Source organism: Chelonoidis abingdonii, chromosome 3, assembly GCF_003597395.2.
Source record: "Chelonoidis abingdonii isolate Lonesome George chromosome 3, CheloAbing_2.0, whole genome shotgun sequence".
Classification (NCBI taxonomy): domain Eukaryota; kingdom Metazoa; phylum Chordata; order Testudines; family Testudinidae; genus Chelonoidis; species Chelonoidis abingdonii.
In genome coordinates, this window is record NC_133771.1 from 157,747,820 (window position 1) to 157,891,998 (window position 144,179).

The 144,179-nt window shown below is 44.8% G+C and overlaps 1 protein-coding gene across 1 annotated transcript; it reads right to left on the bottom strand.

Moving 5' to 3' along the window:
- Nucleotides 1-12,382: 12,382 nt before the first annotated feature.
- KCNK5 (potassium two pore domain channel subfamily K member 5) lies at nt 12,383-72,418 on the bottom strand. Its single transcript, XM_032790182.2, has 5 exons — nt 72,065-72,418; nt 18,093-18,204; nt 16,628-16,794; nt 15,072-15,240; nt 12,383-13,899 (listed from the first exon to the last, which is right to left on the bottom strand). The coding sequence occupies exons 1-5, from the start codon at nt 72,248-72,250 to the stop codon at nt 13,079-13,081; spliced, it is 1,455 nt and encodes a 484-aa protein (XP_032646073.1). The 5' UTR covers nt 72,251-72,418; the 3' UTR covers nt 12,383-13,078.
- Between the last annotated feature and the right edge of the window lie 71,761 nt (nt 72,419-144,179).

Genomic DNA, 144,179 nt, shown 5'->3' on the forward strand with positions numbered 1-144,179 from the left:
CCTTCCCTGCCCTACGCCTTAAGAAGCACCTCATGGAGGTTGCCATGAGGCCTCAGTCAGATCCTGGCCAGGGGATCCCCTCTGGACATCAGCCTGAGCAATCCAGGAGTGCACCTCCTACCTCAGAGTCCCAGTTCGGTTCTGCCGGTACCAGTACTATGGACCCCATGCTGAGGCCTGGCCATGAACCATGGAAGGATGTGCATAAGTATGGCAGTAAGTCTTCCTCCAAACCCAAGAAAGACACTGCACCCTCCATGAATTCCAGCCACAGAGGAGGGGTGTGTTCCAAAGCTCACAAGAGCAAGAAGTCGTTGCATCATTTGCCAGATCCAGTGGTCCTGGTTCCTGAATCACACACCCCTCCTGCAGGAGGTCAGCCAGCACAGTGTGCATTGTTGGTCTCCAGGCAGGTCCCCTTACTGGCTCTGGTTCTATCCGTGGACCAGGTGCCATTGATGCTCTGCCTGCTCTGCCTCTGTTTCAGTTACTCTATTTAGCCATATTTCCACCTTTCCTCAGCTAAGGAATCAGCTTCCTTTAAATCTCCAATGATGTTTTGTGCTGGGCTTATAGCAGGGGTTCTCTGACAGCTTACTTCCGTGAACAGTTTCATGTGAGACATACCCTCCCCCATTCCATGCACACGACCCCTCTCAATTCCCTCCCTCTTGGTTCTAGAACAGCTTTCATTCTGTGGCCCATCAGGAAAGGCTCCACAGAGTACAGATTAAGACAGAAAAGCAGGTATTTGATCTCATGAATTACTCTCCTGTTCCTCACTCCTTTCTGCTTCCTCAAGTACCTCCTGTCTCTTTTCCTACTGGTGGTTACAACATTCCCTGCTAGGCTTTCCCCTTAACTGCTTATTTCTACAGACAGACAGGCAGGCAAGCAACTATAGGAAAGAAGAGTCATAATCACATGATCAGCAAGCACTGTGTGGTATGTGCTTTGAGAACCTGTGATCTACCCAGGGCCGGAGCTTGCATTTAGGTGGCCTAGGCAATCACCAAGGGTGGCAGGATAATTGGTGGGCGACATTTTGCCGGAGGGGGCGGCAGGAGGCTCCGCGGTGGACCTGCCGCAGTTGTGTCTGCGGAGGGTTCGCTGGTCCACGGGCTCTGGTGGAGCTGCCGCAGGCATTCCTGCAGACAGTTGCCTGCTCGTGCGGCTCCGGGGGACCTCCCGCAGGCACGACTGTGGCAGCTCCACCGGAGCCGCGGGAGCAGCTGACCGTCTGCAGGCAGGACGGCGGCAGCTCCACCGGAGCCGCGGACCATCGTGCAGGGCGGCAAAATTGCCGTGCGCCTAGGGCGCTCAAACACCTAGCGCCAGTCCTGGATCTACCCCATCTACCCGCCAGTACTGAACTGTTCTGCATGGTATATATATTAGTCCAGTCTAAGTGTTTTTTTTGTTGTTGTTGTTTATTTGTTCTATTACTCAAAGGATGCGGCTTCCACTTTCCTTTGGGAAACGATGGAAGAGAATAGCAGGTCTCTCATAAATCACTGCTTTGTTTTATCAGAGCCCTCCTTGTGAACCCTTCTGATTTTCTTTAGGGTAAGCCACAACTACTGTATTGCTTTATAACAGCAGATGGCCATAAAATTAGTCACAATAGGCAGTGTTCCCCCACAAATGCCCAAGGCATCTTGCTAGTTTTTCATTCATTTCCCATTTTAGTCATAAATTAACAATCACGTCAATTTCCTTACTAATTTTGCCTTCTTTTCCAGCTGTGCCAGAGATGGAGCTGGCAGTGGTCCCAGCCTGAAAGGAGTAGAAAAATATTGGAGGAGGCTGTCCGTTCCTGGAGTCTTGAGCTGCGCCCCCACTTTTCCACTGACTGCCAACATGCAGTGGATATGCAACAGGTCTGGGGGCTGTATGGGAAGAACTGCCTTGGCATTGTAAATGAAACCCTATAATCTTACCTCACAGGGTGTGGGAGTTAAATCCAATCTGAGAAATACAGCATTCATTTCTGGCAGTAAAAATATAGCCAGCCACATGCAGGAAGGCAAAGAGGAAGTTTTCATTAGCTGGTCTCTGCTTTTTTTTTTTTATAGCTGCTTTTTAGTTTTTATGAGACTCTTTTTGCAGGCCTGCATGCAGGGGAACAAATTGATTTTCTCCATGCTTTTCGCCACACATTTTTTTTTTATGTCCCATCCATGGACAGGGTGCATGGTTGGGATAAGTGCTTCTCTGACCGGAGCCTATTTTTAAGCATAAGTATAAGCAGTGCTCAGCCCATAAATAAGCACAAGAGTTTTTAAAGCTGTGATCTGAAAAGCATTAGAAACTAATTACAATATTTCCTTATACACCCAGAAACTGACTAGAAAGGTGTAAACAGATGCAATCAGCACATGCCTAAAGCTATAGGACTAAGTAAGGACTCTGATCAGCATAGACTGGCACTCTTATTTTCAGTGTAGGCCTGTGCTCCTTTGAAAGAAGAGGTGATGCATTGAGTACAATTAAAGGTAGAGTGCACTGTACTGCAGTGCACTCAGGCTAAGGCAGAATGATAGACAGGTTTGGAGATTCTTTGTTATTTCTCAAAAATACTAGAGTTGGTTGGGGCAAGGGGGATCAACATCTTTCCCCCACAAAAAATTATGGGGAAAAATACCTATCTGAATTTTCCCAGTAAAAAAAGTTGTTTTCTGTGAGAAATTTTAAAAACATTTTAAAATGAAACATTAAGTCAAAATGAATTTTTTTTCAATTTTTGGAAGTAAAAAGATTTCAGTTTTACTTTTTCAGATTGCTTCTCCCCCAAAAATCCAAAACCTGAAAATGGAAAACTGATTTTTTTGGTTTCCAAACACAAAGAAATTTCAGATGTGTTTAATTTCAAAACATCAATTCAAAATTGAAAAAAAAAGTTTTGAATTTCACAGTTGTACAGTAACTCCAAACTACTATAGACTTTTCCAGTAAGAAAATAAGTATTTCATCAAAATTTTCCTATAGAAATGCCAGTGTCAACAAAAACTACATTTTCTGATGGAAAAACAACGAAGAGTCCTTGTGGCACCTTAGACATTAACAAATTTATTTCGGCATAAGCTTGTTGTAATATATACACTGTTTACTGTATTTTTCACTCTATGCATCTGATGACGTGGGTTTTAGCCCATGAAAGCTTAAGTCTAAATACATTTGTTAGTCTCTAAAGGTGCCACAAGGACTCCTTGTTGTTTTTGCTGATGCTGACTGACACGGCTACCACTCTGAAATCTGATGGAAAAGTTTTTCAGTCAAGTTTTTGTTTTTTGACTCTCTCTAATAATTATCCTACAATTAGTCTGATCAATATTTTTAAAATATAATCTTTTTTGAATATTGTCTTATCTGGAGTCTTATACCATTCTTGACACTATTGCATTGGAGTAGCTTACACCAGCTGCAGATAAAACATGTGCAAACACGCAGTCCTGTATGTCAGCAGGATTCTGTCCAGAAGTAAAGCTCAATTTGGGAATGTGAACATCAGAGAAAGTGCTTCCAGCCTACAGGGACTCAGCTTGTTTTCCAAGTTCTGTTTCTGGAAGATGGTCTCTCTCTCTCTGAACTCTTTCTGCTCCCACTCTTCCTTTTGGGCAGGGCTGGCTCTAGCCATTTCGCCGCCCCAAGCATCGTGGTATGTCGTGGGGGGGCGCTCTGCCACTCGCCGGTCCCGCGGCTCCGGTGGACCTCCTGCAGGCGTCCCTGCAGAGGATCCGCTGGTCCCATGGCGCTGGTGGATCTCCTGCAGGCGTGCCTGCGGATGCTCCACCGGAGCCTAGGGACCAGCAGACCGTCCACAGGCACGCCTGCGGGAGGTCCACCGGAGCCGCTTGCCGCCCTCCCGGCAACCAGCAGAGCGCCCCCCGCAGCATGCTGCCCCAAGCACTCGCTTGGCACACTGGGGCCTGGAGCCGGCCCTGCTTTTGGGATTATCTTTTACTCCTTTTTATCTAGAATTATTAATTTCTATGGGCCCTGAGCCTGGTTTTTGTATACATTTATAGCTGGTTTGTATTAGGCACAATACTATACCCTAAAGACAGGATTTGTTTCTTCTCTAATTATGATGTGAAACAAGGATAGCTCATCCTGGTGCTGATTACATGATGGGACTTTTAATATTCTCTCCACCCCACCCGCTTTGGTGGACTTCTACTCCTCTCTCCCCCAAGTTGGCCAAAGAGACTTCTTTCAGTTTGATTTTCTTGAGAGTTTAGGGCAAGGGTGGGAGGAAGGAACACCTAATTGAGCAATGTTACAAAGGCAACCTCTGTTCTTCTGGGAGCGTGCCTGCACATGCGTCAGCAGAAATGGTGCCAGATGCCATAGGTAGGCTGGTGTCTGTCAACATGGAAATTAAACAACATTCCCCCAAATACTTTAAATATCCCAGCCTGTGCAAGGTCTACAGCTATTATTTTAATTTAGTCACCACAGGGTAAACAGCCAAAAGGACCTATTGAAGAAGAGGGTCTGAAAGCCTAATATCAACATCAAGGGATGTACACTAGGACAGGGTAGGGCAGCCCTCCCAAGAGTCCTAGGTTTCATGAGACAGTCCTGCTTTGACCCACAAAATTCCCTGTCTCGGTTGAAGTGGCTCTTGTCCCAGAGGGTTGGCTAAGCTCAGCTGCCCTTTGCAGCCAGGCCAAGTCTGTATGTGCTGTGTCCCCATACATCGGGTCGCAATGCCTTGAACAGGGAGCTGAGCCCAGCCAGTCTTGCAGGATTAGAGCTCCTGCAGCGTGGGGTGGCTTGCTCTGCAACTCTCCTCCCCCCAGGCCTCCCAGCCCCAGCCAGCAGGATCCCTGCTGCCTTAATGTTGAGAGGAATAATAGGCTCTATAGATTCTTCCTTTCCTCCCACCTATATTCGTGGCTGTCAAGGGTAGGGCAGCTCCTCAAGTTACATGTCCCAGGAGCAAGTGTGTCAGGAGGCCAGGGGATGCTCCCCTCATTTATAGCGTCACCAACTCTCAGGATATCTTTGCAAGTCATAAGATTTCAGCAAGGGCTGAATGGAGCCAGTCCAGTGAGGACACCAGAAGCTCCAGCCCTGTGGAGCATTTCAGCACTGGTCGGGAAGAGGGGGGAAACCCCTCTGACTGGCTGGCTTCTCCACAGCCACTGTCTCCCCCTCCCCATCCCCCACTGTCAGGAGCCAACACCATTCTCACAAAGGCAAAGAGGGGAGAGGATTGGGACACTGTGGGAGGGAGGGGGACTCACTGGAGGTGGGGGGTGTGTGGAAGTGTTGTTCCCTGTCACGGTAGCAAGCCCGGGACACAGTGAGAGCCATCAGTCAGCGCCACCCTGTGGGACCGTCCCCCTAGGGCTGGGAGCTGTTTGGGGTCCAGCAGCTGTGGCTGTTGGAAATGGACCTGATGCCAATGCAGGGGAGGGACCAAATCAGGGCTCTTTCTGAGGTGCAGCCTCTGCTCTGCGAAAACCCTGGACATTTCATGTTATTTGAAAAATTCCCCTGCCTAGAAGCTCAAAAAAGAGGCTATATCCTGGAAAACCCAGATGTATAGTAACCCAAGAGGGAACAGAAAGAGCCCTCCTCTCCCTCTTGCGAGTAACAGGGACAGCTCCTCTCCCCTCCCTCCCTGCAATACCCATCCTGGGAAGGGGCAGAGGCCCTCTACCCCTCCTGCAGCTCCCCCGCCCCCCGACCTGGGAGAGGGGGGTTAAGCAACTCTAGAGCTGCAGGAGGAGTAGAGAGAACATAAGAACGGCCGTACCAGGTCAGACCAAAGGTCCATCTAGCCCAATATCTGTCTACCGACAGTGGCCAATGCCAGTGCGCCCAGAGGGAGTGACTAACAGGCAATGATCAAGTGATCTCTCTCCTCCATTCATCTCCATCCTCTGACGAATAGAGGTTAGGGACCATTCTACCCATCCTGGCTAATAGCCATTATGGCTTCACACCGTGAATTATCCAGTTCTCTTTCAACAGTATGTTCTAGCCTCAACCTCCTTAGGTAAGAAGTTCCACAAGTTGACTGTGCGCTGCATGAAGAACTTCCTTTTTTTTATTAACCTGCTATTAATTTCATTTGTGACCCTTAGTCTGTATTATGGGAATAAGCAAATAACTTTTCGTACCACTTTCTCATCCCATACGCATCGAGTTTTATATAACCTCTCATATATCCCCCTACGTGTCCTCTTTTCCAAGCTGAAGAGACCTAGCCTCTTTAATCTTTCCTTATATGGGACCCTCTCCAAACCCCTAATCATTTTAGTTGCCCTTTTCTGAACCTTTTCTAGTGCTAGAATATCTTTTATGAGGCGAGGAGACCACATCTGTACATAGTATTCAAGACAAGACAGAAGTGGGGGAAACTGAGGCAGGATTGATTTGGGGGCGAGAGCTTCTGCCCTAGGGGATCAACATCATCTTTCGGGGGAGTTGGCAACACTAATTGACAGCGGCTGGGGATGGGCCACAGTTCAGAAACTAAAAGATGGATCCAACCCCCCCCCCCTTTTTTTTTTTTGGTAAGTTTCAAGATTTAAGGTCTGACTCGTGATTTTTAACTGTTGGGGTAGGTGATACCACATTCCCTTTTCTTTCCCTGTGAAAAAAACCTCTAACCTGCCCTGAGCGAGAGACACTGCAGCAGCCACCTCTTCTTCCGCACAGCCAAATGGGAGCAGTAGCAGGAAACAGAAAAGAGGCAGCCTGGATGCCTGTTCCTCATCACAAACCCAAGAACCCCAACTACTCTCCCAGATGCCTGGCAGTTTGTGATGGGAGATCCTGGGGAAGCTGAGGGAGCCTGGGGTCAGTACTGGGCTCCTCACCTTGGGCCACCACTACAATACCATCTCCTCCCAGCTGTTCCCTCCTGGCTGTGCTGCAGCATGGAAGCCACCAGAGCTGAGACACGAGTGGCCAGGAGGCACAGCCACAAGCCTGATGCCTGCCCACAGCTCAGCTGGATGGATGCATGCCAGAGAACCCAGCTGAAATGCAGGCAGCTGCGAGAAGGCTGTCCAATGTGTGAGTTTCACAGGCCATACAGGACACCTGCCAGCCCTGTTTATTATGGATAGGGTTAAATTTTCCTCTCATGTCCCTCTTTTCACCATGTATGTAACCAAAATAAAACCACATTCCTCAGTAGTTACACAGAGTTCAGGCATGGTATATAGGATCAGCTCCTTCATTCAGACTGACTCAGTGTAATTCTACCCGTTTGCAAGAGAGAGGGGCAAAGTCTAATAAATATTGCACTTGCATAGTAACCTTTCATTCAAGGGGTCTTACAGCACTATATATCATCCATGTTTTACATGAGTGTAAACACTAAGGCAAAGAGGTGAAGTGACTTGCTCAAAGATATATGATGAGTCAGCAGCAAACAAATAGTAACTAGATCCCTGGCCCCTCTCTAGCCACTAGACAATACTACCTCATAGCAGCAGGGATGCCACCACATACACATTGACAGGAGCACATCCCCAAACTTTCAGGCTCAAGGCTGGTTAGGCCCTTTTGGTGAGAGCACTCAAAAGGAAATCACCAGGTGTTACAGGAAGTTGTGTCTGAGATTTCAAAGGGCAAAACTTAACCCCACAAGTCAGAACTTAACAGTATCCCAGTCTGGCACTTCCCATCATCAATTGCAAGGTGTTAAATAGCTGGAGTGTGCCCCTGGGTATGTACATATCATACACATAGCTATCAGACCATGTTCAGACTTGGGAGCCTAAAGTTAGGCATGTACAGTAAGTGGCCTGATTTTTTCCTCAAGTGTCCGTCACCCCATCTCCCACTGATTTCTATGGGAGCTGCTGGTGCTCCGTACATTAAACTGCTGGAGACAGAAAAGTGCCGTTAGGCCTTCTAGCCCATTCAATGGCCACCGTAGGATTGTTCCTACAGTTTTAATACAGTTTTTTTAATTTTTTTTGGTCATCTACCTCCCATTCAGAATTGTGGAGTGAAAGATCTGGAGAGCGGCTGTGAGCACACAAGCATATCCATATGACCTTTTGGCTAGCCTTCCAAATGCTGACCTCTGTTCCAACATGCCTGTCTTTTTGACAGACTTTGCTCCCTCAAAGTGCAGTGTATTAACTTACAACTTGCTGTATCAGGGCCCTAGCTTTTTGAAACAAGACCAGCCTTGTCTGTGAATTGCAATACAGATGTATAGTGTCATAGAAATAAGACTCAGTTCCTTGATACCTCTCCACTTCCCCGCCCCCCCCCCAATTATGACTGGAGAAAACAACTTGTACATTTCACGTTTTATTGCAAAATATTAAAATAAATTACATTTGACACAGAGTTATCCAATATTTACATACATTGTGATTCCAGTGACAATCAAACAAAGAATAAACAGATGTTTTATCTGTTCATGTGATGGAGTGACAGAAGTGAGATCACCAGGACTGAACAGACTAAAAATCAGGGGCTCTTTTACATATTTTTATAATTTTTAAGTTAAATACATCAAATTAGTAGACTGAAGCCTAGAAGGTAAGAAGAGTATAGAAAAGATAGAGCTCTCAGGCTCCTATTAAGGTCAATAGGTTTCTGTATAACTTTTTTGTTCCTATTTTACTGAGAATGTTGGTATATTTTTTATCTGTGCCACTCAAATCAAGTGGAGGGAAAAAAAATCATATCTTATGCAGGATGACAAGGTGTTTCTCAGTAAGCACTGGTTTTGGTTTAAGTTTTGTGGCGTCGATTGGCAACAATGGGTGCACACAAACCCCCAGCACTGGAAGAACACAGCTTTTTTTTTTCTATTACTCAGCAGTTTCGTACCAATGTATCAGATTTGTTAGTCTGCCTGCCACAAAACACACACACACACACACACCACTGAAGCCCATTTAGTCACCCTCAAGCCAGTTTAATTGGCATAAGACAGAGGGGAGAGCAAAGTAGAAGATGAGGCCACCTTGTCTTTTTAATTTGGATGTAGGAACAACATTTTAAAACACAACATAAAGACCTGGTTGCAACCGCCAATGCCTTTTACAACATTGGATCATCTTGGCAAATGGAAATCAGGCACGAAAGGGGAAACCACGCTCAGATTTAATGGCCCAGAAGTGGCTGGAAATAGGTTAGCAGCTGGAAGGATTCTCTTCTCCTCACCCCCACGTCTATATCTGCCATAAATTTGTTTTTTTATTAAAGTTCGCAGCCGGCCCACATAATCCCACCTATAAAACTTAAATTATTGAGGAATAAACCACAGCCCCAGTTCACAAACCCCAGTGAAATTCTAAATGGTGGCAAACAGTAAACTTAAGTTTCCTTGAACTACTTCACATTATACAAAAATTTTCCCCAAGCAGCATCTGGGAACTGAAACTAGCTATAGGCACTTTTATGTTGAAGAGCTAAAATACTGGACACACTTCTGATTCATTACATGAGAATCAAAGGGCAAGACCACCCCAGGTTGCTGCTTTTCTTAAAATGTGGAAGACGGGTGGACAAAGGGGGCTGGTTGGCTTAGAACTCAAGCAATTCTGAGATGGCACCAGATCTGAAAAATACTGGCGGTGGAAGAGGAAATCACCTCTTTGGTTTTGTGCTGGCCCTCTGCAATGTACCAATTAAATCCCAATTAATCTTCGGGTGCAAAGCAGGATTTAAGTGCTGCACAGCCCTTGTGCTGGCCCACTGCAAAGAGGTGAATTTTGCCCAGTAGCGTTACAGTAAGGCACATGGGTGGGTTGTCTTGAGTGAGATGTGTTTTTGTCTCAAAAAAAGAATTCTGCACTTAGTTCCAGGAAAGTTAATCAGTACCTGAACATCTATGGTGTTTATAATGTAGACTTTTATATTGTATGTTGGGAAGGTCCAACTTAGGGCCACGTCAGCAGCTTGGCAGAAGGCAGAGAGCTGCACCTAACTTGATAACATGAAACAGATTACATCCCTCCACATCTTTAAAGAAATAGCTGCAGTTTGATATGGAGATCGTGCAACATTCCATCTCAGTCAGAGCAGCCAAGAGAAGTGTCTGGGTCATGTAATTTCTGTATTAAAGAGAAGCCACATTCTAAAGCTTCATGGACCACACTTTGGATGCTCCTCTTCTCTGCTTAAAAGAGAATACCAAGCTGGACTTACTTTCTCCATCTTTTTCAGTGTGCCTTTCTGCCTTACCCTAACACTGCATTAACTGTCACTAAAACTTTGATCTGTGTGTCAACAATGGAAGACAAGCTGGCGAACAAGAGTAGTTTTTTGGAGTGTTTTGTTTTGTTTAAGTGATGTGCATTTCTTTAATGAGAATATTAGACCTGCCACAGTAAAAGTCACACCTCTATAAATGGAGCACTGCCTCCCATTTCTTATGGTTGAAGAAAAACCCCCCCAAAAACAGTGGCATCAAGAAATAGTTATCACCCAAAACCCTCTACACAAGGAGGCATACCTGAGGGGCTTGGAATCATGATGAAAGGCTGTGAAAAGAAAACCTTATTAGAACTCATCAAAACCTTTCTAGCACAGACACTCATTCATTCCAGCCTGTTGCAAATCTGGTCACCTAGTCACCAAGACTCCAAAAGCAATAAAAGTATGAAATTACACTTTGAGTTAGAGTCTCTCTTCAGCTATAATATTGTAAAGGTGGAATAACCGCTACAACCAATAAAGTTAATTCCACATTTTGCCAACATTTTTAACAGCGCAGGATCTTGCCCTTTGTTACAATTAGGTTACACACCTTCATGAACATAATGCAAGTTTCCATACAGCAATCAAAACAGATATTCCTTGTTTTACAGTAGGTGGCTTCAGAACTTCTTGTCAATATGATATCTAACTGGAGTGCTGGGTTCCCACAGTTTCTCCTCCTAATGTGTAAGGAGACACCCATGATTCAAGCAGCGGCAATATTTACAGTTATTAGTACATTTAGTCATTCAAGATTAGTATTATAAAATTCCACACAATCCTTCTCATCGAGTTCTAGAGGCAGCAATATTTACCCCTCTCCTTCCCAAATCCATATATTTCAGTTTTAACTGTTCTCTGAACTTTCAACATTTCTAGGGCATCTTGGAATGATTTAGATACTGTAAAACAAAAACAAAAGCTTGCCATTTTAAGTCCAAAGGTCTTGACAATTCTATGTTCTAAAAACACTTTGGATACTGGGACACTGTCCTTTCCCCTCCCTCAGCACACCCTCCTCCACAGTGTCCCCACTCTTCAGAGTAGCAGCACCTCTTGCCAACATGTAATTAAGAGCTCATTTGAAAGAGTTTTACATGGTGTATACATGGATATCTTTTTTTTAAAAAAGGGAAGAAAAATATATTACTGTTTTCTTTTTACTCAAAACATCTGAGTTAACATTTTTAAAAAACAGCCCATGTGCCCCAACACCAATCAAAAGCTCTAATTAGAGGCAAGAAATAAAATTTTAAGATATGCCCAAGTAACTTAGGAGCCCAAGTGACTCAGACTCCTAAGGGCTTGTCTACACAGACAGTTAGCATGAAGCAAGCCAGGGTATAAAATCTACAGTGCACTCGCTTGGTACACACTAACTGGCCAAATGGACCCTGCCACAACACTAAAAGTTACACAGTATGCTTTCATATGGGAATATGTCAAAGCACACTAACGAGATTTTAGTGCATGGTAGCAGGGTCCACATGGCCAGTTAGCATGCAGCAAACTAGCGCACTGTCGATTCACATTCTTATCTCTTGCGCACTAATCCTCTGAGTAGACAATCCCTAAGTTCAGTGGCACTTCTGAAAATTTTACCCATGTCTACGATTACACAACCTTCTTGGAAGTGGGGTAGAATAACCACTGAATACCCAAGTGGGTCATGCTTTAAAAAAAACTTTCAAAATGTGACTGTTTTTAAAACCATCTCAACTTCAAGTCTAATCTGAAGTATCAAGTTGGGGAGGTACAGCAAGAGTTTCTGAACCAGAGATAGTGATCATACCGTACGGGTTTCTGTAACAGCTCTTCAGGTCCCTTTGACAGGCATTGCAACATTCAGATAGGATTTGATACCCAAAAGGTGATTTTACTCAAAAGGACAGTTTAACTAAAACTTCATCTGTACAGACAAAGTGTATTCAAGTATTTTCTCTAAAATATGGACAGTGGAAGGACACTTTCCATGTAAAAAGTCTGTCATATCCTTTGTGCTCCTCTTTATTTTGATCACGGTGGCTTTCCCCCCCACCTTCTTCTTGCACAGGTCTTGGCTGCTGGACACAGTGAACTTTAGCCACAAGTGCTTTTCATGTCCCTAAGGATGATTTCACCCCAGGTAGGTTCTTGTTTGCTAAGCAGGCTCTCTTTAAGTCAGTTCCTTTGGTGCTTTTTTAATTTAATATTTTTGTTCATAAATTCACTGCTCACCATTTACTAATAGCACTGGCATAACCAAGACAAACACCATGGTAGCTCTGAAGCTTTTTTACTCACCTCTGCCAATGCACCTCAACTCTGATCTTAAGTACATCCTGCTATTCCAATCCCAAGCTTCTCTTGGAGAGAGACTACCAGTTATCCCACATCTAGTGGTAGCAAGTTGGTGTTGTATCGCTAGGATAAGACCTCACACTTGTTTTCACTTGTGAACTAGGCAGGACTTGAATCCAGCTTTCCAGAGGTGAGAGGCTAGTGCAGTAATCTAACATGTTCTATGTGCCTAAACCAGTTTGTCTGCAACTGTACAGTTTTACACCCAAATGAATTCTCCCATGAAAAGCAAAATTAAAAAAAAAAATAGGTCCAGTGTAACAGCGTTAGTCATTTCCTCCCACTTTCTTCAAGAACTAGAGTCCCAAGAAGCAGCAGGATGCCTCAAGCTTTAAATTGTCATCTTGCAACTGTTCTAACGTAGACAAGCAAAGTTGATTGGACTCCAAAAAGCAAACAACTGTTGATGATATTAAGACATAGGAGATTTTTGGTTTGGGTGTTAGAGACAGGAGGTGCTAGCAATAAATCTGCCTTCCTCCTGCATAAATTTTGAATAGACAGTATTAACCACCTTCAAAAAACCATTGCCAAAATGTGTGCTGCTTCATGTTGTAGCTGTTACATTGTTTACTGTGTTGTATACATTCATCAGTTGTTCATAAGGCACAGAAATCTCCGACTCATTACTGGTAAAGGTAGATTCATCAGAGGATGGGAAATTCACCAGTTTTTTGGGAGTCTCAGGTTCCTCTGCAAGATTGTCATCCATGGAGGACTTTGAAGTTTCCTCATCATCTGAAAGGTCTTCCTCATCGTCTTCTTCCTCATTTACAAAATTTATATTGGCACTCTCAAAGATTAAGGGTCGGTAATCCCTGGAGTCCCAAACTTCCCCTTCTTCCTCGCTGATCCGGTCCAGCTGGTTTATAAACACGGTGCCCTCCAGGGGGCTGTCTCCAATGCGTTTGTCATTTAGGTGCCTCATGATGTGACCGTTTTTGAGTCCTAGGGAAACACTGTCATAATCGAATGATTTGCTCTTTGTGTATGTCACCAGGGCATCCTTGTTGGCATTCTGGATATTTGGTTTGGCATTTTCTGCTTTAATCATTTTGTCATTGCTTGTCTTCAGAGCCTTCTTCCCAATCTGCTTGATGAGATCATTGTATGTCTCTTCCTTCTTGGAAAGGAAGCTGAAGATGTTCACATCCTTGGAGCTGCCCATCTGATGGGCTTTTTTAGAGGGAGAGTGATTTTCAAAGGACTCTTTCCTTTTTTTCCTCCGTTTCTTGATTGCTTTGTGGACTTCCACAAACATACTGACCTTCCAATTGACAAAGAGTGAAAGCCAAGCTAGGCCCAGGTAGATCCATAACTCCACAAAATATCTGTAAAGGACATGGTAGTTCACGTCCGGGTTTACACCTATAATAAATTCAAAACAAGAAAGGTTATATAACAAAAAGTATATACAAAGTTTAAGGAAGTTTTAGTCTGGATATAACTTGAAGTCCAATGAAGAATCTTCAAGAGTTTGCAGACCACCATTTTCATACCTGCCTTCCAAGAGGAAAGCTGAAATAGAAAACATGTGGAGGTTTGCATTTAAACTCTCCTAGAATGAGCTACTGCATCTGAATGATCTTTCGTTAAAAAACCCATTTTTTTTAAATGGGTTAGAGAGAAAGGACAATCTAGTTATCAAAGCAAAGGTCAGTAAGTAAGATTCCGGATTCTGTTTCAAACTCTCCTGCATGGTTTTGGACAAGCTATGCCCAAATTTTCAGGAGTGCTCTCTAATCTAGGACATTGTACTCTAGATATCTTGGGCTCAATACTCAGAGGTGCTGGTCGCCCACAGCTCCCACTGACTTCAGTTAAGTTATGAGTGCTTACCAAAGCAGAGCCTAGGTGGCTGAAGTTGGGCACCCAAGATTAAAGGTAACTCCTTAAAAAGATTAGGCCTCAACACCTCTGTGCCTCATTCTTCCCATCTGAGAAACAGGGACAATGCTTGTGCTTATCCCAGTGATGTTTGATTGCTCTAAATGTGTGTGTGTTTGAGAGAGAGAGAATACTTAACTCAAATTAGGATTATTGAGACAGGTATAAAGAATTCAATTGACTTTCTTGAAAAGTTAGGGGCTCCATGGTTTCCCAGCACTTTGGCCTTACCCAATACTTTTTCACTGATGGGGTTAGGTCACAAGCCTTCTGAGTCACTCCCACATGATGAGATACTAGCAAAATCCTGTGGTTGCTAGGACCAGTGGAAGCAAGGGCAGGAATGGAGCAACATCTGCCACTCCATAATGCTGAGACAACTCTCTTTACCTCCCCACGCCTATCTGTTTCCCACAACCTCTGTGGAGCACTGAGCTCAGGGTCTAGGAAGTGCCATTTTGAGAAGTTGCAGGGCCAGCTCCAGAGTCTCTTGGAGTACTGCTGATCTTTAATAAAAGCTTCAGTAACGCAAAAGCCTCCAGATGCACCCAGACCTCAGGAAGTTGAACACATACACCAGAGCACTGATATTTACACTGAAGACAGACACACCTCAGGCAATATACAAATAATAAAATAGGGAGTAAACTGACCAGCAACGAAGTCTCCAAATCCTATAGTGGTGATTGTGATGAATGAGAAATAGAGACCTTCAATGTAGTCCCAGCCTTCAGTCACCATAAAGATAAAGGGAGGAATGACCAGATGGACTAAGACTCCCCAGACAATGAAAATAGCTGTGCATGTAATTTGTGCCTTTCGCTGTGAAGGATAAAGAAAAAAAAATATTCAGAAAACACAAGTCAAGTTTTCTTCCACCCCAGTGCATTTTACTGTGTGTCCATCAATGTTAGCCCAAATACTAAAGTCCATGAGCATATCACCAACCCTGCACAGTGGCTGCTGGAGCAAAAGATAAGGAGTGCTCTGGTAGTAAGGAAGGGGGTTGTAAAAGGCCAGTGGAGGTAGAGGCACAGTTGACAGAAGAGGAGCAAGTGATCAGTGAAGCAGCACTATGGGACTGACAGGAGATAGCACTGGAGGGTTCAAGAGAAAAAGAGAGCCAGGGCATGTTACATGAACTAAACCTGCAGTATTCTGAATTTCTAAGCTTCATTTATATCAAAGGGTTTTGAGAACTACACAACCCACTCAAGCTGCACTAAGGTGTAGGTGACACCATTAACACCTTTGAGAGAACAACAGCCCTGTAATCCTTATCAGTCTATTAATTCTCTATAGGCAAAACTCATCCTGATACAGAGAGGCAGAACGTGGCCCCCACAGCGCTTAAACTCTGCGCTGGAGAGATGGGATGTTGTGGCTGGAGTAGCCATAAGAGTGATCACCATACACACTGCAATTCATGGCACATGTGGAGAGAATTTTAGCACTTTCCTTCCCATTCTCCCCCAATGCCTGCACAAAACCTACTTACCTGCTTGTGCACATACATGTATTTCACCATCAATAGTTTCCTGTACCTGCTTGGTTTTACTGCATTAAACACTCAGGGCTTGGCTACCCTCGAAACTCCAAAGCGCTGCCATGGGAGCGATCCTGCGGCAGCGCTTTGAAGTGCGAGTATGGTCGCGGCACCAGCGCTGGGAGAGAGCTCTCCCAGTGCTGCAGGCACTCCACCTCCCCATGGGGATTAGCTTGCAGCACTGGGAGCCATGCTCCCAGCACTGGGGCACTGTTTACACTGGCGCTTTGCAGTGCTGTACCTTGCTGCACTCAGGGGTGTGTTTTTTCACACCCCTGAGCGAGAAAGTTGCAGCGCTGTAAAGCGCCAGTGTAGCCAAGGCCTCAGTTATGTATACCGATTATACACATTTTTGCAACAATGTTTTGTAAATGCCTCCATAGTGACTACGATATCGTCAAATGTTTGTATTGTCATATAACCCAGAGGGCCCAATCAGGGCCCCATTGTGCTAGGTGCTGTACAAACTCTAGTGGTCACGGATCCTGCCTCTTACAAACAGGGCTGAGTCCTTTTCTCAGTTCAATCCATGTAATCCCATTGCAGAATACAGTCCTTAATAGCCAAGTACACTACCTAGATTAGCAGACAGCTGAAGAACTAGAAGTTCAAGTCACACACCAACCACTCCCTGCAGGAGGAAAAACAAGCAGAAATCCATACCAGGCTTACTCCTCGCTTTGTTAGGAACTGGCCCAGCCTCTTGGCACGCCCACCAAAGAACTTCCCCAAAGCACTGATCCATGTCAAGCAGAGAGGAACTCCAAAAAGCCCATAAAATATGCAGAAGACGCGTCCAGGGGGTGTTTTAGGAGCAACATTTCCATAGCCTGAAAGAGATAAAAGACCATTTACACAGATGACAATTCAAGGCAGTTCAGCATATACATAGGGAATTGTTCCCTGACATCTGCTGTACGAGAAGCCCCAGGTAAGACATCTCTTTTATGAGATCCTTTATGAACATCTACATCTTGCCCTGGTATTTCTGCAGATAAAGGAAGCCTGGTAGTGAAGAAGTGGAGGAAAGGTTGGGATAGAGCAAGTTGCCTTGGTGAGGGCTTTGGCCCTCTGATAGCAACTGAGGTGAGCAGATATTCTGAGCACGGATCCAGGAAGGGCAACTAGTCTGATTTCTAACCCTCTGCCAGGCAGAATTCTCCTGTTTAAACCAGTTTTTGCTTTCTTGAACTTTTTACTGGAAGTTAAAAAACAATGAAGTCAGGTTTTTTTCCCCCAAAAGGTTTTTAATAATAGTAACAAGCAGAACATGATGCTGTATTTGGTTTCGCAGTAAGGTTTCCACCTCCCCTGGTCAATTTGTATTTGCAAAACACTGTGTGTGTTCCTTGTCAGGACAAAAGCAACAAACAGTGCCCCTGATGTTTTCCTGCATCTTGCAGGGTTCTCTGGACATATTAGCAAAAACCTTCTGCAAAAGCAAAGGCAGATTTTTGCAAATGGGTAGCAGCTGATTTTGCAAGTCCTGCAGCACAGTCTGTCTGCATTTCTGAGATGAGGAATAAGCCTTACAGTGCAATAGGATTCCACATGAACAAATCATCAGTGAGATTAAGGAGAGTGCATCATTTCTGCCCAGCTTTCTCCAAGAAATACAGGAGACAAACAGGAAGGCCTTCTGATCTGTCTCTTTCACTAATGACAATGTATTTATCAACAGCTTGTTTGGGAGTGTGTGGGATTGTACAGGATAGGCGAGTTTCACAAAATCTCATGCATGTGTGGATGTGCCAAGCCCCAAAGAATATTCCTTTAAGTTAAAGGCAACACTCTGTGCTAAATTTATATCACACAGACTTGCAAGTGTAAGCCTTGGTTTGAACTACCACCACATTAATCTCACCTTGTCAGCAGATAGGATTGTAACTACTCAGTAAGGGAAATATTCTATTATGTATTTCAAGGATTTGAGTTCTGTGGGCACAAAATGAAAAACTGTGATCGCCTCACCAAATGTGCCTTAAAGATACATTTTCTAAGGTTTTTATTGATTTGTATACACTTCCTATAAGCTTTTATCTTCCTTCAATGGACAGCCAGTTGGACAAGAGAGGGTACCAGCCCATTGGACTTCAAGGCCAGGAGACTTTACATGCTAAATACCCACCGATTGTTGTGATTACTGTAGCAGCAAAGATGACAGCATTAGGCCAATTCCAGTTGTTGAAGGTGTTGTTCCCAGTGATAGCAACCCCTTGCCCAGCAGCATCTGACACCACCTACAAGGAAACAATTTATAGATAAAAATCTGGACATAATGCCCAACACGAAGCTTGACGTAGAAAGTTATACCAGTCAAGACTTCCCCTTAGTTCAACCTTGAAAAATGGTAATGAAATTTTACTGAACACCAGGTGCAAAGTTTACTCACCCATCCTTGCTAAGACTGGGGGGAGGGGGAAAGAAGGAAACAACCAACCACATGAATGGCCATAGTGGGTCAGTCTAGCCCAGTATCCTGTCTTCTGATAGTGGCCAATGCCAGGTGTTTCAGAGGGAATGAACAGAACAGGCAAACATCAAGTGATCCATCCCCTGTCACCCATTCCTAGCTTCTAGAAAACAGAGGCTAGGAACACTTCAGAGCATGGTTTTGCATCATAGCACATCCTGGCTAATAGCCATTGATGGACCTATCTTCCATGAATCTATCTAGCTCCCTTTTGAACCCTGTTATAATATTGGCCTTCACAAAATCCCCTGGCAAAGAGTTTCACTGGTTGACTGTGTGGAGAAATGTTTCCTTTCGTTTAAACCTGCTGCTTATTAATTTCAGTGGGTGACTGCTAGTTCTTCCGTAATGAGAAGTAAATAACGCTTCTTTATTCACTTTCTCTACACCAGTCATGATTTTATAGACCTCTATCCTATCCCCCCCTTAATCATCTCTTTTCCAAGCTGAAGAGTCTTAGTCTTATTAATCTTTCCTCAGATGGAAGCTAATAATTTTTCTGTTGCCCTTTTCTGTACCTTCTCCAATTCCAATATATCTTTTTTTGAGATGGGGCAACCAGAACTGCACACAGTATTCAAGGGGTCAGCATACCATGGATTTACATAGAGGGAATATGATATTTTCTATATCATCATTTATCCCTTTCCTAATTCCCAACATTCTGTTCGCTTTTTTGACAGCCACTGCACATTGAGTGGATGTTTTCAGAGAACTATCCACAGTGATTCCAAGATCTTCCTTGAGTGGTAACAGCTAATTTAGACTCTATCATTTTATATGTATAGTTGGGATGATGTTTTCCAATGTGCATTACTTTGCATTTATCAACGTTGAATTTCATTTGCCATTTTGTTGTCCAGTCACCCAGTTTTGACAGATCCTTTTGTAGCTCTTCGCAGTCTGCCTGGGACTCAACTATCTTGAGTAGTTTTGTATCATCTGCAAATTTTGCCACTCCATTGTTTACTCCTTTTTCCTAATCATTTATGAATATGTTGAACAGTGCTAGTCCCAGTACAGACCCCTGGGGGACACCACTATTTATCTCTCTCCATTTTGAGAACGGACCCTTTATTCTGACCCTTTGTTTCTTGTCTTTTAGCCAGTTACTGATCCATGAGAGGATCTTCCCTCTTATCCCATGACAGCTCACTTTACTTAAGAGCCTTTGGTGAGGGACCTTGTCAAACGGTTTCTGAACATCTAAGTATACTGTATCCACTGGATTATCCTTGTCCACTTGCTTGTTGACCCCTCAAAAAATTCTAATAGATTGGAGAGGCATGATTTCCCTTTACAAAAACCATGTTGACTCTTCCCCAACAAATCATCTTCATCTATGTGTCTGATAAGTCTGTTCTTTACTATAGTTTCAACCAATTTGCCTGTTACTGAAGTAAGGCGTACCAGCCTGTAATTGCTGAGATCACCTCTGGAGCCTGTTTTAATAATTGGCATCACATTAGCTATCCTCCGTCATCTGGTACAAAAGCTGTTATAAAACGACAGGCTACATACCATAGTTAGTAGTTCTGCACTTTCATATTTGAGTTCCTTCAGAACTCTTGGTGAATACCATTTGGTTCTGATGCTTTATCACTGTATCAATTTTTTCCAAAATCTCCTCCAGTGACACCTCAATCTGGGAAATCTGAGGAACTGTCCCCAATCCACTAATGAAAATTTTCTTGCCTATTTAAACTTCTCTCCACATAAGCAGAGTTTTGCAAAACCGCAGCAGTGTTTAAACAGGTTTACTTGGGAATAAGCTGTGGCTAGAGTTACATGGTTTCCCACGCAGCTCATGAGCTAACTCCCACATTATGTTGGTGAAGTAGTATTCAGTTGGTGTCTAGCACAGCTACTGAAGATGGTTTAGTGGGAACATATTCTGCAAAACAGTCCAACAAATTGTAAAACTTTCAAACATTGTTACAAGGCTTAGAGTAGCTTGGACATGAACAGGGCCTAATGGAATCCTTTGGCCAAGTTAAATAAAGCATAGGCAAGTGCTATTTCGCCTGCTGTCCCTGGCAAAGGCTGATGAGCCAGCACAAAACTGGGCTCCTTTTGGTTTGTTTTCCTTTGCTCAACTTTTCCAAGTTATTTCATGCTATCTAGTCTCTATTTTCTTGAATCAGCCCTGCTTCTCATTCAGCTTTTTTTCTCATAACATGTCTTTGTATTAACTGATCTGATCTGAATGCTAAATGTTTGTTTATAATATTTTGTGGTGGGAAAGGTCAATATTTTTGCTTTGCAGAGCTAGCAAATCAAAAGCCTAGCAAATCAGCTCAGGCCTACAGGGCACTGAAGACTCATGGAGAATCCTCACATTTGTAGGGACAATCTTTGGAGGTATTTTAGCCTAGCCCAGCATTTCTCAAACTGAAACGCAGGGAGGCTGCACTGGCAACACCAAAGCCCAGTGGCAACAGATGATTTGTATAGAAGTTTACAAGATTTTAAATGAATTAATTAAATAAATAATGCATAGGACCACAGTTCTGATATATACTTGAACCTTCCTCACTAGAAATTGCTTACCCAGTTCACCCTTATGCCCTGTCTACACTAGTGAGCTTACAACAGCACAGCTGTACCAGTGTAGCTGCGCTGCTGTAAGCTCACTTGTGTAGCTGCTCTACGCCGATGGGAGAGAGTTCTCCTGTCAACATAGTGCTGTCCACTTCCACAGCACTTCTATTGGTGTAACTTATGTCACTCAGGGATGTGTTTTTCAACACCCCTGAGCAACAAATTATACCAACGAAAGTGGTAGTGTAGATATGGCCTTAGGATACGTCTTCACTAGACTTTTGATTACAATTAATTTGAGGTAGTTAACACATTTGTAAAAGCTGGCATGCACCTTCCCCACACCATTTGATCCCGACTATAAATGTTTGTTCTTTACCCTTAATTGGCAATTAACTCAATTAATTAATTCAGAAGTCTAGTGAAGACAAGCCCTTAATAGAAATCCATAACTGATTTGAAGAGTGAGGACTAACTATTCAAAATGCAATTTAGGACTTCTGAGGTTGCACTCTTAATGCACTTTTAATGTAGGCTAGTCTAATCTAAGCACAGAGAAGTGATCTCTTCTAGGGTCAGAGACAACATGGGGGAGGGATAGCTCAGTACATTATATACGGGTGTTTGAGGAGAAGACTCTCCTTACACTGGCCAATGCCATGAAGGTAAGTCTCTCTCTCTCTCTCTCTCACCCATGCACCTACCCTTCTTTCCTTGCCAATGTGGATCAGATACTGTACTTAGCACAGAGACTCAAACCCAATTAATAAACACACAGCACTAATTAAATAAATATAATAAACCCCAGGTTATTTAATTTTGGGCCCTAATACATACAACTACCCCTCCTGCAACAACATTGTCCTCAAAGTGCATTTATTAGGATGTGGTGGAGAAACACAATTTTTTAAAAAATTAAAATGCATTTCACTATTGGAGCCCATTTAAAGATAAAAAGAAGGGAGCTTTGGAGTCTGGATGAAGGAACTACAGAGCTCTCTATTGGGGAAGCTTGACAAGCGTGCAAGATTGTGTACAATATTTGTTGTAGGCTAAAGGTTATATAGCTAGAGACGCAGGTAGAAAACATGTCTGGCCTGCTGAGGACTGTTATCAGTTTATAGAAACCACAAAGGTGGGTGTTGCTGTAGGCAGATTTGTTGAAGCCACAAGTGCCCCTAGAAGGGGCAGGTGTTCTAGACTGGAGGTCAGCAACCTTTCAGAAGTGGTGTGCTGAGTCTTCATTTATTCACTCTAATTTAAAGTTTCGCGTGCCAGCAATAAATTTTAATGTTTGTAGAAGGTCTCTTTCTATAAGTCTATAATATCTAACTAAAATATTGTTGTATGTAAAGTAAATAAGGTTTTTAAAATGTTTAAGAAGCTTCATTTAAAATTAAATTAAAATACAGAGCCCCCTCGGATCGGTGGCCAGGACCCAAGCAGTGTGACTGCCATTGAAAATCAGCTCGTGTGCCGCCTTCGGCACTCGTACCATGGGTCGCCTACCCCTGTTCTAGACACAGCAAAGATGAGGGAAGAATGCTTCCATTAACCTAGTTACTGAGGCTGGAGTTCCTACAGTGATAGGAAACCTGTTCTTCCATTGTAGGAAGCATTTGCGCTATGGTGCCACAGTTAAGCTGCTGTATACACTGTATACATGGCCTAAGTCTTTCAATTACAAGCTAGGGTGACCAGACAGCAAGTGTGAAAAATCAGGACAGGAGGTGGGGGGTAATAGGAGCCTGTGTAAGAAAAAGCTCCAAAAATCGGGACATCTGGTCACCCTAATTGCAGCAGCCAGGCAGATCATACGAAATAGAAATGCAGAGCTGAATGCCAGCTGACAGCCCATACGCTCCTCATATGCATGTTGAGCAGGAAGGAAATGAGAAAACTAAGGCCTGCATGAGAAAGTTGCATTGGTATAAACTAGGGTTACCATACATCCACATTTTCCTAGACATGTCCAGCTTTTTAGTTCTTAAAATAGCCATCTGGGAGGAATTTTTAAATATCTAAAAACATCCAGGAAAAAACACAGACATCTGGTAACCCTAAGTCCAAAATTCCAGGACTGGCAGCGCTTCCTTGGGCAGCTCCCGGCACCCGCCCGCCGGCAGGAGCCTACAGTGTGGGCAGACCCTAGGCACAGAGGGGGAGGGGGTCTCTGCGTGCTGCACCGGCTCCCTCCTACTCAATCAGAGCTGCAGGGGCAGGAAAAGCACCAATGAGAGCTGCCAGAGCCATGGAGCAGGGCTTGCAGGCGCCAGCAGCATGCAGAGAGCCCTCTGCTCGCCCACGACCCGACCCCAGGAGCCAGAGGGACCTGCCAGATGCTTCCTGGGAGCCGCCCCAGGTAAGCATCACCGGGACTCCCCACTTCTGTCACCAGCAGGTCCCTCTGGCTCTTAGAATCAGGTTGGGGGGAGAGGGGTGCGGTAGAGGGCTCTCTGCATGATGCCAGTGTCTGAAAGCCCCGCGGCTCCGGCAGCTCCCATTGGCGCTCTTCCCGGCCAATGGGAGCAACGGAGCTCGCGCTTGTGGCAGGTGCAGCATGTGGAGACCCCTCGGCTGCCCCTGATCCTAGGAGCCAGAGGGGCCTGCGGCAGGAGGATGAGTAGATGAGTAGGGCGGGGTGAAGAGGCGAGCAGTGAGGGTTGAGTAGGTGAGGGGTGTGTAGGTGAGCGGGGGGGAGGGATGAGAAGGCCAATGGAGGTTGAAGAGGCGAGCAGTGAGGGAGTCAGCAGTGGGCGGGAGGTGAGCAGTGGGTAGGGAGGGTGAGGAGGTGGGCAATTACTGAGAGGAGCTGGATATGATGCAGGGATGCCATAGGCATTTTGATGAGGTTTGTTAAATGATGGAGGTGANGGGGGTTCTCGAGGTGCGCATGGGGGTTTCTGGCAGGGGAGTGAGGAGGTAGGTGACAGGTGAGAGGAGGCGAGTGATGGGTGGGTGACTGAGGAGGGACGCAGCAAGCCAGTGGTGGGCCAGGGGGGTGAGGAGGGGTGTGGTGGCAGGGCCGAGTGGGAAGGACCTGGGGTAGAGTCAGGGCAGAGCATGGGTGGACTGTGGGCGGGGCCGACACCCCCCCATGGAGTGTCCTCTTTTTTGAATGTTCAAATATGATAACCCTAGTCTAAACTAAGGTGTCAGTTTAAACCGATGTAGTTAAACTGTGTGCGTGGACAATTTGACGCAAGAATGGCTTTTCTGTTTAGTTTAAGTCAGTTGAGAATAGGTTTATGTTAAACTGAAATAAGCTACTCTTGCACCAAGATCAGTGAACATCCATACAGGGCTTTGTATGAGTTTAAGTTCAACAAGTGCGCTTTCTCTGTGTAGACAAAACCTCAGTGAAATCCCAAAATGAGGAAACTCTTGGAACAGATGAACTGCTTATACAATCCTCTGTTGTCCCCCCCCCACCTTTTTTTGGGGGGTGGGTGGGGGAGATGAATGGAGCCATTCCAAAATGGGCTTCAACTCTTGCTAGGGACTGCAGATAGCTTCAAAGGTCACAAATCAGTGATGTCCAAGGCAGCTGACAGATACGGGGAACTCTGCATGGATGCCTGAACTTCATCCATCACCCGGAGAAGATGTATATAAACTGCACTAGATGTTGGTCTAATAGCATTCACTCTCCAGTTACATCCCACGCTCCAAAATATACTGAATTAGTTTAATTCCTCACAAGACAACTGATCTCAAAATACACACTAAATCCTACATGTTGAAATTTCAGTCTGCATGGTCATTGGGCGATCATATCATAACACATTTTTGCACCCTCAGCTTGAGCTAAGGAGCTCTGTTTACCAGTCTATGAAAGCAGTTAAGAGCACTATCTGCAAGTGGTGGGGTAGACAGCTCAAGAGGAAGAAGGCAGCTAGAATGAAAGTGAAGCCCACACCTGGCTTAGTGACCTTCACAATGATTCAATTAATGTCCTAAGACAGACACAGGGCCAACTCTTTTCAATGCTGTGTAAACACTTCACAATTTAGATTCATAGACTTCCCCTCCACCAAAGCCACACCTCCCTCTTGTCCACAATGACATGCAATTATCTGTGAACTGCAGTCTTGCCTGTCCATCTCCGCTTTCATTCTTGTCTTAGTACTTTTTGGCTGTAATAAGCTTGCGTGTGGATGTGAGGCCACAAGGCACATTCACCTTTTACAACTCAGCTGTAGAAACATAAGATAAAACATGCCCTTCTCCTTCCCTCCCCCACTTTGTATAGAAGTAATGTCCCTTAAATAGCACAACGTGAAAGTTTCTTGGTAGGGACCAAAACTATTACTATTGGTATTTGATTGGACAATCAAAATAAGGTTATGACTGCAAACAAGAACAAAAGAGCATTTAAAAAAAATTAGTTTGCAGGAAGATAAAGAGTAAGGAAAAAAAACAGATATTATGGATGGATAGATGGATCTCTCTCCTGACATCTTTCTTTTCTGGTAGTATGGAAAGGAGGGAGAAAGAAAGCTTAGACAGCAAAACAAGAATGTGTAAGGAGGCTGAGCCTTTCCAAACAACCAAACCATACACGCATATACTTTGCCTGTGCTTACACTAGCATTTTCCTTTCAAATTTCCCACCACTGCAATATCAGCACAGCTCCAGTGCTAGCAAGGATGTGAATGTGTCACTAAAGACAAGCCACCTGTATTTCAACTTTCAGGCTGTCTGATTATGCTCAGAGCAGGTCTTTAAGGTGGTTCAAAAGCAGCCAGTGGGTCTGTTTCAACTATTGTCAGGCCTGCTGTTAGTGTAGTGGTCGGAAATTTGAATAAAAATGGTACTGTAGACAAGACCTTTGGGTCAGTGCAAAGGGGACAAAAGAAAGCATGCACCCAGCCCTCTGAGAAAAGAGCAAGAGAATAGTGAGGACTTGGATGAAGAATACAACTGTAGAATGACAAGCAAACTTGGCCACAGTACCCCCCGGGCTTGTCTATGCTATTAATCAAAGCCACCTGACCATGCTAAATTACAACAGTTGGACCCTGCCTGTGTGAATAGGAGTGAGCCATACCGTAGCCAGATATACAAAAAGCATGCTGCTTTAGCCCCAGTTTTTAAACTTTAGAAGAAAGTAGACTTCTACGTTTTGTCTGTGCAAATAAACCTGTACATGATCCATGGCTCCCCCCGCCCTCCTTCTCCTTTTTAAACAAACCAAACCAAACATGTAACATAGTTATGGTCATATCCACAAGAATAAGATGCAACTTTGTTAAACAAATGTGGTCAATTCTGCAACACAGAGGGCCTCTACAACCACAGAATACCATTCAGGACCAAATGGACACTTTATTTTAGGAAAGTCTGGTCACACATACATTAGGGAGAAAATCCACATTACATCTCTCCTCACGAGGGAGAAAAAAAATTGACACTGGTCACATACTGTCTCCTTGTTTAGACACCTGCAGTGATTTTCTGGCTCATCTCCCATCCAGGTAAGCTCTTTAATTGGAGTGTTATGCTGTAACTAGCACAGCATTATCTGAAGATAAGTCAGTACATTCAAAATTTTAATCTGCCCAGATAAGGCAGAAGAATGAGATGTACATAAAAAAAAATCTGCTTTGTTACAGCAGCAACAGGTTTTGGCCAGGTAATGCCTGTTATCGCTCTGTCCTTGGGCACAAGGCTGATTGAATGTCAGTGCAAGTAGAACACCCAGTAAGAAATACTACAGTAAGAATTAAGGAATATGAGAGGGTTGTATGAACCAGTCCCCATTAACCCTTTAGGAATCATCGCCCCCCCCTCTTTTTTTTTTAAAAAAAATAAAGTAAACTTGTATATGTTGGGAAAGGAATGGCTGGGCAAGGTTACATAAGCAACAGAAAAGGAGATTTCCTGAGCATTAGCCAGGTGGGAGAGCTGAACATGGTAGGTAACTACAGGGATGCTACAAGACAGAATAGTTCACCCTGCCCAACAGGCACTTTATTTTCTCCCTGGAAAGGACAACAAGAAACCACTTGGCCTAAAAACTGGATCCCCCTTTAGGTTAGCTGCATTGCCTCTCTTCCCATAAACCCACTCAAGTCATTATATAAAGTCATACTGGACAGATCTGATCACACAAGGCAGTGGCAGTTGCATAGATAATCTCTGCATATCCTTTCCTACATTTACCCATTAGATTCAGTTTGGCTTTAACTTGCAATTTGTTTTATGTTGCACTCATTGAGCAAAACAGTTCTCCAAGTTTCCCAGTTTCTTTCATGGCATTTTAAAACTCCGCAGTGTGAACAATGATCTTGTCCTAATGAAATAATTCTCTTTAATCAGAGCAGGTCGGAGTAACTGAATCCTGTAAGCCTAGAATCAGCGCAGTCAGCTTTCATTATACTCTCACCCTGGCATCACCATATCTACTCTATAAGCCACAGTGGTCAGTACTGAATACTGCATTTGAGAGCACATTCTATTGGTTAAAGCAGTGGTTGTGACGTGCCCCATCAGTAGCCCTTTGCTCTGTCCCCTGCTCTGACCCCAACACTGAATGACCCTAAAACATTGGGCTTTGACACCAGAACTTCGTCGGCAAAACTTTTGTTGTTCTGGGGTGTTAAGAAAAGTGCCGGTGTGAACAATGCTTTGTTGGCAGGAGCGCTTTCCTGCCAGCAAAGCTGCTGCTCCTCATTGCGGGGTGGAAGTTTTTTTGTCGGCAGAAGAGCTCTCTCCTGCCTACAAACAGCAGCTCCGCTGCATGCCTTGTAGTGGCACGGCTGTAGCAGCACAGCTGTGTCACTAAAAGGTGCACAGTATAGACAAAACTTTACTTCAGTTCTCAATACCTTATATATTCCTCATTTGTGAAATTAGGACAGCCCACAGGGATGTTCCAAGAGGTTAGAGGTTTTCAAAGTGCTTTAGAGACCCTCCAGTAAAAATATGCTAGACAAATGCAAAGCATAAGGTAAATGGAAACTAACTGATAATGTGTACAGTAACAGTATTGCTTCTTGGGATTGCATCCTATTCTATAGATTGTTTACCTCACAAACACTGAAACATATGCTAAGCAAGCATCTAAAGATTTGTATGCAATCGTCAAATCCTTTTCCTGATCAACTACCTTCTACATAATATGCACTTAGTATTTGGCTCCTTTACAGCAGACTCAGTTAATATTTACTGGCCTAAGTCACCAAAAAGCTCTGAATTCTCATAACCTGCTCATGTTTCTTTTCACTACTTGCTGTACCTCAGATTTTAATGGAGATCTCATTTTTCATGCCTACATCCAGAGTCTTGAACGTAAAATTTAAAAAGATAGAAAACACTGTGGATCAGTTATCTAATCACGAGTACATACAATACCAACAATTTAGCCAATCACAATAAAATGTCCAGAGGCAAGGGGTTTGCATTTATAATCAGATGAAACTTTATACTGCCATTCGTCTTTCAGCAGTTTTTGTTTTAACAGAATCCAGCAGCAACAGAGTGAAATAGCAGGAGACAACTAATCCTCAGGCAATCGGCACCGCAGTCAAGTCTTTGATTTTACTATATCCCATTTCAAGAGGGGAAAGAGAGATCAAGTCAACAAATGAGGAAAGAGCCCCAGGGTGGAGGAAGAGCCAGATATGCTCATAGGTATGCATCCACAGGGTAGCAATGGCTCAGTCCAAGGAGAGTGACGTCTCCACCTGTACCTATTGAAAGAGAACTTCCATCCCTCTTCTTTTTTGTCCCTGGCTGTCAGGAAAGTCTCTGTAGTAAAAGCATTCATGTAAAAAGAACCTGAAGTGGAGTGCAATGGTAATGACGGAGCAGGCTATGGCGGAGGGAGCTACATTAAGAGGGGGGGAAAATAAAATAAACTTACTTGGAAAGCGCTTGCTCAGACCCCTCCAGAAAGTCCTATATTAATGTAGGTGAGCATATGCACATTCCCAAGACAATAAGAGACTTAATCCCAATGTGTAAAGGTGAAAGCAATTCATGTTGCATTATCTCCATATCCAGCCACCTAGAGACAGAAGCCTAGTCTATATTCAGAGTTGCACCAGTTTAACTCTAGGCGATATTTATGGAATTGAATTAAAATAAAATCAATATAAACCAGTTTATTAACCTAAATTAAACAGAATTAATAGAGTGTCGACACAGGATTTTGCACAATTTGAACTACATTGGTTTAAAGACACACCTAAGATTAAACCTGCGCAACTAATGAACATGGGTAAGCCCAGATACCAAGAGACAATATTAGAAGGATGCAAAGCTCTTTGTATGCTAGTAAAGAAATAATAAGTGTCTGGCACCAAAAATAATCAGACTTTATACATTCAGCAGCTTGAATATAATAATGTTGACCTTTGCAATATTAAAGAAGAAACTGATTCACAGGTTCAGTTATTCACTAAGACTATCTTCTTTTGGGAGATTCACAGTAAGTGTCAATGAGTTTAGGCACATTGCATATGATGGAATTAAAGTCTGAAGATTTCAACAAACCTTGAGTGTATCAGTACTGGTGGATAGCATTCCCCACTTGTGTGTTGCAAACAGAGATCATTGTGTTAGTTTTTAGCAGTTAAAGTTTCATTTTATGAACTCTCACAATCTAGCCTTTGCTGTGTGACCTGCAGTACTACAAAAAAGGATTTAAAGCCAGAGTACTTTTATGTACTGTGACCTGATACAGTATGCAGGGTAAAATAAATATTCTCATCTGTAAACACTCTTGGGCTAGGGGTGGAAGAGAAGGTGATAATCTGATTAGTGGCTTTATCCAAGTGTAAACTTAGACAAACTGTTTTCTGCCTTTTTCCTCTTGATTAAAAGGTTATAATGGAAGGTCTGTGTAGCAAAAATGCAAGAATGGTGGCGAAGAGGGAGATTATAGCTCATGATTTCAGGGACAGCTGAGAAAGCTGCAAAGGAAGAAACCAAAGCACACGTAGCCATGTACAAAACAGCTGCAACCTTTCAAGACTCGCCTACTTTTGTATATTTCTTCCAGTCATTTCGTATGAGGTAAGTTGTTCATGGTATGTGTGTAATGTATGAATTCTCAGGAATACAGGACAACGACTCCTTCCAAATGGATCTAAATCAGCAGGAAAGCACACACTTTTGGTTACTGCCCATCCCAGTTTTCCATCTCAGACATAATGATAGCATCATCATGATTGTTCACTTGGCCCCCCAGTCCTCGGCTGCTTGAAACATGCTGGCACGTGACCAGGGTCAGTGTGCACAGCCAAGCAAGCGAGCCTTTCAGGAAGCCTCAGGCACTTGATAAAGTGTCTCTGCGACTCTGGAAATCAACAGGACTTAGGATGGTTGACCTTTCATTTCCCCTCTCTTTCAGCATTATCTGGGGCTGGAATATGATTTTGATGTTCATCAGGACAACAGCCATGCCAGATGAGGAAAAATAAAATTTTTAGGAGAGTCCTGGATTTCCTAGTTTTCTTTTGTGGGAATGGTTTGTGACTTTTTTTGCAAAGAAAAATAAGACAGGTTAACCACATTGTCTCAAACTAACAGGCAACACCCTGGTGCCGTAGAAACTTGTGAGAGTTTAACTGTCACTTATGATCTATGTAGATTGTAGCTGTTAGGAGGTGTGTGGGGCAAAGCCTCCAGGATATGAGTCAGCAGCAGCATTCAATTGCACCTGCACGAGGGAAGGATGGTGAGTGATAAATCCAGTGGAAATAAATTCCAGTTTTTAAATAAGAGACATCCGTTGGCAGCACAAATTCAATTCCTGATTAACTGAGCGTGTTGTAAACAGACCCTCAGTTAGAGAAGATGCTTTGAGAGGTGTCTCCTCCCCGCCATCTAATTCCAGCACTCCAGACTTCTAGGATATGCAGAGACCCTTGAATTCCTGTAGTAGTTTTATTCTTCCCAAAGAGAACATTAGCAGGATTCCATCTAGCAGCAGCATATGATCATCACATTGAATAGTTTATGATACAATGGGACCAAAACCAGTGATTACATGATATCAGCTAGCAACAATCATTTCAACAATTGTTTTAACTGATTTTTTTATCTTAATAGATTCCCACAACAGGCCAAAAGCAAAGTTAACTAAGGGCTTGGCTACACTTGCAAGTTGCAGCGCTGGCGAGGGGGTTACAGCGCTGCAACTTAGCAGGTGTCTACACTTAAAAGCTCAGCCAGCGCTGCAACTCCCTGTTTGCAGCGCTGGCTGTACACCTGGGTCTGCTTCCGGTGTAGCGAGACCAGCGTGGTGATGCGCGACCTGGCATCGGTGTGACATCTACACTTTTCTATTGGCCTCCAGGTCTTTAGGACTGTATTCCCAGCTTCCTTTTCAGCTTCTACTGGTTCATTGTTCACACGATCCCCTTCCCTGGGCTCAGGCCTGGGAGGAGGGGGTATTTGTAGAGGACCGAGACGGGGCTATGACTGGTGTTTGTGAGACTTCCAGGAGTCATGCAGCAGGAGCTATTTTCAGCAGAGCGCTTCGCGTCGCAGCTGCTGGGACTAGGTATGAGAACAGCAGTAGGAACTGTTCCTGGTAGAGCTTTTATTATAGGTTCGCAAATGTATTGGGAGCAGGGGGGCTATGCGTGCCTGCAAGCATGCCTAATGTGCATAGCCCACTTGCTTTCCCTGTTAGCTGCTCTTTGTTTCCACACAGTCCAGAACCCCAGTGGCTTCCACGATGAAGCAACCCCCACTCCCACCCTCTTCCCCTGAGCCACGCTGGCAGCCCCCCTTCCACTGTGCGCCGCGTTGTGGGGAATCTCGCCCTGATCCTGCCAGAGCTGCGGCCTCTCGTATGCTCTATGCTCAGAATGTGTAATGGTGATGCACAAAAACTCTTCAAAACAATGCAGGCTCCTGTATTACAGTTTATTCTCTCTGTGTTTTTTTTAAGCTGACCTTGAATACTGCTCCATCGTGCAGAGCTTCTGAAAGACTGCAAGCTTAGAGAAAACAACCAGGAGACTTAAAGCAGATGTGAAAGCAGTTATTGTTCTGTATTCCCAGACAATAAAAACGTCTGCAAGGCGACTGGAGGGATAAGGCACCATGAAAAGGAACCAGGGCTGCCAGATAAGGAGACGGCTGCCTAAGGAAGGATTCGCTCAGAGCAGCACAGATCCGGAGGCTGACTTAAAAAAAGCTGAGAAACAAAAAGCTCTCATTTCTGTTCCTTATTATTTTTACTTTCATAACTATATGATAATAATATTATATTACTTGCAGTCGTATTATGCTGGTTGATTGGTCTTAAGTGCTGCCTGTTCACTGTGTGGTCCCCACCACTCGCTCTGGGGGTGTGCCATGTGTGTTCCAGCTTGCTCCCTGCCAGGGTTATGCCCTGGAACTAGCAGCGTGGACCTGGGGCTGGCTGCAGGCAGAGTCAAGGCGCTGACTGACGGTAGGGTCTGGCTGCAGGTGGAAGGGTTGGGTGGTTGGAGACAAGAGGGTGGGCCGGTTCTGGTTCAGGCAGTGGGGTGCCAGCGGGTTCTGACGGACAGGCAGGGGGTACGGGCTGCAGAGTGTGGAGCTGGGCGGGCAGCAGTGTGATGGGGCTGGCTGGCTTTTGGGCAGGGCTGCAGCGGTTGATGTGAGGGTTTGGCTGGAGACAGGACAGGTGTATTGCGAGTGGCTGCGGGCACGCGGGTGCACGACGCTGGCTGAGGCAGGGGGGCCGGTGACTGGTTTGGGCCGGTATGGGGCTGCAGCAGGGCAGTGGACCCCCGCCTTTTAAGTACCCCCAACCACTTTTACTCCGGGACCTCTTAATAGTCCGCGGGCGCGGCTGAGGGAATGAGGGGAGGCGGCGGCTCTCCGAGCGGCTATTTGAAGGACCGGGGTGGCAGAGGCAGCTGGAGCCAGGACTTGTTAAATACCTGCCTCACTGCCCCAGGGCTCAGGGGCTATTCAGGCCCAGAAGTCAGCGGGTCGCGGGCCTGCCGCTCTGACGGAGCTCCATGACGGCAGAGAGAGCGGGCCCTTGCCTGCTCCGGCTGGAGCTGCCGGCTTGCCGCGCTCTACGGAGCGCGCAAGCTCCGCGACTCCGCTCTCTGCGGCTGGAGCCGGTCAGAGCGCGGCAGCTCCGCGGAACTCCGCTCTCGCGCTGGAGCCCGGTCAGGAGCGCCGGGGCAAGCTCGCCGACTCCGCCTCTGCGCGGTGGCAGCCCGGTCAGAGGCTGGCGCTCCGTGATCGCTCTCCGCGCTTGGCGCCCCGGTCAGAGCGCACGGCCAAGTCCGCTGGACTCGCTCCTCGCGGCTGGAGCCCCGGTCGAAGCGCGGCAAGCTCCCGCGCTCGCTCTCGCGGCTGGTAGCCCGGTCAGAGCGCGGCAAGCTCGCGACTGCCGCTCTCGCGGCTGGAGCCCGGTCAGAGCGCGGCAAGCTCCGCGACTCCGCCTCTCAGCGATGGACCTCGGTTCAAGAGGCGGCAGTCGCGGACTCGCCTCTCGCGGGCTGGTTGGGCCCCGTCCCGAGCCGGCAGTCTTCGACTGCGCTCTCGCGGTGGCCTGCCTTCAGGCGCGCAAGCTACCGCCGGACTCGCTCTCGCGGCTGGAGGCCGGTCAGAGCGGCGGCACGCTCCGCACTCCGCTTGGGCTGGAGCCCCGTCGTTCGAGCGCGGCAGCTCCCGACTCCTCTCTCGCGGGGTGGCGCCCCGGTTCAGCGCGCGGGCATAGTCGCGACTCCGCTTCCTGAGCCGCGGCTCGACAAGCCCCGCCGCCCCACGTCTCATGGCTGGGCCCCGGGCGGCAGCGCGCAAGCCTGCGCCGGCTTGGAGCTCTGCTGGTGGAGAGCGGCCATGCCGCGGCTGCCACGGCGCTCACTCAAGGAGCGGACATGATCGACCGCCGCTCGGGGACGGGGAAGTTTTAAAAAAAAAAAAAAAAACTTACAAGTGCTAAGTGCGGCTCCTTAGGCGTGGGTGGGTCCGATTCCCTGGCAGCCCGGGTCGTTGGACAGGAAGCGGAATGCCCGCACCCTTCCGTCCCCTTCCCACAACCCACAGCGACAAAATGGGACAAGGTGCTCTGTGGGATAGCTGCCCACAATGCACCACTCACAACAGCGCTGCAACTGGTGCAAGTGTGGACACACTGCAGCGCTGGCTGTACACAGCTGTACGACCACAGCTGTAACTGCCAGCGCTGCAAAACTGTAAGTGTAGACAAAGCCTAAGTTTCAACTGTTCTTTTCCCAGTCTTATTCAATGTATAGCTTTGTGTACTACAGTGCGACACTAACAGGCTTTTACTTTAGAGTGCATCAAACATAATCCAGTCACGGGTGTGTCATCATTTTAATGTACAATTCTGAAGTGTGCATGTGACCTGTTCAATTTTCCTCAATCTTCAGAGGAAGGGGAATGTATTCTCTAAATAGGGGTCAAGTCAACATGATGTGACAAGTTTCAACAAGACAAGCAGCAACTTCCTGCTACCTACACTGGCAATTCTTTTAAACAAACCACAGATATCTTTACAGGCAGAACATGAAGCTTTAATGAGCCCTTAGACAAGTCGTATGCAATTTAGTTATCAAATATTTAACTCTTATCAAAATAAGATAAAAAATAAAAACAAAGAACTTTGGCTTCATGGTACCTAACACCTGTAAGCTGTTAAACTAAAAAGCTGCTCCTTTTCCATTTGCCCAGTCAGTTTCTCGGTTTTTCATGCTAATTATGCAACAGTGCAGCTCTGCACATAGATATTTGGAGGATCCAAGTTACGCTACTTGTACTTATTGCTCTTAATTTTACTCTGTCCACAACTAGGACTTAAATGTGAGCAAATTTCTCCTTACCTCATAGAGCCTCCAGCACATATAGAGCCTCCAGCTTCATATAGAGCTGTCCCTGCCTCTGAGTCTGATATTTAAAACATGCAAGTAAATACATGCCTGGTTGCTGCTTTGCATATTGGTTTTGAAAAAGGACAACAAACCAGATATGATTTGGGAGGTGACAGGCCAAAACTATTTTTCCGCTGTTTTTACACCCGAGGTCTACTAATTAATTGCTCAGTATCTTCAGAATTCCCTATGGGTTTTTAGAAATTACTAATGGGGATTTTTTGTTTCTTTCCTTCACCATTTCTGCTCCTCACAGTACTACTTTATCAGCAGATTGGCTAGTTTCGCAGAAGGAAGAGAACAAACACCTAATCAGCTTGCACTGCACAGGACTTTAGGACCAGTCAGGTTCCAAGGAAAGCAATCAAGCATAGATTAGGAGGGGAGACTAAGGATCAGTGCTGGAGGTTCTTCCAAAAAACCACTGATTAGCCAGGAAAAAACAAAAAAAAACAAAAAAAAAAACACCACGGAACAGATTGTCCTAGCATAAATACATGAAGACCAAGATGACAAACACAGCAAAGCACGTAAGATACTAAGACACCTAATGATGAGTATTGATATGGCAAAAATATTCTTGCCTCAATGACTGCACCACCCACTCCTTGCCTTGAGGAAGGCCATGTTTAGTTCCAAAATAAAAATCAACACGGTTATCTAGAACAGGGGATTAAAAGAAAGAAAGAAGAAAAAAAAAGCTATGCTCTTGCAACACCAACGTTAACGTTATTGTGGTCCTGGGGAAGTTAGTTTCAGGGCTTTGCACAGGTGTGAACAACTACTAAGGGAGATGACCAACAACTGACAAGGCTTTGAGTTTCAAGAGTATCTATTCTGGGTGCCCAAAACCACTATGATACATATCATAACTGAACTAAGGAAAACACGGATGTGAGTCAGTTGTCCAGGACTCCATCTTGCAGCCTCTGACTGCATGAGCACTAGCCTCAGTAAAGTTATTGAAAGGGTTTCAGGATCAACCTCATACAGACATTGTTATTTGCATCTCCACTGAGCTTTAGACCTGCTTGCGTAGTCTATACAACAAGTAGAAAAAAATAGGAAAGGAATCTCCTTTCATTTCTACATCATTGTATTTGAAGAAAACTTTTGTTACTTCTTTGACTCTGACCAATACTAGTCATTTCTGGTTAATAAGTTACAGGTCATCCTTGAAGAGAATGACTTGTTCTGATAAGGGGTTGATTAACCAATCTTCTTTTTAAAGATCACCTATTCTGGTTAAATTGTAAACCTCTGACAAGAAACAAATGAGCAACCTCTCTAAACAAGAGAAAGTGCATGTTCCTGGTTATTACAGAGATTCCTGTTCACAACACTGATTCTCTGTGACCTGTCAGGGGAAAATGGGTATGAGTTCGTTTGGTTGAATCCCTCTTCAGAAATCAAGTACAGTGATGCAACACCATAAATACAAAAAACAGTGGATTAAGATTCTGCCTCTAGCCACTGTCTTTACTGCAGATGTTCCTGTTTCACAAGCAGAACAATCAAGTTCCTCTCAAACTGCAGCTGCTGGAACAGTTACAAATGAAGTAATACGCTTGATACTCAGCACCCAGCACAGTTTCTGTTTTTAAAAATCCTCCCTTCCCCCAAATACCATATTTTTTCTCCTTTCTATTGCTCATAAGACCCTCTCCACACCATAAAATTCTCATATAAACATACAGATAATTCATAATGTGGTTTAGAAGAAAGGGTCTACAGCAGGGGTGGGCAAACTTTTTGGCCTGAGGTCCACATCTGGGAATAGAAATTGTATAGTCGTCCATGAATGCTCACAAAATTGGAGTTGGGGTGAGGGTGAGGGCTCTGATTGGGGGTGTGGGCTCTGGAGTGGGGCTGGGGGTGTTGGAGAGTGCTCTGGGCTGGGACCGAGGGGTTTGGAGGGTGGGAGGGGGATCCGGGCTGGGGCAGGGGGTTGGGGTGCGGGGAGAGGCTCAGGGGTGCAGGCTCCAAGTGACTGCGGCGCTTTCCTCAAGTGGCTCCTGGAAGCAATGGCATGGCCCTTCTCCAGCTCCTACGCAGAGACATAGGCAGGTGGCTCTGCGTACTGCCCCATCCACAGGCAACGCCTCTGCAGCTCCCATTGGAAAGGGCCACTGAGTGCACAGAAGACAGAGCAGGGCCACGCCACAACTTCTGGGAGCCGCGTGGTGCAGCCGCTGACCCTGTATCTTGGCTGGAGTACTGGAACGGGGCCAAGCCACGTGGTGTGGCCCCCATCCCTGTGTCCCAGCTGGAGCTCCAGAGCTGGGCAAGCCCCAGACCCCGCTCCTCAGTGGGAGCTCACAGGATGGCTTAAAATGGCTCATGGGCCAGATGTGGCCCATGGGCCATAGTTTGCCCACCCCTGGTCTAAAGAGAAAAATACTGTCAATAGTACTTCGAAGGAGGGGAAAAAAAGACCTATTTAAGAAATCCTGGAAACAGAATGGTACCAATCAGTAGAAAAGACCACTAGATCAGTGAGTCTTTCCCATCTGCACCTCTGCAAAGGTAGGATAGATTTCTAGGCTCTTACTCACAGAGAGAACATTTTCAAAATGCTCCTAGATTCCATTGACTTTATGGGGCTTAGGAACTAAAGTGCTTTTGAAATTTTACCACACTCACATTTACATGGGGACACTCAGGGTAGGTCTGTACTACAAGCGCTACAGTGGCACAGCTGCTGTGCTGCTGTTGTTGTGTAGACAGTTAATACAGTGACAGAAAAAACGGTTACTAACCTTCCGTAACTGCTGTTCTTCGAGATGTGTTGCTCATGTCTATTCCATTGTAGGTGTGTGCGCTTGCCACATGCACCGGTGCCAGAAATATTTCCCTCAGTACTATCCGTAGGGGACTGGTTCTGGTGACTTCCAGAGTGGCACGTGTATGCGCCCTTATAAGGGGTGCCACCAGCTCCCCCCACCCAACTTCCTTCTTGCCTGAACTCTGACAGAGGGGATGGAGGGTGGGTCATGGAATGGACATGACAACACATCTCGAAGAACAGGAGTTACAAAATGTTAGTAATCATTTTTCTTCTTTGAGTAATTGCTCGTCCGTTCCATTGTAGATGACTCTCAAGCAGTACCTCTGGAGGCGAGCAGGAGTTCATGGACGTGTCGATTGCAACACAGCTCTGCCAAATCCAGCATCATCTGTGGCCTGCTGGATAATGGTGTAATGTGGTGAACGTGTGAACTAAAGATGTTCTGGATAGGGACATGTGCCAGAAAGGCAGCTGAAGATGCCTGAGCCCTAGTAGAGTGAGCCTTTACAATCGGTGGAGGCACACCCTGCGCCAACTCGTAACAAGTGCAGATGCAGGTGCTGATCCAGTTTGAAGTCCTCTGAGAGGACACCGTAAGGCCCTTCATCCTATCAGCAATAGCAATAAAGAGCTGAGTCGATCTGCAGAAGGGCTTGGTGTGCTCCAAGTATAAAGCCAGGGCGCGCCTGACACCTAGAGTGTGCAGGCGTCTCTTCTTGTTGGTCATGTGAGGCTTTGGACAGATCACTGGAAGGAAGATATCCTGGTAGACGTGGATGTGCGACACCACCTCTGGCAGCAAGACTGGATGGGGCCACAGCTGAATCTTGTCCTTGTATAATACTGTATATGAGGGCTCTGAAGAGAGGGCTTCAAATCTCGAAGACTCGCCTCGCCTCAGTAATAACTACAAGGAATGCAATCTTCCATGACAGGTGGGAGAGGGAACAAGAAGCCATAGGTTCAAAGGGTGGACCCGTAAGCCTGGAGGAGGACCAGGTTAAGGTCCTATTGGGGAACTGGGCCCCGGATCAGCAGAAAAAGAGTCTTTCAGGGCCTTTCAGGACACCGATCATCTCATGTGAGAATACCGATATGATAGCCAGATGCACCTTGATTGAGGAAAAGGTGAGGCCCTGGTGTTTCAAGTGAAGCAGGTAATCCAGGATGGACTGTAGGAGATGTCTCGGTTGGGGAAAATATTCCACTCCGACATCCAGCAGGAGAAAATGTTCCCACTTTGCCAGGTAAGTCTGGTGGAGAGCTTTCTGCTCTCCAAGAAAGCCTGCCTCTGCAGGCTTGTTCCACTAGGTTCAGCCACACAGCATCCAAGCCATGAGGTGGAGAGAGGCATGGTGCAAGTGCAAGAGCTGACCGTGATCCTGCAAGAGTAGGTCTGTTCCCGCCTGCAGAAGGCCCTGCACCTCCTGACTGAGTAGATGCTCATGAGAAAGGTCCCTGAAGAGGGACTGGGAGGGAGGAAAATAGAAGTAGAGGGTATATCCCCCTGCTACTGTGCTGAGGACCCACTAGTCTGATGTTCTAGAGGCCCAGGCAGGGAGGAGGGGAGACAGGCAGTTGCAAATAAATAGGGATGTTGGATCCAAGACAGAGGCTGGAAGGTCGGTCTCAAGCACACCCTCAAAATGCCTGCGTATTACCCAATTGGGTACGGGTAGAGCTCGAGTGGCTGAGGCAGCCAGCTGATGGCCTGGCTGGTGCTTGTAGCCCAGTCCTTTTTACGGAAGGGCTCTGAATGGGAAGGGCCTCCGAACCTGTGGGACTGTTGCGGCTTGAACCTCTTCCTTGCAGGTGCCTGCATGTACAGATGGCACTAGAGTCTTTTAGGCCATGTAACTTGCTGTGTCTGTCTATTCTGCGAACAGCATGAAGCCATCGAAGGGGAGATCCTGGATGGATTGTTGGACCTCTGCTGACAAGCCTGACAACTGAAACCAGGATGCCCGCCTCATTGACATGGCTGAAGCCATAGACTGGGCCACAGAGTCCACCACATCTGAGGCCACTTCGAGGGCTGCCCTGACTACTGCTCTGCCCTCCTCCAGAATAGCCAGGAATTCCTTCCTGGGCTCCTCAGGCAGCAACTCTGAGAACTTGGCCATTGATTGCCAAATGTTAAAATCATAGTGGCCAAATAGGACCTGATGGTTGGTCACTCTTAACTGGAGGCTGGCTATAGAATAAATCTTTCTACCAAAAAGATGGAGCCTCTTCGCCTCCTTATTCTTATGGGTTGATCCCAGTTGGCCTTGTTTATCACGCTTATTGGCTGTTGACACCACCAGTGAGCTTAGGGCGGGGTGTGTGTACAGGTATTCAAACCCTTTAGTGGGAACATAGTACTTCCACTCCATCTGCTTAGAGAAGGGTGGCAGGGAGGAGGGGGTTTGCCAAAGGGCTTTGATCAGTTTCACAATTCCCTTGTGGACTGGTAATGCCACCTTTGAGGGGGCTGCTGCACTCAGCACATCCAACAGGGAGTCCAAGGGCTCTGTCAGCTCCTGGGCTTCCAGTCTGAGGTTCAATGCCACCCTCTTTAAAAGCTTCAGGTGGGTTTTTGCATCATCCTGGGGGACTGCGTGAGAGGACCTCACTATCGCCTCATCAGGCAAAGATAATGATGAGGCGGGTATAGATGGGCCTGGTAACTTCACTGCGTCTGCCTAGGTAGCTTTGGTTGGAGCTGGCTGTCCCTAGGGAGCTTTCTCTGACTCCGCTTCTGAGTTGGGGATGGGAAGGGGACTGTGGCAGACCGTATTTCTGATGCCCAAGACCAACTGATGCCCCTGCGACTGTTGGGGAAATGCCCAGAGGTTCCACAGGTGGCCTTGGCCCGCTGGCAGTTCTTCATACTCACTTTTTCAGAACCTGAGGATGGGGAGGCTTGTCTGGGGGACCAGGACAGGACTAATGTCACCTGTCTAACCCATTCCCATTGGCTCGCTCTGTGGACTTCTGCTAGGGAGCTGCATTGTCTCTTGGTGCCGCGATTCAGGTGACTGCATTCAGCGGACTGGCGACGGTACCCTGACGATCGACATCTCACGCTAGGAGAGCAGTGGTGCTCCGTGGACTGGAAGCAAGAACGGGAGCTGGAGGATCAATATTTTGGAGACCGTTGACGTGCCTGTGGGAATCCATACTGGCGAACTGGAGACGGGACTCTGGGGACAGCATATCAACCCTCTGGAATGGTGCAGTGAGCCTGGAGACAGATTTGGACACTCCAGATGCTGGGCTTCTGGGGACACGACTCCAAGAGTCAGCACCAGGCAGCCGGCAATTGACACTGAGATCCCAGCGAACACTGCCTAAAGAGCGGGGAATAATGCCAGGGACTCTGGCAGGTAAGCCGATGCACTTCCAGGTGGTGGCGGCGGCGCTGTTCAGGTGAAAAACTGGCGGAACACTCCCTGTGGTGGGGAGTGGTGCTGCACTGATGGATACGGCTGGAAGGGTCCTTAGGCGGGTTTTCCCCTTGAATGAGGCACCTCAGTAGCTGGCATGGGCAGCACTGGCAGGGACAATATGTCCTTAGCAGCCTGAAAGGGCTCTGGCATGGATGGCACTGTCAGGTGCTGAGTGCCTCTGCCACTTTCTAGGGTGGTGGTGGGTCTCAAAGGGAGCTCAACAGCTCAGTAGGTGCTGGAGCCCAGCCACCATCCTCAGAGAAAAAGAGCCGCCACTCGGGATCTTTGCTGTCCTCCGGTTCTCTCCTTCCCTTTACAGGACGCAGGAGAATCCTCCCTCCCAGCCTTTCTTTGCTTTTCAGCTGGTACTGGGGATGGGGATCAGCACTAGTCTGAGGTTGCTGCCAGCGGCGCGCTCTGCACAGAGGCTGCAGTGGTCGGAGCAGAGTCTGGTCTAGTTGGCTCCAATGCCAGTATGATGGCTGACTCCGTAAGGAGTGCTGGAAGACGAATGTCCTTCTCCTTTTTTGTTCGAGGCCTGAAGCTCTTAAGGATGCGACACTTGTCGCTCACGTGGGTTTCACCCAAGCACTTTAGACAGTTTTTATGGGGATCACTAACTGACATAGGTCTTGCAGCAGATACAAGACTTTAAGCCCAGGGACCGTGGCATGCTCTGTCCCAAAGCTATGAACAGTCTGGTACTAACCAACTAACTCTAACACTAAGGAAACTATAACAGTTTTTAACAACTATATACAAAAAGTCAGGGCCATCCCTATCTATGGTGGTTCCCTACACAGCCCGAACACCTGCACCCCCTCTGCGGGTGGGGGGCGGGAAGCCCTCCACAGGGGGTGGGGAGCTGAGTTCAAGGGCCGCAGTGCTGTGGGGGCAGGAGCTGTGGGGGGCAGTAGCAGGGCAGAGAGGCCCAGGGCAGTGTGGAGGATTAATGAGGGGCCTGGCGCCAGCAGCAGGAGTCAGGCCTGCCCCCGCACTCACCAGTGGCAGCAGGAAGCAGAGCGACCCGGCCCCAGCCCACTCTGCTGCCCCAACTCCCAGACCTTTTTCTTGGGGGAGGGGGCTTGGAGGAAGGGGTCAGGCCCACCCCTGTACTCACCAGCGGCAGCAGTGGGAAGCGGAGCAACATGGCTGGGAGCTGGTGGAGTGGGCTGGGGCCTGGTCACTCTGCTTCCTGCCGCTGCTGCTGGTGAGTGCGGGGCTGGGCCCAACCTCAGTTTCCCCATCTGTAAGAAAGGGAGGATACTGACTTCCTGTGTAAAGTGTTTTGATATCTACTGAGCTAGGTATCATCATTATTCTGGAATCAGAATATCCAGACAGAGTTATTTTGTAACATCTATTATTCCAGAATAACTTCATGTTTAGACAAACCCTGAGTGATTGATTCTTCAAGTGTCATCAGAAGCGACCTGAAGAGCTACTTTGTATTCAACTTTAAGACATTATTTCTACAGCACCATGCATGCACAGAGACACCACTTTATACATAAACTTCCTGCCTTGGAGAGCTTACAATCAGAGTTAGTCACAGGATAGCTAGGGAGAAAATGCACGAGGTACAAAGAGATGAGCAATTTAATCTTGGGAATTTCTAGTGTGCTCATTCTCTGCATACTTTTAAAAGTTATGTAGTCTAAATACAAAAGAGCAAAGTACACCCCATCCAGATCAGACAGTTATGTGCTAATTGCCTTAAGAATTCATGTTAGCAGGTGCTCCTTAAAATAAAATATGCACTTAGATACAATGAATTCCAAGGAATTTATATCTCTTCAGAGAGACAGTGTCCTTCAATGCCACTGTAAAGTAGTCTAAACTATTTGTTCAACCAGCGTTAGGTGGCATCTCCAATAAAAATACTCTGGCACCACCAGTTCTGACTGATGCTGGTATTGTTCCCAGAGTGTGTGTAGGTGGAGGAGGGCGAATAGAAGTTTCGGGGAATTCTGTGACATTTCCAACTATCACACAGAAAATTACCGCTGAACAAAAAGCACTAACGCAGTGAATCTAGCTGAGGACAGGATTCTTCCTGAGACATAAATGCCCTCTCTCTCTTTTGTTTTAATTTTTGTCCCTTGGCATAGAGAATAAGGGCTGAGAATTTTAAAGGAAATGGAAAATATCTTGGGAAATAATGATCATTGACTTGACAAGAAAACACTCTCCTGTGGGACATTATCTTATTACAAATAAACAGGCAGAGAGTAAGTGAATCTCCTCACACTTAACCCTCCCAACCCCCCTTTTCATTAATCTTTAAACACTGCAGAAGTCACAAATTGAGAAACAAGAGTCCCAGGAGGGGATTTTAACTGCACTTAAGCCACAGATGTATTATTAAGTGATGGATGTTACACACACACACAGTATTTGCCAATGGAAATATGCCTGTCCAGGTAGATTAACATACAGAAAGACAAAGACAGACCCACTGGGAATCCAACTGACTTGGCGTAATTCTGTCCTCTCACAGAAGGAAGCAGGTTCAGGCAAGATGAGACTTACAAAGCAGACGAATGGGTACAACTTTTCTCTTGGTGGTCTGAAGACAGAATCAAAGTAGAGAAGATGATGTCAAAAACTCAGTCGCTGTTTTGGGCTTTGACCCTATGCCGTTTGAAGCCAATGGGAGTTTTGCCATCAACGGGAACATAAGAATAGCCATACTGAGTCAGACCAAAGGTCCATCCAGCACAGTATCCTGTCTACCAAAAGTGGCCAATGCCAGGTGCCCCAGAGGATGATTACCTGTTAGGTTCACTCCAGGTGATCTCTCTCCTGCCATCCATCTCCACCCTCTGACAAACAGAGGCTAGGGACACCATTCCTTACCCATCCTGGCTAATAGCCATTAATGGACTTAACCTCCATGAATTTATCTAGTTCTCTTTTAAACCCAGTTATAGTCCTAGCCTTCACAATGTCCTCAGGCAAGGAGTTCCACAGGTTGACTGTGCGCTGCATGAAGAAAAACTTCCTTGTATTTGTTTTAAATCTGCTGTCCATTAATTTCATTTGGTGGCCCCTAGTTCTTATATTATGGGAACAAGTAAATAACGTTTCCTTATTCACTTTCTCCACATCACTCATGATTTTATATACACCTCTACCCCGATATAACATGAATTCAGATATAACGCGGTAAAGCAAATGCTCTGGGGAATGGGGCTGCGTGCTCCAGCAGATCAGTGCATCAGCATGTCTGGCTCCGACATGCTGCTCTGAGCAGTGTGTTAAGGGTGCCGGGCTGGAGCCAAGAGGCTGGATAAGGGGCAGAGGATCCTGGGGGAGTGGTCAAGGGACAGGGGGAGCCACAGCCCGAGGCGGGTAGCTCCAGTGCAGGGGAATGTCACACGGGCTCCAGACAGTGCCGAGAAGTTGGGGAAGACTGGTCCACATGGGGAAGTTGCAGATCAAGGACAGGGAGAGGTGCCTGTCCTAGACGGTACTGTGCAGGTGCCCCTGTCCTGGAGCTGGAGGGCTTGGCACACAGCAGGCCCAGCTGCCAGGCTGTACCCCATTCGCAGCAGCCCCAGGCAGGCTCTCTGGGTCTACAGCACGCCGCACTACCTGCCCGCAGTCAGGGACTCCATGTGCCCCACTGAGCAGCTGGCTGCAGTGTCCTCACCAGAGACGGGCTGCGCGGGGCTCTGCGGAGGAGGAGAGATGGGCTGAGTGTGGGTATGCACGGCAGGAGCCGCCCGCCAACGGCTCACCCTCCCCCAGCACTGCGTGGGCATGGGGTAGGGAATCAGACACATGTGGGCATCTTGGGCGAGGCTGCCCACCCTGCTCCCCCTTGTGGGCTCAGCCGCCGCACCAGACTGGATGTGCTCCATGGATGGGGCAGCGGCCGCCGGGCCACTTCCCCCTATCCCGCCCCCATGGGGTTCACCCCAGTTGATGTGGTTGAGCAGGTATGAATGCTTCCGTGCACCGGCTTCCCAGGTCCTAGAGCCCGTCCCTGTGTGGTGCATGGCTCAGCGTGGGAGTCCTGGGGGTGATTGGAGACGGGGGGAGAAGGGGGCTGAATGGATTGGGGGTTCTGAGAGGTCAGTCAGGGGGCAGGAAGTAGGTGGAGGTCGGATAGCAGGCTAGGCTATTTGCTGACTATTAACAACAGAGATGCTCAAGGCCAAAAGCAAGTTCGATATAACGCAGTTTCACCTATAAACACGGTAAGATTTTTTGGCTCCCGAGGACCACCTTATATGTAAATATATTCCCCCTTAGTCTTCTCTTTTCCAAGCTGAAAAGTCCTAGCCTCTTTAATCTGTCCTCATATGGGACCCATTCTGAACCCCTAATCATTTTAATTGCCTTTCTCTGAACCTTTTCTTATGACAGCATATCTTTTTTGAAATGTTGAGACCACATCTGTACGCAGTATTCAAGATGTGGGCACACCATGGATTTATATAAGGGCAATAAGATATTCTCTGTCTTATTCTCTATTCCTTTTTGAATGATTCCTAACATCCTGTTTGCTTTTTTGACTGTTGCTGCATGCTGCGTGGACATCTTCAGAGAACTATCCACTATGACTCCTAGATCTCTTTCCTGATTAGTTGTAGCTAAGTTAGCCCCCTCATCATATTATATGTATAGTTGGGGTTATTTTTTCCAATGTGCATTACTTTACATTTATTTCACATTAATTTGCCATTTAAAGGTCCTTAATTTGTAGTGTACCATTTTGAGATAAGCCACTACAGTCCTTCAGTAAGCAGAGAGGTAATGATAGAAGCAGTCATAAGGCGTGTTGGATTTACCTTTCTGCACGGTTTAAAAATGAACAGATATGGGAGTGATGCCATAGGAAAAATGCCTTTGCGGAGATCGCTCATATTGCTCTATGGCACATACTGTTAATAATAAAATAGAAATCCTGAGTATAGCCAAGCATTACCACCTCACTGGGTTTGTGGACAGCATATGTTCTGAACTGATTTCAGCTGATTCTGCAAACATCTACTCTCAAGTTTAACTGTACACATGAATAGTTCTATTGCTTTAATGTGAAAAGGCCCCTCTGTGGTTCATCATGCAGTTGCATTTTCCAAATGAGCTCTGAAAAGTTTTACTCACCAATGGCAAGTTATTTCCCCACTGCCCTCCATTGGACAAGTACGTTGTTAACATTATCAATTGTAAATCACAGGAGAGTAGGATTTTCTGCCTGAGTTTTGCATGGCTGCTCAAAAGAATGAGGATAAGACAAAAGTGATGTATTCTGAGGAACAAATCATTCCAGCTCTGAAATTCTCATGATGATGACTGCTCTGAAAGTTTCTGCTAAATACTATTCACAGCTTTGGAACAAAGAGCAAGTTCTTTGTATAGAGCATACATGGAACATCCAACAATCACACCTTTCCACCAGCATGTTACAAAAATATGCAGGAATTCTCCCACAAGGGCTGCCAAAATGTTACAAAGGTGTATCAGAACAAAGGAAGACCAAAGGGTGAAAGTCAGTCACCTGGGCACATCACTATGGAAATAACATAGTTAATAAAAAAAACAAACAAACAGCATGCAATAGAAACTTGCTCATTTGCATTTCTGTCTGGGAGACTCATTACAAGCTGCTAACTCTTTGGGCAAATTTTTAAAAAAGCAAGGAGCATGAATCACAAAATATATTTTCTTCTCTTGACATGTGTTTCAGTGGGGTTCCAAAACTTATATATAATGTTTTATGAAGTCTTGATAGTTCAGTATAAACCTCTGCTATTAAAAAATAGAATCAAACTGCAGATTTCTTTTTGTGATAATCCATATGATTCTTTACTTGTACAAACTTCTGCATTATCAGAAGTTTGGACATAGCTGATATAAAATACAAAGCTGTCCTCAGATTAAGGAAAGTTTGCATCTAAATATTTTAACTTGTTAATGGAGATAGGATCAAAATCAAGACAAATACTGCAAAAAAAAAAAAAAAAAAAAAAAAAAAAAAAAAAAAAAAAAAAAAAAATCAAGATATCCCCAAGCTACACATTAAACAAGAGCAGGGTGTTGTCTACCTAGTTGTTGTGGCAAGACAGATACCAATTTCATTACTTCCACTTTAAGAGATTCCTATAAACTCAAAATATAGTGTGTTTATAAATGAAACAGTTGGAGAGATGTTTAGTCAACATGTAAATGCTGAAAAAAAATTATCCCCACTTTGTAAACAATAAACCTTAGCTGCACTCTGCTGAGTTCTAGCTTGATTCCTGCTGATGGATATTAGCATTCCTTCTTCAGATTCATGTGAAATTTGCAGCAATTATAGAGCCAGCCTTTTTTGCCACACAGCCCCTACACCCCTTCTCTCTCCCCTCCCCCCGCCTCCAAAAAGAGATTTAACAATCACAACAGGAATTTCAGAATGATTTTTTTATAATCTTCCTTGTATAGGTGTTCAGCATCAGAACCAGGGTTAGTTTTTGTTCCCTCTCTCCCTTTTAAAAGAAAAGCAGAGACCAGACCACTGCTCTTAGGCTATATTTATACTACCAGGACTATGCAGGCTTAGCTATGGTGCTGTTGCGATGCTGGCATGAACCTGCAGACACAGCCTACGCTGACGGAACGCTATTTCCCCAGCCAGTGATAACTAGATTGACTAAAGCGTTCTTCCACTGACTTAGCTGCATGTACACCAACAGGTTAGATTGGCACAGCTGTGTCATTCAAGGTCATGGATTTTTCACACCCCTGCACAATGTAATTTGAAAAAAAAGTGTAGACCAGGCCTTAGTCTCTCTCCTGCTTTTAGAAAGCAAAAAGCGTTAGCATTTTTGTTTCTTGTTTAATGTACTAAACAAGACATATGAAAAACAATTATCATATGGGATGACCATAAAAGAAGAGGTGGGACTTTATTTGGGTTCCTAGATAAGAAATATCAGTTGTTCTTTCAGTACATGACTCTGTTGCCTCTTAGGGGGTTGCCACTTTCGTCATTTTTTCAGTTTTACTTCACATCATGTAACTACTGCGTCCCTGCTGGAAGGTACAGCAGGGCTGAAAGAGGTACCTTTATTACTAGACATCAGTTTCAGAGTTGTTGTAAGGCAAGTCTTTAACAGGTTGAACTAACCAATTTTTTAACAAGACAAGACCATTCTCTACTCTACCAAAGATACAGAATGGTAAGAGAAGGCAAAAATTTTGCATGTTTCACTCCAGACAGGTTTCCTCACACTGGGGCTGAGACCACTGTTCTTGTACAGCACGATGGGGTCCTGCCAGTCCCATGAAACAGGCAAAAGATTCAGCCTCTAAAGCAGAAGACAGCCTGCAGGATCTCCTGTGCCTTAGCACAACCTGCTCTGCTGCCCACCTTTCCCCCTAGTATTACAGGTCCTTAAGAAGTCATGCTGTTGTTGGTTCCAAGATCTACGCAGTAGCAACCATGAAAGGGATATAGTGATTTAATACTTCTTGGAAGAACAGAGAAATAAAAATAAAACAGTAAAGTTTAGAGTATTTGTCATTTGTAAGATGAAGTGTGAACATGACAGTAAAAATCACTTAAGTGCTTAGGAAGACAGACAGCACTGCCAGGAGAAAGAACAATGAAATGTGAAGGGGAGGTTAAAACTTGGAGCTCTACTTCCATTCTGCATTCAGTGCAAATAACTGGATATGTTACTATCCTCTCTAGGAAGAATTCTGATAGGTTTGTGCATTTATCTCTCGGAGGCATGTCAATATTTTCACAGAAAGTACTGTTTAAGATCTGCTTGTGTATGAAGAATGCCAGACAGTTTTCCTATAAAGCCATAATTCATAGGACAGACAAAAAAGTGAGGGGTATTAATGGGAAGAGAGCAAAGAGGTGATTTCCTCTTATACTTTTCTGCAGAGTTAAACAATAACTTGCTAAATTATGAGTTTTAGTTGGATGGAACTGTTCTGTCATTGCAGTAGTGAAAATCGGAACTTAGCACCCCTGACACTCACAAATCCCACATGAAGATATAAATATTATATATATCAGCCAGTCAAATGCTATTTCACTTCATGCAGAATTTCCCTCATTTGCTTGTGAAGTTCTTTAAAAGGGCTGTACACTCTATATGAGCCATTGGCATCTTTGTCAGATGACATGGACTACACAGTTTAAGGGCCAACATCAACTATTGAAAAAACACACACACTCACTCTCACCTAAAGACGTATGCAAGAAGGCTAGGCTTTTTTACCTGGGCCTGGTCTACACCGAAAAGCTAGTTTGACCTAGCTATGATGCTGAGGGATGTGAAAATTTACAACCCCAAGAGCTGTAGTTAGGTTGACCTAATCCCTAGTGTAGACGCAGCTAGAGTGGGTGGAAGAATTCTTTTGGTGACCTTACTATAGCCATGGAAGAAACTCTTCCATTGCTGTAGGAAGAGTCTACACTACGGTGCTACAGCAGCAGTGCGGTATCTGTGCCATTGTAGCAACTGCAGTGTAAACAAGCCCTAGATCAGAACCCAGTTTCAGAAATTAATGCTCTGAGTAGCCATTTAGTGCCTCACAATCACTGTTTTTGTAATTAAGCAGCAGAGGAAACTAAGGCTGTATCTACACTAGAAAGGGTTTTCTGGTATACTTATACCGGCAAATCCTCCTAGTGTAGATGCAGCTTATGTGGGCAAGAGTACAGTTTTGTTAGTACAGTTTCCTGAATGAAATAAGCTAGACCAGCAAAAAGACTTTTGTTGGTCTAGCTGTCAGCTAAGGGTGTGATTTTTCATAGCTAAACTTAAGTACTGACCAAACCTAGTTTTCATTAACAGTTGATTGACCCATGACAGCAGAAGTCATGAAAACAGAACCCTAACAGGGCTTTTCTGTCTCCTCTTCCATATGGAGTGATTCAGATTCCTGTTCCTTAGGCCTTGGCTACACTGGCACTTTACAAAGCTGCACTTTCTGGCTCAGGGGTGTGAAAAAAACACCCCCTGAGCGCTGCAAGATACAGCACTGTAAAGCACCAGTGTAAACAGTGCCGCAGCGCTGGGAGCGCTGCAAGCTAAACCCCATGAGGATGTGGAGTACATGCAGCGCTGGGAGAGCTCTCTCTCAGCGCTGGCGCTGCGACCACACTCGCACTTCAAAGCGCTTTTCAAGTGTAGCCACACCCTTAGTCAATACTTGGGACATTTACTTAGGCCAAGTCTGTACTAGGAGTGCTTTGCCATATAGTTATACTGATATAGTAACAGCACAATGCTATTAGTGAGGACACTACCTGTATCAGAAAAATTTCATTTTTGCCAGCATAGCTTATTCAGTCCCCTAAATGAAATAGCAAAACTATGCTTTTGCCAATATAGGTCAGTATAACTGTCCACACTAGTGATTTTTGCCAGTACAGATATGTCAGTCACAAATCTCATCTCATCGTATCCCTGACTGACACAGCTATTCCACAAAAGGTTGTAGTGTAGACTTACACACAATTATGCCTCATATTTTCATGTCCTGATCATGACTTAAGGTATCAATGCCTCTTAGAGCAGGTATACTCAGGAAAATTAAGCTGAATTAACTGTATGTATAAATTTAAAGAACATTTGTTAACGTGCATTAGACCCCTGAGGGGATGCTCTGATTGAAAAAAGAAAGTGGCCATAGAATTAAGCTAAAGTGAACTGACTGCTTTCTTTTCTGAGTGAGAGCATCCACACAGGCGTTTAATCACGGTACTTTCATGAATGCGCTTTAAGCCAAATTAACTGAAGGTGTGAATTTAATCTTCCTGAGTGTCCCCATATAGACATGCCCTTTCTTTTGCAGGAAGAAAGGTTGTTCAAATACTGTTGTGTTGCATCAACTGAACCAAAAATTTGGTAAGGAGGCAAATTTAGTCTGCCAGTGGATCTAACAAAATACCAATATGATGGGTAAATATCTCCCTTCTGGCTCAGCTTGGGTAAATGCTGTTGCCTCCCATTTTATAGATAAGGAAGTAGAGAAACAAAAGGTAAACCCACACAGCAAGTCAGTGACATACCAAGGATTAGAACCAAGATCAAGACCTTGTCTATACAAGAAATCTGTATAGTTTAAAGGTGTGATTTTAAACTGGATTTTGGTTAAACAGGTGCAAACCAGTATGGAGACTTATTTCAGTTTAAGAGTGGCTTATTTAAATTTAGTTTAAACAGATTTTTAATAGACTTAAGCGAAACCAATAAAAGCCTCGTTTAAACCAAAACTAAATTGGTTAAAAAAAAAAAAAAAGTGCACCTTTCCTTCAAGTAGCACAACTTCCTCAAGCAGACAAGGACTCATGAGCTCTTGACTAGCACCCCAGTGTTAATTTCATTATACCACTTTACCCATTTGCAAAATACAGCTATAGAAGTGTCTTTGGGAGAAGAAGTAAAATTGAAGAATAAAAAGTTTCCCCTTATAATTTCAATTGGATACAATTAAGCAAAATGAGAAAAAAAATTCAGATGAACCACCAGGCTATCTAGCAACTTAACCCACAGAATTCTAAAGACCCCCTTAAGTCACTGAATATATTGTGGTATAAGCCACTGAACACATTGATGTTTGCATCTGTCAACCTCTCACTTTACTATAGTAACTAATATATTATACATAGATCAGACCTCAGTGAAAGCAACTAGAGGTTATTTGAAAGAGTGAGAGATGATTTAACTTTTATGTTAAAGATCTAACACAGCTAAAAGTAAAAAGGTTAAAGATTTTACTTGTCTCAAGTTAGTTTTGAAGGTTAGCAAATTTAGCAATTATTCTCAAGGTCTTGCTTCGTTAAGGAAGAAAGCTGGAAGATACTGTCCAGATATTTTAATCAAAGAAGGACTCATTAACATTAGTCCTCCCACTTTAAAATTACCAAGATATGGCACACAGTTAGAGAGTTAACAGACACAACAACTTACATTAAGAATTTTCTCAGTTTACAAATCCAAATATGATATTTTCCTAATGCATGGCAACCCGAAACCTACAGCGGGATGAGCCAGAACATTATCAAGAATTTGAAAGTCAAGCCAGTGTTATTGGTGGTTTTTGTTTATCTGTGGATGGGGGACTGATATCTCCAGTAACTGTGTCTGCAGAACAAAAATATTGGCCTAACAACTGTGGAAGAATAAAATCCGGCTCCTCTTCCACAGCTCCATGGGTGCTACAAGCTAACAGAAGTAAGATCAGCAGATATGACTCAAACACACACAGGGTGCATAGGTGCTGAGTAAGGTGATGGCATTTTTACTGGGTGACTTTTTGGGCTTCAAAACAGAGGCAGATACTGCATTGTAGGCTATACAGGCATTCCGATGCAGTACCTTTACTAACTTTCACCTAGTTAACTATAAGGTGACCAGATAGCAAGTGTGAAAAATTGGGACGTGGTGGGGGGTAATACGAGCCTATATTAAACAAAGCCCCAAATATCAGGACTATCCCTATAAAATCGGGACATCTGGTCACCCTAGTTAACTACCATGGAAATATTTCTGTTGAAAAATCAAGCAAAAGTCTTAAACACATTAGTTACTCTTCTGCTCTGTAACATTTCAACAAATGAGAGAGGGAAGCAGGGCAAGTTTCTAATGTCAACAATGACAGGATGCATTTTAAGAGCAGCGAGGTGATAGTTTTATTTTAACAGGAATAGTGGGAAACATTCCATAGAAAAACTACGGCTACATCTATACTACAAACACTACAGCTACATTGACGGAAGGGGTTTTTCTGTCACTGTCATTAATCCACCCCTCCGAGAGGTGGTAGCTAGATCAACAATAGAATTTTTCTGGCAACCGATCCGTATGCCTAGGTCAGCTTAACTACATCTCTCAGGAGTGTAAATTTTTCACACCCCAAGCAACATAGATGGGACAATCCAAGTCTTCAGTGTAGACCAGGCTAACTTTTCTTTGAGACTTACATTACTATGCATCCAGTTTAATACATGTCCTGACCACCACACCACAATGACCCCAGTTTTCCCAATTGTTAGGGCAAAACGTTGGCCAATATCCACCGCAGTCCCATCTGTCATGTCATGATCCCCTCCAACACAAGTTCTGCACTCAGCTCTGGACGCTTTCAAAATGAAAGAGGTATTGCGCATCTTGGATGAATATTTGTGAACAAGTGAAAACAAACCACCACCACCACATACACTCTTCAGCTAGTTTCTTACTATGTCCAGCACAATTGTATTATTAACACTGTGCTCTGTGGTGTTCAGTACACAAGAATAAAGACATTTTCTGCCCCCAAAGAGCATCCAACCTAAAAGCCAGACACACACACACACACACACAAACAAAGAAAGGATGCGCTGGAAATAAGTTTGTTTTTGTAAGCAGTTTCTTGTCAGTTTTGCATCACATTCAGTCCTTGGGCAAGAACCCATTGTAAATAAGTTGTCACATTTAACTGGGATATATCCTGTGGAAAATATCTTGAATAAATAAATAAAAAGCCATTTTGTTTGACTGTGACAGCTTTAGCAAACTCACTTTCACAGCTTGAGTTCAGCTTTATAGTTTGGCCTATAATTGTTCTTATTGCTTTATTAAATTAACAGTTCTCAGTGGTTAACTTGATTATATCTTCATGGTAAGCCTTAGAAATACAAAGTTCTCACATGCTGGTTTTAACATGCACTCCTACCCTCAAAAACAAGACTAGATTTGTTCAGGTTTCAGCATGGCAGTATCTTGCAAGATATTTCAAAGTTGTGCCATCATGCAAAGCTGCATCATTATGTCCCCAGAGGTGGTAATGATGTTAACACATTTCACAACAAGGGCGATTTTCTAGTGTACATTCAGGGCTTGGCTACACTTGAAACTCCAAAGCGCTGCTGCTGGAGTGCTCCCACGGCAGCGCTTTGAAGTGCGAGTGTGGTCACAGCGCCAGCGCTGGGAGACAGCTCTCCCAGCGCTGCAGGTACTCCACCTCCCCAAGCGGATTAGCTTAAAGCGCTGGGAGCGCTGGGGCACTGTTTACACTGGCGCTTTACAGCACTGTCACTTGCTGCGCTCAGGGGGGTGTTTTTTCACACCTCTGAGCGAGAAAGTTGCAGTGCTATAAAGCGCCAGTGTAGCCAAGGGAGACAGCCAGCTTCCAGACTGGGAATAACTAACTAATAATCTGAGGGGAGGGAGATAGGGAATCCCTAAGGGACAGGGGGAAATCATGAGCCTTCCTTGCCTGAATGAAGAGCTTAGAGCACAGGTGGCCAAACTTTCTGGCCCTCAGAGCAACAATATGACAATCTTCAGAAGTTCAAGAAATGGAGTGCACCTGCCGGGGCTCAGGGCTTCAACCCCGCAAGAGGCAACTGTCAGGGCTCAGGGCTTCATCACTGCTCCTGTTGAAGCCCCGAGCCCCTGCAGGCATACCCTGCAGGGCTGAAGCCGCGAGACTCCCCTCCCTGCTGGACAGAAGTCCCTACTCCCACTACAGGGCAGAAGCCCTGAGCTTTCCACATTCCCACACCCCCCACTCTGGGAGGTGAAGCATAGGGGAGGGGTTGTGGGGGGCTCTGTGAGCCACAACTTTAACTGTAAAAGAGCCGCATGTGGCTCATGAGCTGCAGTTTGGCCACCCCGTAGGAGCAGTGGTAGGCAACCTATGGCACGCATGCCGAAGGTGCCATGTAAGCTGATTTTCAGTGGCACTCACGCTGCCTGGGTCCTGGCCACTGGTCCGGGGAGCTCTGCATTTTAATTTAATTTTAAATTAAGCTTCTTAAACACTTTAAAAACCTTATTTACTTTACGTACAACAATAGTTTAATTATATATTATAGACTTCTAGAAAGAGACCTTCTAAAAATGTTAAAATGTATTACTGGCACGCAAAACCTTAAATTAGAGTGAATAAATGAAGACTCAGCACCCCACTTCCGTAAGGTTGCCGACCCCTGTCTTGGAGTGTACAGTAGTCAAAATCCCAGCTTCAGTTCATTCAAGTCACATGAGGCAAATGATGCACAAACAGGGGAGAAGTTGCGTGTCACTATAGTTTCACAGTAACCACTATCCCCCTAAGACTCTAGAAGTCTTGGAGACTGGAATCGAGGCCCTTTAGTGTTTTGTTTTTTTTTTATTATAGAATCCACAGTTTGTGGCATAATGGTGTAGGAAGGAACGAAGAAGTCTCAGTGGAGTCTTTCACATCTATACTTGCAAATATTCCTCAGCAGGAAGTTAAATCTCTCCTACCTCAGAAACAACCTAATTTCTATAGTTGCTTTTTGTGCTTGAAATTGGTTTGGTTGAGGATATCATTTTGCTCCAATTTCTCTTTAAGAGCAGAAACACACTACAGCAGGTGGATGTTTTCCATGGTATATGGCCAAAGCTGACTGTTCTATGACACTTGGAACAACTGAAGAACTTCACAGGTGTTTTAAAAAAATATCATAGAACATTGTCAAAGGCATGGAGGTGGAATTCTTGGCTGCCGGAAGGAGCTGAGATGAAGCTGCTCATCATGCTACTCAGGTCATAAAAGGAAGTCATGCTGCACCTCTCTATAATGAAAGCTCCAATTAATTTTTAATCTCATTCAGAAGCTGGGACACTTATGTCAAGGTTATTTTGATCTATATCCTCCTAACTCTAGGAAAGTAAGAACTAAAATTTACTTCCTTGAGAATAAGAGGGAACAATTAAGCGAAGATAACTTTTGTTCTAGTTTCCTCATGTCTGCCATGGACTTGTGAAGTACACAGTGCCTCAAGGATTCGCAAAGCTTTTCACACTACAGACCTCATCTTAAACAATACACTGCCACATGAACACTTCCTTTTCCAATCTGCTATCTCATAGACCACCTCCACAACCCTTCACAATTGCATAAGATCCCCGTAGAAACTACTGGAATCTTTTGTTAGTTTTATACATGAAGTAAATATCATTTTTAAATAACCCTCCATCTACAATTCCTGATTTCTCCTCTCAAGGGGAGTCAGCGGGTACATACAAAAAAGTAATTAGTCAGAGGAGCTAACTGGAAATTAACCTACAAACATTTTAAATAAATTTCCCATATGTCCTCACAAATAGTACTTCTTTGCAAATGGTTTAACTAAGTGCAAAGAACATTTAATATTACACTCAAATCAGCAATCAAAACCTCCACAAATTCATAGGTTTGAGATTTCACTAATGACTCCACTTCAGCTAGTGGATTTTACAACACAGTAAAGTAAACTGTGGGGCAGTAATCACTTAATTTCAAGAGCAGCACTTAGCATAGAACAGTTTCAATGTATTTGGAACAAGTCCAAAACATCATATGAGAACTATTGCCTGTTGAACTGTGTGCACTTCTAGAGCAGCAAGATAGTTTCTATGTATTTGCAGCATATTCTTACATATCCAACAGATTGCTATTGGAAGCAAAAGGCAATATGAAATATTGATATACCTCTACCCTGCTAAAACGCGACCCGATATAACACGGGTTTGGGTATAGAGCGGTAGCAGCAGGGCTCTGGCGGCGCTTTAAAGGGTCCGGGGCTCCGGCTGCTGTGGGGAGCCCCGAGCCCTTTAAATCCTGCTGGAGCCCTGCCGCCCCTACCCCAGGGCTGTGATAGCGGGGCTTCACCGGCGATTTAAAGGGCCTGGGCTACCCGCAGCGGCTGGAGCCCAGAGCTCTTTAAATCACCACCAGAGCCCTGCCACCCCTACCGCGATATAGCGGGGTTTCAGCTATAACACGGTAGGGATTTTTGACTCCCCACGAAGACATTATAGCAGGGTAGCGGTGTATTTAAGGGTAAGCAGCGCAGAAAAAAAAAAACCCAGAGGGTATGGAAAGCTGAGTCATACTTGATCTTCTAACTGAAGAAACGATCAACTAGCTAGCACAATTACTGTGAAATTGCAAGCTTCCATTTACGACGCTTTCTCTCTTTCCTGCTTCTGTAACAGACTCAACAAGTGACTCTATTTACTCCTCCTTACATGCCACAGGATAAAGGAAGTCATTGCTCAATTAAATTTCCCTCTTTGCTATGCAGAAACATCTTTAGCTCAAGAGCTGCTCACCATCAGGGCACTTTGAAGGTCATCAGAACCCTAGAAAAATTGTAAGCAGATGAACCACACACCCTTCCTCTCAAAGACACACAAGTTCAGCAGCAAGTTCTTTCTAGCATCTAGTCTGAAATTACATTACAAAAACATTCTTCATCCGGAAAAGAGAAAGCAGCTGTTGTGACATCTGTCCAACTGACCAGCTGGCCATATCGCTGCAAAGCTGAGCATGCATTCTCAAGTGTTTGCCAATAAAGCCAGAACGCTCCAAAAATATAAAGCTAAATTTTACTTTTAACGAAAGTAAAATAAAGAGGTGTATCTACACTAGTTTTACTGAGTAAGATGTAAGGTCTAGGACCTTTCAAACAGATACTGTACAGCAAAGTTATCACAAATAGACCACATATACAACACGCAGGTGGTGGGTGTAGTATATTTATTATTTATATCGTTGTAGTACCTAGGAGCCCCAGTAAAAGACCAGGACCCACATTGTGGTAGGCACTGTATAAAAACATAGAACAAAAGGATAGTCCTTGTCCCAAAGACCCAATCGTTTTCTCTTACGATCATGCCTTGAAAATCGAAACCTGCTTTACAAATTTACCTACAAAGGGGTACAGAGAACTTGATTGTGGCCCTTTTTGCAGCTTTATGGCAAAGACAGGCAGCCAAGAAGGTTCCCACATTAAAAACAAAAACCACACACACTTGGGTTCTGTCCAGATGGCCATAGAAGTGTCACTATCAATCATTTGGGCAGAAGCTTTCACGGGTAAAACCTCCCCACTTCTTCAGATGCATGGATCTGCGTTTTTTTACCCATGAAAGACTATGCCCAAATAAATCTGTTAGCCTTTAAGGTGCCACCGGACTCCTCACCCAGTTCCACCCCCTCCCCTGAGTGCACGCCATTCCCACTCCCTCTCACCCCCAGGGCCTCCTGCATGCTGCGGAACAGCTGATCGCAGCAGGCAGTAGGTGCTGGGAGGGAGGGGGAGGAGTTGGTTGGTGGAGCTGCTGGTAGGCAGGAGGCACTGGGGGGAGGGGGAAGAGCTGGCTGCTGATGGGTGCTAAGCACCCACAGAGTCGTCACTTATGATAGTTGTAAACTATAGAGACTGTCAGATGAAAGCTGCTTTGGGAATCCAAAGTACCGTTAAATAGCAGATAAATATGTAGAGCCTTGTTGTTACAGAGAGCCACGATTCATATTTCTAGGATAGCAGAGGAAGTTTCCCTTGATGGAGCCAACTCAGACATATCCATTATCTAATTTTATTAGAGTATTGCACCTGGTGCGACTTCAAAAACAAGATAGTTTGTATATACATCAAGCAGACACACAAGTCTGAAAGGCTTGGATTTTATTTCTGAGCAGCTGGAAACTGGTTATACATAATCGTGAGAGGATGCATTCATAAAACACTAACAGAATCCCTTCAGCATTTGCCAACTTGTGCAAGCCTGCTCAGCTCTTACCTCTCTTCTAAGAAGGCAACTCGATCCAGAACAGGGGTTCTCAACCTCTCTCTTTCTTAGGCCCCCCAACATGCTACAAAAACTCCACAGTCCACCTATGCCACAACATCTGATTTTCTGCACATAAAAGCCAAGATCGGCATTAGGGGGTAGCAATCAGGGCAACTGCCTGGGGCCCCCACCACAGAGAGCCCCACAAAGCTTAGTTGCTCAGGCTTCAGCATCAGTGGGGGCCCCATACAGTGGGGCTTCGTCTTTCTGCCCTGGGCTCCAGTGAGTCTAATGCCATCCCTGCTTGGCAGATGGCCTGAAACCAGCTCCTCCCCCTCCCCCGCACCTCAGTGGGCCTCGGACCCCTGGTTGAGAACCACTGCCCCAGAGAACAAGTTACTGTAACACCAACCCCACAGCAAGTGCTAAGGCCAAGTCAGTATGGAGAAAACACTACAGACCTGCATGATGATGGAACAGGAACTTTTGAAATATCTAATGATGTGACAGATTCAGCCCCTTCTGAAAGGCTCTGGTCTACAATGTGTTTATATTGATTCCATGCCCCTTCCTTCTTTATGCTATTTTCTTAGGGAAAAGGAAGATACACTCAAGGTCTTTGAATTAGCAAACAGCTTTCAGAAGCTAAATTGACAATAAATGGCTCCTTGGGTCACAGAACTTATGTGAGAGTCAAATAGGGACGGATGTGAAAACAAAGTTGCTTGGACAGAGTGCTGAGGAATGGCTTATCCTCCTGTTAACTCAGATTTTTAAATTTTTATTTAAATACATAATTTATGCAAATATATCCAGGGCTACAGTTATGCCACATGGTAAGAAAATATTGCCGAAATGTATGGAGCAGAACACAACTCTTTGGAAACTGAAATATGTATCCCAACTACTTGTTAATCAAAAAGGAATAGGAGGACTTCATACCAATACTAAGCTAACACACCAGAGTTCTGTCATGTTCTTGCTTAACAAACCTGAACCTGAGGTAGAATAGAGAGTACAGAAGACCAAATTCTGCCCTCAGACCACTGACTTCAGTGAATTTAAGGGCAGAATTTCTTCCGGGGTATTTAAATAACTCTGTGATAAACGTTCACCATTTTCCTTGTTTCTGCTACGTGACAGATCAAACCAATGAAACTGAAGTGAAGTTCACATATGCAGGTTTGTAGGGATATGAATAGATAAGGGCACATGCATCCAGATTCAGCAAATCATATGCTTAAGTCCTGTAGACCGTCAGTAGAATTTAAGCATGTGTTCGAGTGATTTTAAGAATTAGGGCCCTTTTGCTTAAAATGATGTGCACAACTTTTTTTTTTTTTTTAATTAGTCATTAAATCGAGGTCTTAAGCCAAGATAGCTGGGAAAAAATATTCAGATACAGTTATATGTAGGAAACTTGTCAAAAAAGTTAGTAGCGAGATATTAAGTGACAGTTAATGAGCATTCAACAAATTTACATTTTGAAATTCCAGTTTATTTTTGATGAACATAAACTCCCCCATAGATTTTATCATTACATTAAAAAAACCAAACCACTGCCACCCAAATCAATTCCCCCAATATATACTCCACTTACAGTCAAAATGAAGTCTTAGCATGATTTACATCCTTTAGAAACCAAGTCACCTGGATTTTCAGTTGAGTTAGTATTTTTAAAGGAATTTTGTTGCACAAGGTGATCCCTCTAAGACAGTAGTTCACAACCAGGGACACATGTACCCCTGGCGTACATCAACTCATGTAGATATTTGCCTAGTTTTACAACAGGCTACATAAAAAAGCACCAGCAGTCAGTACAAACTAAAATTTCATACAGACAATGATTTGTTTATACTGCTCTACATACTAGAGCTGACCGTATTTCCCTAAGTAAAAACAGGACACTGCATGGGGCTGGCCTGAGCTGCCAGTGGCAATGCTTGCCTGAGCCCTGTGCTTGCATGGGGCTGACCTGAGTCTCTTCCCCCAGCCCCCACCCCGCATACCCATTTTTGCCAAAAAAGTGGGGGCGTCCAGGACAGGGCTTAAAAAGGGGACTGCCACAGATAAAATGGGACGTATGATCACCCTAACGTAAGTACAATATTTATATTGCAACTGATTAATTTTATAATTATATGGTGAAAATGAGAAAGTAAGCATATTTTCAGTGCTGTGACACTTTTGTATTTTTGTGTCTGATTTTGTAAGCAAGTAGTTTTTAAGTGAGGTGAAACTTGGGGATACGCAACACAAATCAGATTCCTGAAAGGGGTACAGTAGTCTAGAAAGGTTGAGAGGCCCTGCTAAGAAACTACTATATCTGTAACTACTAGCCCTCCAGGAAGGCTACCACACGATTCAAGTAAAAGCAGGGCCAGCCTTACAGAAAATGGCACTCTGCACAAACTTGTAATTTGGCTCCCTTTCTTCGTGTTTAAGTACAGATACGCTGTAAGATCACACACCTTGAGTTTACTGGAGAAGCTTTTAAGTTACCGTAGGGACTGCGTGCACCTACAACAGAGACCGCTGCAAAAGGCACTGGCAGTGCCTGGCACCAGTGGGCAGAATGCCAAGCTAGTGACCGTGTGACATGCTGGGATGGGGGGAAGGCTGCTCTGCAAGGCACAAACTGAAGCTTGGCACCGCACACGTCCATCACAGGGTCTGTTTCCCTTAACTGCCCTGAACCTACCCCCCAGGGAGCCCCACCGGCTCCACTCCTCAGTGCCACTCAACTTCAGGCATTGCTCTCGTCACTAGCCCAGGCACACTCCAGCTGCCCCTGCTCCACGGGCATCTGGGGCGGGTGAGCAGCTACCCTGGCTGGCAGACTGCGCCAGGCAGCCCAGCATGAGTGCAGGAGACACCAGGAAGAAGTAGCTCTTCCTCTGGCCCTCTCCTGGGCCCCCCACACCAGTGCATGGCACAGTCCCAGGGGCAAGGCCAGCCCTGGCTCCAGCCTGCCCTGCAGGTCACTCCCCTGGGCTCACCAGGGCTCCCCTAGCTCATCGCTGGGGCAGACCCTCGCCAGAGGCAAGTTGCAACAACCCTTCACCTGCAACTTCAGCCCCCTCTCCAACCTGGAAGCCGGCCCAACCCACCTGCTTGCTCTGCTGAGCTGGGACTTTGCATGGGCCAACGAAGCCACCCACAAGTGGCAGAGGTTACTCTGCCAGGGTGCCAGCACCCTCTTGATCACTGTGCCCTGCTTTTCCCAACCATGGTCTCCTAGGCAGTCACCCATGTTGCCCACTGTAGAAGTATTTTTAAAATATAGCACTATGTTAACAACTCCGTGAGAGGGCTACAAATGCAGAACTTTGTTTAAAGAGGGACTAAATATGAACTTTCAGCCATGTGTCCCAACTACATCTATTTTTTTTTTGGTTTGTGGTTTGTTTGTTTTTTTTAATAGCAACAAATGTTTTAGTTATTTTCTAAAGAGACTGCACAGTTGCTTGACTGTTAATGTCAGTTGCAACGTAGTTTGTTTCTGGTTTTATCTCTGTTTTGTTAGTATGTTTGTTCTAAGGATTTAACAGCATTGTGGGAAAATAAATCTAATTGAAAACAAAATTGAACTCTTTTTTATGGTGAAAGTAACATTTTGTTCCAAAAAGGGGATCATTGAAATATGGAATGCAATCCTGAATTTTTACAAGCTTCTGAAGCAAGGGGGGTGATGCAACAGCCATATGGTGGCATGCTGTAACGCATTATTTCCTAAAATAACCGGGGGAAGACTATGTAGTCTGTGCTAGGAAAACTAAGTCTCAAGAGTTTTCCACAGATAGCGGCGATAGGGGAGGCTGTAGCATTGATAGGGTTCAGGCATTTTTCCCCCTTGCCATTTAACCCTGCTCCAAATAAGATTAGACAATAAAGCAACTAAAAAACAAACAGCAACAGAAAAAGTCCACAAGACACCCAGCCCTTCCCCAGCCTCCACCTACTCACTCTGAAGTTACCTAAACTACAGAGTATTGCAGTGCTGTCTTCTATTGGTGAATTGTGGGTCTCAATTTTCCTAGTATAGATATTGCCTATTAAGCAGTATAATCTAGTAGTTAGAGCAGGAAGACTAGGATTGCCGGTTTTAGTTGGCTGTATTCTTGGAGGTTTCATCACATGATGTTAAAGATTAATTCCTAGAGACTCCAAGACAATCCTGGAGGGTTGGCAATCCTAAAGAAAACAGGAGTCCTAGTTCCATTCCCACCTCTGCAACTGATTGCTGAGCAACCTCAAACAAGTCAATTAAGGCTCAAGTTCCTAGTTCCCCTATTTCTAAAATGTATAAACCAATACTTACCTTTCAGAGATAAGACTTAATTTGTGCTTTAAAAATTCTTTGGCTCTAGATATTAACAACAACAACAACATTTTCCCTTAAGAAAAATTTTGTATTAGCAATCTCCTGTCCCATTCCTGCGGGAGATGGCTTGATTTTATTTTTTAAAAACCATGTAAGATTTGGAAATATTTCATGGATTTAAACAATGTTGTATTTTGCTTTGGGAAAAATCAGACTATGAAGTTCAGATTATTAATTTCTGTCCCCTCCCCTCAATTCTTTAGATGGCAGCAAATCAGGAAATCAGGGCAGCTATGAGGTCTGTGACACAATGTGCTCAATTTACATGCAATGCAATTCTTAACTTGGAAGGGAATGAATCACCACTAAAAATCTCTACTCCCTTTACTGAGCGTTGAGCAAGCGGAGTTAAATCTTAACCTTTCAAGTTTTGGAAAAGTAGTTGACAGATGCTCTCAAAGCTGACAAATATTGTATGCAAAATTAAACCATATGATGTTAACTTTGAAGTAATGAACTCTGGATATAGAGCATTCAAAAGAAAGTATTTTATTTCTTTTATAAGAAATGCAGTATGAGAGGGAATCAAAACACCACAACTACATCTACAAAATGGTATTGAGACAAAAATCCTTAAATCCTGCCTGAAGTTGTCAACTTCTATATTCTCCTGTTTGCATACTCTCTGAACTGCCTTGCAGATATTTTTCTTTAGCAACCCCGCCCCACACACACACACACACACTCCCCTCCACCCCCAAAAAACACCCAAGCACACTAATCCAAGCTCTCCTTGAAGTTCTCTAGCACTTCTTCATAGCACTGGGCTCTGGTCCAAATAGTCAAACTACCTGGTTACTTCAGATATATTTTAGGGCTTCTGTTTATTGCGTTGTAAGATTTTTGAATAAAGACCTTAATTATTTGTTCAAAAACCTAAAGGAAGCAAACATCACTAGCTGGAACAGGCAGTTTCTCTCGTCCTTTTGTATGTTTTTTCTCCCAAAACAAGTTTCCTACACATAGCTTTGAATTCTTTCCTTCACTGCCACCAGCCAAACTTTTCAGCTTATCAAAGATAAATATTTTGACTGCCCCCACCACCGCCAAAAGAGAACGTTCCCAATTATCAAGGTCAGTAAGACTCACCACACGAGTATAGCTCCCAATGGTTACCTCAGTGTTTCACATGCTGGGTGGGGCTATAAATAGCAGAAGACAGCAATTGGAGCGAAGGGGGAAGACTGCATAGCCTCATATCTACTCCTGCTCTGAAAATGCACTCCCACAACAGAGGAAGAAAAGCAGTCAGCAGGTCTTCAGAAGTCACCGCCTGGCCTCACTGCTCTATCAGACGCTTCCTCCTGCAACTGGCTGCAACAGCAGGTTGCATATACAAGTTTGCAGATTTCATTGTCTGCACACAAAAAGTTGTACCACTTTATACTATTATGGTTGAAGTGCTACAACCCCACTAGAGTGGAAGAAGTTTTATACTGGTATCACTCACTCCCAATAAAAGGGTCCATTACACTATAGCTATTTCCATACAGGAACAGGAATAAGCTATACTGGTATAAGGCACCTGATACCAGCATAACTCCATTCATAGTAGTGGGGTTATACCAATATAACCATACTGGTTAACCCCCTCCCAAAATAGTTATACCAGTACAAAAACTGTGTTTTAGACCAAGCCTTATGCTATTATCCCAGCAGTTCTCAAACTCAGTCATGATCCCACTTTAATGGGATCGCTGGGACTGGCATAAGACTTGCTGGGGCCCGGGACTGAAGCCAATGCCCAAGCCGAACTGCCTGGGGTTTCAGCCCTGGGCATCGGGGCTTGGACTTTGGGTTTGGCCCCTCGCTGCCCAGGGTGGCAGGACTTTGCCCAGCTCCCCCCCAGGGCAGTGGGGCTTGCGCTTTGGCTCCGGCTCTCCCTGGGGTGGTAGGGCTTGGGTGAGCTCAGGCTTCAATCCCCCCTCCTGGGCTCATTTAGTCACTTTTGTTGTCAGAAGGGGGTCACTCTGCAATAAAATTTGACAACTGCTGTAAACTATCCCAAGCTTCTCTCCTATGCTCCTGTGGTAGCCAGCTCAACTATAAAATCATGCTGCCTGGCCCCCTGAAGCTAAATGACAACCTTCCTCACTGGAAACAACATGCAGCCTTCTGTTGAGTTAGCTCTGGCAGATTTAGAAAGCAAAAACTTAAAAATATAATTCTTAAGGGCATTTGGGGCCCTCTACTTTGTGTGTTCATCATTTGTTGGTAACTTAGTTAACTGTAAATGATAGTTATTCCAGATAAATGACCAATTAACATGTGCAGTTTTGAAATTCCTCAGAATCTTCTTGGAGGTGGAAAATTACACAAGGCATTTCATGAAGTTTTGGGAGTGGACCCTCAGATACCATTTTCCATCACTGAATATGTGAGTGCCTCCCCACTAATCCCCAACATTTCCTTGCAGGCATATGTAAAATTGTCAAAATAAAGACACACAGGGTTTGACCAGAGGAAAACTGAAACATGGCTTAACTGCATTATCTAGAAGCATAGCGTCACCTGGCTGAAAGCAGCCATTTGCACAACCTAGAGACTCACTGTGCACATTAGTATAATTCTACATGCCTCAGTGAGACACACTTCAAACACAGCATTTAGGAATCCTTAATAGGGAATAAGTGCCTTACCTTTATTACAAACACTACATAAGGTTATTCAAAGAGTAATTTTTCTCTCAGTGCACGTGGTAAAAACAGACTGGCTGGATTCATCTGTAGGTTCTCATGCTCTGGCATTTACTGCAATGTGTCATTTGTAAATTCTACAGGGAATGTTTATTAACCTTTTTCCATGAGAATGTATTTTAATTCTGTGCTTTCTGTTATTAAGTGTAGTGAAACCTTCTTTTCCAGAATCTAAATTTTAGGCCAAATTGACCTGACGCTATCCCCCTTAAAAGCAATTTTAGTCTGCTAATATAGAAATGCTAGTCTAAATGGGACTTGACAAGCAAATAAATTGACAAGGTCTCTGGTTCCTTGAAGCTTAAGATCATAGGACCAGATTCTGCAGCCACTCCACAAAAAGAATTTCCATTGTTCCTGTGCCCAATGTGTCCACTTAATTGGACACTAAATCAGAACACAGTGTGCTGGGTATGAGACAAGACAGCATGCAGCACTGCTCTTGGGACAAAGTTATTTCTTGTTATTTTTGTTTTCTTTCCCACCATCCTATTACATAAAGCAGGTCAGCAGAGCTAACCCTTTCTGTGTGTTTTCTGTGGTTTCCTTGGGGTTGATTATTAGAAGATAAGCTAAGTTTGGTGGACACTTGTCGAAAGGCTTCACAGAGAAGTGGGTTTTAAGAAGGGATATTAAAGAAGGGAGGACGGTTGACTGCTACACACAAGATCAAGGAGGCTATTCAAAGCCTCACGGGGCTGTACTGCAGAAGGCAAGTACTGAAGGGAAAGGATACAAAAAGGAACAACCAAGCAGAAGGCTTAAGAAGAGTAGAGGGAGAGAAGGGAAGAGACAAAAGTAAAGATGTGAGTGGGCCTGGAGTCATGCAGGACCTTGAAGACAAGTTTAGGGAAGCAAATGAAGGGACTCAAGCAGGGGCATGGCAGTTTGAGCAGTGGGAGAGGAAGATAATTTTACCAGCATAGTAGTTTTGGATGTGCTGGAGGGGGAGTAAGTTGACAGTTTTCCAGTGGTTAAGGCAGGATGACCATGGACAGACAAAAAAAGGATGGGGGTTTAGAGACGTTTTAAGAACCAGCAGGAGTCAATAAAAGCACAGATACTGGTTGGGGAAAGAAAATTTAAATATGACCCAGACTGTAAGTGACGCAGTTACCATGTGTGAAATCCTGCGCCTCACTGAAATCAATAGGATTTTTGCCATTGACTTCAGTGGGGCTGGATGTCACTCCATGTTTTCATTCTCTGTGAGAAATGCCGTGCACACTGTGACACTATATACAATAGTGACAGCAATAGCAACATTATCATCAACTGTTACCAAGAGGAATGAGAGAAGGGAAAAATCAGCATCACATTTTAGCCATGTTGAGTTTGAGCTCACAACAGAACACCCAGGAAGAGCTATCAGAGAGGTGGGACTAGATATTGAAAAGTGTGGTTATTTTGGAAGTAGTCAACATGGGGATGGTGAATGAAGCCATAAGAGCTTAAAGAGGTCTGACAGGGATAAGGGTGTAGAGCAGTGGTGGGAAGCCTGCAGCCCATTAGGGTAATCCGCTGGCGGGCTGAGAGACAGTTTGTTTACACTGACCATCTGCAGGTACAGCTGCCCACAACTCCCAGTGGCCATGCTTCGCCTTTTCCGGCCAATGGGAACTGCAGGAAGCAGAGCGGGGTGCAGGGACATGCTGGCTGCTGCTTCCCGCAGCTCCCATTGGCCGGGAACGGTGAACCACAGCTACTGGCAGCTGCGGACAGTCAGTCAATGTAAACAAACTGTCTAGCAGCCCACGCACAGATTACCCTGACAGGCCGTAGGTGTAGAGAGATAAAGGCATAGAGGGGGATAAAGGACAGAATCCTGAGGGGCAACAGAAAGAAGAGTCACTGGGTATTGTCTTCACTGCACAGCTGGCCAAGGTGACTGACTGGCACCTGAGTGAGGCTAATCTGGGTGCGAACATTCCCACAGCAAAGCCTATCCTCATTACTGTGTCCTCATTGTTTCTGCATTGACCCATGTGTGTCTGGAGATGTATCCCATAGTTCTTTTTGCCAAGACACTCTAGGATTCACTCCCAGTCAGTTGTCAGAAAACTTGTCTGTCCTTTGAGGCAGTGTCATCAATTTGGAGGTGCTGGGCAAGCTAATGCTGCCCCCACCCCCAACGTTTTTGCACTTGCTTAAAGTTCCACAGGCTGCAGAGCCAGCAGGGGCCCTGGCCCAGCCACTTTTAAGCAGTGGTCCTGTCCTAAATCAGCACAGCTGCTGCCAGAGCATTGCTCCAGCTGTGTGGTCATAATGCCACTAAAATTTGACTCAGCTGCCCCTCCATAAACATGGAGGGGCAGCCAGGCCAGTCAGAAAGCCGGCCGAGCCAAATGGTGTTGCAACCTGGTGCATGGGAAGTCTGTTCCTGTATGCTGAAACACAGGGGAGTCTAACAAGAACCCATCCTGTGGCAGGACAGGCTCATGTACCATGTGAATAAGAGATGCGAGACTCCCCGACTGGGGAAGATGCAGCATCCCTGCAGGAGGACAAATGGGGACCAGAATGGGGTCCTTGCTGGGGGTTAGGGGGAGGTCAGAAGGGAGGGAAGGACCAGAATCCCCCCCTCCCAAATATCTCAATTGACACTACTGCTTTGAGGGGAATTGTGGGAAGGGCATTGGAGGACTATTGGCACTTGAGTGATTTTGCCTGCATCCTCATTGCAATGTGGGTGGGTTCCAGTCTGAGTTAAAGAGGAGTTTAGGCAGTAAGCTACAACCCAGCTATATAAACTAGTCCAAGGTTTAAATATCTCTAAACTCAGATCTGAGGTTTTTCTGAATGGACGGTAAGGATTGTTGGGCTAAAATGAAGGCAAGAGTCTGGGTTAACTGTGCAGAGAAGACATACCCACAAAAGCAGATGCCGAAGGAGCATTAGAGAAATAGAACGAGATCTCAGTGAGCACAGAATCACAAAAGCCCAAGGAGGAAAGCCCGACCTACTGTGATAGAGATAGCAGGCTCTTGTTTTCTTTGTCTCTGCGTCTTTACACACACACACTTACTTAACTTTCATGGATCCCTTAACACTCCTGAGCTATCATCAATCCTCTCCACTACAGCCCACAAGGATATGCTTCATAGATCAAGCCCGACCAAATTCACGGTTCATTTTGGTCAATTTCACAGTCACAGGATTTTAAAAATCCTCAATTTCATGATTTCAGCTATTTAAACCTGAAATTTCATGGTGTTGTAATTGTAGGGGTCCTGACCCAAAAAGGAGTTGGGGGGGATCATAAAGTTATTGTAGGGGAGTTGCAGTACTGCTCCCCTTACTTCTGCACTGCTGCTGACAACAGCACTGCCTTCAGAGCTGAGCAGCTGGAGAGCGGTGGCTGCTGGTCGGGAGCCCAGCTCTGAAGGCAGAGCCACCTCCAGCAGCAGCGCAGAAATAAGTATGGCATAGTAAGGTATTGCCACCCTTACTTCTGTGCTGCTGCCTGCAGAGCTGGGCCCTCAGTCAGCAGTTGCCACTCTCTGGCTGCCCAGCTCTGAAGGCAGTGGCACAAAAGTAAGGATGGCATGGTATGGCACTGACACCCATACTTCTGTGCTGCTGCTGGTGGGGCGCTGCCTTCACAGCTGGGATCCTGCCCAACAGTCACCGCTCTCCCGCTGCCCAGCTCTGAAGGCAGCACAGAAGCACAGATGGCAGTACAGCAACCGCAACCCCACCTCCCACCCCTCAAAAAATTAACCTTGCAACCCCCCTGCAACTCCCTTTTGGGCACCATGGAACTGGGCCCATGCTCAGAAGGGGCCACGGCCTGCTCTGCTTACACTGTGCCTTGAGACTGTGCCAGACTCTGGAGCGATTCCCCGCCCCAGTACCGGTCAGGGCAGTGCTGTCGGCTCAGCCCGGCAGACACAGTCACCTTCCAGAAAGGCCAGTGACTGTGGCCAGGAAGCAGGGTGTGGGTCCCTGGGAGGTCTGGAGGAGGTGCTTGGTTGTGAAGAGGGCATGGAAGATCTCTGTGTGTTGGGGCTCTAGGGAGTGGGGTTTCTGTGTGGGGTGCTGGGCAGGAGTGATGTGCAGGGCACTGTGCATTTGTGGCAGGGTCTGTGGGGGGTGCTGGGCATAGCGGTCCAGGGGGCTCTGGCCATAGGGAATTGGGGTGGGGGCGTGTTTGGCAGGGGGAGGGAATGTGTGGCGCAGCATGGGCCCATCCCTGAGGGGAAGGGGCATGCTGGCAGCACAGGACCAGGCGGGCCACTGTGCATCTGGCAACTGCTGGTTTGTAAATAGTGCCCTCACACTGGGCTGAGCGGACATGCCATGCCCCTGTCTGGGCCCTCACTCCAGGGGACAACACTCCCCCCCATGCCATGCTCCATTGCCCCCATGGGGGCCCACAAATATGTTTGGCACCAGGCCCACAAAAGGTTAATCTGGCCCTGCTGGGACCAAACATATGGCCAACCCCATTTTCTTAATTCTCTGTTCCCCATTGCTCACCTCCATACACGGCTGCACTTAGTGTATGTGTTTTTTACATGTAAAAACTATTGCATGATCTCCAAAGAGACAGACTACATGGTTTTGCTAATTAATGCACACACTAGATGCATAGCAAGGCACTAACAGATTAGTATTACGGCATGATCTGTTGAGTCTTAATAAGTAGCTGTATAGATGAGTTATACATATACGGAACCCGTCCCCTCCACCACCAACCATTCCTTATGGGTAGGAAGCGGTCCAGTGCTATAGATGTAACAAATCATGGAGGTTAAGTGAGATGCAAAGAATAGACTTGCTATATATTACAAAGATTAAACTATACGCTTCATTTACTCACCACATTATAAAGGGGTTCTCAGTAATTGGTGTATTAAAATACCCAGTATTTACCCCTTCACACATACTAAGCTTCATAAAAATGAAGCTCAGACAAGCAAACCATACAATTTTGACAGGTTTCCCCTTAACCCAAATTTTTCCCAGACCAAGTTATTAGAGCTAAACACAGATCCCAGGCAAACTTTTCAAAGCAGAACTTACTAAGCACATAGAAAAAACAAAAACAGACCAAGCAAAGAAGAGGATCAAGTGCACCAATTGCTTGGCTTCATCTTTTGTTTCCCTGATTCTCATGCCACCATCTAGGGTCCATTCAGATATCCCAAAGTATCTACACAGAGTTTTAAAAAAAAGAACGGAGAATCTGTTAGTTTTGGTAGCTCTGCTAATTTCATCCCTTAAAGAGTTGCTACAGTAATGCATCGGCAAACAGTTCAGCAGGTAATTCCACCAAGTAGTACCTGATTGAGGCAGCCTAAGGAGGAGTCAATACGTTTTTGAAACCAAGGGAAATGAAATTAACATTCTAACCACTGTTTCACAGACAGTACAGGCAAATTACGCTTACAGTAAACCAACTGCATTTTAAAAATTAGCATCTCTCCCTTTGGTGGAAAGCCTCACATTTGTATTGTAAATTTAACTATTCCTTTCAATTAGATGTGTTGTAAAACTATACAAGATACTGCATTGTCTTAAACGGAAAAAAGAGGGGGAAAAAAACCTACCGAGCACATCACCTGCTGATATAAACCCAGTCTGCTGGCCTGTGCCCCAGGGAAGACACATGCCCAGCCTGCAACTGGCACAAAAAACCTTGAATGCTCAGCACTGTGACTTTTGCAATGTGAGAAGTTTATAGGAAGTTGATATAAACTCAATACACCAATTAAGAGAAAGTATGTGTCAAACTCCTTTCTCATTTTAAAAATAAAAAAATTCTTCATAAAATCTCAAAATGTTAAAAACACACACATACCTCACAAGTATGAATGAAAATACTTTGTTAGAAAACCAATTCCCCTCCCCCTTCCTTAAAGACATGCATACACCTATTTTAAGTGCACCCTGCTTGGGGATTTACTCTGCAAAACACACACCCCCACGAAGACCAGCCCTCCCCTGTTAGAAATCTCCCCCAGAGGTAAACTTTTGAGTTACTTAGGACCTAGGTTTTGCATGGCAGGCGTCCCAACTAAGTCAGGAACTTGCCTGGGGCAGAGACTTTTTAAGAGACTTGTAAGACATTTACGGGAACACAAAGCACTCTTGCGGTGTAGCCCTTCATTCAAAGTTTTGGCTCAGAGGGGTAATCGCATGACACGCACACGTGTCTTGTTACTGGGAGGATGCTGGTCAAGGAGACACCAGCCTTAGTTCTTCCAGTCTCAGCTACGGGTTACTAATGCTGCCTCGCCTCACAGGGAGGATTTGTGAAGCTCTCTTAACCGCGCTTTGAGATCCTCACGTTAAAAGGGTCACAGACAATGCAGGGAAACTCTCAAACGGCCACGCCTCCATACTCACCCCCAGAGCAGCCCGAACAGGCGAGAGGAGGCAGCTTCCCCCACTTACCTGCAGGATCTTCTCCAGCCCCTCCTGGCTCAGGCAGGGAAACTCCTTGAGCAGCTCAGTTTTCGTGTCCTTGTACTCTTCGGTCGCTGCTTGCCAGTTCGGCTCCTCCAGGACTTCAAAGATAGCTGCCCCAATGGACAGGTAGAAGATGATAGCAGAAGTCAGCAAGGGGCCCCTGTCTACCATGGTGCTGGAGGGGGCGGCTCGGGGACAGGGCGCTGGCAATGCCTTGGCGGGGCGCAAGGAAGGGAACAGCAGCCTTGGGCTCTCTCTGGAGAGTGACTGAGACGCTCCTCTTCCTCCTCCTGCCTTGGGCTCCCTCCCCCCACACCTTTCTTTTCTCCCTCCCTTTTTGTCTGTGTGGCTCCCTCTCTCCCTCCCCTTGGCCTCTCGCTCTCTCTCCTCCCACCGTCTCCTCCCCTCACCCTCCGGCTGCCTCCGTCTCCCGCCTTGCGCCTTCTGCGGCTGTTTGAATTTGGTGCCCCTACTCTCCCCCTCCCCTTCCGGGACGGCGCATGCGGGGCGGCTGGCGGGGAAAGTTCCCCGCCTCGCCTGAGCAGCGCTGGGGCAGGCTCGCACCCCGGAGATCCGGGGCGGGGGAAGAGCAGGGGACCTGCGTTCAGCCTCGCTTTACCCGCCCCACTGGGCTGCCCCCTCCCTCCCACACACGTGTGTGCGTCCCGCCACGGCGGCCCCACGAAGGGCGACTAGAGCCCCAGTAGAAAGAGCTGGGAGGGAGCCTGATCTCCGCAGGTGCCCTGTGTGCGTGAGAGAAAGAGAAAGACACCCCCTCCGCCTGTACTATATGTGTGAGTCACCCCTCCGCCTGTAGTGTGTGGAGGGTGGTGAGAGAGTCACTGCTCTGCCTGTACTGAGGGGGGAGTGAGAGAGTCACTCCTTCGCCTGTACTGTGGGGGGTGTGAGAGAGAGACACACCTCCACCTGTACTCTGTGTGTGTGAGCACTCCACTGCCTGTACTGTGCGGTGTGGGAGAGAGAGAGACACCCCTCCGACTGTACTGTGTGTATGGGAGAGAGAGAGAAAGAGAGACACCCCTCTGCCTGTACTGTGGGGGTGTGAGAGAGAGACACACCTCCACCTGTACTCTGTGTGTGTGAGCACTCCACTGCCTGTACTGTGCGGTGTGGGAGAGAGAGAGACACCCCTCCGACTGTACTGTGTGTATGGGAGAGAGAGAGAAAGAGAGACACCCCTCTGCCTGTACTGTGGGGGCGTGAGAGTGTCACTCTTTCACCTGTATTGTGGGGGTGAGATCCCTGTACCCTGTGTGTGTGTCTGAGACCTCTGCCCTTACCCTCTCTCTTTGGGTGTGAGACACCTCTGCCTGTACTGTATGTGTGTATTGTCATCTGTGACAGGGGAATGGGGATTTGAGCACAAACCTCTATTTAAAACTCGTAGTGGTGGGGTTAGAAGGGTGACCCATGTTACGGGAGATTGGGTGAATCTAGAAGATAACTGACATTTATGGTGCCTGGGGGCTCTACACACCTCCCCCATATATGTGAATGACCAGCCACATTAATGGGGTGTGAGATCTGATCCTTTTTTCTCCTGGAGCTGAGCATGTGTGAGAGGATGCAGCTCTCATTTCTCCTGAGGAGGGAATAGACTGTCACTAGACAAGTTTTTTGAATGTCTCTAATTTTCATCTGAGCTGGCCAAAGTGGCGAGGACCAATAACATGGGCAAGGAGCCACGTGCAACTTCCTTCACACATTCCCTTTTCTGTTTAGATTGTAAGATCTTCAAGGAAGGAACCCTGTCCTCCTCTGTGGTGGTAAAACCCCTAGTCCATTTTGTGCCTTTAATAAATAATACATATGAGAAAGAGACCCCACCAGTGTTTTTCCATGACATTCAAAAACTCCCAGTTTGAGAGAGTTCAGTGTGGCTTGTTCATAAAGCCTTGCCCAGGAATTGTATTGACCTTTACTTTTAAAGAAGGGGTTAAAGAGAGAGGAAAAGTTGCAGCACTGTGTTGGATGAGAGGAGTTGGAAATGTGAGACGGGGAGGGTGACATATACTGAGAAAAAGGGTGGAGGGAGAGGAGAGAAGGGAAGCCGGAAAGAAGAGACAGCGCAGGAAGGAAGAAAAACAGAGCAAAATGAGAAGAAAAAAGTGGAATAAGATAAAAATGAGAGAAATGTGGGGGAAAATCCTGCTGCAGGTATGCGTGTTCAGTTATTGGTGTGTAAAACACAAAGTGATGTCAAAGCAGTGCTCTTGTGAGACCGCTTATAGAAAACTAAATTGCTCCGTACATAGACAGCCTTCTCCAACAATGTATATATTCATCACAGGCAACTATAACCTACAGTAAGTTCTTTTTTTTTCAAGCTCAGCAGTTTAGTAGGAGGGTAAGAGAAACCACTAATGGGGAATAGGATAGAGGTCTATAAAATTAATGATGTGGAGAAAGTGAATAAAGAAGTGTTATTTACCCCTTCACATAACACAAGAACTAGGGGTCACACAGTGAAATTAATAGTCAGCAGGTTTAAAACAAACGTAAGTACTTCTTTGCACAATGTAGTCAGCCTGTTGAAATCGTTGCCGGGGGTGTTGTGAAAGCCAAAAGTATAACTCATAAAAGAATTAGATAAGTTCATGGAGGATAGCTCCATCTCTGGCTATTAGGCAAGATGGTCAGGGATGCAACCCCATGCTCTGGGTGTCCCTAAATCTCTGACTGCCAGAAGCTAGGACTGGATGACGAGCAGGGCCATCCCTACCTATGGTGGTGCCCTACACAGCCTGAGCACCTGCATCCCCTCTGCGCTTGGGGGAAGGGGTTAGGCCCACCCCCCCACTCACCAGCAGCAGTGGTGGGAAGTGGAGCAATGCGGCTGGGAGCTGGCGGAGCAGAGCGGGCTGTGGCTCAGTCACTCTGCTTCCCGCCACTGCTGGTGAGTGCGAGGGCGGGCCTGACCTCTTCTGACAGCTTCAGTACCCTCACTAATCCCACGGGCCGCATCGCTCAGGGGAGGGGGCTTGGGGGAAGAGGCAGGGCCACCCAGAGGATTCAGGGGGCCTGGGGCAAAGCGGAGGAGCTGCGGCACTTGTACTCACCCGGCGGCGGTCTGAGTCTTCGGCAGCATTTTGGCGGCGGGGGGGCCTTCAGTTACTCCGGGTCTTCGGCAGCACTGAAATGTGCCGAAGATCCGTTGCGACTGAAGGGCCCCCCGCCGCTGAAATGCTGCTGAAGACCCGAACCACCGCCGGGCCAGGGCTGGTGGGGCATTTCAGCGGTAGGGGGCCCTTCAGTTGCCCCGCGTCTTCGGTGGCACTGAAAGGGCCCATGCCACCGAAGACCCGGACCACTGCTGAGCCAAGGCTCACGGGGCTCCTGCGGGGCCAGGGCCTGGGGCAAATTGCCCCACTTGCCCCCCACTCTGAGCGGCCTGGGAAGGAGTGGAATGGGAGCAGGGTGGAGGGGGAGTGGTGGTGGGAAGAGGTGGGGCGGGGCAGGGGTTTGGGAGAAGGGGTCAAATGGGGGCAGGGTGGGGATGGAGCAGGGAGGCTGGCCGGGGGATAGGACTGGCTGCTGGAACCAGTGCTGCATATGCAGCTGCCTAGGGCACCACAAAATTTGGTGCCCCAAATTACGTGGTGCCCTGGGCAGCTGCCTATTCTGCATATGCCTAAGGATAGCCCTGATGACGAGGATGAATCACTCAATAAATTGCCCTATTGTGTTCATTTCCTCTGAAGCATCTGGCACCAGCCATTGTCAGAAGACAGGATATTGGGCTAGATGGACCATAGGACTGACCCAGTATGAGAATTCTTATGTTTGCTATTACAGATTTATGTTCTATGTATTGATTGTTCAGTATCTCCGTCTTCTCTTGGGAATCTACAATTGTGTGCAGGCTTCTTCAAAAGGGGTCACAGAACCATGGAAAAACTTTCATATGAAGTGATATTAGAAATATTGTGTTTGTTTAGTTTAGAGATGAAACGAGAAGGGAGAGGATAAACACAGTGTATGGGATAGAGAATGTAAATCAGGCAAGTTTATTTGTTTTCTCTCCTAAAGCTAGAACAAGAGTACATTTAATGAAATTGGAAAGCAGCAAATTTAAATCTGATAAAAGGGGGGAAAATATTCACAATGGAACTCTCTGCCATGTGTCATTTGGACCAAAAGTTTAGTATAATTTAAAAAAACACTGGATGTTGATGGATAATGAAAACATCCACAGTTACATCACATAGGATTTAAAAATAAAATCAAATTTAAAGGAAGGATCGGAGCAAGTTACTGTATAATTGCCTATTTGGGGAGGTTTGCAGCTTTCTCTGAATTATCTATGAGAGACTGTGCTAGATGAACCACTGCTCTTATCAGGTTATAGCAGTTTTGTGTTCATCGATTATAAAGCCAGAAGGTACCACTGTGATCATCTCCTCTGACTTCCTGCATAGACAGAGCCATAGAACTTCCCTGAATTAATCTCTGTTTGAACCTGAGCATATCTTTTAGACAAACATCCAATCTTGAGTTTAAAATTGCCAATGATTGAAAATCCACCACGTGTTCCTATTTTCCTGTTCTTGTGCCTCTTTACTCCAGGGTTTTTGATATATGACTGCATTTTTGAAATTATACCTCTTTTACTGACTACCTATAACTCTTTACATTGCTGAAACAACCATATTAAGGGAACAACATGAATATCCCAGAACATAGTGCAGATTTGCAGAACAAATAAAGCAGGAGTGAATAAAGTTTCAACACAGTTATGGAACATATGTTTAAGATTGGGTGGATGCTTTCTACTTTCCATCTCAAACTCTACCTCATCTATTCTGCTATATCTTTCAGGAAATTGAGTCAGTTGACATTTTGAAATACTACTACACTTGTCAGACTGCCTCTTTGGGTTTTAGAGAGGTAACCCACACGAGAAAGCAGTTAACCACAATTCAGTGGGAAGCAAATTCTACCCTCTAGAAGCAGAAGTGATCTTATGAGTCTGTCAGTAAGCTCCTTTTGCTTGGATATTTCACTTCAATTTCTTTTGTCTGCAACAGAACAAAATACAAGGCACATTTTCATACTGCACTGAAAGTGAGTGTAGCAAGAAAGAACGTGTCTAAATCATGGGTGGTTTTATTTGATACTTATAGTGCTGTGCTTTTTATAAGTGGTTTTCCATAGCTGGCTTCTCTCTTTGTTGCTTTTCTTGCCCTCATAAAAGATCCAGTCTCCTTTTATCCACAGCCCTTTTTTACTCCCTGTCTCCCTCAGATTAAATAGTGTCCCTATTGTTCACCCACAGCACCTGTCATGTGGGCCCCACAGCTTCCCAGGCCAGTTGAGATAATGAAAAGGCTGGGATGGCTTACTCAAAGGCTGAAAAATTTCAGGGCTGAAACAGCAGATAGTACTATTGTGAGCAAAACCACAAATATCAACCGTTTGCACTGTTTGCAAAAGTCATCATCATTTCAGGCTTTCCAGTCCAAAAAGGAAATCCCCTTCAGCCAAGCTGTATGTCTAAGACACATTTGCTGTACAGATGTTTCCTAGAACAATCCCGAAATGAATAAATAAATGTTAGAAAATGTTTTAGATTGAGGACATGAAAATATTTTACGGCAAAGGAAACCTGTTGCATAGTGACAAGTGCTGCAGCTTTTACTGAGTATGAACTGTGAAAGGTGCAATTAGCTTCAGGCATCTATCTTCTCATGCTGCAACACTTCTCACCTGGAAGTCCCTACTGTCCAATTGGCTCGTGATCTCATTCCAGGTGATGTCCATCAACTCTACATCTCTCACTCTTTTAACAAGCTTTGACCCATCTAGATTTGCTTCTCAGGTCTTATTGTCAATCTTGTCTTACTTTTTTGTACATAGAGAGGTGGAGGGGGTTGTAATTTGTTGCTTTGCTGCCTAAATCCTCAGTTGCAGTTTCTTTTTTCAGTGGGGTAGTTTTTAATTTTCATGAGCAACTTCCTGATGAGGGAACCCAGATATATTATTTATTATCTGTGCATGTCATTGACTGTCTTACTCATCATCTGTCTACAACAGAAATCTGACCTTCAATATTGGTCAGTGTAGTCCTGTTTCTCTCAAACTATTGCATGAAGAAACTCTAAACTTCTTCCATCTCACTTCAACTCTTGCAGACAAATGTTCATAATACCAATTTCTTCTTATAAATCTCGATTTTAACATGCATATCAACCTGGAAAAATCTAAAGCATTGCTATAAAAATCAGTCAATTGCAGTATTTTCAGTCTTTGTATTCACTTTCTTTTATTACTTCACTATCATAATACCCACAAAACTTTGGCAGTCAGGCCTCATGATCAGTTTTAGTGGGACATTGTAGGAGAAAAATGGTGAAAATTGCCAAATATTCTGCTATTGTTTGTAATATAAAACATCTAACCTCCCAGTTGCAGGTAAGGGCCCAATAGGGACATATATTCTGGAGATGAAGGCATAACTGCACAGGTGGTGTCAAAAGGAGGGCTTTGGCTTCCTTGACCATAGGATGCTGTTCCAGGAAGAGATGGGGTCCACCTGACCAAGAAGTGGAAGAGCATCTTTACACACTGACTCACCAATCTGGGAGAAGAGCTTTAAACTAGGTTCACAAGGGTTAGGTGGAAAAGGCCCACAGGTAGGTATTAAAAAAAGTGACCTTAACAGAGGGCTCTGTGTTGTGGGGGGAAATGGAAAATTACACTAGGATTACAGAAGCAATGAAAATGAGAACAATGGGAGAAGCTGCTCAACATCTTAGATGTTATAAATGTAAGGAGTCTGGGTATGGAAAATCCACAGGATAAGTTGGAAGTCTTAGTACACAAGCTAAATTATGCCTTTATCATCATCATTGAGCCTTGGTGGGATAACTCTCTTGATTGAAATACAGGTGTATAGCTTGTTCAGGAAGGGCAGACATGGAAAAAAGGGAGGAGGTGTTACATAGTATATCAAGAATATATACACTTGTTCAGAAGTCCAGAAGGAGGTGATAGGCAGACCAGTTGAAAGTCTGTGCATGAAGATAAGAGGAGGAAAAATGGGCAATGTCATAGAAGGGTCTACTGCAGACCACCAAATCAAGAGGAGATGGTGAATTAGTCATTTTTAGAAAGTCGACTTTAATAAATATGGTGAATTTGTAGGTAAACTCCCAAGGGAAGAAAAATCTAAGGGAAAAAGGAGTTCAGGAAAGCTGGCAGTTCCTCAAAGAGATAATATTAAAAGCACAACAGCAAACTATCATGATGCAAAGGAAAAGTATGAAGAATAATAAGCTAATAATAAGTTATGGCACATAATGAGTACACTCAGCAAGGGATGTAAAAGTAATAAGACAAGATTCTGGAAATACATTAGGAGCAAGAGAAAGATGAAAGAAAAAGTGTAGGTCCTCTACTTAGCAGGGAAGAATAGCTATTAATGGGATGACATCGAGAAGGCTTAGGTGTTTAATGCATGTTTTGCCTCGGTCTTCACTAAAAAGGTTTAATGGTAATCAGATACTTAATTAATAACAACAACAAGGGGGAAGGAACACAAGCTAAAATAGGGGAAGAACAAGTTAAGGAATATTTAGATAAGTTGGATATCTTCAAGACAGCAGGGCCTGATTAAATTCACCCTAGGGTGCTTAAGAAACTAGCTAAAGCAATCTTGAAACCATTAGCAATTATCCTTGAGAACTCCTGGAGGACAGGTGAGGTCCCAGAGGACTGGAGATGGGCAAATATAGTATCTATCTTCAAAAAGGGGAACAAAGAGGACCTCAGGAACTATAAACCAGTCAGCCTAACTTTGATACCTGAATGATACTGGAACAAATTATTAAACAATCAGTTCATAAGCTCCTAGAGGATAATAGAGTTATAAAGAAATAAACAACATGGATTTGTCAAGAACAAATGCCAGACCAACCTAATCTTCTTTCACAGGGTTGCTGGCCTAGTGGATAGAGGGGAAACTGCACATGTGATATGTCTTGATTTTTTTATAAGGATTTTGAAACAGTTCCAAATTATATTCTCATAAGCAAATTAGGGAAATGTCGACTAGATGAAATTACTATAAACAACATGCAAAACTGGTTGAAGACCATATGAAAAAGTAGTTATGTATGGTTTACTGTCAAATTAGGGGTACATAACTAGTGGGATCTTACAGGGATCAGTCCCGGGTCCCATACTATTCAATAATTTCATTAATGACTTGGCGTGTGGAATATGCTTTATAAAATTTGCAGATGGCACCAAGCTGGAAGGGGTTGCAAGCACTTTGGAGGACAGGATTTGAATTCAAAACAACTTTGACAAATTGGAGAATTGGTCTGAAATCAACAAGATGAAATTCGATTAGATAAGTGCAAAGTACTACACCGAGGAAGAAAAAAATCAAATGCTCAGATACAAAATAGGGAATAACTGGCTAGGCAGTAGTACAACAGAAAAAGGATCTGGGGGTTATAGAAAAAATGATCTGGGGGTTATAGTGGATCACAAATTGAATATGAGTGAACAATGTGATGCAATTACAGAAAAGGTTATTAATAAATTAACTGAAGTGTAGTATATAAGTCATGAGAGGTAATTGTTCCACTCTGCTTGCCATTGTGAGGCCTTAGCTGAAGTACTGTGTCCAGTACTGGGCACCACGCTTTAAGAAAGATGTGGACAAATGAGAGAGTCTAGAGGAGAGTAACAAAAATGAAAAGAGATTTAGAGCATGGGCGGTGGGTGAACACGCCCTTGGGGGAGGTTAGCCCTCGGCTCCTCCCCTTCCTGATTGGAGCCCAGAACACCACCAGCCCCAGCACTGGGCGGGCAGGTGGGCAGCGTGGCCGGAGCATACCCAGCCCCGAAGTGCTGGGCGCGCACCTTGGTCTCAGTGCCAGACAGATGGGCAGCATGGCATGGCCCCAGCTCCAGGGTCTTGTGTGCACCACGGCCCCAGCCCGCCTGCCCCAGACGCTCGGCCACACGACGGAACAGCAGGCAAGAGGGGGTCTGGGAATGGAGCATGGCCGGGCCACTCCAGGCTGTTTGGGGATGTACAGCCTTCCCCTGCCCATGCTACCTGCCACCCATGATTTAGAGAAACTGACCTGTGATGGAAGACTAAACAAAACTGGGCATGTTTAGACTTGTGAAAGGAAGACTGAGGGGGGACCTCATTGTAGTTTTCAAATGTGTTACGGTCTCTTATAAAAAGAGATGGTGATCAATCTGTTCTCCATGTCCACTCAGGTAGAAGAAGTAAGAAGCCTAATTTGCAGCAAAGGAGATTTAGGTTAGATATTAGGAAAATTTTTCTAATTATAAGGGGATAATTAATCTCTGGAAAGGCTTCCAAAACAAGTTGAAAATCTCCATCATTGGAGGTTTCTAAGAACAGGTTAGACAAACACCTATCAAGAATGGTCTAGGTATATTTGGTTCTTCTTCAGTGCAGGGGGCTTGATTGGATGACCTCTCGAGGTCTCTTCCAGCCCTACATTTATAAGATTCTATGACTAAGGAGTCTGTGTAATTAGTTTCCTAAGAAATTGTTAATTTCTGTTTGTTTCTAATAAACAGTATTACTGTAGTAAATATATAAATTTGCAAAAACTGTCAATAAATTCCATTGAGATTTTAATCCTCAACACTGCATAATTCTTCAGTTCGTTAACCCTATTTTACAAGCATTAAAAGGCTTGTCCAGTGGCAAAATGTCTGTTGAGTGTTGTGTGCAGAATTTGGCTGCCCGTAGGATTCCTTGCTATACTAATTGTTTCTATGAGGAAAATAGGAGCTAATGCATCAGACTAATACCTGCAGGAGAAAGGGAGACAAAGTTGGTAGCTTTTCCTCTTTACTGTTTCAGGTTAATTAAATCACTTTTATGTGGCCTTCGAAGGATGATCACCTTGTTGGAAGAAGAATGTTGGAGAAGAAGAAGAACCCCCCAAAACAAACTAACAACAAAATCAGGTTGTCATCATCTCCTATTCCTTTGTCCCAAATCCTGCAGCAACATCTTGTGGAGCTGGTTCTGGTCTTATTTGAAAACAGAGTTAGCTCCATACAGTTTAGTAGGGCATAGTGTTTTACACCCTGATGATTTGTCATGATGTTGGAGATACAGTGAGATGAAGCAGCATCAAACTGTCATGATACAACACGAGTTATGATGCAGACATCAAGGAGCTGTGGCAAAATGAGGGTAGCTGGCATTGAGAATGCTTAGCACCTTGCAGAATAGAGTCCTATAATAAAGGATAGCAATTAGAAGGAGCAGGCTCTGTGACAAGTTGGAAGACCTGAAAGAACCCATAAGAACCATTGCTTCAGATAAAGACTAGGCTTTTGCCACCACTATAAAGATCAAAGCTGCCTGGAAATGTTAGTTGACCATGGGACCAAGTTTGCAGGATGCTGAATGCTTTTGACTCCCATTGACTTTGGAAGATGTTAAGGGGACTCTGTAAATTGTAGCATATTCAGGTGTGCACCCTAAACCTGTTTGGAGGGGACTCCCCCTAGTGGTTTCTCCCCTTCTGCATAGAAGTTGTCAACTGCTTCTTTAGCACCATCTCCCACACATTCTCCAGACCTTGCAGGGGCCTGTCTCTGCCAGAGAAGGGAACAAAGACTGGGAGTGTTGGGGGGTGAGTGGGTGTGGGTGGGGGCAGATATAAATAATTTAATCTTCCTTCTGTGTTACTGCATAGCCCACACAAGTTCTACAGGGAATCCCTGGTTATAGAGTTGCAAGGTAGCCACAATACCAGGGATGTGGTTGGGAAGAGGCCTGCCAGCCAGGAGCCAGAGCCAGGGCAGAGACACAGGACATCTGCATGGATAGCACTATTCTCCCAAAAAAACCTGGAGATCTGCCAGGTTTGGGATGGTCCTGGAGCTTTTTCTATGGGTGGGGAGTCCTCTCCCCAACAGGCTGATGTAGCAGGAATCTCTGTAAGGGAATTTTAACAGAGATTTCCTCCCTCAGGGTCCCCTTCCATCCAAGGTGGATGATTAGGGCCAGGATCAGGTCTGATGTATATATCACGCGAGCAATAAGGGTTATGAAAACTAATGATTAGCAGACTGTCAGCTATATCCAATAGAGATTTCACAATTTATTTCCTTAGAGTGTCAGGCTTTTCTGTTGCCAAATAGGAAAAAAAAGAAAATAAAGCTATAGAAGGCATTTCATCTGTTTTAAGTGTCTGATCCAGTTGGGGACACCAATGAATTCAGTCTTGAAGATGGCACTGCTATGAGAACTGAAAATTAAATATTTTCTCTGAATGTGACTAAAATTCATTTGGTACAAAGATTCTCATAAAGATTATAGGTCCAGTCTGCAAACTGTTGTTCGTGTCAGTAGCCTTACTCACATATGCAAGCCCATTGACGTCAGTGGGATACTTACAACAATAAAAACTCTTCACGTGAATGATGTTTTGAAGGATCTGTCTTTATGTCCTTTTCTCTGACTTTTGCAACTGGGTAACAATCAGAATTAGTAAAGGGTGTGTCCGTGGGTCTGTAGTTCACTTTGCAACATCAGCCTTTGTGATGCAGTTTAAAGGTAAGGGAGGGGCTGCAAGATTTCATTTTACCCAAATGAGAGCTGCATTGGCAACATAACAAGAGCCTGAGGGCTGCACTCGTCTTTCATAAAAGGAAACCGATTGCAGGTAGCAGCCCGTATCTGAATATGGAACTATGTCCTGCAGATATTGCAGACCTCAGCATGCACTGTTTCATCTTGCTTCAAAGAGAGCTCTAAATTGAGAATTGCAGGCTGGGTGCTATAATTTTGCATTGCTGCCATTGTATGTTATTTATGGGTAGCCTTGAGCTGTGTTGTAGAGCTTTCTGGGGTGTATGGAGCATGCATCGTCACCCACCCCTGCAATGGAGACTATATCATCTCACTAATATGAAACGCGAAAATACTGATCTCGTTAAGCAGAAACTTGACAGGTAGTGTTACTGTGTTTTATGTTATTTAACTTTGTGCCTATATAAACAGATGACAATGAAACTTGCACTTTGACTGAAGGCGCTGATAACTGATCTAGAGCTATAAAAACAATTAACAAATGAGTCATGTTTGTCAGTTCAATAAAAGAACGAAGATGTGTACCTTTCACCCATTGCACTGTCTAGCTCAAGTAAAGCAACCTTTTCTTTGTAATATAAACCTAATTTCAGCTATATCTACACTTAAAACGCTACAGCACTGCAGCTATGCCATGATAGTACTTCAGTGTAGACATTCACTAGAGCAATGGAAGGGTTCTCTCATCGCTTTAGTTGATTCACCTCCCCAGGAGGTGATGTGTAGGGCGACAGAAGCATTCTTCCACAGCCTAGTGCTGTCTACGCTACAGGTTAGGTCAGCATAGCTGTGTGCCCCCCAAGGGTGTGCAGAGGAATGTTTGGAGGGCTGCACAAGCCCAGGCCCGCCACCATGGGGGGCAGGGAGGGAGTGCCACCCAGCCCTGTTCCGGCCCCAGCCCCACCCCAGTCCCAGCTCTGGCCCTCGCAGCAGATCCCAACCACAGCTCCCAGCCTGCAGATCCTGGCCCTAAGGTGCCACAATGACTCCTCGTTGTTTTTGTTGATACAGACTAACATGGCTACCACTCTGAAACCTGTTAGCTTGGAAGTTTCTTGTGACATCTAACCAACAATTTTTCAGATCCCAGCATTCTGGTGTGATCATGTCATAGACAGGGTTGTCCAGAGGATTCAGGGGGCCTGGGGCAAAGCAATTTCGGGAGCCCCTTCCATAAAAAAAGTTGCAATGCTATAGAATACTATATTCTCGTGGGGGCCTTTGCAGGGCCCAGGGCCTAGGGAAAATTGCCCCACTTGCTCCCGGGCAGCCCTGGGCATAGATTAGATTTTTTTAAAAAAGCCATTCCTGCTTAGAAAACAGAATCTAACACTTTCACACAGTAACATACTCAAAGTCCCTCCAAGCCAATGGCACATCAGGGTGATGTGGTTAAGACGTATCAGTTTCATAGCTAACAGAACAGAAGGGAGTGATGTGACCAGCAACTTGTCCGACTGCCTTTGACTGTCCTAACATAACCATTATGCAGTTGTGGGAAATGAAGCAGGATTTCAACCCATAACCATCAGGATTGTAGTCAAGGGCCTTAGCCACTCAGCCACCCTACTGCATAGTACTATGCCCCTAGTACACTACATAGTAGCATAGAAAGAGAGAAAATAAAAAACACTGGACTATGTACTACATAGGCTACAGACTGTCATTGGCAGGGAGCAAGACTAGATGATCTAATAGGTCTTTTCCATTTATGACTTCTGTTCTTCCAAACCATCTTTTCATAATGGTTCAGTTTGCTAATCACAGCCTTTGTGCAAGGATAAAGAATAGCACATGGCCGATCCTTAAAATATACCAAAGGATGCATCCCTCTGAGAGTTATTGTACTGAATTATGGTTTCACTTCTACCCAATAAAGTGAATAGCAAATAACTCCAGACTAAATAATTCCCTTCCACTCTCCCATCAAAAGAATATACTGTACCATGCAGTTAATGGGAGCATTTAAGTGTTTGAATAACAATGGAAAAAATGATTCAGAGAATCAATCTGTGCTGAGCTAACTGCAAAGTGCATATCCAGCTCTCTGCCTTTTTTGGTCAGTATCTTTACATTATTTATCCCTATTTTTGAAATAGAGTAGATAGGACAATAGGAGAACCCTGCACACCTGACCCAGTTTGTTTATTTTTCCACACTGAGATGCACAGAAAGAAAGACATTATGGGGTTCTTTCTATTTTCTGCTACAGCAAGGAGCTGTGGAATCTGTACTAATCTCCATGCATTTAAATTAAGTCTATCCAAATGTGATCACTGTGTGAATGCAGGTTCAAATGAAAGTGAAAGCTTAGAAATTAACTGAAGTGGAGGACACAGGGGGTCAGACGCGCCAGCTATGATATGTATTGTCTTTGAACACTGGAGGCTACTTAACATTCCCCAGGCACCAAATCAGAGAACACAAACGCACTTGGAAGTGCTATCAAAAGTACACTGACACTGAAAGGTAAAATCCAATTCAGAATATTTGCATAAACCTGTAAAGTGCGTAATCTGTAAAGTGTAGTATCACCAGGTTTACAGATTATTACCAGGTTTATGCAAATATTCTGAAAGTCAAATGCTTACAATCATATAGTGGAACTACAAAGGCCCCAGTATTATTGTTCTTTCTTGGGTGGAAATGGGGCAACATCTCACTCCCATGGAGCTCTGAAAAACTCCCATTCCCCCCATTCTCTATAGAGCCAATCTTACAGCCATTAGCTTTCCAGTTTAGTGCGCAGCTTCCATAGTGATCCCAACACTTGTTGGACCAAGTGGGGAGTTGATGCATCTGGAGATCTAGGACAGAGCATTAGCACTAGAGCGCTGGGCTGGCTGTCCCTTTTTCCATTTAACTTTCTCTCTAAGTATATTGTAGAGGGTGAAATTTACGCTATGCAGAGGGCCAGCACAAGGCCTGTGCAACACTTAAATCCTACTGAAGCCTCAAGAGGGACTTAAGTAATGCATAGCTCTTGTGTTGATCTTCTGCACAGGACAGGAGTAAATTTCATCCTGAAAGAAATTGCAGGTTTGTTCCTTGTGGCAGGGACTTTACTTTTGTGGCTGTAAACCACACAAACCCTTGGGTCTGTAGGAAAATATACATAAAAAAGAATAAAGGTTCCAAAAGAATAAAGCAGTGAGAACCCCTCCCACACCATTAGTTGATTATCTGCATGCTTTCCTAATGGTTGGAGTCCGCTTTCTATTCAGAAACGTTCCTGCTTGAGTGTCTGCGCCATAACATGCTTGATGATGATTAATAGAACATTGTGTCAGATTCTTTGCTGTGTACAGTACATTGTTTTCCCTCTGCAACCAACTATGCAAGAGCTCAGAATGCCATTAAAGACAGCGGCTGTGCTATCACAGTTCAAGGCTCCCAACTGCACTTGCCGAGGCAGGGACATGCCTGGCTTCTCCAAAAATAACGCCTCAGAATAGAACAGAAAGCCAAGCAGAAAACAACAAGAGTTTCAATGTAAAAAAAAACAAAATAAACTCAATGACCCAGGTTTTTCAGAAGACTCTGTTAGATAGCTCCACACAAGAACCTGCTGCTTAATCCCTGAGAGTGAAATTCACTCTGTGCAGTCAATCAGCATGAGTCCTAAATACCAATAAGCCCTGAGGGACTTCAGTGGTGGACAGGACTCCTGCTAGTCCTCTTCACAGGGGTGAATTTTACGCTTAATCCCAAACCAATTCAGCATACCCTACCTCAGGCAGTCCAAGTCACTGGCCACACAGCCACATCAATAATGCATCAGACTGAATGTTTCCCTTGTTTTTTATGTAGGAATCTCATTTCATAACAAAAAGTCAATCCAGACAGCATGTCTCTTGGGTATTATTTCACTTCCCAAGTGGTCAGAGTCACTTAGTTTTACAGCTTCAGGCCAAGACCCTTGGTAATCCCCCCAAAATTGTTCTGCCTTGTGTCTTATTGCTTAAATATTACTTTCTGTATGCTATGTTGGAAAAGGACCATGGGGACATGTTATCAAAATATTCACGAAATCTCTGGTAATTTTCTTGTACAGTAGAATACTGTTCTCATTTCCCTATGGAGTCCTATCCTGAAAACCTTTGCAAGTGCCAAGGGATAGATATCTTTAAAACAAACAAACAAATTAATTACTATTCTGCTGAGCAGTTTAGAGGACACACACTTTCCCTGGTTCCTGTATTCAGGACTGACACCCTGGAAATGGTTCTAAACACTGTGTTAGATTCCTATACACAAATGAGAAGGCTTTCAGCACCACCAGTGGCTAACCTAGAGTGAAACAGGAGTGGGAACTCTCATTGCACCAGCCAAGAAGCTGTGGAAGCTGTGGGAGGAATGCTACTTCCTTAAGTCAAGCAGAGATCCCCTCTGCTTTTAGCAGAATGAGAGAAGCTGTGCTCCTTCATTCCCCCTTATTTTAATCTCTACATGCACAGAAAATAGGAGTCAGGGGGCCAAGGTGATGGTAGTGGAGGGTTATTTATGCCACAGAACAATGGAAGGATGCCCTCGATACTTGAACCCAGAAAGAGACATTTAAAGAGATACACTTTGCAGGGTTATTGTGGACTCAAGGTGAGCTTCAAAGTCTGATTGCTGGTTTGAACTTTCCCAGAGTTCAGGTGTGTTCAGAGCTGGGGGTTTGGTTCAGGTCTCTCTCGATTTTCAACCTTCTTAACCTCCATAGTCATGGAAAGTTCATTAAAGTGCAAGTTCATTGAGAGCAAGCTATCACTCAAGGTTAAAATGCAGAAAAACAAGTTGTGAATTTATTAGCCATAAGTATTTCATTGTTTAAAACCCTTTATAACTCATTTGGTTTTGAAAGCCAGGGACAAATGTCAGCAAAGAGTTTTTATTTAACGTGGTGAACTTTAACCATTGTAAGTTTTTACAGGATGTATACACATACCCACATCACAAACACGTCACACACCAAACAAAATATTCCAAACCCTGCAGAAAAGTGAAAAGTTATCATATTAGAAATTCTTTAAAGCCCTTGTTCAAATTTGGCTCCAAAATGTATGTAGGTGGCATAAAGCCAGAAGCTGATTGAGCAGTCACTATATCAGTACTTTGCATTTACATAGCATCTTTCATCGAAGGGTCTCAAATTGCTTTACAGACATTATTTAATCCTCACTACATCCCTGTGAGGCAGATGGGTATTTTCACAGGAGGGGAAAATGAGGTGCTGAGATGTTTAATGACAGGTTTCAGAGTAGCAGTCGTGTTAGTCTGCTGGTGTGTCCTCACAGACAGCCCCCCAACCTGAACCAAATACTCACCAGCAACCACACAAGAAAAACACTAACCCAGGAACTTATCCTTGCAACAAAGCCCGAGGCCAACTCTGTCCACACATCTATTCAAGTGACACCATCATAGGACCTAATCACATCAGCCACACCATCGGGCTCATTCACGTGCACATCTACCAATGTGATATATGCCATCATGTGCCAGCAATGCCCCTCTGCCATGTACATTGGCCAAACCAGACAGTGTCTACGCAAAAGAATAAATGGACACAAATCTGACATCAGGAATCATAACATTCAAAAACCAGTAGGAGAACACTTCAGCCTCTCTGATCACTCAGTAACAGACTTAAAGGTGGCAATTCTGCAACAGAAAAGCTTCAAAAACAGACTCCAGCAAGAAACTGCTGAACTTGAATTAATATGCAAACTAGGTACCATTAACTTTGGCTTGAATAGAAACTGGAAGTGACTGGGTTATTACACACATTGAATCTATTTCCCCATGTTAAGTATCCTCACACCTCTTGTCAACTGTCTGAAATGGCCATCTTGATTATCACTACAAAATTTCTCCTGCTGATAATTGCTCATCTTAATTAGTAAGTCTATTAGAGTTGGTGTAGCAACTTCCATCTTTTCATGTTCTCTTTATGTGTATATATATCTTCTTACTATATGTTCCATTCTATGCATCCGATGAAGTGGGCTGTAGCCCATGAAAGCTTATGCTCAAATAAATTTGTTAGTCTCTAAAGTGCCACAAGTACTCCTGTTCTTTTTGAGATGTTTAAGTGACTTGTCCAAGGCCACAAAGAAAATCAATGGCAAAGCCAGGAATAGAACCCAGGAATTTTGACTCCCAATACTCCCTGCAAACAAAACCATTTATATCAACAATCTCATCACCAAAATATTTGGCTATACATTATCATAAATCCTACTGGTATATGGTATTTTTGAGATGTATTGTTTTAGTTCTTGAATACTGTGGAACATATTACTTACCAGGAAAGATCAGGGTTAAATCATAGGGGGTCTAAATCTTTTCACACAGGCAGGACCACACTGTTATAAACATGTGGTACACAAATATGTTACAGGACAATTCTTTGCCATGGTTTGATATTGTAGACAAGCCCTTAGAAAAGGCTGGGTGGCCATATATCTTAAGTATCCTAAGCACTGGGCAGCTGTGTAATCTTTTAAATATATGTAACTATTGTAGCACATGGTTGAAATATAGCTGTAATTCATGTTATGAGACAACTGCAGTGTAAAAGGGTGGTTTTATTTTAAATCGCTGGACTGGGGCTCAGGACGCTGAGTTCAATTTGTGACTAGGCTGTAGATTTTGTGTGTGTTCTTGAACAAGTCTCCTTCTCTCCGTGTACCTGAGTTTTCTATCTGTCTAATGGGAATGCTAATTCCCTAACTCATGTGGGTGCTGTGAAGATAAATACCTTAAAGTTTGTGGGATGCTGAGATATGACGGTGAGGGGGCACTACAGGTAGATAGATAGTTCTATGGGAAATATATAATATAAAACTAAAAAAGAACAGCTATTTAGCAATGAGAATTTGGAGAGCTCTGCAAGTGAGAAAGGCTTTGGCCATATGAGCCAAGAAGACCTTTCTGGAGAACCAGTTCTTGTGAAAAAGCTGCTTATACAGTTTCCCCATCCAGTGTGGACTGGGCCAAAGTGTTTGCAGTTAGTTGGTAGAGAACCTATTTCTTGATATAAGAAGGCACTGATGTCAGGGTTCAGTGGCTAATGCTGATCTTGCCAGCATTTCTAGTTAACATGTTTGTACTGCAGATACACCAATATGAACAAACTTGAGTCAATGTTTAACTCTACTGTTAAAAGCAAGGAGAACAGGAGGGGGGAGTTGATGGCTTAAAGGGGGCTTGATAGCCAAAGACTACTGTCCTTGCAAAATTGATAAATAACAGACAGTCCAAATTTTTGTAAGAGCTCCAAGGTTTCCTGCGGGATTCCTTTAGATAAGAATTTGAAGGGCGCTGGTCATTTCTGAAGGTACATTCCCCTCTCAAGGTCCAGTATACAAGAGGAAACAAAGTTTTTAAAAAAAAACAACAACAAAACAAACTATTTGTCCCCTGCTCTCTGAAGGATGGACTGTTTACAGGTTATCTGCAGAAGCCTGCTGCTGATGGGTCACACAATAGGAGAAAATTGTGGTGGGGAGTGGAAACATAAGGAGCAGCAGAACTTTAAAAACAATCCCCCCCAAAAAACCAAATAAAAAACTAATCATATATTGCCCTTTGGATTAGCATCATGTCCTAAATATACAGTACTGCCTGAAAGAAGTGGGGCACATAACATTTATATTTCTAAATACCTGCTTAGCCCATACTTGTGAAATATTTCCCATTATGATGTAATATCCCTGCGCTTGTACACTATGTTACGTTGATGGAGAATTATGGGCCATCCCACAAGATTCTGAGCTCATCACCTTACAGGAGGTGCCAAGATCCCACCAGGCTCAGGTCAATGAGTGCTCTAATGCTTATACTCAAATCAACCAAGTTCAGAGCAGTCTTGATGGATTATTTCATGGCTTTGTCTTGAGTCTTTGGGCTTTTCTACACTACAGCTGCTACAGCTGCACAGCTGTGGGACTACAGCTGTGGCACTACAGTGTAGACACTTACTATAGTGTTGGAAGAGTCCATCACTGTAGTTAATCCACCCCCATGAGACATGGTAGCTAGGTTGACGGAAGAATTATTCTGTAGACCAAGTGGTGTCTATTATGGGGTTTAGGGTGGCTTACCTATGTCTCTCATGGGTTTGAATCTTTCACATTCCTAAGAAACATAGGTAGGTCATCCTAAAATTTAGATGTAGACCAGGCCATAGGATCATATTTTCAGTAGCGTTCCTTAACTGTGCCCACACTGCCTGAAGGTGTATTTGAAAATAATCTCACATTTTATCATGCAGGTCTGGTAACTGCACTCAGCTAATGCAATTTGACTGTGTAAATGAGTTTTGCATTCACAAATTGATCCAGGTATGTATTGTGGGGAATTAAGGGAGGTATCTGAAAAATCTGCTCTGTGCCAAAGTGGTACACACACACACACACACACACACACACACCATTTGCTTTATAAAAGTTGAAGTACCAGCAGTCACTTAGTTGTTTTAAATTAACTTCTGGATCTGTGATAGTACTAAAACTACACAGAACAGTGCTATGGAATATTGTATTTAATATATGGTTGTCTCAGAGCTTGGGAAAATGAGGGAGAACCCAGCATTGCCAACCCATGCTAGTTGTACTGGAGAGTCAAAATAGCTGATTTATCACACTGGATGTTTGTATTTTAATTTGCACATCACTGCAACTTTTACTAATACTCTAAATGAAAATTTTCAGTTAACATGACAAATATAAAACAATATTTAATCACTGCTGGAATTCTTTGAACACTTGAAAGGGAAATGTATTTCTTTATTAGTCTCATTCCCTCTGACCACTCGCATTTACTGACTTGGCAGTGGAGAGTTGCCCATGAGTGCTGAGTTGCTGGCTCTGAATTTTTATTTTCTTCAGAAAACACAGATACAGGACTGGGATTTTATAAACAGATATAAGGATCTATGAAGTGTCTGTCATCTTTACTGCTAGTTTCCATAGCAGTACTTCCCCTCCAACAGTGTAGACACAGAAGCAAGTTCTTTTATACACATAGGCCAGAGAGAAAGCTGGAGGAGAGGCATCACCAGCACTTTCTTTGGACATGGAGAATTCAGCTTTCACAGGTTTCCTGGAAACTCAAGTCACCTTCTAAACCCAGAGCTAGCTCTGAGTTACAAATAGGCGCCAAGTCCATGGGGCTGGAGCACCCATGGGAAAAAAAATGGTGGGTGCTGAGCACCCACTCGCAGCCCTTCCCCGATCAGCGCCTTCTTCTCCCCCCAGTGCCTCCCACCCTCCAGCAGCACCACCGATCAGCACCTCTCCCTCCCTCCCAGTTCCTTCCGCCCACCACAATCAGCTCTTCTGTGGTATGCAGGAGGCACTGGGGGACAGGGATGAGCGAGGGCAAGGCACGATCAGGGAAGGGACAGAATGGGGCAGGAAGAGGTGTGGCAGGGGTCCAGCGGGGCAGAGTAGGGGTGGGAAGAGGCGGAGAGGGAGCGGGGCCAGGGATAGAGCAGAGGTCGAGCATCCCCCAGCACAATAGAAAGTCAGCATTTCTGGTTACAATACCCCATCACCCCCATTCTCCCCCTTCAATATATGTTCTTGTTTCCAGAGCAGTTCTCCACTGTTTTGTAGCTTTTATTGGGCTAAGTGAGAATATATGACATCTCCCTGGAAAGGTCTTTCAATAGGACATCCTAAACCTGGTCTTTAAAGAGCAGACCAAAGCTCAGCTAGTAGTAACAATGCCTCTGACCATCTATTATTTTGCTAGCGGCTGCAGATTACTTTCAAGGTAGTGGCCATGAAACATACTGGGTGGGGCTGGATGCTTGTGGGTGGGGTTGGCAATATTCTACTTTTATTTTATTTATTTTTTATATAATTTTAATGTTTGTTTTTAAGATTTTTATTTTTACAGGTTCCAGAAATTATAGGGGAGAGGGGTGAGACAACCAAATAATGACAGTAGATGTTAAGGTTTAAAAAAATTAAAGCTTTATAAACTGTTAAAGCACAAATTGTGAACATCATGTGTCAAAACATACAAAGCAAATACCCATAGACCAACAAATCATATCTGTTTTACTATTCATTTACTAGTCCATTTGTAACAAGCTGAATTCAGAAGTCTAAATCACTTAATTTTGATTCTAATAAGTCCAAGCACAATTTTTCCTATTTTGCTCATCTGTAAATTTTGATTATCATTGATGGAAATATTTTTTCATTGGTTTGTGTGTGTTCAGTGAAATCAGGGTTCATCGGTATTTACTGAGAAGAATCTACTCCTTCCAAGCCTACTTATGAGTAACAAGATTTGAGAACTCCCCATAAAACAGAAAAACCACCGTAAAGTGTTCTTCTTTCATATGGCTTGGGTAGGTAGCAACAACTACTAATTTATATCTAAGTTTGACAGCCAGCACATTGCCACTGCAGTGAGATGGTAAACATTCTTCAGGCCCCCAGTGAAAAAATGAAGGGGACATTCAGATATGATGTGCTCTATCATTTGTGTCTGGTGACCACAGTTGCATACAGGTATCTGGGGTACTGGTAGTGATTTTAAGTGAGTTTCAAGTGTGGTAGCTGGAGAAGAGACAAAGTGGTTATTGGTTTGTTATTTTCTGTTTGCTTATTTTGGGCAAGGGAAGTAGGGATAGAAAAGGAAGCAAAATAAATAAGATTGAAGATGAGAAGAAGCTAGAACTATACAAGTTGCAAATTGCCCAGAAAGGCTGAACACTGGGCACTGGGAAAGTCTCTGTTAACTAAGAAGCCCCTGAACTGAGTGCATCTCAGTTACAGTGAACTGCAGAGGGGTGTGGCCCAACCTCTGTGTCTGGCTCAGCAAGACAGGATGCTGGAGTCCTGAGCTGACAGGGAAAGCAGGGGTAGAAGTAGTCTTGGCACATTGAGTGGTGGCTCCCAAGGGGGATTCTGTGTTTCAACCTCTCACACCGATCTGAATCTAAATCTTGAGTAAATCTATTGGAATTTAACTGGATTCACATCAGTGCGACAGTGATCAAGATGTTTGTACAGGACTTGACTCAAAAAGTTAGTAAATATTCAAACAGCTGATGACTTACACATAGGGATTTATGAATTTAGATTTAGTCCTAAAAGTGGCACACAGAATCTGGTCCAAGAGCTGAATGCAGCCAAACTATTTGGTAATAGTGACCATAATGTAATTCAATTGAACATCCTTGTAGGGTAGAAAATACCAAGGAAACCTACCACAACAACATTTTAACTTCCAAAAGGAAGATTTTGCAAAAATGAGGAGACTGGTGAAATGGAAATTAAAAGGAACAGTCACAAGAGTGAAATGCCTGCAAGACGCATGGAAACTTTTCAAAACCACCATTATAGAGGCTCAAACTATATGTATATCCCAAATTAAAAAACAAACAACAACAACAGTAAGAGGACCAAAAAACTGCCATCACAGTTAAACATCAGAATAAAAAAGGCAGTTAGAAACAAAAAGACAGCCTTTAAAAATTTGAAGTCAAATCCTACCACGGAAAATTGAATGAAATATGAACTCTGGCAAGTCAAGTGTATATGTATAATTAGGCAGAACAAAAAAAGACTTTGAAGAGCAACTGGCAAAAGACACAAAAACTAAAAACAATATTTTTTTAAGTACGTCATCAAAGCAGGAAGCCTGCCAAACAATCAGTGGAGCCAGTGGGAGATAGAAGTGCTAATGGAGCACTCAAGAAAGACAAGACCATTGTGGAGAAGCTAAATGAATTCTTTGTATCAGTCTTCACAGCAGAGTATGTGAGGGAGATTCCCACAGCCGAGCTATTCTTTATAGGTGACAAATCTTAGGAGCTGTCCCAGATTGAGGTGTCAGTAGAAAAGGTTTTGGAACAAATTGATAAATTAACAGTAATAAGTTCCCACGACCAGATGGTATCACCCAAGAATTCTGAAGGAACTCTCATGAAATTGCAGAACTGCTAACTGTAGTATGTAACCTGTCACTTAAATCAGCCTTTGTACCAGATAACTGGTGGATAGCTAATGTGACACCAATTTTTAAAAAGGCTTCAGAGGTAATCTTGGCAATTAGAGGCCAGTAAACCCAACTTCAGTGCCACACAAATTAGTTGAAACTACAGAAAAAAGCAGAATTATCAGAAATGTAGATGGACAAATTTTGTTGAGAAAGAATCAACATGGGTCTTGTAAAGGGAAATCATGCCTCACCAATCTATTAGAATTTTTTGAGGGAGTCAATAAATATGTGGACAAGGTTAATCCAGTAAATATAGCGTACTTGGACTTTCAGAAAGTCTTTGACAAGGTTCCTCATCAAAGGCTCTTAAACAAAGTAGGCAGTCATGAGATAAGAGGGAAGGACCTTTAATGGATAAGTAACTGGTTAAAAGACAGGAAACAAATGGTAGTTTTCAGAGCAGAGAGAGGTAAATAGCAGGATCCACCAAGGATCTGGATTGGGACCAGTGCTGTTCAACATTCATAAATGATCTGGAAAAAGGGGCAAACAGTCAGGTGGCAAAATTTGCAGATGATATAAAATTATTCCAGATAATTAAGTTCAAAGCAGACTGGAAAGAGTTACAAATGGATCTCACAAAACTGGATGACTGGGCAACAAAATGGCAGATGAAATTCAGTGTTGATAAATGCAAAGTAATGCACATTGGAAAACATAATCATAAAGACTAATACAAAATGAGGGGGTCTAAATTAGTTGGTACCACTCAAGAAACAGATCTTGGAGTCACAAACTTCTCTGAAAACATCCGCTCAACGAGCAGTGGCAGTCAAAAAAGCAAACAGAATATTAGGCTCCATTAGAAAAGGAATAGACAATAAGACAGAAAATATAATGCCACTGATACGCCCATACCTTGAACGCTATGTGCAGTTCTGGTGACCCCATCTCAAAAAAGATATATTAGAACTGGAAAAAAGTACAAAGAAGGGCAACAAAAATGAGTAAGAGTATGGAACAGCTTCTCTATGAGGAGAGTTTGGAAAGACTGGGACTGTTCAGTTTGGAAAAGAGATAGGGCTAATGCAAGATGTGATGAAGTCTCTAAAATCATGAATGGTGTGGAGAAAGTCAATGAGGAAGTTTTATTTACTCCTTCACATAACACAAGAACCAGAAGTCACACAATGAAATTAATAGACAGCAGGTTTAAAACAAACATAAGGAAGTACTTCTTCACACAATGCACATTCAACCTGTGGAACTCATTGCCAGGGGATGTTGTAAAAACCAAAAGTATAACTGGGTTCAAAAAAGAATTAGATATGTTCATGGAGGATAGGTCCATCAATGGCTATTACCCAAGAAAATCAGGGATGCAACTGCATCCTCTGGATGACCCTAAACCTCTGACTGCTAGAAGCTGAGACTGGCCAATAGGGGATGGATCACTCAAATTGTCTTGTTCTCTTCACTTCCTCTGAAGCATTTGTTACTGGCCACTGTCAGAAGACAGGATACTGGTCTAGATAGATCATTGGCCTGACCCAATATGGCCGTTCTTATGTTGGGCTCCCCTGCTTGTCTCTTTCTGCATTATGAAGTCATCTTGGGTGCCAAATGCCTGATACCAAAAAGAGTGCTGAGTGTTGCCAACTCTTGTAATTTTTAATATGATTCTCAGAATATTTGTTTGTCTTAAGGCGCCAGTTTCCGGATTCATGTGATTACATGAGGTCAGCTGTCATTTAAAAAAAAAAGTTTCTAGTCCTCATGGTCTTTTGATGTTTGAATTCCCTTTCCCATCTCCAAATGCGTGTGACAGAGAATTAGTGTTGCCCACTGTCCCAAATGTACAGAATAAGGTGATTTGTGCCAGAGCTGAGGGAGCTCTCACCAGCTGCCTAAGTGTGCAGAGCTTCCAGCTTCTCCCTAAACCTCAACACTAATTAATTATGTGCCTCCCCAGCCCAGCAACTAATTATGTATGTCCAGTTCCCACATCAATTCTTAACACACACCCCCTCCACCCATCCACACTTCTGATCCCCATGTAGCTCTAGGGGGGGTTTCATGCCCTGTCCCAGGCCTAGTGGGGGAAGCTGCAATGGGGTCCTCTTCTCCCCCTTCCTCAACCTGGGGGACAGCTCCAGGGGTTCTACCTCCCTCTCCCCAGGTTGGGTATTGCCAGGATTTCAGGGGAGTTGGGAGCATGGTGACCCATTGTTCACAGGAGAGAGGTAGCAGACCTGTCCTGAGGGCTGGGCTATTTCTTCTCTCATATCCCCTACCCAAAAACTGCTCCTGGTTCTTGAGGCCAGGGAAGGGTGGAGGAGGAGAGTTCTCTCTGCCTCCTGCAGCAGACCTGGTTGGCTGCTCTTCCCCAAGAGGTAGACAAGTGAAGAAAGCAGCCACTCAGAGGGTGGTTTCTCCAGTGCAGAGCTGAAATTCATGAGAGGGCTGAAGCTTCTTGCATCATTGCACGATTGGCTCTAGTCCCTGACAAAAATCACAAAACTCATGATGAAATCACAGGAGTTGGCAACATTGGGGATGTAAAATAAAAGTAATGAACATATCAAAATGCAGGAAGATCAGTGTGAGGTAGAATTTAATTTTACAAATCATCTCACTTCCCCAAATCATCATTTCTGATGTAAATTTACAAAAGTGAAACCTATCTCAGCTTTTGTTATAGGGTTCATCACCCTGATACTTAGACCAAGACACTTAGCTGCCACTGAGGATCTGGGCCCGATTACCTAGCTAATGCAAGATACCAGATGTAGGTGGAATGGAGGTAAATTTGAATCTTAAAATGAGGTGTGATGAGGGAGTGTTGATAGACACCAATATCCAGTCCTGGCCCAGCTGCCAACCAGACTCTGGTACCTTTAATCCTGGGGAGTGGTTGTTTATTCCAAGTAGTTGAATGGTTGTGCTCCTTTCACATCAGATCCTGTAGGAGTAACTTTCACAGCTAACTAAGGAGATGATGAGGACAAGGAATCTATCTTGAGATAGTTTCCAGATGGATCCAGTATTTAAACTACATTCTTGAATCCACCATCAACAGATGAAAGCCTGAAGTTTGTGACTCATGGGATGCCTGGTACTTATCCAGGTGTGATTAGTGTTGATGATAGCACAGCTCCAGTGGTAATAATGCCTTGTGGGCTAGCCATGCAAATCATCTACTCACTTTGCTGATTGCTATGATTATACCCATTGATTTCTTCGTCTATTTAAAAGACAACAAAACAAAGAATCTCAAGACAATCATGGTCTGACTTCCAGGAGGCCTGAGCTGGTTCAGGCAGGTTGTGGTAATTTGTCTGCTGACATTCTTCTGACAGACAAATGTGTCCATTATCAACTAGTTTATTGCCTCTTTTGCCTTAGTGGCTGCTAGCCAAGAGGGCGCTCTGAGATTCTGGCTGTAAAAGTATGTGCTGCAGCTCCAGAGCTTCACTACTGTACAGAGCAGTTCCAAAGAGCTTGACAGAAAACTAACTAAACAACCAGCATATAGAATAGTACATGTTAGCAAGAGAAGTCACTAAAAGAATCCTGGGAATCAGTTGGGGAAGGGAAGGGGAGCACGGGCTGACACACCTTGGGCTGACATCATAATCAAAAAGGCTGACAAAGGAGGTGCTGTCGTCATCATGAATAGGTCGGAATATGAACAAGAGGCTGTTAGGAAGCTCTCTAACTCCGCATTCTACAGGCCATCACTCTCTGATCCCACTGATGATTACCAAAAGAAACTACACCATCTACTCAAAAAACTCCCTGAGAAAGCATAGGAACAGATCTGTACAGACACATGCCTAGAACCCTGACCAGGTGTATTCTATTTGCTACCCAAGATCCATAAACCTGGAAATCCTGGACGCCCCATCATCTCAAGCATTGGCACCTTAACAGCAAGATTGCTGACGATGTGGACTCTCTCCGAGGCCTATGCTAAACCAACACTTCCCAGCCTATCTCAAGACAATCCACTGACTTCCTGAGAAACTACAGCCATCGGTGACTCAGAAAAACACCTATCCGCCACTGTGATGTGGGCCCTGACACACAGTCCACACAAAGACGGACTACAACGCAGTCAGAAAGCATATCCTGATCCCGATAATATCATGGCTAACCTGGTGCTGAATTTGTGACTGCTTTGTCCTCACCAGGCAAGCTATTCAGCAATTTGGATGGACAATATAACACTTCAAGTCAGTGGCAACTGCATGTACTCTCACATGGACCCAACACTTATAAGCCTAACATCTTTAAATGGTGAGCTAGAACAATGCTTCCTATGCTTTCGGTTCCTACAACGGCTCCCCGGCTACCGGCGAACATTGAGATTTATCTTCATCACTGGTAACTCATGAGAAAAAGCCCTCCGAGGATCCACACCGTGAGTTTAACAATTTGCCCACTCCACCGAACTCCATCAAAGCCTCAGCCCTAGACCAATCCACCAATGGCCATTTCTAAGACACTACGTCTATATCAAGACGATGTCACACTAACACTCAGATCCTAACAATCCGGAACCCACTGACCGCTATAACTTACCTACATGCCTCCAGTTCCCATCCAGGACATACACCCACAATCCATACATCGATCTACAGCAAACGTCTAAGAGATCAACCGTATTGCTCCAAATCGGCCTACAAAGAATAGCATAGAAGACTAAACAAGATCTCTAATCAAGCTTCTAAACTACAAAACCCACTCTGCTGAAGGAAAAAAACAGAATTGAGACAGAGCCAGAGAGAGTACCAGCAACCACACAGTACTATCAGAGACGGCTCAACAAAGAAAATAAACAGAACGCCATAAGCCATCACCTAAGCCCCAACTAAAACCTGCTCCAGGCACCATATCAATCAATGCTACTATACACCTAGTCCTTAAAGATGATCCCTCACATCTCACAGATCATGGAGACAGGCATGTCTCGCTTATAGAACAGCTCACAAACGCTGAAGCAAATACTCCAGATCACCACACGTATCCGCCACCATTACAAACTATAAACACTAACTCCAGGAACCTATCCTGCAACAAAACTGATGCCAAGCTCGTTCACATATCATGGATCGCCTAAATCACAATCAAACCACGCCATCAGGGGCTGCATCTACTGCTCTGCACATCTACAATGTGATATATGCCTCAGTTGCCAGCAATGCTCCACTTCTCGTCATGCACATTGGCTCAAACCGTCCGGAGGCCAGCAGATATCTAGCGCAAAAAGTAAAAATGGACCACAAATCTGACATCCAGGAATGCAAACATTCAAAAAACCATGGGAAAACACTTCAACCTCTCTAACCACTCATGGACAGACTTGAAAGGTGGCAATTTTGCAAATACAAAAAAAACTTCAAAAAACAGAACTCCAAGAAGAGACTGCTGAAACTCCGAATAAATGGCACAAATAGATACATAAGCCAACTCAGGCCTAAACAAGAGACGGGAATGGGTGGTCATTACAACTAAATTGAAATTCTATTTCCGCATTAAGTTCTCCACCCCTTCTAGGTATCTTATTAGCACTTCAAATAAGTTTCTTTCTCCTGCTGATGAGAGCTCATCTCAATTGATAAAACGCTCTGTTGGTAGGCATACTTCCACATTTTCAATGTCTCTGTATGTATAAATATCTCCTGTCTGTGTGTTCCATTCTATGAATCCGAAGAAGTGAGCTCTAGCTCACGAAAGCTCATGCTGAAATAAATTAGTCTCTAAGGTGCCACAAGTACTCCTATTCTTTTTGCGGATACAGACTAACATGGCTGCTACTCTGACACCTTGGGATAAATTCACCCTTCTGTAAAAGGGCAACACAAGGTCTGTGCAGCATTTAATACCACATAAACTGAATGGGATTTATGTAGTCCGTAGGCTTTGTGTTGATCTGCTGCAGAGGGGTGAACTTCAGCTCTTGAGCATTTTTTGAGGCCTCACCCTTGTCTAATTGGAGACCAGATACCGCAAGGAGATTGTGACTATTCATTGTCTTGGTCTGCCTGCTGTGTTAAAACTATCACACAGTTGCAGTGTCCCTTTCATCTCAAAGGATCCCAAGATACAGACAGAGGAATCACGCCTTCCACCTCCAAGGCCTTGTTCAACTAAAATCAGTTTTTAAATCAATTTAGTTAAACCAGTTTAAATGCCTATGTGTTCACTGTTATAGCAGTTTACACCAAATTTATATCAATTTAGCTTCAACTGGTAACCAAGTTTTGTGTGCAGAGAAGGCCTCTAATGCAGCCACCAATCATATGGAATGCAGTAGCTGTTTAACAGCATGAAATCTTGCTATACAGTGGCTTGGGACTGGGAATGAAGAATTCCACAGCCAACTGAAACTAGCAGCGTAGTTAAGGCTGGCTGAATATAGTCAGAGTTGGAACTGAATCAGAACATGGGAGTGAACACTTAATTCTGATAAAAAGGGCCTTGGCCACGGTCAGAACTTTTAGCACTTAGCTTTGTGTCTCATCCAGAAGACCCCCAAAACCATGCTTGGGCTTTTAATTTGTAGTGACACAAACAGACTGACGGCCTACTCACCAAAATCAGTATCTCTTCCTGCAGCATGTTGTGTTTTGTATTTTCCTTGGAGGCCTCTCATCCAAACGCTGGTCAGGTTCAACTTCATGCCTGTTTAGCTTGTGTAAGCCAACAGCATCCCAGGCTAAAAGTGACATCTCTGAAAAAGAGTACCCTACATTATGCTATTTGGATTTTACTGACATATGCTAAACTAATATTGTATGCCTCTGTCCCACTTCGCGAAAGGGAGATGTGACTTATGAGGCTATCCTAGTGAGCGACATTTTAAACGAATTGTTCCAAGATAGTCCATGGTTGCACTTGATGGGAATAGGACACAAGGCTGATTCTCTCACATGCTAGTGTAACTCTATATTAGTGCCACTGAAGCCAGTGGAGGTACCCTGATATAGAATGGGCATAAATGAGATCAAAATCAGGCCCAAATTCTGAGGCATTATATCCTGTGTAATCCAGAAGCCTCAGAGTTCAACAGGATGTTTGAGTCCACGAGGAATATAATAAAGGTCCAGGATGTGTGTTTTGCTTCTAATTTTTTGCCAATGAAATGAAGATGATAGAAACTCTCTTAATAATACCAACCAAGTCTTCCCTTTTAAGTGGATGTCTCCCTGTGACTGGGTGTACCAGGCATTCACTGCCAGAGGCCCCACACTTTGGCACCCCCTCCTTCCCAAGAAGGTGTCCTGCTGGAAGCGAAGAGACTGAGTTCAGATCTGCAGGGGATGCCTAGAGAGGCCTCCCACAATCAACTGTAAGTAGAACCAGTGACAACTGGTCCTCCAGCACCTTAGAAGGACTGGGAGCAGGCAGAGGCCAATCAGAGCCTAGTAGGCCAAATAAAAAGGGCTGACTCCTTCTACTAGGGCTGGGGTCAGTTCTGGGTGAAGTCAAGTCAGAGAATGAAGGCTCTCAGTTACATAACCCTAGTAATCTTGCCCAGTCAGGAGCCTCACATTGCCAACATTGGCTTTGCTTCTCTGTGAAGGAATAATGTTTATATTATAGACTTTAACACCCAGGAGGCTATTTTGAGTTGAGATTTAATTTGTCTTCTGTTAACTCTGGAAAGGAACTGGACGGAGAGCTGACCAGCTGGTGGGCTGGGCCATGGAAGTGGCAGACTGTTGTGGAACCAAGACACAAGGGTGGCACAAGAGAGAAAGTACCCCAATGCTGGGTTTTGACATAAGGCATTGCTCTGGCAATAAGTGTATACTGTGTGCTTCTGCATCTCTTCCATGAAAGTAATACAATCTGCCTCTAGGCCTGTCTCGCCATTACCAGGAAGCACTTGGCTCACACCCAGGATGTTATTTACTTTTTCAGTAAATAACATAACAATGAAACTTAGCACTTCAATAGCGCTTAACAAATATTAACTACTGAACCCAGTGCCCTGAGGCAGTCCAGCCAAAGCATGATGCCAGAGACTAACTAGCAGGAAAAGACAGAGAGGGTCTATAAAATTTCTCCCCACCTTCTGGCTGAAATTTGGAAGCAGCTGCCCAGAAGAACCGGCTTTCTATCTAGGAATTTATTCACACATCAGCTTTTTAAAATCTATATTGATGACTTACAGAACTAACATTTCATTATGGTTCAGGCTTGGGAAGCACCATGATGTTTGTGAATGTTCTATCTAATAATAAACAATAATTTTGTGAGAATCAGTAGTTATAACAAAGGAGGCACTTCCACGTCTAAAAACGTTCCCAAGGAAACAATATACATGGGGACTTGCCCACAATGGTTATATCTACATTAGTCTTTAAACCACATTAACATAGGCTGCTGTAATTTAGAGAGGCTCCAGGGCTGTCTAAACTATGCGAGCGGCCTCTCAGCCCATGAAGCAGCCCAGAATCTGTAGGAGGTAATAGTGACTTAAAACTACTTTAACCCCACCTCCCTCTGGGCTGTGAGATCTGTGTAGCTCCTCTCAGAGTTTTTCTTCATTGCAAGTATAGCTCAAGTATTGCCCCGAATCTGACTCCCATTCGCATAAAAACCTCTAGCTCAAGTTAGGTGGTGCTGCAAACTTGAGCTAACTTGCCTGTCGAGGGCATGGGTTGAAGCTTGAGTGCTATTGACTCTTGAGTTAGTAAGTGCTGTGTAGACACCACTTAAGACCGCACTCCCATGCATGAAGTATGGCAGCTATTTTTTCCCTCAGTATTGCTGCAACCTGTTACACAGAAGAGACACACTGTGCTCTACCATGGAGACTTTACTTTTGTTCTTTCTTTTGTTTTCCTTAATCTAAAACAAAAGGAAATTCAGTCTGAAAGCCCACACTTTGTTCTTTGTGCATGAAGATACATATAAGGCTTTGACTTTTATTTACATTAGGCCCTTTAACAGCTACCTTTAGACTGAGTTTTAGGCACCTTTACATGGCCAGAGTCATGTAAAGGGGTTTTAGTGTAACTGAGGGTATGGCTACCCTGGCACTTTACAGCGCTGCAACTTTCACGCTCAGGAGTGTGAAAAAACACCCCCCTGAGCGCTGCAAGATACAGCGCTGTAAAGCCTCCGTGTAATCAGTGCTGTAGCGCTGGGAGTGTGGCTCCCAGCGCTGCAAGCTACACCCGTAAAGGATGTGGTTTACGTGCAGCGCTGGGAGAGCTCTCTCCCCGCGCTTTGAAATTTCAAGTGTAGCCATACCCTGAGAAGACAGGTCCATAAGAATGTATAGATTTGTCTGAATAAATGAATTCCTATGTTCATTCTTGATTTTGGTAGCTATATGAATTAGGTATAAAACATCTTCCTGGCCCAGGAAAGACAAGAGGGTGAACTTGGAGTTTCATAATTATACAAATTCATTAGGATACCATTAAACTGAAGGCCACAGGCAGTACTAAAAGCATCTATATTTCAGCTGTGCAGAGCACTAAAACTGAAAGTTCTCTCCTGCCAGAAGTATGCAGGCATAGAGACTGGGAATGCACTGATACCAGCCTCTAGAAAATGACATTTCCCACCTCCACTTCAAAGGGACATCCCTTGTCAACTAAGGGACTTGTTAAGTCAAGTTTAAATTGAAGAAATTGCACACAGAAACAAATGGAGGAAACTGCTAAAACTGAGATCTCTGGGAAGGGGATCTAACAAGAAAGAGAGGCGGTTAAGATTTTGAAATACAAAGGCAACAGTTGCATAAACAAGGCAGAATAGAGAACGCAAACTTTGTCTCATATCTTACTACTGCCTTTTGGACCCCCTGGCAGGAGAACTTGGGGCATGTTGTCAAGACACCCAAGCATAAATAGCAAAACAATCCTGAAGCCATGCCTTTGGGGCGCCACTGCATCATTCAGCAGACAAAAATAGACCAGACCATCACATGCATTCACGTGTAATGACAGTGATGAAAAATCCCAACACATTATTTTTTTAAATTCAAATCCTAAACCGGTGGACCTTTCCTATCCTAAATACGCTGACATGCCACAGTCAAAGAGGGGAGGTATCAACCATCCTAATTAGAAATAAAGGGAGTCATAAATAGATAGCTAAGGGTTAATGTTTCTTTCACCTGTAAACGGTTAACAAAGAGAACCAAACACCTGACCAGAGGACCAATCAGGAACTGATTTTTTCAAACTCAGGGCGGTAATGTTGGCGTCTGTGTCTTTGGTCTCGCTCTCACTCTGGATGCTGGGGATTTTTCTTCTCAACCGTTTAACTTTCAGTTCAAGTTGTAGACAAAGGTAGAAAAACAATGGTGTTATTGTTTTTTTTTTGTTTTACATGTGTGTAGTTTGCCTGAATGGTTTAACATGTATCTGCTTTTTAGAATAGAGCTGTATATTTTCTTATTTTTCTTTAGAAACAGCCTGTTGTGTATGTCCACCTTAATGCAGACGATCAGATTTTATGTTTTTTCTTTCTTTTTTATAAAGCTTTTACTGTTTTGAAGTATTTTCGTGGGTTATAGATGAAAGGGGCGTTTTTTTCTCTGTGCTAGCGAAGAGGATGCTTGATTTATTCGGAGGTGAAGCTCTAACAGCCTAGGAATTGTGGTAAGGGGAAACAGGATGGATCCTTTTCTGTGTTCTCTTGTTTTGTTTGTTTGTCTCTTTGTGGAGAAAGGTGACAGTGCTTTCGTATTGTCATGTAAAGAGGTTGGGCCTCCGTACTCTGTCAGTTAGCCAGAGAAGGTCTGGGTGGAGAGAGAGGGGGAAGGACGAGTGGAGTTATTTCCTTATGTCTGTCAGGCTTCTGAGTCTTGGGGTTTCCGAGGGAGGGTTTGGGAGCGACCGAGGAGCCAAACCTGGGATTTTTTGGATGGGTGGCAGTGAGATCAATGCTAGCTGGTAATTAGTTAGGGTTTCATGCTCGCTTCTCAGTTATGAACACTAGTGCAAATCGATCAGTAGGAAAGCTACGACAAAGGGTTACCCAAAAACCTCCTTACAAATACGTGCCAAAAGCTATTGTGGTCAAGCGCTTGCACGGACTTAGTGGATCCGTGATATCTTCATAAGATATTGAAGGAGATGCATATTGCTTGGAAAATGGGATCTCAAGGGGGACCTGCCTGTCCTGGTTATACCAGTTATAGACTCACAGTGTCATGCAGTGCTGGATGTTCTGTGGTAACCACAGCTGGCCAGCAAATGAAATTCCCATTTTGCAAAGAATTCTGGGTTGCTCACATTTTGTTCTGGAGCAAAACGGCAACATTCTGGAACTCTTGGAGAAATGGAACAATCCATTTTGCCTACCCGTTGGGCAGCAAAGAAACCAGGCAGCCTACCTATTTACCAGCTGGGGAGCTGACCATCTGGCTGAGCATGTCATAGAATCATAGAATATCAGGGTTGGAAGGGACCTCAGGAGGTCATCTAGTCTAACCCCCTGCTCAAAGCAGGACCCACCCCAACTAAATCATACCAGCCAGGGCTTTGTCAAGCCTGCCTGTCTCCCTATCTAACAGGCAGCCCCTCTGCCTACCAGGTAGGCAGCTGGGGAGCTGGCAAGTTGGCAAACCAGGCAGCCTGAGGTCTGCCTGGTTTCTACTGAAGGGTTGGATGGAATAGACAGCAAAAGATTTTTTTATTCTATTGAATCAGCATTTTTAAACTGTTCCATGTGAAATATTTTGACGAGGTCTTAGGGGTGACTATCCGTGATACTTATGTCTCCTCGCTCCCACACCACCTTAGGAATTTTTGATTGTGGCTGGCTAAAAGGGTAGTACATACTGGAAATAGCATGAATTATATTCAGGGGTTAATGGGGGAGTGGGGCGAGAGAGGCAAGATGGGATACCATGCAGAAGTCTAGTCACAGATAGCCACAGATAGTAATACTCCTAAGAGGCTTTAAATCTCTGAGGCAAGAATTTACTTTTCTGTGAGATTCCATAGTGTACGGGATTATGGTCCTACCTCCTCTCATCACTGCCTCCAAGTATGATGACAACAGACAAGTAAACCTGGAGAAATTTGCATCCTCATTTGCATCTTGGCAAATATATGGAAAAACTGGGTTTTCTGGATCTTCATGAATAAAGCCGGGTGAAATTTTTTGGACAAATATTTTTTTTCCACTGAAAAACATGGTTTTGGTTGACTGGAAACTATATTCTTGAATTTGACATAAATTTGCCAAAAAGTTTCAGCCAAACATTTTTTTTGTGAGGTACTAGATTCACAAAGGGACTTTGGTGCCGTTCAAAAAATGGTGGCAGTGAAAACAGAAGCTGGTGGTGCTGCCCTGTTCCCAGCATAACTTTTAGCCCAGTGCCTAGAGCATTCATCCAGGATGTGAGAGTCCCAGGTTCTAGTCCCCCCTCTGCCTGTTGTAGACCAGGAATCAGAGTCCTACTTGAGCACCCTAACCACAGGGCTCTAGGTTATCCTGAGTGGTTGTCACAATTAGGCGTCAGACACTTCAAGTGGAGAAAAGGTGGTTTAAAATCCTCCGAGTGGTTGAACCGCCTGATTGCATACTGTTGGAAATGGGCCATCCTGATTATCACTACAAAAGTTTTTTCTCCTGCTGATAATAGCCCATCTTAATTGAATACTCTTGTTATAGTTAGTATGGCAATACCAATTTTTCATGTCCTCTGTGTATATATATCTTCCTACTGTATTTTCCACTGCATGCATCCGATGAAGTGGGTTTTAGCCCACGAAAGCTTATGCTCAAATAAATTTGTTAGTCTCTAGGTGCCACAAATACTCCTCTTTCTTTGTATTATAAAAGTGTTGAGTAAAGTATTTTATAAAAGCTTTTGATACTCTGAACTGGATGGTCATTATGAGATACAGATTCATAATTACAATCTGAATACATGTATCTGTGTATATAGAAAACTGTGCTCAGAATTTCAACTACACCTCACAGCAAGGAAGGGCACAACCTAAGCCAGGTGTTCACACAAAACCAGCTCCAAGTATATATCCATTATGCAGCCCAAGAAAAGACAACAGTGAACCATTGGAGAGACACTGAGACAACTTCAAACTGAAAAGAAAATTCCAGTTTTTTGGAAACCAAGCAAGCAGGAAGTTTTCCCTACCATGAATATCGACAGCAACTGAAGTTCTCCCCCCTGCAAACTGCAAATCCTTTTAGAAAGGAAGGGGTTTGAAAAGAAAGCCATTCAAGAAACTGAGGTCTGGTCTACACTAGAAAATTAGGTTGGCATAACTATGTCGCTCATGGGTGTGAAAAATCCACAGTCCTGAGCAGAGCAGTGCAGTTAAGCTGACCTATGTCCCCATGTAGACAGTGCTAGGTCAATGGAAGAATTCTCTCCACCTACCTACCGCCAGTCAGGGAGGTGGATCTCCTATGCTGACAAGAGAATCCCTCCTGTCAGCTTAGGCAGGTAGTGTCTACATTGAAGTGCTACAGCAGCACTGATTTAAATGTAGACAAGCCCTGAGGGGCAACTTCTAAGTGGGAAGATGTGAAATGCTGGATCCCTCCTAAGTGAGGGGGTACACGGGGCAACTGTTCAAATGAAATAGGTAACTCATATTAGCAAAAGAATTTTATCTAATACAGAAGTGTAACTTCTGAAGTTGCATCTTTATGTTTATTCACTGTATAACCTGTACATGTTTGCTCATCTTTGAATCACTGGTTTTCCAATTCAATAAACCTATGTCTGTCTGCTCCCTTCTCACCCCGTCTCTGTTGTGCAAACAGTGTGGAATGTGTGTGCTAAAGAAAGCTGGTGCCTAGGGGACTGGTTTCACACCTTTGGCGGTGGCAAACCAGCAGGGACACATCTTCCACTGAAATTCCTTCCTTTGCCCTGAGAGAGGGAGAAAGAAGAAAGAACAAAACAAAAAACTGCCAGTTAGAATGGATAGGAAAGGCGATGTGCATTCACAGCAGCACAGAATGTCAGCATCATCCAGGGACTTGTGAACCAGGGTAGAAGTCAGGCACTCATGAATTCTAAGCCTGGCTCGGCCATGGATTCACTCTGTAGCATTGGCCAAATTGCTTAATCTCCCTAAATCAGTCTCCATATCTGTAAAGTGGGGATAATAATACTTAGAAAACAGCCTACCTCACAGGTCTGCAGTAAGGATTCTCTAATGTCTGTGAAACACTTTGTCCTGGTCTACACTTTAAAATTAGGTCAGCCTAGCTACGTTGCTCATGGCTGTGAAAAATTTCATACCCTGAGCACCATAGTTAGCTTCATACTTCCGCTCTATAATCTGGTCATAGCCACCAATTTACTGTGACACAGCCATCCAGTCACCTGGAAGTTGCAGACACACCCATGTCAACTTTGGATGTTTATGTAGACTTAGGAAGGGATGGGGAAAATCAGATCAACATTAACAAAATGAAGATCATGGTCCAGATATTTCAATGGAGTTGACTTGCACCAGCTGTGGATCTGGTCCCCGTTGTGTTTTTACAGAACCTGCTTTAAAATAAAATAAAATAAAATAAATAAAAATTCTCTTGTTTTCTTCTGTCTTGTTGGCATTAAAGATTGATTAATTCCACATTAAAATATTAGATAATTTCCCAGTGTCACCCAACACTGTAACTGTCTCCAGGATAATTTTGCTGTGGGCTCAGTGTATAAGATAGTAATGGTGGGTAGCGAGTTTCCTGCCAAGGGAGTGGTATTAATATACATGTTTATAAACACCTACCTATCGAAAAGTTCAGGCACAAAGGGCCAGCAACTAAATAGTATCTACAGTTATATGTAAACGGGATTCTGAAAATACTTGATTTGTATGTGTACTAGTGGTTAAATAATTAACTCTGATGTGAAATTGCAAAGAGCCCTTGAAATGTCGCCCTTTTGAAAAATCAGTCTCAAAAACTGGTCTCACCATGTGGCATCCCTTGCTATTCCTGTCCTGAGCCAAAGTGTGTAAGCCTTAAGTAATGTGCAAAGCACTGATTGCATAGTATATATGTACAGCAAACAGTCACCAGACTCATTTCACTTGTGACACTATCTCTCTTTCTAACACAGATCTCTTGAGCTGGCAATGTAGTTGTTTGATCTCCTGTGCCCGAGGCACCTGATACACCAGCCTGAAATTCTCTGTAACTCTGCAGAATGGACCAGAGCTTTCAGAGGACTGTTATAACCAAAGCATTGGCCACAGCTGTCCCATCCTTCCACCAGGTTTGTATTTGGCCCTTCTCCCCAAACAGACACTTCTGATCACACCAACCCTCAGACTTCCTTTCTGTCCTACTCAAATGCATCCAATTAGCCTCTGGAATAATTTACTGTGAGATTACCCCTGTAGAAGCAGTGCAGTTATAGCCTCACAGCACTCCTTTTCAGTGGGAAGAAACAACCAGCAGTGAGGTTATAATTATTCCGCAGAGACCCAGACTCAGGCTGGCTATCAAACACACTATATAAAGAGTCCGTTTTATGATAGGGAAAGGAGACTGAGTGACTCCAAAGTGCTTCCTTTAAGCAAAGATTTTCAATCTTGTTTGGTTTTTCTAATCTGCAGCTGGCCCTCCTTCTTTCAGCTAATCCTGTCACCAGGTCCCTGGGGAATTTAGAAATAAGAAAAACCTTGATGAAAACAAACCCACTGTGTTCAGTTTCCTCTGACCAAGGGGTGCATCAACTGCCCTTTGACTTGGTGAAAGTTTTAAAGCAAATTTCCCTATGGAAAATCTCTCTACAAGGCACATCTCCATAGACAGCAGGGTTCACACTGCACAAATAGGCCATTCCTGGTACTCTGAAGTGAGAGGGTCAGCTTTATGCTATTAAACTTAGGGCACTTAGCGTCTTCCTTCTGTTTTGTACAGCACTGAGCACAATGATGTCGGTGACATTATAAATCAGAGGCAGAAGAAATCAGCAGAGAATGTGGGCAAAATTGGCAGAGTATCCCCTGATTTGTAGGACTTCATCAAGGATTTTAGCCAGGAATTTAATTTTTTGGCTCTATTCCTCTATATCGGGACAGGCAAACTTTTTGGCCTGAGAGCCACATCAGGTTTTAGAAATTGTATGGAGGGCCGGTTAGGGGAGGCTGTGCCTCCCCAAACAGCCAGGTGTGGCTTGGCCCCCGCTTTCTATCCAACTGCTTCTTGTCCTCTGACAGCCCCCCCAGGACTCCTGCCCCATCCAACCCTCCTGCTCCCTGGAACCTCTGCCCGCCCCCCACTGCCCCATCCAACCCCTCCTCTCATTCCTGACTGCCCCCTCAGGACGCCTGCCCCATCCAACCACCCCTTCACCCTCTGCCCCCAGAACCCCTGCCCCTGGCTGGCATCCACCACCCCATCCAACCCCCCCTCCCTTCCTGACTGCCTCCCATGGACCCCTGCCCCCATTCAACACTCCTTTTCCCTGCCTTCTAACTGCCCCAACCCCTATCCACATCCTCACCCCCTGAGCACCACCTCTAACTCCCCTGCCCTCTATCCAACCTCCCCTGCTCCCTGCCCCCCTTACCGCGCTGCCTGGAGAACTGGTGGCTGGCAGCACTACAGCCTCACCGCCCAGAGCACCAGGACAGGTGGCTTGAGCCAGCCATGCCACCATGCAGCACAGAGCACTGGCTCAGGCTGCGGCTCTGCAGCTGCGCTGCCCAGCAGGAAGTCGCAGCCCCACCGCCCAGAGCATTGCGCCGGCAGTGCAGTGAACTGAGGCTGTGGGGGAGGGGGCTAGCCTCCCAGGCCAGGAGCTCAGGGGCCGGAGAGGAGGATCCCATGGGCCGGATGTGGCCCACAGCCAGTAGTTTGCCCACCTCTGCTCTATATTAATTTCAGGTATCACTGTTAAGAAACAAGGAGAGTCATCAAAAATATTAATAATAAAATAATAACAACTTATAAAGTGATACAGTGTTTTAATCTAGTAATACCCCCCAAACCTGTTACTTTTGACATTCATAGCCATAAGGGAGAGTGATTTCCAGATACTTACTTACTTTCTGAATGCCTCCATCGGAAGTAAATACGCATACGTATCACTTCTTGTTGCAGTGAAGTAGCAGTTTTTCCTAGTGCAAACCTACTCAGATTTGATCATTTCCTTTTTACAGTTACAAGCAGTGAGTCACTGTTCTGCTTAAGTGTGTACTGCAGAGGATGGTGAAACTACTCTCCAGCCCTAGAGAGGTAAATTCCTGCATAATTACACCAGCTGGCAAGATTGTGCGTACCAGAAATATCAGCACTGAGGCCAAATTACTATGGAATCCCCTAGTTTCTATAACTCAGAAATCATAATTTAGTAAAAGCCAGTTTCCCCCCTTTTCCTCTCTGTAAAATAGGGATTAGAAAGCTTTTCATAACTTAAAAGGGAGAATTAATGTTTATGATGTGCTTTGAGATTCTTATATGGAAGGACCAATAGAAGGGCAAATTACTTGTTGCATATTCCTGAGCTTTAATCTTCAAAGAGCTTTACAAAAGGTAACAAACTGAGCCTTAGTCAATATCCTAAAATCCTTCTGCAACCAAAGGTCACTCTGTGGTGAGTCAACCAACCTGAATCTGGCTCCCTCAGTTCTGGGTCTTTCTTGAGCAGAGACTGTCAGGCATTCCCAATTATATCTATTTATGGACTGTTTTGAAATGTGGTTGAACCGAGACTAGGCTCTGAATAACAGATGCATGCTCACTTGCAGCCTTATCCAGCACTTGACTCCAGGTCTCCCAAAATGAAAGCTCTGGAGTAGTTTTGTTACCATCAGTTATTTGTTTGGTGCCCCCAAAGTGTGATAGATGCTGTGCTGCTTCACAGAACAAATAAAAAAAAAACCTGATCCTTGTCCTGAAGTGCTTCCAACCTGGATGTTAGACAAGACACACTAAGCTCATCTGAATAGAGACACTGGATTTATGGCTTATTGCAACAACCCATAACTCACTAACCTCCCATATATATAAGCTCTCCTGTCGACATAACGCTCTCTACAGAGGGGTTAAGGTTGGTATAACTATGTTGCTCAGGGGTATGGATTTTTCAGACCCCTGAACAACATACACCACTACCCCGATATAATGTGGCCCGATATAACATGAATTCGGATATAACGCGGTAAAGCAGCGCTCCAGGGGGCAGAGGTGTGGGGCTGCACACTCTGGCAGATCAAAGCAAGTTCGATATAACTGGATTAGAACTCAGGCTAACATCATACACTTTTAATTAGCTCCACAAATCAATTCTAACTCACATGGTCAGAAAGATCCCTTCGTTAATATGGAAAGAGTTGACAATATGTTTAGAGAATACAGAACTCTTTTCTCAACATTTGCCTCCTTTGGACAGAGCTTTAAGCTTTTGTCTCTCAGAAAAATATAAGTGATTTTCGTATCAACATTAATATTTTTAGGGTTTTGTGACTAATTTAATAAATTACTAAATATGAAAGGGGCTAGAAAGTACCACCACTCACGACAGTCCTTGGCTGGCTTTCACTCTTTACTGAGCTGTTGAAGGCATAGCTTTCAAACCACATGAATATTGGTTTTGGTTTTCTCTCTGGTATAATTGCATGCATTTTTAAAGTCTTGTGGGCTAAAGAAATTATAGGACAAACCAACATTTCAGGGCAATAAATTCAGCATCTCATTCTGATGTGTTTTCCATTGCTCTCTGATTGCTGTGGGCCTCTGCCTTATGAGTCATTTGACCCAATGAATTATTTACCAGAGACCAGTTCAGTTATAAGCAATGTAATGTAATTGTCTATTTGCAAAGCACCTGTATACATGATCTATAAATACTTGAGAAAACAATCATGTTTTTACTGTAACTCTGCCTATTATGTATTGTAGTAGCTGGTATTCCCCGGAAGAAAGAGAGCATCAACAGAATTCAGGCATGACTGTTGGACAGTCCCTTAGTATATTCACCAGAGTCTCGCCCCCTTCCCCCCTTTCTTTTTTAATTTGTTCCATCCAGCACCAACACACACACCAGAGGATAAAGCTGCCATCTTGTTTAACTTCTGTGGTGTCCAATACATTCTGAATCAACTCTGTTGTATCAAGTGCAGCCTGAGATCCACAGAAGCACTTTTAACATAACATCATATGCTCTGCCATTGGGATTCTTTTAAGGGCTGTGATTAATCCTCCTCCCATTGTAACTGTATCAGTATACTTCTACCTGAACCAACCCCTAACTTGGATGTGCTGAACCAGTGTAAAATGGGAGTGACACCTATATGATTTACTCCGGTAATTTACCGGGTTAAATGATACTCAGTTAGTTCTATGCTAGAAAAGCTATACACTAGAAACATTGGGTAGGAGTGTGTATGATTTTTAACCAATATAGTTATTCTGGAACAACCCCTAGTGTGGACAGTTATGCTTTATAAAGGTGCCTTATACCAATCAGTACAGCTTTGCTTCCTGAACCAGGATAAGCCTATAAGCACTATTATAACTCCATACCCTTGTCTGTTTGTGTAACTATACCAATATAACGAAAGCAGTAGAACTTTCTAGAGCAGACAAGCCCTTAGTATAAATCCTGTTTTTCATCAGTGCAACATTTGTCCATTGAGGTAGCACCCTTTCCCTGACCTCCGGGTGGAAGCTGCACTGCCTGCAGTTACTGACTGGGGACCACGGAAGCAGTGCCCCTACATTTTGGCCTGGTCCACACCTAAAATTTAGATAGATATAGCACCCATAGCGTAGATATGTCCTCTGATATTAACTTAATTTATTAGCAGCTAATTACAGCCATCAAAATTGGGGAAAGAAATAGATCTCTCTATCTACTAGTCAAGCAGTAACAAACAAAGATGAGGAATGCTGTTTGTTTGGTGCAATGTGAGAGAATGAAGACTGCCTTCCTTTATCCCTTTCTGGAATCCAGCCCATTGTTAGATAACAGGAAAACGATGCTAATAATTTTCCACTTAGGTGGGCAAGCATTTCAGTGCTACCATTCCAACTCAGGGCAAGCACGGCAGTCAGCCAGGGTGCAAAGCTGGGGGTGGAGGGAAGGTGGAAGAAAAATGGGGGTGAGGGAAATGACAAAAAACATGGTAGGGGACGCAAATACACTTGCTTGCGCCGAGTGTTAAAACGCTTATTTACGTCTCTGTTGTGACTGGCTTATTTCATGCAGCCAAACTGCACAGGTGTAGGATGCAGCCTATTTAGTGATCCTAGGGTATGGCTACACTTGAAACTTCAAAGCGCTGCCGGTGAGTGTAGTTGCAGCGCCAGCGCTGGGAGAGAGCTCTCCCAGTGCTACACATACTCCACATCCTCATGGGGTTTAGCTTGCAGCGCTGGGAGCCGCGCTCCCAGCACTGCGGCACTGTTTACACTGACACTTTACAGCACTGTATCTTGCAGCGCTCAGGGGGGTGTTTTTTTCACACCCCTGAGCGAGAAAGTTGCAGCAGTGTAAAGCGCCAGTGTAGCCATGGCCTTAGTCTCTAACATGACTAAGGCTATGTCTACACTAGAGAACTTCCAGCAGCACAGCTGTACCGATGCAGCTGCGCCACTGTAAGTTCTCTTGTGTAGCCGCTCTGTGCTGACAAGAGAGAGCTCTCCTGTCGACATAATTAAATCACCCCCAATGAGCTCGGTAGCTGTCAGTGGGAGAAGCTCTCCTGCTAACATAGCGCTGTGCATTACCACCACTTATGCCAACAAAACTTACTCAGGGGTGTGTTTTTTCACATCCCTAAGCAACATAAGTGGTAGTGTAGACATGGCCTTACTTTCTGTACAAATGCCAGTGTTCCAAAGGGAATTCAGGAAGTCCTCAGAGTTAGGACAAAGATGTCCTGTTGCTGGGTCATTGTAGAGAGCTTTACACTACATATTTACACATCAGAATGCAAAAAAAGCAGTGCCCAGCCAAATGTGCTGATGAAGAATTTTCCTCTGGGAGGAAAGATCCAGGAGCTAATCATGTGGGAGTGCAGTGGGCCTAGGTGAGCCCTTTACATTTCCTGGCACCAAATCCACCTGGCCTGGCTACCAAAGTCTTTCAAAATTACTTTAAATTCAAACCTTGATAACCAAAGACCTTTCTCTAGGGTTTCTTCTGAGTGGAGTGGTTTCTCACTCCTCTCCTCAGACAAAAACTTAGGCCTGGTCTACACTTAAAACATAGGTCATCATAACTACACTCCTGAGCACTGTAGCTATGTTGTCTTAACTCTCCATATAGATGCAGCTAGGTCAATGAAAAAAAAAATGCATCCATTGACCTACCATCACTCAGAGAAGTAGAGTTCTTACAGCAATGGAAAACCCCTTTCACACTGTAGTCCACGTCTACACTATGGCCAGGTCTACGCTACAAAGTTAGATTGACATAAGTTGCCTTGCATTCGATTTTTCAGACCCCGCAGCAACTTAGCTGGCTTGACCAAACATTTCAGTATAGACCAGCCCAGAGTGATGTACTCTACAAAGTAATGGCGAGTGTAATGGTCTGCATTCAGGGTCTTGTTGGGGAGCTTGGCCTATTGGTCACAACCACAACCCCTGACTGCCAAAGGAGTAGTGGGGCTGGGAGCCCAAGCCCTCTCACTCCACCAGGTTCTGACTCAGGGCCCTTTGGGCTACCACTGGTCTGGCAACCAAGGTTGCTTAAGTCTGTCCTCCCAGGGTCACTTCCTATCATTCTCCTTCCCAGGTCAGCTTAGTCCAAGACTTTTCCTTGTTGGGGAAGTCCAAACCAAACAAGTAAGAGGAGGTTACTAATGTCCAGGGTCCACAGGCAGAGGAGAGGGGGATACTTCCCTCTCTGAGGTGAGTCCTCCCTTCCCTCAGGGGGACCCCTTTGGGAAGCTGTCTCAGAGCCTTTAGGCTTCCCTCTGCTCTGGGCTGCTGTGGCTGTGAGCTACAGGTCTGCTCACCTCCAGCACTGCCAACCAAATGAGCTAATTCCCAATCTTTTAATTCCTCCAACAGATGGAGCATTTGCAGCCGGAGTGGTGGGGTGGGGCTGGCTGGGCACAAAATAATCACTTACGTCCTTGTTTTTCAGTGTGGAGTTTGTATGCCCGATCACAATGAGGATCTGCTTTCTGCAGAACAGTGATTCCCAAACCATGCTCTGTGGAGCACTTGCTGGTGGTCTGCAGGGAACTTCCTGGTCAAATGGTGCTTCTCATTTCCAGCCATTAATTCATGTTAAAAGCAGGTGAAAATACACTTTCCTAATATTACTTTTTCATTTGAACAGGTACAGTAGCGGCAAGCACAGTGACCTTCTGTGATTGTGGATGGGAGCTGGTCTGGGTAAACTCAAAAAGGAGGGGAAATATCCACGAGCCAGTCTCTTATGTTGGCCACTTGATTTAAAAAGAGTCTGAAAACCCCTGCTGCAGAATAATGACTTTTTCTTTACCTGTTCAACAGTTTCTCAAATTCATTCAATTTCACTTTGTTTTGTCAGAAAAAGAAGTTAGTGCACGTTGCTGAGAGCCAGGACTCCAGGGTTCTATTACCAGCTCTGCCATTTCCTTTGTTTGACTTGGGGCAAGCAAGGGATTTAGCCGTTCCATGACTCAGTTTCCCCATTCTAACAAGTTCTCTTTATAAGAACATAAGAATGGCCATACTGGGTCAGACCAAAGATCCATCAAGCCCAGTATCCTGTCTTCCAACAGTGGCCAATGGCAGGTGCCCCTAAGACAATGAACAGACAGGTTATTATCAAGTGATCCATGCCCTATCACCCAGTCCCAGCTTCTGGCAAACAGAGGTTAGGGACACAATCCCCACCCATCCTGGCTAATAGCTGTACACCATGGCTAGCCAGAACTTAATACTAATGGAACCCAGTTCCTCCTGTTCCAAAAAAAAAAAAAAAAAAAAAAAAAAAATCATCAGTGCTAGCCAATTCTTCATTGCTGACCAGCCAGCCCTCTCTTTTGCTATGGAATGGGACATGGGGTCATCATTGCGGGATGGTTAGCTTGCTCTTGCCTTTGCTAAATAAAAGGGAAAGAGGAAGGAGGCAAGTGCTAACAAGGGTCTCCAAAGCATTTAACACCTACTGAGAATAAGAGGCCAGATAAAGAGCATAGAATGAGGTGCTAAATCCTGTTAATTACTTATCCTGGCTATAATTACCTTCATTGTAATATGAGGGCTGCATCATTAAAAACAGAATGAAACCCCATTAACAGTTTGGGGATTGCATTCCACTTCATTGCAGGTGGAGTTTCACCCTGAGGCTATGTCTAAACCAACTGCCACACAGGTGTAGCATCTCAGTGTGTAGACAGACACTAATTACAGCGACAGCAAGGGTTCTTCATTGCTGTAGCAAGAATTCTTATGTAACCTAGCTACTGCCTCTGAAGGAGACAGATTACCTACAGTGACGGGAGAACCCGTCCCGTCACTGTAGTGAGTGTCTACAATGAAGTGCTACAGCAACGCAGCTGCAGCTGTGTCGTTGTAGTGCTTTAAGTGTAGAAGCTTTGTTTCTATTATCCCAGGAACATTATTGGACAATGCAAACACCATATGAGACAAACCGATCTACTCCAGGCTTTGGAGATTGTTCACAGTGCCTATCAGCACACCGGAGTATCATAGATTGAACTGAATAGCCTGTTTTGTACACTACAGGGACTGTGCTGGCATGACCATGGCATTGTACTATGCCAGCATAACCCTGTAGTGTAGGCACAGACTACAGCAATGGAAGGAGGTTTTCCTTCATTGTAAGAACACTGTCTGATCAAGCAACAGTAGCTAGGTTGACAGAACCATTTTTCCTTCAACCTATTTGTGTTTATACCATGAGCTAGGTTGGTACAGCTATGGCATTGGATGCAGATCAGACACCAGAGAAGCCCGTAAGCCTATCAGTGAGAAGGGACCCAGAGGAGCTGCCCAGCTTACTGCTCGCGGAGTACCCCGAGGAGCCCATGGTGCTTGATGCCATGGAGGACGCCGACCAGATGCAGGTACTGCTAGAGGGGGAGGTTGGAAGTAGCCCGGGGGCAGCCAACTCTAGTCTGGCTGTGGCACATCCAGAGCTGATGTCAGTGTGTTGCAGCCAGGATCCCCACTGACACAGCAGCAGGTCGCCTGCCACTGTCAGGATCCTGGGCTGGGATGCAGTGGAGCAGGCGGGACTGCGTCCCCCTGCCACCCTACTCATTGGTGGCAGCCTCCTCCTCGCCCTGACACTCAGGACCAGGAGCCTGGGTTTTGCTCTTGAACTGTTTGTTTGCTGCCTCGCCCTGACCCATGGCCTGGGCTTGTTATTGAACTTTGTGCTCAGCCCCTGCCTCAGGGCCTGAGCCCTTGACTGTTTCCTGAATCACCGAGCTAATTCCCTGACTCACCAAACTTGTGTAGTGAGGCGGCCTGGCTCCCAGCCGCCCCAGAGAGGGGCAACCCCACAAACATACATCTATACTGCCCCTTTGTAATGTTGCACTGATTGAGTTAAACTGGTGGGATATTGTGTGTGAACACATTTGTTCCAATTGGGTTTATGATGAGTTTACACCACATTAACCAGATTTAAAACAATGTTGAGTGTTGACACACATATTTGTCCTGGTTTAACTCAATCAGTCCAACGTCACACCTTAAGTTAAAACACTACAACTTTAGATGTGGAGACAAGCTCTATTGACAGACATAATTTTGGCTTCCATCTACACTATTGGGAGCTACCATATTGTGGGATCTGGCTAGGTCTTCATGTAGTTTGGTCCTGCAGCATGGGTGAGTTGGAAGCCTGTTTGAATTGGGTCCCTACATCTTGATACCAATCCTTGGCAAAAGCCACATCTGTAGCACAATGTAGAGACATAAAACATGGTTCAGGACCATCTATATTGCACGTCTGAAATTGTGTTGTAATCACATCAGGTGCAATTGTGCGATAAGTGAGTAATAATATATGGTAGATTTCTATGGCCTTTAATAAAACTCAAGAGAAGTGGGTGAGCAAACACTAGAAAGCACAGGAAGGAAGCAAGATGATGTTTTGCTTGGTGGTCAAATACAGATCAAAAGCATTAGGCAAAATACACAGGACTATGAGTATGTCTACACTAGAGGATTATTTCGATTTTACAGAAACTGATTTTTGGAAAAAGATTGTATGACGTCAAGAGCACGCAGCCACACTGAGCACATTAATTCGGCAGTGTACGTCCATGTACCGAGGCTAGCGTCGACTTCTGGAGTGTTGCACTGTGGGTAGCTATCCCATAGTTCCTGCAGTCTCCCCTGCCCATTGGAATTCTGGGTTGAGATCCCAGTGCCTGATGGGGCCAAAAATTTGTCGTGGGTGGTTATGAGTAAATGTCATCCGTCAATCCTCTCTCTGCGAAAGCAATGGCAGTCAATCATTTTGTGCCCTTTTCTCTGTATTGCCCAGGCAGACGCCATAGCACGGCAGCCACGGAGCCCCTTCAGCCTTTTTTCACTGTCACGGTATGTCTACTGGATGCTGCTAACAGGCGCAGTGCTACACAGCAGCATCCCCTTACCTTTGCTGTACCATCTGCTGCTTTGCAAGTTGACAAAGATAGTTACCAATCATACTGTACTGTCTGCTGCTGTCCTTGGTGCTCTTGGATAAAAATGGTAATGACTCCCCAGGTCATTCTCTTCTTTAAGTTTTGTCTAATGGAAAGTCAGTCCTGCCTAGAATATCCAGCAAGCCTACTAAATAACCAGAGAGGCAAACTGCCACTCCGGGTCAGAGCCCCAGACATCCTGCAGAAATGATGAGCTGCATGCCATTCTAGGGGGTGCCCCTGCAACAACCCCACCCGTTGCTTCCCTCCTCCCCCACCTCTCCTGGGCTACCATGGCAGTTATCCTCCCATTTGTGTGATGAAGTAATAAAGAATGCAGGAATAAGAAACAACACTGACTTTATTGCCTTTTCAAGCAGAGATCAAAGGGGGGAGGGGAGGGTGGTTGGCTTACAGCAAAGCAGGGTGAAACACCATTCTGCACTTGCTCAGCCTATAGCTGAAAATGGGAATCTGTGACAAGCACTAGGATAGAAGCACAGGCAGGACTGAATCTCCATTTGTGTGTGGGCTTTTGGCTGACACTGGTAAAATACAAAATGTCCCAGGCTATGTATGTTGGGGGACAGTTCTAAGTGGCAGCTTAATTTTTTTTATTTACAGCCAAATGTAGAGGTCTAAATATGATTGTGCTCCCTGGTAGCAAGGGATAAGTGCGACGGCATGGTGCTGCTGGCTGGGGAGAGCAGCCTGAGGCAGAAGCCTCCAGCTGGCATGCTATTCCAGGCAGGACTGAATCTCCTTTAGACAAAACTTAAAGAAGAGAATGACCTGGAATCACTCTCATTTTTGGCCAGGCGCCCCCAGGCAACCTCACCGAGGCCAGCCAGGAGCACCCACGGAACGATGACAGATGATACCAGTTCTACTGTACCGTCTGCCATTCGCAAGGCAAGCAAAGGGGATGCTGCTGTGTAGCGCTGCAGCACCACGTCTGCCAGCAGCATCGAGTAGTGACATTGAAAAAAGGCAAGAAACGATTTTTTTCCCTTTGCTTTCACAGAGGGAGGGAGGGCTGATGACATGTACCCCGAACCACCCGTGACAATGTTTTTGACCTTTCAGGCTTTGGGAGCTCAGCCAAGAATTCAAATGGTTTTCGGAGAGTGTGGGAGCTGTGGAGATTTTTTCAAATGTTTTGGCATTTCGTCTATTAGAACAGAGTTCTGATAGAACAGATTCATCTCCCCGTACAGAGATCAGATTCAGTATCTCCCATATGGTCCATGCTGGAGCTCTTTTTTGATTCTGGGACTGCATGGTCACCTGTGCTGATCAGCGCTCCACACTGGGCAAACAGGAAATGAAATTCAAAAGTTTGCAGGGCTTTTCCTGTCTACCTGGCCAGTGCATCCGAGTTCAGATTGCTGTCCAGAGCAGTCACAATGGTGCACTGTGGGATAGCTCCTGGAGGCCAATATCGTCTAATTGTAGCCACACTAACCCTAATTCAAAATGGCAATACCAATTTCAGCGCTACTCCCCTTGTTGGGGAGAAGTACAGATATCGATATTAAGAGCCCTTTATATCAAAGTAAAGGGCTTCGTTATGTGGATGGGTGAAGGGTTAACTCGGTTTAACACTGCTAAATTCAAGACAAACTTGTAGTGTAGACCAGGCCTCAGCAGAAACTTCAGGTCTAATTAGGTGAAATAATTAGGAGATGTCCAAATCTCCAGCCACCTTTTAGGATCCACGAGGGGTCCTGGATCCTCTGAGACAGGTTTAGTGCCAAAGAGGGTCTGTAGAAGAGAAACTCTGATACGGCACAGGTAGAAGTATGAGGAAATAGGAGAGAAAGCTGCAAAATTATTCTGCTTGGATGGTGGCCCTGAGGTCAGAAAAGCTGGGTGGTCTCTGTCCAGTTTACAGTCAGAGCCCAGAAAATCCTCCTCTGTATCCTGACACAGGTAGACCCAGATCAGCTGTTGGAATGCTAGAAACTCCTGGAATATGCAATATAGGAAGCTTATTTTGATTGAAAATACGTGTCATCAATACTTGTCAAGCATCCAGCATGTAATTGCAGTGTCTCTAGAGCTGAATTTGTTGATAGTGGAATTCACTGTAACTGGGACACAAACCCTGCTGCTGTCTATCAAAGGCAGCCCCATGACAAGCCTTTCCTGTGATGTGGCTTTTCTCTGTGGAACTGCTGATCGTCAGCCCCTATTACATCGTCATATGGGGATAAATCAGCATCTGCTTGGAGGCAAAAAGACAAGAAGCTGCCGTCAGAGCAAGAGAAGGGATTGCTTATTTAAGTGATGAAAGTGCTACTGAAGTTAATACAAATAATTATAATTAACTATATTTATAAAGAGGCCCTTCTAGTCCCACATTTCTGGCACTGGGCAATGAAAAGTAAGATAAAATCACCATTTAAAATGTAAACAAGCAAGAGTGGTCAATGAAGAACGGAGAAATGGGAGTATTTATGGAGCCATATGCCAACGCATCTTGGGAAGCAATATTTGTGGAGGCTTTGTTTGTTTGTTTATAAAGTGGGAACAATGCCCTGAGACAAATCCCAGAGAAGAATGAGTGCTATATCCCAGGACCCACAACTTAAGATAAAATAGTGTGATCCCTGCATAGCAGGTGGTGTTCAGGTGCAGATACCAGTCAGCACATGGTTTTTGGACCAGGTCTAGAACAAAACAAGGGGCTGCTCCATTAACAGAGTCAATTTGCAACTTTGTAGGGAGCCAACACAGAGATTGCAGGGCAGGTGTAAAAACTGTTGTGATCCCTCAAGCTGGTGAGAAAACATACTGCTGCATTCTGAACTTGTAGCAAGAGATGACAGTCCTTTGAAGAAGAAATGACAACAGAGCTTCATGGTAAGCAGCACTTATGTTGCTCACAGATCATTATGAGATAGAGAATGACGCAGCAGGTGCAAATTTCCAATAAGTGAGAGCTTTTTATGTGGTTAAAAGTGCACCAATAATTCTTAACCTGACTCCCTCTTTCTGAACAAATCCTCTCAACAAGCAAAAGCATGAAGGCCGAGCAACCCTGCTTGAGTCAATTATGTCTGTTCAACATTGCAAGACTTCTGCTTTCTCAGGGTTGAGGCTGGGATAGCTCCAGCACATCCAGCCAAGCCTTCAACCAGAGCAGAGAGCAAACCTGTAGCGTTCATAGGCAAAAAGATATACAGTGGTCTCATTCACATAGTGAATATTGTGGCAGCGAGAGCAGTTCCTTGAGGCATTCCAATTTAGATCCTGGAAGGTGCCCCTCATAAATTCTAATGATGACACAAAGTTGTCCATCAGCACTGACTAACATCTTTTATGTCTGACTGGAAATGTAGGAGGGCAGCTCCTGGCACAGTAGCAACAATTACTAAAAACAACCACCTCAGCCTCTGCTCTGCAAAATAAGGCCAGCCTGTGACTATGTCTGCATTACAAACTAGGGGTGTGATTCCACGGCTCATGTACACCTACTAGCAGTGCTAGCTCTCATGGAGCTAACACAAGTACACATAGCAGTATAGCCTCTGTAGCCCAGGCAGCAGCAGCGGAAGCCTGGCTGAGCCATGCTGAGCATATACCCACTGGTTTCAGGTGGAATCACACTCCTAGCTTGTAGCGATAGTCTATTACCTAGTCAAATAACTTCAAATTGTTTCCCAGGGCAACCCTTATTCATGGGAGAAGCTGCTCATGCATATCTGCAAAGACACTGCGTTATCTTTCTAAATATCACCACCACCACCGTTGCAATGCCGACAAAACATTTGACTGAGGCTAGATAGTGTGAAAGTAGAATGAATTATATTGTAAAAATAAGAATGGATTAAAGAAATGTTGTATGTACCTTTAAGCAGAAATAAGAAATGTTGAAATACAGGTGCCAGGAAGAGAAACATTAGGCATAAACAAGGGTGCTAATGGCGAAACATTAACAGAAGATCGGTAATAGTTAGTAAGGAAATAAGATATGCATGGCTAGCCCAGGTAAACTTATCAGATTCTGCTTCCTTTGTTATCTTGTTAAGTGCTCCCTCCCTTTTATCTGTATAAATAAGATAGTTTGTGTCTTGTATGGGGCTCACATTATCTGAGTGTATTAGCAGAGCGCTGTGCTAATAAAACAGAGTGGTCTGACAAACTGTGGGTCCTGAGTCTAACTTTGACAATAGTCTTGTGATGAGATGGCTGGTTATGATGACAGTCATCACTGTTTCCTTGGGCTTTCTGTTTGTTGTTTCCACCCAATGTCCAGTCAATGAAAGACCCATAGTCTGAGTTCCACTGAGCACGAGGGATTATTTTGCCATATTCAATGCTTGCTTTTATTCATACCTCTGAACACTCAATGCTTGGTTTTTAAGCGGCGTTGTACACATGTATTTTATACTGCAGTGGTTTTCAAACTTTTTTCCTGGGGACCCCAGAAGAAAATTGTTGATGCCAGCAACCCAACGAAGCTGGGGATGAAGGGTTTGGGGTGCAGGGGTGAGGGCTGTGGCATGAGGCCAGGAATGATGGGTTCAGGGTGTGGGAGGGGGTTGGGGTGCAGAAGGGGATCTGGGTTTGTGGGGGCTCAGGGCTGGGCCAGGGGGTTGGGTTATCAGAGGGGATCAAGGCTCTGGGCTGGGAGCGCAGGCTCTGGGATGGGACGAGGGATGAAGGGTTTGGGGTACAGGAAGGGGTTTTGGGGGGGCTCAGGGCTGGGGCAGGGGATTGGGGCACGGGGTTGGGGCACGGACTTACCTCCAGCAGTTCCCAGTCAGTGGTGCAGCTGGGGTGCAGAGGCAGACTTCCTGCCTTCCTGGCACTGCGGACCACGCTGCACCTGAAGCAACCAGCAGCAGGTCCGGCTCCTAGGTGGAGCTGCGCAAGCAGCTCCCACCCGCAGGCACCGTCTCCCTCCTCTCTAGTGCTCGAGAAGCACACGGAGCCCAATGGTCACCCTGGCTAGAAGCCAGACCGCTGCTAGCCACTTCTGGGGCACAGCGCGGTGTCAGAACAGGTAGGCACTAGCCTGCATTAGTTGGGTAGCATCGCTGATGGGACTTTTATCGTTCTGGTCGGCGGTGCTGACCAGAGCGGCTCAGTGCCTTGCATGCCACAACCCAGTACCAGGTCTCAACCTGAACTTTGAAAAACACTGCTATACTGTACATGTTGATGCCCTATTGTTTTAGGAACACTGTGAAGTGGTTTGAAAGACAGATCACATGAAAGACACTGAACAAATCAACACTGTCTGCTGTTGTATTTTGTTAAAGGCCTCTGTGTTTAGATTGTTCCATGAAGTGCCTTAGTCCTTGATAGAGTTGTTCATTTCTGGGAGGCTGTGCAACAAGCAAGGATGAAGGAATTTCTACCAACAAAGGTCCTGATCTGCAACGTATTGTGCATGGGCTGACCTGCCTCTGCAGGGAGCCCTACTGAAACCAATAAGGCTCCTCTGGGTGTGAGCAGGTTCCGCCTACATGAAAGGCAATGCAGGATCTTCAGGGGCTAAATTATAAATGAGCCACTAGAGTGTGCATGACCCTGTCTTCACCTCCCAAGTAACAAAGCAGTAGCCTAGCAATGCATGCCCTGGTATGGCTTTGATGTTGGTATAGCTTTGATATTAGAGGATGGTTAGAAAACTACAAGAGAGAGTCTGTAGCATTAAGAATTTTTTTTAGGAGGTGTGGGCAGAGTGAGGAAAATTCCCATGACATTTTCAGTGCAGCATCAGGACAAAAAACATCACTTATGAAGAATGGGTACTTGTAAGACAATGTCCGTGTGCTTTCCAATAGGGGGAATCCACACCATGATCAGAGGCCCTAATAACATGACAGATGGACTGGTAACTCTTCTTTGTGGTGCTAAGTGACACTACAGAAGTTGGCCCCTGACATGGGGGGCAGGGGTGGGAGCCAGCCTGCTGGCAGTTAGACCAAGGTGCAGTGATTTCCATGCATATTGATAGCAGAGTGACAGCTTAAGACCAGCTTTCTATTTGAAGATCATCATTTCTAAGTGGTCTAAAATCTGTATGGTTAAACAGATTGCCTTGAAGTGTGAGTGCTTCATAGAGGCACAGGGTTCTCTTAGTGATCTAAATTCATGGCCATTTGACCAGGGGGTTCCAGGACATACAGCTTTTCTTAAATTGATTCTGGCAATCTTTTTGGCTCAGAGAGATCGAACTGGGACTCAGATTTGTCACAGCAGGTTCTCCAAGGCTCAAGTGCATGGCATGCACCAGCCATTTGGGGGAAATCAAATTAAAATTTTAGTTACAAAAGAAATTGCTTCTCCTGTCAGGCACATCAAGGATTACATGGAGCATGGGCAGAGGAAGAGGCTAAAGATCTGGAAAACTCTCTCTCTGCATCACAGGATTGTGGTGGCTCCGAGGATATGTTACAGTCATTGACTCTGAGCCGCACCCTAGGCACTGTGCCAACCCAGGGCAGAGAGCTGAAGTTTAAAAAAAAAAAGCAAGCCCTTTGTTCCAAACCACCTCTCTCAAAAGGGGGATTTTTTGGGGGGGAGAAAGTAATTTGAGCACAGTAGAATATCCAGAAGGTGTGAGATGATTTCTGAAAAGAAAATTGCAGGCGTGTAGGCTTGTGTGGCTGTCTCTTGCCGTCAGTCTCCAAGGGTGGCCATGCCTCTTCGCCATCACGCTTCCAGAACAGCAGTCTGTACAGGGTGGGAATTAGCTGTCTCTAGGGCTCAAACCCACAGGCAGGGAAGAACAATGCACAGTGCTCCAGCCCTCGGGCAGGGGTCGAGTACCCAGTAAGCAGCCTAAGGTGCCGCAGGAGTTGAGCGCAGAGCGCAAGCCTCCTGACCTAAGGATGGGAAGTACTGCCACTCTGCGGTGAGGTGGCAGAATGGATGCGGGCTCGCCAAACTCCACCGCGTCCCAGCCTAGTGCCCTAACAGCGTGTCTCCGGAGGCAGCCAGATGGTAGTCTGGTTCCCCTGGGCTGCTTCCTATATTCCCCCTTGAGTGTACTTTCCAAGGGTCATCCTCTATCTCCCTGGGGTACACTGCGAGTGGCAGTCCCAGCAACACCTCAGCATCAGGTGTGTCTGGCCATTTGGGTAGCTTGGGGTCCTTCTCAGGACAGCAGAAGTCTTCTGCAGGCACCTGCGTCCACAGTGCGGAGACCCCATCTGTCTCCTTTGGCAACTGCTTCTCAACTGAGCCAAATAGCAAGTGTGAAAAATTGGGATGGGGGATAATAGCACCTATATAAGAAAAAGACCTGAATATCAGGACTGTCCCTATAAAATTGGGACATCTTGTCATCCTAGCTACAGGTCTTGCCTTTTATACTTCCTGTTCCCCTCTTTTTCTGGTGTGAAAAGCATGGCCTTCCTGGTTCTGTCCACCAGGGAGCATCTGGGAGTCCCTCACTGTCAATCTGAGGGCGGCCACACCTCTTTGCTACAAAAATAAATTGCACAGGAAGGGCGGGGAATAAAGGCAGAGCATCCTTCCGCCCCATTTTCCCCTCTCATGTATGCACCACAGTCTGGGATCCCTAGCCCATCTATAAGAGTGTGACCCCCACTTCCTTGCCTCCCTTCATATGAGTTTCTGTAGGGCTGTAAGGCCCTCTCTTCACCCCCACCCCTATGTGAGCTGAGATCTTGGCATCCTTGACCCCATGGGGGTTTCTGAGCCTTGCTCCCTGCACCCCACGTTTGTGCTAGACTTGGAGAGGTAAGGTGGAAGGGAGCTGCCCATCTATTGCAGTCTGACCCTCCTCCCTTCATGTGAACCAGGTTCTGGGAAGGTGTTGCCTTTGTGGTGTGTGTGTGGGGGGGGTATCTGAGTCCCTCTCCTACCCCCCACCCCCACTGTGACTTGGGATCTGGGGTACTTTGTCCCTCTAAGTAGATCTGAGCCAATCCCTGTACCCCTCCACCATCAATGTGACCCAGGATCTGGGAAAGCCCTGCTTCTCTGGGTGGGGAGCTTAGAACAGACTGCTAGGTGCGTGCACTGAGAACACACTGCTGAGGCTATGGGCACATCTACACTTAAAACACAGCATTAGCACAACTGCAGTGATGTAGCTGCACCACTGTAGCACTTTATTAAAGACTCTAAGCCAATGGGAGATAGATCTCCCTTTGGAGTAGTTAATGCACTTCCCCGAGAGGCAGTAGGTATGTCAACAGGAGAACTTCTCCCACCAATATAGCACTGTCTACACAGGGTTTAGACTGGTATAACTACTTCGCTCCAGGTATGGATTTTTCACACCTCTGAGTGACATGGTTGTACTGATATAGGTCTGTCATCTAGCATAAGTCCCAATTCTGAAACTTAGCGTCCAAAATCTGGGTGCCTGCATGAAACCTCCAAGCTTAATTACCAGCTTAGATCTGATAGCGCTGCCACCAGCCAGAATTCCAGTGTCTGGCTCACTCTGGTCTCCCCAAAACCTTCCCTGGGGGACCCCAAGACTCAGATGCCCTGAGTCTCACAACAAGGAAATAAACCAATTCCGTTCCCCCTCTTTACCTCCTCAGCATCTTCCCGCCCTGGGAAACACTAGTCATTACCCTTGCTTCAATTCCTTGAAATGCAAACCAGAGAGATCAGGTTTCTCTCACCCTCACTCAGAGTCCCTGCAAATGCAAGCTTTGTAACTCTAACACAAAGAGATTTTCTCTTCCCCCCTGTCTTCTTCCTCCCACCAATTCCCTGGTGAGCTGCAGACTCAATCCCCTTGAGCCCCAACTAAAAAAAAATCCAACAGGTCTTAAAAAGAAAGCTTTATATAAAAAGAAAGAAAAAGACATAAAAATGGTCTCTGTATCAAGGTGACAATATAAAGGGTCATTGGCTTAAAATGAAACAAAATGAATAAACAGCCTTATTCAAAAAGAAATACAATTTAAAACATTCCAGCAACTACACACATGTAAATACAAAAACAATATAAAACCTATATTGTCTTATACCTGTACTTACAACTGGGAACCAGAAGATTAGAAAGCCTGGAAATAGAAAGATCACTTTCAGAGCCGAGAGAGCAACAGAGCCGAGACAAAGAACACACACCCAAAAATTCCCTCCCTGAGCTTTGAAAAATCTGGTTTCCTGATTGGTCTTCTGGTCAGGTGTTTGGTTCCCTTTGTTAACCCTTTACAGGTAAAAGAAACATTAACCCTTAGCTATCTGTTTATGACAAGGTCTTAGTATAGACTGGACCTAAGACTTCACTAGCACCACTACAATGGCACAGTATAGTGCATCAGTGTTGACACTCACTATAGCAATGGGTGGGGTTCTCAGCTTTCTGACCCTGCAATTTTGAAGTTTGACATACACTCTTGGCAGAAACCTGAGAATGAACTGTAAATATCTGAGGGGAAAAACAAGTCAGTCTCTGTCAAGGTGACTTGTTGCAGATTGTTTTGTTTTGAAAAATGTAATCCAAGTATTGCAGAATAATCAGAAGGTGCTGAAACCTTTTGAAAATAAAGTTACACACGACTGCTCATGGGAAGGATGGATTAGGAGCACAAGAGTAAGCAGTAATAGGGCTTTGGGTCTGCAGTGAGGGATGGGAGTATTATGGAAAGGGAGATAAATGAAGGGAAGACGACAGGAGCGGCTGGAGAATATTAGGGGTAGCAGAGGAAGTTGTGGGTGGGGAAGGCTATCAGCTGGGATGCATGTGTATGTTAGGATCTAGGGGAGCCCTACCACTCTGCAGGGTTAGGAGCTACAGTCCCAGCCTGCTATGTGTTCTGGGATCTGGAGGAGCTTGCTTCTCTTGGGGTGTCTGAGCCCCTCTCCCTCCCTACTCTCCATGTTAGCCGGGATCTGGTGTGGGGGAACTGAAGGTAACAAATTTAACCATTTGAAATCCAGAAATGAACAGTTAAGATATACATTAACCTAGTGTGGGGCTAGGGGGCTGGCCACTGGTTTGGAGAAGGGGGCAGACGTTGCAGGGAATGGTGGGACAGGGATGGAGAAGGAGAGAGAACCACCACTTGTCTTTCACATACCAAAGTTACTGTAACAACCATGAAATAAAACTGCCAAGGTTTTGGGACATAGATCAAGAATGAGATTTCTCTCACCAGCCCTATTAACAGCTATACAGTGCAAACATTTCAATGCACAACCATTATCCTCATTGCATATAACAAAAAGTACAGGAGGGAAGATGAGCACTGTAGAATCACATAGCAATGGCATGGCCTAGGGTAAGTCCATTGTACTGGGACTATTTCTAGCTATTTCTGTCACTGGCCAGCTGGGTGACCTTGGGCAAGTCACTTCCCTATCTGTCTCATTTTCTCATCTGCAAAATGGGGATAATTATGTAAAGTTCTTTTTGATCTACTGATGAAACAACTATATAAAAACTTGGACTTTTGATTCTTACCTAGCCACAGTAGCAGATTAACAGATCAAGTCTAGGAGAGAACATCACCTGCCTGAATGACCACTAACTCCTACCAGCAAACATTTCTCTTTAAAAACCACTTGGAAATGAAATGTCAAAAAACTTGGTTAATATAGTCAAGGTTGTCTGGTGATAGCTCATGAGCTTCTACAGTGCCCATGTTCAACCAAACTCAGACTTCTGAAAAACCAAGAAATACATAGTTAAGGTAAATGCCTATACAAACATAACTCTTCCCCCTTTGAGAGATGCCCCACAGTGCTTTTAAGACACATTTTCACACTCTGCCTTTTTACTGTAATGGACAGGTACTACCTGCACCTGCCCTGTGCTCAAACACCGAGACTACTTTCGTGTCAGAGTATCACACTTACAAAATTTAATAACCATTTCATACCCCTTTACAGTGTCTTCACACTGGCACATATGATACCACCAAAACCTATACTTCCCCTACCCACCATTAAACCTAGACTTCTCTCATATCCCATTTCACTACTAACAGTACCCACAGCAAGACCCCCCCCCCAATGCCCTGCTACTAACACAGCCTACACAATCCTGTATTGAAATGATGCAGACTGGATCCTCAAGGTACAGATACACCTCTTTCCTCTGCTAACACACATAGTGGGGGGCCAGGAGGGGGAAGGGATTAAGAGCCATATCTCCTCATATCACAGCCATAGCTCTTCCAAACTGCTTCAACTTACTCCTTTGCCATTCAGTACAGCTACTCCTAACTCAGTGAATACAGGAGTGCATGCAGATAATTCCCAGGCTTGGTCTACATTTAAAATGTAAATCGCCTTATCTATGTCTCTGAGGGGTGTGAAAAATTCACACAGCCAAGTAACGTGGTTAAAATGACAATCTCCTGGGGAATAATTCTTTTGTTGACCCTATCTCCTGCCTCTTGGAGAGGTGGATTAAGTGTAGTGACAGAAAAACTCCACCTGTCGCTGTAGGAAGTGTCCACATTGACACAGCTGCTGTGTTGTCGTAGCGCTGTAGACTAGACATAGCCCCAGTGCGAATAGAGTTAAATTGTGAGGGCATTTGCTTTAACTCTGTATTTCCTGGTTTTCAGAAGTTTGTCAAATTTAGCAAATCTCATTCTAGAAGGGCATGAGTTGTCACCAGGCAACCTTCACTTTGTGTAAATGAAGTATTTTTCCATTTAATATATCCTTTCAGTAATGAGGTCCCACCTGAGCACAGCTTCAGTGTGGGGGGATGGAATAGATGACCTCTTCAGATCTCGTCCAGCCCTACATTTGTGATTGTGACAACGACCAGCCAATGAGAATAAGGACTGAACATTGTTATCTGAGATGTCACAGGTCCCGTGATTTGTACAATCCAAGCTGAGCAGCAGCCAGATGGGGAGGGAATTGGGCTCTATTCTCATACTGTTTTGCCAGCCAGAGATGGACAAAGTCCTGAGCAGCTGGTGTTGTGCAAGACGTCTGTCTGGGATTCTGCAGCTTTATATGCAGAAGATGTTTGTAGCTGTTTATGGGCCAAGCAATAAAGTGAACAACAGAACACAGGATTAACCTTTGATTAGAGAGAGAAATCATTATGAAGACAGGAGCTTGGTAGAGGGGTGTTCCTGGACCCCAACATTGCATATTATAGGGTGGAATAAGAGGTATCATATTAGCCCCACTTCAGCTTAGAAAGAAGAAATGAGGGATGATGTGTGCGTGTGTTGCTGGGACAGAGGAGGCCTGGTATACACTTAAAATTTAGGTTAACATAGCTACATTAATCATGGACGTGAAAGTTCACACCCCTAACCAATGTAGCTATGCCAACCTCACCCCCCAGTGTAGTCATAGGCCACGTCTACAGTACAGGGCTACAGCAGCATAGCTATAGCACCGTAGCTTTGCCGGCATAACCCTGTTGTGTAGACACAGCCTACACCACAGAATGGTTTTTCCCCATTACTGCAGGAACACCAGCTCCCTGAGCGATGGGAGCTAGGTTGACAAAAGCATTCTTCCATTGACTTAGCTGCATCTACACTGGGAGTTAGGGCAACATAGCAATCGTTCTCCTGGCTGTAGATTTGTCACACCTCATAGTGCCGTAGCTATGTTGACCTAAGTTTTAAGTGTAACCCAGACAACAGCTACAGGGATAGAAGAATGCATCTGTCGACCTAGCTAATGTCGTGCAGCGTGGTGGTTCACCTTCTGTCGGCATAGGCTGCAACTGCACTTCAGGGTTATGCCAGCATAGCTGTGGTGATATAGCTATGACACTATGGTTCCTGTACTGTAGACACACTTGGAGCCTCTCGCTGGGAGTTGCATGGAGCCACATGCCCTTTAAAAGAGTGAGAATTTTTAAGAGTGACTTATTAACATTACAGGCAGCCCTCAGGAATTCTCATATAATGGAGTGAGGGATCTGGTGCTGGCCAGCCAGCAATGAATGCAGATTTGACCAGCCAGAAGGGTGTGAGATGGGAAGAGCCAAGACTAATGAAGTTAGAAAGGCGCTCAGCTGGGCTGCCAGCTCTGAATACTTCGTGTGCTACAGCAAAGTGTGCCACAGCAAAGTGTGCCAGGGAAGGGCCTGGCTGCCCTTTGAAGAGCTGATCACCTGTGAGATCTGCCTCTCCGAATACGAACAGCCATACTGGGTCAGACCAAAGGTTCATCTAGCCCAGTATTCTGTCTTCTGACAATGGCCAAGGAGCACCAGCTCAGTGCTCTGCAGGGTGTTGGCCAAAGGTGACCCAAGACATCTTTCCCCACATCCCCTCAGATGCAGTACATTGTCCCTCTGCAGCTCTCCCAGTCACTGCTGGGCTGCAGCATGAGCCCAACCTCATTAGTTAGGCAAAATCTCCCTTGCCAAGTGAAATAAGTTTTCCCCCAGTCAGATATTCAAGAGGCAATAAGGAATGGGGTTAGGCTTCAGTCACTTGGGCTGTATCTGAGACTTTGGGGACATACCCCAATTTCTGCATTAACACTGGTGCAAGCCTCAACCTTGGACACCAGCACCCATACTTGGGAGCACATTATACTGTCACTACACAGGCTAGTCCAACCGTCCTGATGGTGAAGTTGATACTCTTACAGAAGTGCCAACATCACCCCCAATCATCCTAAGAAGAACATTTTACTCTATGGGTTATAGATATAGGAATGAGTAGCTACAAGAATTACAGGAAGTTTCTGCTGCTTCTTGCAGAAAGGAATTTTGAAAGTGGTTTAGTTACTCTGTGCATAAAATTAATGGAAATATTTTACAACCAGAGTATTTTCCATAAACATTTGCAATACATTAGGATTGTTTTCACTGAATTAATGACTGTTTCGCTGGCAAATGTCATTACCCAATTGATGCTGTAGAGTTTTTAATAAATAAAAGCAGCCTTTATTTCTTCCTCTCCACCCCCTACTCAAGCCTCTGACCACACAATCAGTCACTTTCACAGTGGAAAGATCAAAGCATCAAAGGAGGACGTCAGAAGAATCTTGTAATGTGGATTCTTAGGTTTTAGAGACACTTGCTAAGTTTTGGAGTTAAAAAAGAACAGCTCAATTTAATGATGCAGTGAAATGTTGGAACTGCACGATACAAGGAGCCCAGCAGAAGGCCAGTGCACAGTCGTGTGTCAGAGGATATTACATTCCATGTATTAGAAATCATTACCTCCTCACTGGACCAGCAGCAGCGACATTCTGGATATCCCTACGTTTGGAAGCAGTCAGACATACTTGGGACAAATTAAAGCCATTGGAATTATCACAGGGATAAATTTAGCCTGCTGTTAAAAAGCCACTGGATGCCTCGTGGAGAACCATCTTTTTTATAATGATACTTAGCACTTATTCATATTTGTAAACATCAACTAATCCTCACAACGCCCCAGTGAGAGAGTTAAGAATTATTATTATTATTTCCATTCCATAGGTGGAGAAAGTGTCAGAGAGGTGAGGTGCCCAAGACCACATAATAAATCAATGGCAGAGTTAGGACTAGAACACAGGTGTCCCATCCCCCAGGCTTGTCTTCTAACCACTAACCAGTGCTGCCCCAATTCAGAAACAAATGTGTTTGAATCACCATTTTGTTCTGTATTTCCCCTCACTCCTGACTGGTGAGGATATTTGTGTGGATGCAGCTCTTGTTCTCCCAAGAGTTCATCTTTTATTCTTGTAAGCGCTCATTTTACAGCCCTCTGCGGGCTCCCCAGGCTGTGAGTCTGTGGGGCTACTCCCCCATTTAATCCCTTTCCAGAGCAGGTGGGGAATGGGTGAAGCTTAGTCCCATTCTTTAATCTCTCTGACTGGGGTAGCTGAGCCAGTGCCTGCAAGGCTGAGGGTGGAGGGGGGAAGAGGGAAGCAGGAGGCATTTACTGTTGGTATCAGTCAGCAGTAAATTACTACCTGCCTGGAGCAGAGAGAAAGTAGGAAGGGAAGTATATCTCTGTCTATGTCTACACTGCAGCTAGAAGTGTCCCTCCCAGTTGGGTAGACACACATACTAGCTCTGCTCGAGCTAGTGTGCTAAAAACAGCTGTGTGTGGATGTTGTGGCAAAGGGGTCATGCCCACAGGGCTCAGGCAGCTAGCCCATGCTTCCACCTGGACTACAGTGTCCACACTGCTATTTTTAGCATGCTCTTTCGCAGAGCTAGCATGTGTCTGTTTCGGAAGGGTGGCATGCTCCCAGCTGCAGTGTAGACATACCATCTGAGACACAATGTCTCCCAGGGTTACTCGTGGGGTGGCACAGCTTATAGATCACGCCTCGCTCAAGACTGCCCCTAGTCACAATCCACCATTTCAGGGTAAGGTTAAGGTTGCTAAAATGCATCTCCCGTCAATGCAATAAGTACAATCTAGGTAGGGTGACCAGATGTCCCATTTCTAAAGAGACAGTCCCATTTTTTGGGACTTCTTATATAGGTGCTTATTACCCTCCATCCCTGTCCCATTTTTTCCCCCACAGTTGCTATCTGGTAATCCTAAATCTAGGAAACTGCTACTTCATAAGACATTAGCCTCCAACCACTCACAAGCTGCCTATCTTCACAAGCACACATAACTACGCCCAGCCTCAGTCCTATCCCACAACAGGTTACCTCCCAATACAAACTTAAACCCACCCACAATGCAAACATCCACATACACCCAAGCAAACATGTCACCTGGTGCTGCAAGGCTGGTGAAAATGTAATTGCACTGTCCTGGAAACTAAAGGGACTGGAATCCCACAGAGGGTAAGGGGGCGGGGCAAGGAGAGGGAGAGGGGGAGAGAAAGGTCAGCGCTCTTTGTGAGGGGCAAAAAAGTGAACATTAGAGTGGAATTACCCAGACCTGACCCTGGGAGGTGGTGAGCACCCTCAGCTCCCATTCACTTCAATGGAAGTTGCAGGTGCTCAGTGCATCAGAGGAGCAGACCAATAGGATACTTCTCTAACATAGCAGTTCAGAGACCCTAATAAGATTAGCTGTTGGGTTACGGGGCAGTAAAATGGTTTACTCTGAAGAACTGAGAAAATGAGCTGAAGTAGAGAAATTCCAGTAATGGGCAGGACCCCTGGTGGTTTCACCTTTTCTTCATGGTTGCTTTAGTTTATCCAGGGAACCACATCACTGTTTATTGCATTGCAGTGATGTCTCCCTTTGAGACCAGGGAAATGAATCAGCCTTATCTCTTTAATGTGCTTTATAGTGGTTTGTTCTACACATCAGCAAGGAGATATTTTCTAGCATCTTTAGGGCTGCCAGTTCCACCACGGTACTTCTAGCACAGAATTTTCACTTGAGATTATTTGGGGGGGGGGGGGGGGAGGGAGAGAAGAAATGGTAGGAACACACAGTATATTTAGGAACTAGGAAGTATTGCACCACTGGGGACACAGCTTGCAATCAAAGTTCCTGAGGTTTGCCCCTGGAAAAGAAGCAGGGAATTGAGATAGAGATTAATAGATTTGGTTCAACCAAAAATGAGTAGGGTTCATTACAAGTCCAGATAGCCCTTTTCATGAAATGTGTTGTGTTCTAACTTACTGCTGAGAAGTTACCATGACAATGAGCAGGACATTCGTGCCCAGATGGACAGGTAGAAGAAAGGAGCCACTCCATAAACCATTGGGGAAGAATATTTATCTGTGAGGAGGGGGAAAAAAATCAGCAAGGATGACTACACCTTAATCTCCATAAAGCAAGCTATGCATAGGATAGAGGCAGTGGGGAGGGTGGTATTTAACTCATGAGACTCAGCTGAGCTGAATGAAGGTAGAACAGGCCTCCATGTGAGAATGAGAAGCAAGATCTGGAAAAAGGGGATACTCCTACCCACAAACTGTCCCCTTATCCTACAGGATCAGATATGGGGCCTCTACCCATAACCCTAATTCTGTGCCCCTCCTGCACGGGTTGGTGAACTCTCACATCCCTCTCCAAGGAGATAGGTAGGAAAATAGTATCCCTTCCATTATACAGAGGGGGTAACTGCATCACAGAGGCTTAGGCCCAGAACTGTAAAGATATTTAGGCATTTGCTCCACTCGGTGTTGCAAAGCCTAAGGGCCAGATATTGAAAGGAAAGCACTTAAAGATGCAGACAGGAGCATAAATGCTGCTTGATTTCAAATTAGGTATCTTGCCACTTTTGAAAACCCAGCTATCTGCATCTTTAGGTAGGTACCTACCTTAAATAATCTGGCCCTAGCTGACTTAGCTGGCTAAATCTCATTGAAAGCTAATGGGGCTGAGGCACTGAAGGGTCAGATTTTAAAAAAGGTATTTAGATGCCTGAAGATGCAGACACTCATAACCTTGGTGCTTTTGAAAATCCCAAAAAATACCTTGAAAAAATCTGTCTTTAAGGGTCTGAAGCCCAGATAGTTAAAGGTATGTAGGCATTGCTGCACTCAGCTTATGCCTAGCTGATTTAGGAGCATAAAGTGCCTAAATCCCTTTCAAAATGAGATTTAGTCTCCTTAGTCAGTAGGGGTTGTGACGCTGAGCATAGCAACACCTAGATACCTTTACATAGTGGGGCCTTAGGTCTTGAAAAGCTGAGTGGAGCACTTCCTAAATAGCATTAAAAGTCTGGGCCTAACTCTGTGCTTTGCAGAACACCCACAGTGCTCCACAGATTTCAGCTGGTGTCACAGTTGCTCAGCACTTCTGAAAATAATCATGTCCTACTCAAATCAAATGAGATAAGCGCAGTGGAGCTGGGAGGAGAACCCAGCCTGTTGTAACAGACTAACCTAGTGTTTCACAAATGAGGCCACCAGAGGCTTTTGTTGTGGCCACAGCCTCCTGTGGAGTGACTAGGGGAGAGGGGGAGCAGTAGATCCTCCCCGGCAGCCACCAGCAGGGGTTGGGCCCTGCTCCTCTCTGGAGCCACAAACACTGGAGGAGCAGGCAGCCAGTGAGTTCTCCACCTTACCTGGGATGGTGAGGCTTGGGCTTCAGCTTTGGAGTCATGGGTGGCAGGCTCCAGTCATGAGGCTTTGAGTTCTGACCCTGGGCCCCAACCACTCGGCAGGGGGTGCCAGCCTTTGGCTCACCATCCCCTCCCCACATTGCCACTGGTCCCCACTGCCCCCATAAATCCCCCCCGTTACCCCTGCTGTCTCTCCATCTAGGGCTTAATTTGTCCCCTGGCTTGCCAGGGTTGAATAAGGCTTCTGTGAAAATTGATATTTGTATGTATGTTAATATCACTTTTTACACCCTCCCAGCTTGCCAGTAAGTCTGCTGTGAAAAGTGATATTAACATACATACAAATATCAATTTTTGAGCAGCAGACTTATTAGCTGGCAAGTCTTTTAAAGAAAGCAACAGACGTACTACCAACAAAAGACGAGAATGTGCAAAACAGCTTATTTGTGTTTCTATTCTGTTTAGGTCCAGTAAAGACTAAAGACAACTGTACATTATTTTAGTGATTGAGTTTGCCAAAAAACCCAAACCCCTCTACATACATAAATTACAATGATTTGGACATGTATATGTGCATATTTGTTTTTCCTAAAGTTAATTAAGTATTTTAGGTAAAATTGTCAGAGCAGCCACCAGCAAGAGTTGGTGGCCACACTCTGAGGTCACCAAAAATTTTGTTGCAAAGCCCTGTACGACTGCTCATCCACTAGACCACAGCTCCTCAGAAAAAGCTGCTTTGTATCTATGAGCTTAGGACTAGTTTACACTGGGGACGGGGGTCGATTCAGCTACGAGAATAGCATAGCTGAAGTCGACGTATCTTATTTTGACTTACCTCCTGTCCTCACACCGCGGGATTGACGACTCTGGCTCCCTCGTCGACTCTGCTTCCGCCTCTCACCCCGGTGGAGTTCCAGAGTCGACGAGGAGCACGATGGGGATCAATTTATCACATCTAGACAAGACGTGATCAATCTATTGGGGATCGATTTATTGCTACCTGCCGTGGACATACCCTTAGTTATGCTACCTGTAAAATGGGAGTCCCCAGCTTTTCCAGGCACTTTTAAGATCTAAAAGGGGTAAAAGTACCACAACAGGGTAAAATGCTATTACTAGCCCTCTTTTACAGATCAGAAATCTTACATATAGGAAGGCTGATTAGCTAACATTGTGGACTGGCAAGCTAAGCCTTTGCCCAGGAGCCAATAGACCTGGCTCTGACACTTTACATTCAGGGTTTATCACATAAATCTTGTGTGCCCAGTGTATTAATCTTGTTGAAAACCCAAAGGATAAATACTTTCCAGTTGCTGAATGGAACAAGGGCACCTACAAACAGATGCTTTGTTGTATGGTAATTGCCTGTCTTTTACAAATTGCACTACTGAGAAATAAAAGAGTTCAGCAAGGATTGCAAACTGGCATGGTTTTACTGAACTAGAAAACAGCTTGGTGCTGTTAAAATTGTCTGCACGTTGATCCTTCCTGAAGTTATTTTTAATGTTTTGTTAAAAGGGCAGAATGTGCAGCTAAGAATAAAGATTCTAGGGGTGGGAGCGTGTTAATTATCACCAGCCCCCTACCAGGATGGCAAGCACGTTACAAGTCTCCTTGTAATTAGCTTATAAAATTACCCAGCATTCATGGGTAACTGACTATTACAAACCAGAAGCCTTAATTGTCTCTTAATATAATTTCTTTATATGGAAAAAGAACACAGGTTTTGATCTGCATGTTGGTTTTCCTTATTATTTACATTACAGTAATGCCTAGGAACCCCAGACAAGGATCAGGCCCTCGCTATGCTATGTAGTATTGTAGATGAGCCAGACTCACCCCTGCAGCGCCTCCTGCTGGTCATCCTGGGAATTAGCTCAATCCAGCCCAGAGTGCCCTCCGCAGGCCAGTGATCCACCTTCCAGCTACTGGCCCCCATGTCCCTCCCAGGACCCCAGTGCCCCTTTAACTGGGTCTCCCCCTCCCAGGGGAACCTCCACCCCACTATCCCCACTTTGCCTCAATATTAGCTACTGCCCAGTCTCCATCTAACCCCTGTTCACTAGGGCAGACTGCAGTATCAACCACTCATCATAGGCAAAGGGGATTGGACCTGCTGCCTTTGCCTACCCCTGGGCTGCCCCCTGCAACCACCAGTAATTCTTGGCCTAATGCTAGGCCACAGCATAGGGCTTTCCAGGCAGGAGCTCCTCTGCCTTTCTCCAGCCCTGCTCCACTCTGGGTACCTTGTCTAACTCCCTGCAGCCAGGCCCTTCTCCCTCTACAGGCAGAGAGAGGCTCTTGACTCCCAGCCTCTTTATAGGGCCAGCTGGGCTCTGATTGGGATCTGGCCACAGCTGAGCCTGCTTTCTCCCAATCAGCCCAGGCTTCTTGCCCCAGCTACAGCCCTCTCCTGGGCTGTTTTAAGTCCCGGAGGGCAGGAGCAGGTAACCACCCCGCTACAGGGTGGGACAGACAAATAAGAATGGTGACAGAGAGTCCCTGCCCCAGAGAGTTTACACTAGTCTACACTTAAAGTTTAGGTCAACTGAGCTACATCACTCAGGGTTGAGAAAAATTTCACGCCCTGAGCACCACAGTAAGTTTAACCTCACCCCCAGTGTAGATGAAGAATCAGTTGACCTAGCTACTGCCCCTCAAAGAGGCAGGTTATCTGCATTGACGGAAAAACCCCTTCCACTGATGCAAGAAGCAACTACAGAGACACAGCTGCAGCGCCAAAGCTGTAATACAGACATATCCTTAATGGCCGATAGGATGCAAGAGGTGCAGATATTGCTTAGAGCTTTTCTGGCCTACTGGTTAATTTTATATCTAGGCGGGTACAAAAAGGTCTCTTTCAGTCTGCTAAAGTGACAATGCTTTACCTGGGTAGGTAAGGGGTTCTGTGCATACATACAGTGCAGATGCTGGACAGGATGGTTTAAATTATTGATTAACTACAAGCTATGTCTCTTCCAGTCAACTTACGCAGCAGTAGGAAAGACTCATACGGATATACAATGGTGGTTATTTTAATCCCCATTGCTATAGTCCAGGGGTTTCTCTCCTACCTAAAGAATTTGCATGACAGTCAAGACATAGAAATCATTGTCTGGGAAGAGGTAGAGTTTTAACAGGGAGGTGGTGGTGGGAAGGAAATGGTAGCCCAAAACTCAAGGATCGAGGAGAACCCTGCAAACCCACCCCACTCATGTCGTCCCGTATCCTCAGAATGAGACTTGTTCATTGGATGGGGGTGGAAAGCCTGCCTGCACCATGAAGCAAATCATATCCTCATACACCCCACAGACTCACTGTTTTCCTGTGACTGTGGTTTGGAGGGACTCCTAGGCCAGTGTTTCTCAAATGCAGACACTGTGGCCGCATGAGGCCATCAAAGGCTTTTCTTGTGGCCACGGCCTCCTGGGTGGTGATCGCGGGGGGCAAAGCAGCGGCCCCTCCATGGGACTACCAGCAGTGATAAGGCTTAAGCCTTGGGGTGGTGGGTGGCAGACTCCATCCATGAGGCTTTGGGCTCCATCCCTGGGCCCCATCCCCTGGGCATGGGGCTTTGGGCTCCATTCCCTGGCTGTGAGGTAACCGGTTCTGGCCCCGAAGTCACCTTCCCCAATCATCCCTGGCCCCTGCTGCTTACCCCAGTGGCCAGTGCCCCATCACCCCACTGCCTCCGTAACCACTTCTTTCTCCAGGGCTTAATTTGTCCCCAGGCTTGCTGGAACTGAGTAAATCTGCTGTGAAAAGTGATATTTGTATGTTTTTTAATATCACTTTTCACAGCAGACTTACTAGCTAGCAATTTTTTTTAAAAAAAAGGCAAAAGAAACAATAAGAAAAAAGACAAGAACATACAAAGAACCATCTTTGTGTTGCTATTCTGTTTAGGTCCAGTAAATAATAGCGACAACTGTACATTAATTTTATTACTGACTCTGCAAAAAAGCCCTACTTAAATAAATTACAATGATTTGGACATGTGACTATTTATTTGCTTTTCCTAAAGTTAATTAAATATTTTAGGAAAAATTGTCAGGTTGCCACCAGCAAGAGTTGGTGGCTGCACTCTGAGGCCACCAAAAAATTTGTTGTGAGAACCCCTGTCATAGGTCGAGAGTATCAAGTGCAACCACCTTGCCATCTCCCTGCATCTCTCATAGTCTGAGGGGATTGTCTACACTATAAGAATAGCTGCGGGCATGGCAGATGTGCTGCTGTAAGGTAGGCTCTTGCTACAGCGACAGAAGGGGATTTTCCATTGCTGTAGTAAATCCACCCCCTCAAAAGTCAGTAGCTAGGTAGAATTTTTCCGTCAACCTAGCTGCATCCCCAGTGAGGGTTAGGTCGATCTAACTACAATGAATAGAGTGCAAAATTTTTCATAGCTCTGAGTGACGGCTGGCTGTAGTGCTTCAGTGTAAACACTCACTCCAGCAACAAGAGGGGTGCTCCCATGGGTGCAGTTCATCCACCTTTCCATGAAGTGGTAGCTAGGTAGGCAGAAGGATTCTTCCATTGACCTAGCACTGTCTACACCAGGAGTTAGGTCAGCTTACCTGTGTCACTCAGAGGGGGTGGATTTAACTTTTGAGTGTAGACCTAGCCGTAGCTAGGTCAGTCTAAGTTTTAGATGTAGACCGCTCCTCATGCATTGCCGCAAATTACATCCACTTGCCACAGTTTGGCAGTCTGATCAACATGCATTTCTCAGACAAAAGGGCTCTGTTTGGTGAGGGTAATGCACAATCTAAGTCTTTGAGCTTTGCTCCTCTTATTAAAATGAGCCAACTCAGTGCATAACAAGACCTCACTTAGCCCAGGCTGTACTTTGCTTTGCTGGAAAATAATTTGTTAGTCTTGATGTTGTCAGCATTTCCAGTGAAAGCTTCCAAGATCACCTGTAATCAGGTGAAAAAATAACTGAGCTGTTCACTTCATATCAGGAAGCAGTAATCACTGTGGGGACCAGAACGTCTGACTGTGGGTTATGTAACTGATAGTTGTGAATGCAAGCAACAATCATTTGGGTTTGTTATGGGTTGTGCAGCTTCAGCAAATAACA

Excerpts from the sequence above, each read along its gene's own strand:
- KCNK5 (XM_032790182.2), bottom strand. The coding sequence starts at position 72,250 with ATGGTAGACAGGGGCCCCTTGCTGACTTCTGCTATCATCTTCTACCTG. Across the intron at positions 18,205-72,064 it reads GGCTGGAGAAGATCCTGCAG|GTGGTGTCAGATGCTGCTGG; the intron begins GTAAGTGGGGGA and ends GTTTCCTTGTAG. Across the intron at positions 13,900-15,071 it reads ATTTGGAGACTTCGTTGCTG|GTGTAAACCCGGACGTGAAC; the intron begins GTCAGTTTACTC and ends AATTTATTATAG.